General features: G+C 41.7%; 3 protein-coding genes across 4 annotated transcripts; all 3 read right to left on the bottom strand.

The window, feature by feature from the left end:
* Positions 1-17,143: 17,143 nt before the first annotated feature.
* LOC146964463 (potassium channel subfamily K member 17-like) lies at positions 17,144-20,256 on the bottom strand. The gene is made up of 5 exons (XM_085767840.1): positions 20,041-20,256; positions 19,208-19,322; positions 17,764-17,930; positions 17,492-17,660; positions 17,144-17,394 (listed from the first exon to the last, which is right to left on the bottom strand). Exons 1-5 carry the CDS (start codon positions 20,254-20,256, stop codon positions 17,144-17,146), a joined length of 918 nt encoding a protein of 305 aa, XP_085623966.1.
* Positions 20,257-22,390: 2,134 nt separating this feature from the next.
* On the bottom strand, positions 22,391-25,859 carry LOC146964462 (potassium channel, subfamily K, member 16-like). 2 transcript variants are annotated; one of them, XM_085767298.1, is made up of 6 exons: positions 25,767-25,859; positions 25,269-25,382; positions 24,914-25,028; positions 24,640-24,806; positions 23,269-23,437; positions 22,391-23,038 (listed from the first exon to the last, which is right to left on the bottom strand). In XM_085767298.1, exons 1-6 carry the CDS (start codon positions 25,785-25,787, stop codon positions 22,830-22,832), a joined length of 795 nt encoding a protein of 264 aa, XP_085623424.1. In that variant the 5' UTR covers positions 25,788-25,859; the 3' UTR covers positions 22,391-22,829. The 2 variants fall into 2 exon arrangements, with proteins under 2 accessions (XP_085623424.1, XP_085623423.1); XM_085767297.1 differs by lacking the exon at positions 25,767-25,859 and having other exon boundaries at positions 25,269-25,533.
* Positions 25,860-28,896: 3,037 nt separating this feature from the next.
* Positions 28,897-97,665, bottom strand: kif6 (kinesin family member 6). The gene is made up of 22 exons (XM_085767313.1): positions 97,486-97,665; positions 94,781-94,890; positions 93,293-93,367; positions 89,154-89,301; positions 88,885-88,994; positions 85,731-85,860; positions 82,397-82,603; positions 81,715-81,858; positions 81,512-81,598; positions 77,542-77,645; positions 75,917-76,022; positions 73,776-73,926; positions 65,793-65,975; positions 44,909-45,011; positions 44,280-44,335; positions 37,830-37,880; positions 37,062-37,149; positions 36,806-36,941; positions 34,729-34,820; positions 30,966-31,070; positions 30,322-30,437; positions 28,897-29,504 (listed from the first exon to the last, which is right to left on the bottom strand). Exons 1-22 carry the CDS (start codon positions 97,543-97,545, stop codon positions 29,488-29,490), a joined length of 2,379 nt encoding a protein of 792 aa, XP_085623439.1. The 5' UTR covers positions 97,546-97,665; the 3' UTR covers positions 28,897-29,487.
* Between the last annotated feature and the right edge of the window lie 28,878 nt (positions 97,666-126,543).

The following is a 126,543-nucleotide window of genomic DNA, read 5'->3' as shown; positions in this document are numbered from 1 at the left end:
GCAGCCCAGTGTTTTCACATTGTTATTCTGTTTCCATGAATCCAAAAAGACAGTTTTTTTTAAGATGCTGTCCCAGTGGTCCCTTGAGCAGCGACTATACTGTCTAAGGCCAAATAACAGCAACATGTTCAAATAGACTATACACACAGCCAGTGAAGGCCATCATGGTGGTCTGATGACAGGCCCTCAGGGATACAGAGGGACTTCCACAGTTTCAGACTGGCCAGATAAGACAACTGGAGTCACATCAGATAACACACTGTTCTCTATGGCGGCATTAACACATGTATCAATCGGTGACATGAAGTCTCAAATGGGGACAGAGGTTTTGTTTTTTTAGGAGATCTTGGAAAACCCAAAGTTTCTGTTGTTCTGACCTTACAATTGTTGCTTTTACTGTACACAACCTTTGTGGAGACCTCAAGTGGAGATTGTAACATCCCTCAGCTCTGCTTTTTCTTTTAAAGCTGTCAAATCTCCCAACCAATCTGAAACTTTGTACAGACTTGAATGTTTTTTCCTGCAGAACTCAGTCCTGTCAGCATTAATCTTAAACCTAAATTATTTTTAACTTTGTCAAAGTATGAAGTATTGTAATAACTCTATGTTCCTATTTCCTTCTGTTATGAAATATGTTTTGCACCTGAATGTTTGTGACGTGTGAGTGGGTGTAATTATGCACGTGTATGGATGTTTGTTTTGTTATGTAAGTTGACAGTTTTTTATCTTTTCATTGTTCTTACTCACCTGCCCAGAGACTACGGATGGAAAGTAGCTAGTAAGCTAAATCATTTTGAGACTAATGTTATTTTGTACATTGTCCCTGATACGGATAAACTTATTAAACTAAACTAATACTTCTGTCGACCATTACCCGTGGTTCACACAACCATGTTTTGAGGCAGTTTTGTAAATGTCATACATCTTCCCTTTTAGCAGGAAGTGTGACTCCTTCATTTTAATAGGTAGGTACTGTATCACTCAACAGTCATTAAGATAATAGCACTGATACACTATTGCTGTATAAATGTAGGCTGTAAAACCTGCTTTGGGTGGACAGTTAAAAGAAAGCATGTGTAAAGCCTTTATTAATGTGTGAATTGAGTATGTCTAAGGTAGAACATTCACATCGTAGGTTGGAAATAAGTATCCCACCCCTCGGCTGCTGACATCAACACTAGCTACACTAATTGGGGTCTGGAGCTACGGAACCTGATGTGTAGTTTATGACAAGATTGGGGTTGTGGTCTGGCACTACTTTGACTAATACAACTTAAACACTTCGAGTTTGCCGTTCACAAGAAACATCTGCTGTAGTGAAAGCTCAACAGCTGGGACTGTCCTCTGACCTTACCGTCGATAGCAGCACAGTTCTATAACCCCATCAGCAGTATGACTATAAATGATTAATGCTGTAGTAAACTGGAATAACAAGAAGCCTCTGATTTTAATGATAGTACACAGAGATTAAATAGGTGTTGATTTTCCTGCCAGTCACTGAGACGTCAGAGTGTTTATAAGCTGTAGTAATACACTGTAAGTCATACACTATCTCTTTGTAAAAGGTTATTTTTAGCACTTTTAAATTGTCCAGTGATTTGACCGTGTGGGACGACAGCAGAACTGCTTCCTAGTCCCATTGTTTTGTTTGCGCTGTTTTTCTCTGAGTCTCTCTGGGGGAAGGAAACCTGCACAATCAGCCAACTAACGTGCTTCTGGTCGGTGTGTGTTTCTTTGAATCTCTGTGTGTTCCCAAACACTCAAATGAGGAGAGACTCAGGTTGATAATGTGGCAAGTGCTTCAAGTGGTTTGTGTATTTGTTATATTAGCCTATTTATGTATTGTCAGCGAAACATTCTTCAAAAACGACTGTTGGAATAATTCTCAACACAGTTTTCAGCTTGTTTTATCTAGTTAACCAAGGATATTTGATTTTAAAGTCATGTACTCCTTTGTGCTCATTTATTCAGCTGCTTTAACAAGCCCACGTTGGAGACGTATCGAAGCCTTCAGGAGGTCAAAAGTACACAGCAGATGTCCTAAGGGGAAGGTGCTGCACTGATTCTGCTGTTGCTGTTGTGTTTTTCTTAGTTATTACTCTGTAGGGGATAAAACCACTGAACCTGTTAGGTCAACGTGCACATCCTGATTCCTGGAAGAGATCCCACACTTAATGAGGAGGCGTCTTTGTGCTGTGTAACAAATAAGCTCGAGACAGACCCTGATGTGTTGTTTTTTTAACACGACATTCTTCTGGCGTTTTCACAAACACACCAACGAGATCAAACTGGTCAAATGTGAGACAGTTTCTGTCTTTGTACAACTGGCACCATGACATTTGTAAGACAATGAGACCAATTCATTCTAAGTGAGGAATGCAGAAGTGCAGCTCATTTTATTTAAGATGAGGCAGTGCTTTATCTTTCATTAGACAATCAGCATCAAAGTACTGGGTGTTGCGACGGGAGCTCCAGGCCTATAGACATTTATGATCTCCCAGTCTCCGAAAGCAAATAGATGTTTAGGAGATCTTAAAGGAGCACTCCAGCAATTTTACACATGGAAATCCATTTAATTGTTAAAGGGGGGGCGGACTAATGAGCCCACTGAATAATGTCTTTTATGGTTCTGAGGGAGGTTCTGTCCTTATTGATGCTCTCACTTATCTCAGTTTTGGCTCATTGACTACAGTAAATCTTTCAGGGTGAGACTGCGTTACAAACTGAGAGAGTTTTACCAACAGTATGGTTTCATCATTCCATATTATTTTAATCTATCTCTTGCAAGTTCCCAAACTTTGTATAATTGAAGTTTTTAATCAACACAGACCCCTTGAAACAGAAGACATTAGTAGGTATTTGACTAACAAATGAAGAAATAAAGACAGTTTCATTTCACTTGTTTGAGACTGGTTTCCTGTTTGTCCCGTCTTATTGTGAAATTCCCTGTCTTGTCCTCCTCTGCTTTCCCTCCTGTGATTACCTCTTGTGTCTCACCTGTATTGATTACCCCCCTGTTTTGCTTCTCCCATTGCCCCTTGTTGCTTCGTCTGTGTTCATCCCTGAAGTTTGTGCTCAGTGTTTCTGAATTCCTTCTCAGTTATGCATGTTTTTTTTTCCCTGAGTCAAATCAATAGTTATTGTTTCACCATACTGGTTTCATTAGTTCAACCTGAATGAATTTTTGAGTGAACAGGAATTTTCCCCTCTGTGTAGCAATTAAGATCAGACACATTAAACATATTTGTGATTGTATTAATTAATCACATTTGAACAACAAATACAAACCTTTGAGCTCACGCAGTCTGAGTCTACCCCCCCCCCCCCCCTTTTTTTTGAGGGGAAAAGCTTTTCAGAACTGTGAATATGTTAAGTAGCCACACTCTCATGAAGAGGAGGAGAGAATTGTACAGAATCACCTACAGGTCCATGTGTCAATGTGTATACAAAGGCACAGACACAAGGTCTTCAACAGGGGGTCTGTGACTCCTACGGGGTCCGTGGAGGTACTGCAGTGGGGTTGTGAAATTTTTGGTTGATTAGACAATTTTAAATATTTTTATTTATTTGTTTATTTGAACGGGACAGTGCACATTAATGGACATGAGAACATGTAAATATGCCAGATTATAGCAGGATGCTAGTTTCCGTCCGTAGTCCCAATAACAAAAAAACGATACACATTACACATAATAAAAAAGTAAACAACACAAAAGGCAACAATAACAATGAAAAACAGTTGAGGGACACATTCATTTTTGTACTCTTCATATGAAGTTGTCCACGGGTAGGGGGACCAAAGAGTTTCGTTTTGGGAAGTTAAGTGTTAAGTACTTACTAAATTTACTAAGTATAAATGCTAGGTTAAAGTGACGAGTGCTAAAGTGCAGAAGTACTTAGGTGCCGAGTTGTACTGCACGATGCCTTAAATGAAAATGCATCTAAAGTGCCAGATAGTATTGCACAAGGCCCTAAAGTGCACATGATGTCCCAGAACGCCCAGTTGCACATGCAGAAGTGTGTAAATATTGCACAAGATGTCATACATAAATGTATACTACTGAAATCAAAATAGCATATACACGGAAATATTGTGTGCAATTAAATGAAAATAAAAACTCAGATGGTGCCCCAGTAGTTATATTGTATTACATGTTAGTACAGGTGGTCGCATGTCTGGTTTGCTTTCTGTTGATGTTTAAAATAAAAACGTCCATTTCGTATGCATGATTATAATACAGTTGACAGACATTGATGATATTGGCACTGGTATGAGTAGTGGGACGGCCCCTTACACCCTGTACCTGTACATGTTTAATATATGAACCTGTGAATTATTTGAATACCGGTAGCTTGGTATTGAATGCACAATAAAAAAGGTACATTTAGTCCCAGTTTAATATAAAACACAATTATAGTAGGGGGGTCCCTGCTCCTTCTCTCCAGGTGTCCTTAGCCTGAAAAACATTTAAGACCCCTGGTCTACGAGACCAGAATCTTGATAAAGTTGTCAATCAGCTAATAATGTGTTTCTGATGTTGGATACACATTGGCCTCAATAGCTTGGAGTTTGTTGCATGCTAGTTTGCCAACTGTAGCGATTATTTGTTGAAGAGTCCTACCACCCAAGTTGACTAGATTGGATAGTGATGTTATTCCCTTGTGCTCTGCAGTTCCAAGTTTATTTGTTTTTTATGAAATTAAAAGCACTATACAGACGTGACATTTCATTATTGGGGGCCTTTAACTTTATAACAGAGGCATGAGACTCCTGGGCATGGGACCACAAGAAACACACTGACATTAACAACCTCTGACAGCAACTAGTTTTCTATCAATTTGTGTTAATGGATTAAATACATAGTCATCAACTAAGCGCCCTGTCTCCTTTATAAATGTCAAGGAAGAGGTCCATCCAAGATTGTTGTGAATGTAGAAATGTGTCACTGAACGCTACTGTGGCCGTGGTCAGCTGAAGGACAAATGTTGTGATTATATAACAGAATACTAAAGGTCAGTGTACGAAAGCTTCAACAACACAGTAAGATGGAAAAATCCTGTCATTTTACAAAGTGCACTCTGTGGGAAAAACTGGGTGAAGATAAGGTGCTGCGCTTTCCACACATCTACTGTATATCGACACATTTCAGTTTCTGTAATTAGCACAAGTGACAAGTCTCATCAAGTTGGAAACAGTTTATAAACTGGGTTAATGTATTCAGTGCTTGGAGTTTTAAACATTCCTCCCCAAAGGGGCTGGCTGGGGAAGCTTGAACCAGGCAGGCAGAAGCTGCTGAGTAAACGCCACAGGTTGTTTATGTTACTGCTCTCCTCTCATGCAGGGGCTTGTCCGAGCCGCACAGACGGTATAAGCCGGAGAGGAAATGCTGTGGAATGAGCAAGGGCATGCCATTGGTCTGCTGGTACAGTCTCTGAGTTCATGGTATATCAGTGACTTTACCAGATCAAATGTTCCCGAAACAAAGATTAGTGTTTCCAGCGAGCGGGAGGCACCGAGGTCCCGCAACAAGCTGGTAGAATCAAAACACACTTTGTGTCATATCAGAGTTCAGAGTTTACCTCCATTATCTCAGAGCTTTATCACTGTGTTCCAACATGTGTATCATTTAATGACAAGATTATGTCACTAATTACTGTGAAATAAACATAATGTTGCCAACAAAACTTTTGTTAAATTTTAACTCAAATTGATCTTAATTGAAAGATTCAATACTCCTCTGTAGAGCCAGTGAAATGCTTGACCTCTGTGAAATGCTCATGAGCGCTCATTGTGTGATGTTAAAAATACATTTCCCATGCATTAACAACTGCTTTTCATAGGTCGGACACAAAGCTTTCATTCAACTGTGCACATCAACGTAAGTTATAAACACAAGCAGGCATTTTATTACAAACCCATCAAGAGTCACAAGTTTACAAGCCTGAGAACAGTGACTGTAATTCAGTATGGAGACGTCTTTTCAAATCTTTGCCCTTTACTCTCTAATAGGCATGTGAGTCCACAGCCTGAGGAACCTGGGTGATCTCATGGGCTGGAAATAGAAATGCCACTTTTCAGGAACTCTGTAGAACCGTTTGCTTCGCGTGGTCTGGTTCGGTTTAGGGTTCGATAGAGTTTGGTGACGCATGAAAAAGCCAAAATTTATCAGTGATAATATGCAAAATATGTTATGTCCTGCTAGGATGGCTGATACACACAAGGAAACATACGGTATTTTGTTGTTGCGTCACACAGGTCATCATGTTTTGATGGGCAGATTGGCCTCGATCAGCAATGTTGTTATGTGAGAACATCATAAAGGAAGCAAGTTTGGTTGGAGTGAGAGTGAACAATGGTCTGTAGTTTGAGTGTTTGCTAATGTTACAGTTATGATATTGTAACTGATCAGGGCACAGAAACACTGAGTCCTCTGTATACTATTAGCAGCGCTCTGGTTGACTCAGTTGCTTTAGCATTTACTAGCAGGCCCCATAAAACAGTTTGCAAGTGTTATAACAATAAAACCCTCACTAATAAAAAAGCTTTTACTCAATCATATGGCTTTTTGATTGTTTCTTGTAATCAGGGTGGGGATGGGAGCTGGGTTCTCTTTTTTCCGCTTACGAGTCTGTTTGACACTTACGCAAAGATTTGTCAGCCCATGTGAAGTGACTTTATGGTGCAGGAGCCTGCGACATGTGTTCTGCAGTCACTGCAGTTTTAGCTTTGTCTCCGTTGCACGTAGACTTAATGAGCAAAAGATTAACATCTTTACAGAAGATTGCTCTCTTAAGATTTTAATACTTGTAGCTTCTGAGGATTTTTTCAGAATAATAAACTACGGAGTCTCTCAGTAAAAACTATAGCTAACAAAAGATAACGTTGTTGCATTTAGCTTTAAAGGAGACATATTCTGCCACTTTTCCACAAATTAAAATAGTTCCCAGGTGTCTTAAAGACATGTCTGTGACATGCTTTGGTCAAAATACCCCAAAGATCAAACATCACAGTTCTTTTCATCCTCTTTAAACAGCCCTGTTCAGAACAGCTGGTTTCAGTGTCTGTCCCTTTAAATGCAAATGAACCACTGCTTGCCCCACCCATTCTACTGGTACCAGGTAGGGGTGGGGTTATGCAAATTCAAAAGCAAGTACATCACTGGAGGACAATTAAGGGAACAGCTCATAAAACCACATTGATTTCAACCTAGAGAGCCTGAAAATTACAGATTTTTTTGTAAATTCTCACATTTTGGGGGCCGTAAAGCAAGACAAACACCCAAATATATGTTAAAAAGCCTTCAAAAAGTAGGCCAGTAAAAGTATTTCCATAATATGCCCCCTTTAATTGATTTGGATTCCTTCAGCGTGAGTCATTCAGGAGTTTTCCACTGGCTGCTAAAGGTGTCATCCTCTCCTAATCAAATGGGCCAGGACATTGAAAATAAATTGCTTCTATTGTTTCTTTGAGACCATACAAACATGGGAGAGGTTTTTACATTTTTGGCAGCGTCATCCCCTTATCCTTAACCCTGCATTCTTCTCTGATTTAGATCTAGACTAAAATCCTTCCACTGATAAAACCATAACACAGACTTGTGCATAATGGGATATAATGTTTGTGGCAAGTTAATGCAACGACATACTATATATGGTTACCATATTACATGATTAGAATCACACATTTGTCTTAGCATGAGAACTGCTGGAAACACTGGATAATGTATTCAGCTGGAGAAAATCTATAGCCCAGGTCTGGTGGTTTGTAATGTGGAAAAGTTTCATATTATATAGGAAACAGAGTCTGAGGTCAATGAAAAATATGTCAGAATACCTCAACTGAGAAGAATACACCCACGTATGTGCAGTCAGGATTTGTGATTCCTTACATAGTACATTTAACATAGGGCCTAGGCGGCACGGTGGTGCAGTGGTTAGGACCATCGCCTCACAGGAAGAGGGTTCTGGGTTTGAACCCATCGGCCGGCTGGAGCCCTTCTGTGTGGAGTTTGCATGTTGTCCCCGTGCATGTGTGGGTTCTCTCCTCCAACAGACCAAAGACATGCAGGTTAGGTAATGATTGTCTGTCTGTATTGTTAGCCCTCTGTTAGCCCCGTGATTGACTGGTGACCCGTCTCTCAGTCAGCTGAGATAGGCTCCCGCTCCCTGTGACCCGAGTGAAGATAAGTGCTACAGAAGATGAATGAATGAATGAAAATTAGAACTTGTCCACCCAGAGTTACTCACTACAACAGAAAACTGGCATTAACTCTTTGAATCTGTGCATTTGTGAGACAGTTAAAAACAAATGCTGCAGAAACCTTGTGTACCTTATGTCTAATTGCGGTCATACCACAGATTGCTCTTGACACTATCACTTTGCCGTAATCTATTGTGCACTCTACGGTGAGTCAAACACAGACATGCAAACATTCTCATAGGTTCACATGGAGAAAAACAAACTCAGATAGACGCACTGAGCACACAGAGGCAGACAAAAGTCATTGTGGCGTGTCCACACTGCAAGGCCCCCCGCCCGCAAGTGACATTGAAACTTTGTAGCTGTCTGTGTTATCAGGGAGTGTGTAAACAAACCACTGTTTCAGCTCAATTAACCCAGAAAAATGCTCAAACGTATTGTTGTTGCATAACAGGTCAGGTCAAGGTCAACTTTTATGTTCTGTAATCTTCAAATGATGGTCTCCAGTACAAGATCAAAGCATGTCACTGTCAAATGTTAAAGAGCATGGATGGCTACATAATGCTGATGAGTAACAACTGATTAGAGTGACGATCTTCTCTGGAGATGCAAATGTTGTGAAAAGTAAATATTGCCTGTCATTCCTGTCAATTCATTGACAAATACTGACAAGAAATTCTGTTTCTGACGTCTCTAGTCCTCAGGAGAATGTGTTAATGATCCCTTGCTCTTCATAGCACCACAATCAGGTAAAAAAAAAATCAATTTGCAGAGTAAACAGCAACAATTGAAGGTTATTTTCATTGGAGATTAATCTGCATGAACATTTTCTGAATGGGCTTTTTGGAGGGCAGAACGGTGGTGCAGTGGTGAGTGCTATCACCTCACAGCGAGAGGGTTCAGTGTGGGTTCTCCCCAGGTGCTGCAGGTTCTTCCCACAGTCCAGACATGTGCACATTAGGTGTAAGCTTGTGCCTCCCAGTATGTGATAGTGAACTGTTCACTATGTGACTGTATTTTGGTCCTATACAGTGGCATGCAGAAGTTTGGGCACCCCTAGCTGCTCCCAGTGGCTCTGTTCATGTTTCTGTGCATGCGCGAGATTTGCTGCAAGATGTTTGTTCGTCGTTGTAAACCATTGGATGTATGCAGAGCATGGATGTATTACGATCATGGCTCTATTATAATACATCCATGATTATGATGCAGAGCCGGATGTATGATGTAAACACGGAAGATCTTACAGCAAGTCTCTCAACATCAACAGAGCCACTGGGAGCTATTACTACAACAAGGATAAAAACATAGATCACATTCATTTTTTCTGAACAACTTTTTCATGTTGGCGCTTCAGGACACTTGGGTCAGTACAGACGAGCAGTATGGAGGTATCTGGATGTTTCATAGTGTGTGTTTTAGACGATTCAAAAATGAGCTCTATCCGCCGCCATTATATGAAAACCCGTTGCCAGCCGGACCCCCACTGGAACCCCTAAAGCGTTTTGATGACTCTGAAAGTTCTCCAAACCCTCCATTGGCATGATGGTGAGTAGAAAATTGGTGAAATATCAAATTTGGTAGTTATCCCTTTAAGTATCCCTTTAATGTGAACAGTTCAGCAAGTGGGAGATGAAATGATCTTCAAGAGGCGTAAATTTACAGATGACACATTCCCTTTACATTTTAAACAATATAATTTTTATTTTCATCTTTTACATTTTCAAACTGACAGAAAAGAAAAAGTGCCTCAGCAAAGGTCTGGGCCCCCTGCATAGTTAGTAGCTTTGTAAGTACCTTTAGTACCTTTGTAAACTATCACAGGTGTAAATAGTAAAGTTATCTGAGAGCTCAAGTCTCCTGGGTTTCTCATTCTTTTGCAGGCCGCTGCTTTGTTTCCCTTTTTCACTCTGAAACTGTAGAAAGAAAAACAAAAAAAACACTAATATTGCTTAAAATACTGCAGAAGAGTGTTTCATGTCAACTTTATGCCTTTTGGAGATCATTTCATCCTCCACTGCCTCAACTGTTCACATTAACAGCAATCTTGACCAAACTTTTGCATGCCACTGTATTTACATTCTCATTACAGGTATGATACAGACTTTCTGCTGGGAGGAGCCAGGTACACACACTGCATGGCTGGCTCTGACCTCACCATGTGTACATATACACATGTTTTGGCACGAGTGGGACGTTAATGAGTACTTAGGGGGTTTGAACTGTTGCAGTGTTTTGGGCTGGTCACCAAGGCCTGGGATCATGGTCTGTCTGCTCTGCTGTTATTAGTCAGTCAGTCAGTCGGAGTGCGGCCTTGCCACTCGCTCCTCTGTGTTTGTTCGCTGGGTGATTGGCCTCTTCGTTTCTGGCAAACATCCTGTTCTTGTGTTGATGGCACATTTTGCATAAATCCCTGTGTAGGATTAGTGACGTCAGGTTGAAGACAAAAACACATATGAGCGGAGGGGTGGTGATGCTCACATGTCAGCGACCCCCGCCCCCCCTCTGGACAAACACGTGCAGGTAAGACACACATCCAGCTTTTCAGTGACTCAGCACGCAGCCCCATATGTTTGTCCAGTGTTTAGTCTGCTGTCTTAACACTCATTTAAAGGGATAGTTCACCCAAAATTCAAATTTCACTCATTATCTACTCACCCTCATGTCAACTAAGAGCTGTGAGTCCTCCGTGCCTTCTCTGAGTTACGGAGTTATTGTTCGAAAAATATTAAATAAGTCTATATTTTAAGCTTGTTTGTAATGGAAGCTCCCAGTGTCTCAGTGCACTGCTCTTCCTGTATCAGTGCAAATCACGCACCGGCGAAACAATTTCTCATGTCGGGGCTTCAATACAAGAGGGACATTACAGACGAGCAGTATGGAGGTATTTGGATGTTTTTTGGTGTGTCTTTTTGGATGAAGAAAGTTGGTATCCATTGACAACCATTGTATGGACAAATACTGCTGCACGGACCCCCCCCCCCCCGTAACTCAGAGAAGCGACGGAGGACTCTGAAAATTCTCACAGCTCTTAGTCGACATGAGGGTGAGTAGATATTGAGTGAAATTTGAATTTTAGGTGAACTATCCCTTTAAGTGTGGAGTTGTTTCACAGCAGCATGAGAGCTGAGGTGAAAACTGTGTGAAGGAAATATCAGATTTCTGAGTAAATGTCCTGCTCGTCTGTTTTGCCCTCAGCTCACCTGCCCCCATCTGCCTGTATCTTTGTGTTCCATTTTGTGCTCACTGTTATCAACTCAACACACACCCATCAGTCTATACTGTAATTGCTGCGACGGTGGGAAGAGCAGCTGATGCATCGCAAGGAAAAGGTAAACAAGGCGATCGGTCAATCGCTGAGTTTGAGGACGGCACACAAACACAGAGGTTAAGTTGTGGTGTTGTTGTGTCACAGATGGGACGCTGGGGAGGGTTAACTCCCAGCGTTGCCTGTATCCCAGACAGGCAGAGTGGGTGAGGAGGAGACAGTAATGCACACAGGACTTGAGAGGCAGGATGTGCATGTTGTCCTCCCATTGGCTCAGAATGGGGAGTTCAGGTCCAATGAGTGGGATGGAATGGGACACGCATAAGGCAAACATATCAGTTGACTAATACTAGAGCCAAATGTGAAAGACAAGAAAGGATGGAAAGAGAGCAAATATAAGCAGAGTGAAGGACATCATCTCATTTATTGCATATATTATATTATATAATATGTATATTTTTTTATAGTTGTTAATGTGATTATTGATTATTATAATTGTTTTGTCCTTGGACATCACTTTAATAACTACCTCAGTAACATTCCTGTGAGCTGGCGGCAGCTGTGGCTGGAGGTATTATAACTTCAGGTTGCCCATCCAATCCTTCCTTCCTTCTGTCTTTCCGTTTCATACTCATGAAAATTATATCTCAACAACAGGAGTAGAAATTCCTTCAGCTCTGCTCAGACTTCCACTTGGACCCGAGGGTGGATGGATTAGAAGTCACCGTGACACATTTTTGGCCATAATTCAAGGCAGACAACATCATAATTCTAAATATGACACGCAACTTTAGACTTATATCACCGACGTATCAGTCCTCTACAGCAGCAATAAATGAAATTGCAGTCTCAGTTTATCTTTATCTTCCAGTTATCGCAATCCAGTATTTTCTCTTTTACCAGAATGATCAGGTGTTCTGCTGGTCAATGATTGATGACCACAGAAATGAAACTGTTGTGATGAAACTGACCGCAAGTAACCACGGCGCTATGAGAATTGTGTCACTCCTATCTCTGCTGCTCCCTCTTGACCTCTGAGACAGCAGGTCAGATACCAATGAAATTCAAATATGACCTTATTTAGGTTTTATTGATTGACTCTGGATGTGCACTGATTCCTTAAAGGAGCCATCAGCTAACATTAGCATAAGCAGCCGTTTACGCACAAATCTAGAAGAAACATGTTCAACAATATTCAATGTCCTGCTTCATTGTTTTACACACAACATAAGTGTTGTTAGCATGCTAACCAGCTAGCCGTGGCCTGTTTCAGCCCGTCTTTCCTCTTCCTCACTCATGGCCTCCACCTGTCCTGAACCCCTGGCAATGATCACCACAACTATACCCTCTTTTATAATCAGTGATGGGAATAACTGCCTTCCAAGTAATTTGACATAGTTGAGCTTTTTTTTTTTTTTTTAAAGTAACGCAATAGTTACTTTTCCTGTTAATTAGTTACTTAAATAATGTAGTAATTCAGTAACTAACTCTGTTACTTTTTGGGGAAAGTAACTAGTAAGTAAATACTATAATGAATTACTAAAGTAATGTGCCCAACACTGTTTATAATACAGACAAAGATGGCTGAAGCTGTTACAAGTGACAATCACCAGCACCCGAAGACTCAAACCCCCCATTAACCCCTGGTGAAGCACCAGAGCAACTGTACAGTAGGTTTCAGTTTAAAATCTACATCTGTTGCACAAAGAATGAATATCTAAACAGCAGAGCAGTTTCAGCCTAGACAATTTCGGAACATTTGCTGCAAACAGATGTTTTAGTATCAGGAAGCATACAGATTTAATGTTAATCCATTGTGGTTTTAGTGTCTAACAACATGGGGCCTTCATGTCACCACTGGGGATTATGAGCCCTCATTTGCATGGAAGGCAACTGAGGTGATGTATGAGGAGTGAAGAGACAGGCTTAAATCACTAACACTGAAGCATACAGTATAATATTTACCTACCATTAAACTCTCAATCTTATGCGATTTATGTACAAAGCTTTAAACGTCGCACATGTTTGCTGTTCAAACAAAGAAGTTGTGTTGAATGTCTGACTGCAGAAAGTGTGTTCTCCTGTCTCTTTTCTGTCCTGTGGCCTGTGTTGTTTGAAAACACCACATAAGGCCAGACAGAACAGTAAATGGGACGCATAATGAAAACTAATGCACTTCATGTGACCTGACTGCTGCTCCTGTGTGCGCAGATGAAACAGAGATGGATCTTTGTGTATGTGTGGTATAGAGACTGGTGTTGTTTCATGTGCCTGTTGAACACATGTTTGTCATGTAAGCAATTAGACATTTGGCTGAGGCTCAGTCTCTAAAACCTGACCATGAGTTTTGTGCAGGCTTTGGTGACTGTGTACGTGTGTGTGTGCGTGCGCGTGTGTGTGTATTAGCACAATTAGCACATGAAAGACGTGATTACCGAATTATATGTCAGATAGAGACACACCTACATAGTTGACATAGATTTTACAGACTGTGTAACCTGTGGTTTGTTATGCAAGCTGCACAGACACCATATACTGGAAACTGATATTTTGCAATTGTTCAGCATTTTAGCACTTACTCATATTGGGGTTGAATATTTTTATGTGCACTTTCATTGCTTCTGTTCTCATAAATTTAGAGAGGAAGCCTAAGCAACTAAGACCGAGGCCAGAGGGTGTAGCATTGACCCTTTGTACCATGACAGAAAAACAGTTTTTCAATCCAAAACTAATTGATCAGATTAATCAATAAAAAGGACAGACACATACTCCATTTATTAGATATATGGCACATAATGGTGAACCAAACGGATGGTATTTGAAAGGTGCTCCGTCTGTGTGCTGATTAATGTGTGAGCAAATATTAGCAACCATTAATCAAACCAGGAGGAAATGAAGCTGAAGCTGAAGGACTGACTCAAAATAAATACAGTACCCAGAAAATAACAGAGTGGCTCATTGATGTGCTTTAAGAATCAGTAGAATTCATTCACTGTTAGTTGTGAACCGTTCATGTTTTTGACCATAATAAGGAAATGGCGGTCCGTGTGGTGAGCAGCAGGAAGACGCTGTGATGGTGATGAGGTTATGAAAGTGTCAGGGTTTCTACTGAGTGGAACTGAATCTAAACCTGGGTGGCTGCTTTTCCACTCATGAGCTGCTAACTATTTCACTGTTACTCATCCTTACACTGCACACCAAGAGTGTTGCACTATTGCATCATCCCAACTGAGCCTATCAGTGAGGGAGGGTGAACATGTTACAGAAGATCTGGCTCTTGTTTTCCTGTGGCAGCGTGTTTATCTAACATGTCTAAAAGTTTGATTTGAGCTATGTCTGTGCTGGAGCTTTGAAATAATGTTCCATGTGGAAATCAAATATTGATAGGTCATGATGAGAGACACGTAATCGGCAGTGGTAGGTTTCAGTTTGGGGGTCTCCTCCTGTTGTGGATGGATGGTGTGCAGGCTGCAGACAGGATCCAGTGAGGCTCTACACCTCTCACACATACTGAGTCCTCATTGAACCGTGGCCAAACAGGCATGTGGCATTTTGTTGTACAACGGTCACACTCCTGTCACTCTCACTCCATTTCCCCTTCGTTCTTCCTCATTATCTATTAAGAAAAAAAAATACTGCATTGCTTCGCTGTCTGGAATTTTGCACTTCCCCTCAGATATCCCTCTAATTCTTTTCACTGGCTTCATCTCTCTCGTCTTGCTATCCATCCCTCCAGCACTTTCTCATTTTCCACTCTTTTTTCCCGCTGCCTGCCGTCTGTCTTTATCATTCACTCCTCCTCAGCGTTGCCTGACTTCCTCTGTGATTTATGATCCTCCATAGATGTTTGTACCTTCGACTGCCCCTCCACCATGTGTCGTGCTACTCTAGTGTGAGCCTCAGTCAAAAGAAGCAGACAGTTGAAACAAACACATAAGAAATGATCGCTGTGCACATATATAATAATGTTATAAAGATATCAAAGTGACATTCCTTTATTGCAGAAGGTTTTGTAGACTCTTAAGTCGTCAGTGAGGATGTGATCAACATTAGTTTCTGTGATTTCAACAAGGTACTGTTTACAGTGTGGTTGCTGCTCAGCCTTTGGTTCATTCTCTCCAGTGAAGGTATAAAAGCTCCACCTAGTGGCTGTAAGACTAACAGCAGCACAGATATGCAACACTTATATTAAAATCTCATAAGTAGGTATAGGCCATCAAGTAATAAAATAAAAACAAGACAAATTAACAACATTTATACAGTAGGTGTTGTAACTATTTAACATTTGTTATATAAAATTAAAGCAAACAGGTAAACATTACATAGGTAATTTAATGATATGAATCCTTCTGGTTCTCTGCAGTGAAATGTTTCCAAATTCATTTGGATATTATTTGTAGCTTATTAATATTGTGTTATTATTAATAATATTCATTATGTTATGTTATTGTTAAGTAAACCCACATTACAGTCACTATCACATCAATTACCTTACAAAGATGTTAAAAAGTTTCTGAATGCAAACGCAAAACAAGTCATAGAATTTCAAAACATTTATATCTTCCTACTAGAATGTGTTATTGATATTATGCAAGAACAAATTACATAATCTACACGTATATTTAATTGACATTTCATTTAATTTCAACCTAAGTTGCTAAATGAGTTGGTTTCTGGTCAGCGGGGGGACTGACCACTGATCCACAGACAGATCTGATGGGGGCAAAGCAGGTGACCCCTGTGTGTCCTTCCTCAGATTCATCACAAACAGGTGCTTTAAACCAGATACATCAACATTTTGGCAAAGTCACCTATTGCCATAATCCCTATAGTTTTAGCATTAGGTTCATTACCTTTAATTGTCGGTGCTGTTTTTAGATCGGTGGTGGAAAGACGCAAGGCGCACGGTATTTCCACGTTTCCCTCATTGAACTAAATACACAATCCAACAACTCCAAAACACTCTGGTGGACAAGTTGTGACCTGCACATTCACCACGCTATGAGATAATAAAACGTTACCAGACAGAGTTGTTTTCGAGGCAAATGACTGACCGAAACTACATTCCAGACACGGCTGCTGGGCGGAGTGATTTCAAGAGCAAGTAGCTCTGAGTATTTGCTTCATGTGTCGTAATGTTACATAATTATTTCATAGTGTGGTGAATGTGCAGGTCACAACTTGTCCACCAGAGTGAGTTGGAGTTGTTGAATTGTGTATTTCTTGAGTTTGATGAGGGAAAACGTGGAAATACCGCGCAACTCACATCTCTGCCCCACTGATCAAAAAAAAGCTTGCACCGACGATTAAAGGTAATTAACCTATTGCTAAGACTATAGGGATTATGGCAATAGGCCAATTTGCCCAAATGTTGAAATATCCATTTAACAAGAGACAAAAAGTGCTGACAGACTATATAGTGATTGGATGTTGTGAGCTGTACGTGACTGACTCAACAAAAATGAGTCAATATTTTAGCTGCACTTAAGGAGAGCGGGATCAAAACTGACCAACCATAGCAGATACATATTCAATCATCACATACACTACTGTCTTATACACATCAATAGACACACACACACCCTGCTATGGCTTAGCATATTCTATGTTGTGACAGTTTCCCAGGTCCCAGTGCACAGACAGCTCAACTCACTGAGATCTTCATCTTATCTTTCTGATTACTGACTGATGGGAGGGTTCTTCGTCTCATCCACCTCCTCCATCTGTGTGTCAGGGTTATCGGCCTTGTCGTTAGCAGGCTGCTCTTCTGGCTTTTGTCCACTCCACCACGCTTTGAAGTAGCCGTTGAGGCGCTCCAGGATGTCGATGCAGTGGTTTACCAGCAGGGCCAGCCAAGCCAGGCCGAAGAAGATCCACGAGGCCATGAGGACGCTGTACCAGTCCGGGTAATTTTTTTCTGGATTACTGTCTGTAAAAGAAAGAATCATTCAATGCAATGCAGTGCAGTCAAAATGCAGAGAAGGAGGTGCATGCAACAAAAAGCCGTTCCTTCTGCTGTGCTGTACCTGCCACAAAATCTCCAAAGCCAATGGTGCTTAGGGTGATGAAACAGTAGTAGATGGCCTGGGAGTAGGTCCAGCCCTCATGCTGTTGGAACACCACCATAGGCACAACGAAGAAGAGAACTGCTCCAGACAGGTAGGACACCAGGTGGACAAAAAAGCGGGTACACTTCTTGAGCAGATGCAGAAGAGAGCAGATGACTGAAGGTTAGTCAAAGCTGCAGTGATGCTGAACGCGTTTCGACATTAGACCAGATGATGCAACACCTCCTCACCCTTCGGCCAGTCTTCCCCTCCAGGAAGTCAGAAATGTTCCTCTCTATGACCAGCATGTACTTGCCCACCCTGTTGAGCACCACCATGTTGAGCGGGATCCCAAACATGGCGAAGAACACGCAGAAGATCTGTCCAGCTGTGGTGCTGGGACTGATGTTCCCATAACCTGCAAAACTGTAAGCTGTTAGTGTCTCCAAAACACATCTAATGAGTTCATATTATTCTAAGAAGATACAAAACATACTAGATTAAATTTTTTGTTTGTTTGTTTTTATTTTATTTTATGCCTTTCTTCGATGAGTGGAGAGATGTAAGGACACAAACTCTGTTGCTGCTGTTGTTCATTACGAATACAAATACGAATACGAAAACTTAATTATCCACAGAGTGGAAATTCCTCTTCATTGTCGGCATCTTAAACCCTGAGCCAGAGGGAGACTGCTTAAAATTGGACCACACCAGACTTTGCTCTCTGTCAATTGGACCATCTTGTGACTTTGTGACTTTTGTGACATGCCTGGCAATAAGAAGAGACTGTTGTTCGCTCATGACGGAAAAAAAAAAATTTTGGACACATGTGCAGACACACACGTAATCCTTATGCTCTATCTAGAGCTGGACTTCAATTTCTTCAACTCTACATACTGCCTAACGCTGCAACACATTATGTCAAAATGTCAAATGTTGAAAAAAGAAAAAAGTGAGAAATGTCATGTTAAAAAAACAAAAAAAAAAAAACAAAACAAAAATGTTATGTCAAATTGTTAAATTTTGAAAATACTGGAAGAATGTTATGTCAAAAATGTAACATGCAGAAAAAATGAATATGTGAGTATTGGGGGCGGGACTAGATAAGCTTTTGCTTCTCCCGCTTTCCCTTTCGGTCATGTGTATTGTATTAATTGGATTGAGATGATGTGTGATGATGATGACTAATTGACATGCCCGAAATGAACCAAATAAATAAATAAATAAATAAATAAATAAAATCATCGAACTGATCTATTTCCCTGGACATTGATTAATCTCTTTGGATGATACCAGCTGTTATTGAGGGAAACTGGCCTAGATTCAGTTCTTTCAAGGCAAAATTAAACATATTTTGTTTCCCATATTAAAGCTGCTTAGGTCAAAGTGTTTTAATGCTGTTGGCTCACACATGGTTAAAGTGTTCCAAAGTGTGTAAAGGTTGATTTCCATAAGGTTATGAAATATAAAGCAGCTCTAGGTTCTATATTAATACTGTTAAAATATCAAAGCCTCAGTCCACAGAGAAATGCACACAGCCTGTATTCAGAAACTGAGCCTTAAAACCAGCCGTCAGGACTTCCTGTCACTTTGTGATGTCACAAAGCAATCACCACGCTAAGCCACACCCTCAAGGAAATATAAGGTATGTAAAATGTAAGCTATGGACCTTTGAAATATCTGTTTATGTCTAACCTATAGTTGTCACCACTGTAGCAGCAAACACAGCGGAGCTGGTGAATTTCCAGAAGCCGTCTGTGGTGTAGTTTCCTTTCAAACTGAGGCCGGCCTTTGATGCTCCGTTAATGACCTGAAAAACAAATGATGAATTAAAAACAGGGCAAGACTAGTGCTCAAACTAGAAGAACCCCATAACATAATCTGCCACAGACCTGGGTCAGACTTACAGTTATGTAACTTCTGTAAATACCGATCCTCAAGAGAGCTGGAGACCTTCAGGTCAATACATAACAGTTGTCAGCATGACATACAGTAGAGAAACAGCTTCTCAGCTCTGTGTCAGGCAGTCACATCGCCAGTGTGGGAAATTCCACCTTAGATACGTAACAACCTGAAATCTAAAGCCTCGGTTTCTGTGTCTTAATTTATCAGTTAGGATGTAACACCTTCAAATCCAACACAGGTGTATTCAGTGTTGTCCTATATGAACTGAATTTAGATTTCAGACTACAAAGAAAAAAGAAGACTACACAACTCTGAAGTCAGGGAAGTACACAGGCAAAGTAGAGGATTCATGCTTGAGGCAGGTGAAGCTGGAATTTGCATAGAGGAATAAGATGTCCCTCTGCCACACTGACACCAGCCAAGATTTCAAGTGACCACATTGAATCTGAACACACTCTACACCTCCACAGTGTCAACGCTGGGTAATAGGGTAATAATAATGGGTAATAGTGGCTTTTAGCAACTGTCACTGTGAAGGCTCCTCCGGTATTTGCATGTAAAAACCACAAAATAAGGATGACATAACTCTACAGTATCAGTGGATGTGTTTTGCTGTGCCTCACCTCAGCCACTGCCTCCAGCCCCTCTTGGTTCAGACAGGTGTATTTCATGAACAGCTTTTTTTTATTATCCAGTAAAAGCCCGATGTCCTTTGTTCCAAGGCCTCCTTCCAGCTTCCAGAAGACAACCCCACCGATCATCACGTAGGTCAGGTAGACCGCCCCCAGCATGAGGATGGAGGGCACCCGGGCCAAGTTCAGCACTTCCTTTATCCCCATCCTTGGCTCCGATGTAGAATGTTGAATCCCAGACAAGCTCAGAGTCTCAATGTCTGCAGCCGACACCAGCGAGGAGTGAGCGTCTTTCCTTGCTCTGCAGGCAAATGAAACTCCACCTGTGCTACTGTTTGAATCACTCCTGTGGCCTTTCATGCAAATCTGGTGGAAGAAAATCAGAAGGAGAGCCACCAGCTAAAGTTGGGCTCTAGGTGAACACTGTGGGAAAACACAGCCTCTCTGCTCCACTCCGCAAAACAAAGAGCTTTGACTTTACAGAGAAGGTGTACATTTTTGTCCATATTTTAGGGAACATATTAGAAGAGGCAGAGAGGCAGAGGGCAGCCTCCTGAACTCCAGCTGCTTGCCTGGGATCAGTCCTGTGAGCTCTCAGCTCACCTCACACCATCATCTTGATTAATGAGTTTGTTTAAGTGTTCCATTCACTGAAGTCTGCCACGATTACACACACACACACACACACACACACACACACACACACACACACACACACACACACACACACACACACACACACACACACACACACACACACACAGAGATGTGGATTCACATTAACACACATGCAATACATAAACTTATGTGCGCATACATGTCATGTGTGAACCCTCTACAAATGCAATTGGATAATATTGAATCTAAACATACAGAAAAGAGGATACAAATCACCAGAGCATAGATCAGCAGTTATTCACAACCTGAGGATGGAAAAACATGACAGGATCTCAGATCACATGTTTTCATATCATTTCATCTCATCATTTATCCTGAGTTTGTGGAACTCTTTCAGCACTGTGCAAGAGTTCCCCTCAGAGTCTCAACATTATGGAGTCAGTCTGGGAAAGTGTGGTCACACCAAATGATGAGTTGATTTAGGTCTCACTCATAGACTGTAAAAAGAATGGACGTAGCGTCCGTGACGTCACCCATTGGTTTTGGGGAGTCGTTTTTGTGACTCAAATATGGCGGCCTGAACAGCGCCATGTTGGATTGGCCGGCCGAGAACCCGCCCACTGGCCTCGAAGCAGCCTGTCTCCGGAGCTGCTCGGACCTGTCACTCAACGTTTCCGCGCCCTAATTGGTCAGAGTTTTAACCTTATAACAGTAAAACGGTAGAGTTAAAAAAAAATTCACCCCCCTCAGAGTGTGTGCGGGGGTAGAAACTATCGATTGAGACGAAAAAACGTTCTGACACCAGGCTTTTAACATGTTTACTGAGGATGTAAAGTCGGCGATTTTAACATGGGGCTCTATGGGGAATGCTCCCTTCTGACACCAGCCCCCAGAGGAATTCGAGGGGATTGCAGTTTTTTGAACGCGGAAGTGAGCTTCACTTCTCAGACCGACAACTGCCCCCCTGGTCTCACTTCACTTTACTAATAGCGCCTAAAACTTTTGCACAGTACTGTGTATTACATTTCCAGAAAGATAAAAGTAAGCAGATTTAAGAAAAAAAAACAAACACTTTTGTTTCTTAGATGTAAGAGCAGATAAAAAATATCAATGGAGCTGGGGAAAGAGTTTTTGTCAGGGTTGGAAACAGGAGGAAATGTTACTGCACTAAGCTGTCATTAATGTTTTTCCTCTGTTCTGTCCAACGGCAGCAGTTTGAATCCTGCTCCAGTTTAGAATTCTCACGTATGAAAAAGGAATTATTTTGTCGTTGTTCATGCTTGAGAAAACTCAGGTATCCTTGTCTCTGACTACATCTTCCCATCACATGATTAGTCACACAATCATTTGTGAGTTACTCTGGTAACACTTTATAATAAGTACACACTATTAGTTAAGCATTAATAAATACTGAATTCTTCATTTATAACGCATGAATACTCATTAGCGTGTAGTTTATAAATACAGTTAGTGCTTATTAATGATGGGTAGAACATTTTTAACTGTTTATAAACTACATACTAATGAGTATTCATGTGTTCAGTATTTAATTCCTAACTAATGCTTAGTAGTGTGACTCTGACTTTTTCATTTACTGTTAGTAAAAGTAATTCAGCTGATTAGTGCATTTCACTGTGTCACCCTCTCTCTTGGGAGCAGCGGCCCCACTTAGAAACGCTGGTGGCTCAGACGGGACAAGAAAAAAAAACATCTTACAGGAGGTTTTTATATTTTCAGTATTTATAATTACATTTGTAAATGATTTGTTGACCCACTTGTCACACTTTCATGGCCCATGCCTACATGTTGGGAACCACAGCTTTAGCGATTTTTTTAGGAGCTCAGTCAATCCAGGTCCTGACACCCTGGACTGACCCTTCAGTTTACAGAGGTAGAGCTGTCAAACATCAACCTGTAACGTTTTTCTAACTTTATGTAAAAATGACAGCAGTTATTGACAGGTGAAACTTAGATGTAAACTAAAGCATTTAAAGACAGAATAAATCTGCAGGGGGATATACTTTTTTGCGAATATATAAAATGATGCTACAACTATTTCCTTATAGTAGTTCTGTGAATCATAATATCAATTCAAAACAATGGTACAAAAGAGCTTCCACCAAGTTTATATTACATGAAGATTGTCCACTTCCAGTCCACTGTCAGACCTTTGATGTATCCTCTAGTTTACTGGCAGACACCTCCTCTTCCTCTTTCCGTTTCTTAAAGCCTGGATGAGTCATTACAACCACAGTCTCCATCATTCTGGCTCCCATGTTGAGGATGAGAGCAAGCCAGGCCAGGGCGAAGATGATCCATATGCCTGCCAGGCTTCTGTACAGAGAGATGTACTGCTTGTCTGGGTCGGTCCCTACAAGGATGACATTACCTTGTTAGAACATGTGAAGTTCATCCCAGCACTGAAAGCAACAAGTGAGAAAATGCTGCCTGTCTGACATAGTACATCTGATTTGTAAAATTTTGTTTGAAAGCTAAAAAAGTTTTAAAAAAGTAAAAAAAAAAAAAAATCTGTTTAATTTGATGGAAGTGGCTGCTGGGATTCTTCCATCACATTAGTGCTTGTTTGCTCTTCCTACTCACCCACAACATAATCTCCAAAACCAATGGTGCTGAGGGTAATGAAGGTGAAATAGAAGCCCTCGCCAAACGTCCAGCCTTCCACATAACTGAACAGCAGAGGGGGGATGACCAGAAACAGCAGGCTGCCGCTGACGAAGAATAAACTCACAGCCAGAGCCTCAACGGTTTGCTGGGAAACAAACACAGGGTCGACTACATTTAGGATACACTCATAGGCATTACTTCTTTTTATTGTGTATTTAAAACAAATTTAAGCAAAAAATAAACTTCTTCCTCAAGATATCCAGAATCTGTTTAAAATGAAGGATTCCAGTTATAACCTGAGAAGACCACTATTATTTGAGAAACCAAAGACTCGAACTACTGTAAAAATTCACTGAGGGGTTAACATCTGGAATAATTGTCCTGAAAATATTAAATTATGCTGTACTCTAGTCAGCTTTAAAAAACTTTATAAGAACAACATAATTTCTCGTTACAGTATGGAAAATTAAGTTCAATGATTTTGTACTATTTTGGGTTATGCGCTGTGTACAATTCTTTATTTTGTTGTGATCAGAAATTTAAGTGTACTGATTAATTTCAAATGTCTGTGATCTGATCCTATTGTATTAATGCGTATATATATATATTATTTTAATTTTTTAAGGTAAAAGGGGTAGGGGTATATAAGCTTTGGCTTCAACCTACACCCTTTCGGTTATATAAGCTTGATATACCGAAATAAATAAATAAATAAATAAATAAATTCATTCATTCAAAACACAGAACACAGCTCCTTATGTGTGACACAAAAGAAAATATTAAATCACAGAGCACTGTATCAACTTAGATCAGGTATGGGCAAACAAGACCTGTTGGGCTTTTTAATCTGGCTCATCAAATACTGGTACAAAGTTGTCCAAATGACCACAAACTTTGATGCACTGGCAAAAAATAGTGACCAACAACACTGCTCCACTGAAAATGAATGTTATATGAATGTAAGTTGTCTTTTACTCTTATGTAATGGCTTTTTGTCATTTATATTAATTCACAAAAAAAAGAACACTCTCCATCCATCTGAAACTGACCCTGGACTGTTGTCAAATTTTAAAACTCATTGTGGCCTTTGAGTCAAAAGGTTTGCCCACCCCTGATTTAGACTGTACTAGAGGAAAAAAAACTCATACATATAATACATACATATATGATTAAACATATAATTGAACAAATATTTTAAATATAAAGAGATAAAGAAGGGTGAATATAATATCCCAGTTCCTGGTGATTCATTAGAAGTTAAGCATTTATGATTTACCCTCTATCTATTAAGTCATTCTGGGGTGAATTCTATTTGGCCAATGCTCTCATGCGATTGTCTTGCAGTACCTTGTGAGGAACGACTGAGACCATCCCCCTCTTGAGTTGACCCAGGTGGATGATGAGCCACTTCCCCAGCTGTTTGAGGAAGGCTAGGTTGAGTGGGATCCCACAGAGTGCATAAAAGACACAAAACACCTGACCGGACACAGTGCTGGGGGACAGGTTGCCATAGCCTGTGAAGCAGATAGTCAGACAGTCCTCAGCACTGATTGCTAACTTGAAAATTTAAATGTATAAACATGATATCCATAAATAAGTATGAATATAAAAGCATGCTCACCTATGGTTGTGACTACGGTGCCTGCAAAGAAGAAGGAGCTACTGAAATCCCAGTTACTGGGGTTGGTTGAGTTTCCTGAGGGATTGACTCCCTTTTCCCAGGCATCCAAAATCACCTGCACACATATACAGTAAATCATAATCCTAAAATTGATCTCTCAGTTTCATTTGATTTTTCTCCTCGTCACTGGCCTGACTGACCATGCATTTCAGCATATTTCTTCTATAGGTATATAAAAAGAAGCCAATATGTTGTCATATGTAGACATGTATATTCTGCTGTAACTCAAAGCTTTCTTCATTTCAATTAACAAACATTAGGAGCTTGAAGAACAGTGAAGAAGTTGAAGAACAACCTGAACAAACTTCTCCAGGGCTGGTCCATCCAGGCAGGTGTAATTAGCCAGGAAATTCAGTTTCTCCAGTTGGAAGTGGTTGCGGTTGTTGCTCTCAGCCTCTCGCTCCAGTCTCTGGAAAATGATGGCCCCAACCAGCAGGTATGTGAAGTGGGCCACAGTCAAAATTGCTGTCCAGCTCACTTTGACCCGGTCCAGCTGGAACCTCGCCATCAACCTCCCCCAGCACCAGAAAAAGGCAAAAATGCTGCTGTTCAGACTCAGGACAGAGATGGATCACCTCAGAAAGGACTGGGAGTCAAATAGAAAAATCTCATCTTCATCCCTGTAAAAAAAATAACACCTATCACTGAATCTATCAGTCTGTGGCATTCTGTTCCATTGAAAATGGAGGCAGCTTTACATCACAGCAACATGGAGAATGGCTGATGTTTGGTAAAGCTGTATGTTGGGGTGACACTAACAGGGTAGGTAAACATCTCCCCTCAATGCTCTTACTCTGATTGGACAGATTGCCATGGATGTTGGGCACCGATTTATGGGTTGCTTGGGTAACGATCAAACTCCTCTACGCCATTAGTGTGACATCTGGACACACACACACACACACACACACACACACACACACACACACACACACACACATGGATACAGGCAAACACATGTTCAACTGTTTACACGAATGAGGAAGTGGTGGCAGCATCTTGTCAGCAGAACAAAAGTTAATATTTTACCTGACAGCTGTTGGTTTTCTGAACTCCCTCAGTTATGGAGCGCTGATACTGAATCCTTCAGGAGAATTCTTTATTCTCTGAGTGGGAAACCTGAGGGAAATGTAGTCCAGCCACAAATGGTCAGACTCCTGACGTCCTCGCATACTTTGCAGTAATTGCCATTAAAATAATAAAGATTGGTGCCACGATTTGAGACATGTCAGTGGAGATAAATTTAATTTAATTAAGTATGGACACTTTAAAATCTCATCAGTTTAAAAGCGCAATTTGTCTAACCAAAGGAAATCTGCTAGAACAATCATCAGAGGTTTTCCAGCACATTCAGGGGCCAGACAAGTTTATGGTCAGATGGAGAGGAAAGAGATGACATTTTGGAGAGGTGTGGAGAGCACTGCTCGATTGAGGGCCATAAACCAAAGAAGCCTCAAGACAGCACCTAATGGAGCTCTATGGTTTTGGTGTTTTTAAAGCAAGCAGGTCTGAAATAATATAAGAGAAGATGCCAAAAACTACAGCTATAATCATCGTCCTTGTCATTGTCTAAATGGTCAGACCAGTGCCACAAATTCACTGCTCTGTCTGAAAATAACCCTCCAAACTCTTCTGGAGTGGAGTCACAAGAACATAGCAAACAGTGGGGCTATAAGTATTATACACTGCCCATCTAAAAAAAACCTCTAATAGCTAAGCTAATAGATAAGAGCCTTCCATTGGATAATAACTGCATGGGTGATTATGTTTCAGCTGGAAACAACTTATCTAACCCTAACTGATTCAGTCTCATTTCTTCAACAACCATGTCAGAAGACACATCCTGTGGTCGTGGAGAAGATGTTAATCTGTTTCAGAAGGGTCAAATTATTGGCATCAAGCAAATAAAACATCCAATGAGATTGCTGAGACTTCTAAAATTGGGTTAAGAACTGCATCATTACAAACTGGAAGGACAGTGGGGAAACATCTTCTTCAAGGAAGAAATGTGGTCCAATTCAACTCTGGATGGAAATAAATGTTATGACATTGCAGGGGCTTATCGAAATGACGCCACAGCAAACGTGTTCCGTAATCAAAGCTACATGCAGTCCAACAAAATATTAGAGTGACTTTTTTTTGGATGGGCAGTGTATATACAGCGGGGAAAATAAGGACCGAAGGCGTCAACATTGTTTTAGTGAATACATTTCTAATGGGGCTGTTGACATTGGATTTTCATGAGATGTCTGTAACAACTCAAGTAATCCACACACACATACAAAGAAATTAAATATATCTAATTAAGTTTTGTGTAAATTACACAGGGAATAAGTATTGATTACATGAAGAAAAGGAATGAAAGAAAAGAAAGCAGTGGAAAGCCCTCCTGTCTCCTATCAGTGCTCATTAACATCAGCTGCTTTAGTCCTGATTGATGCCTATAAAAAGGTTTGTCATCACCAAGGTGTCACACAAGAAGCATCTGATGATGGGTCAAAGCCAAGAGCTCTGTCAACACCTTCACAACCTTATGTTGAAAAAAAACCCCCAGGTGTTTCTAAACCCCTGAATGCACCGTTGGGAAAGCTGGAATCAGAAGGTAAAGTTGTTAAAAAAAAAGAGTAATGCACCATGGCCTCCATGCCTGCTCACCACATAAGACTGTTAATGAGTTCAGTGCTGATTTTCCCCACTGTAAATGGAATTCAAATGTAAACTGAACTCACAATATAGGCTACTCATAGTTTAATAGAGGGGGGTGAATGCTGGCGGCCATGATGAGTATTCAGTGATGCCTTCTGGTCTGATTAAAGTCATTATACAGTATCTTCTGCCTGTGTTAAGGTTCAGGTTCCTTTTTTTTAATACCTGTGGATAAACTGTTTATGCACTTGAATTGTTCATCACTACTATTTAGGGTGACGAAGGAAGCTGGTCATGTGACAGAGCGATAACAGATATCGAAAGACGTCAGACGTCTAAAGAAGGATCTTTCTCCAAGGCAACTTTGCCATGATGCAAATTGTGCAGCTGCTTGTCATCTGTCAAACAAATCAACGCAAAGCCATGCAAACAGGTTGTTGCCATGTTCGCAGGTCATCTCTCTTTGGGTTGTGATGGTTCCAAGGTGATGGATGGGTAGACTTTGATTTCCAGCTGATATTAACAGACAGACTGTCACACAGGAGCAGAGGAGGAGAGACTTACAGAATGAGTGTTTGTGTGAGTGATTGTTCATGTTGTGAAATGGTACAAACTGTGTGTGTCCATAACTGTCAGTCTCCCAGCAGGGTTAGGGTTAACACCAGAGATGTGCATAGTCATGAGATGATATAAAAAGCTCAGATGAGAGTAAACTAATTTATTTCAGTAGTCAATAATCAATGCTACATGCAAAGAAATGTTCGTAACCTAATTTGAATTTCAAATATTGTATCTTGAGAAATCCCACGTACGCACACTCCTCAAGCATGTTTCCACCTGCCTGGTGCATGCTGGGATAAGCTCCACCTTCTGTACCTGAATACTAATCTCCATGAGTGGACATTTCTACAAAGCTGATGATCAATTAGTGAAACTGGTGGATTGATTTTATTTCTATAATCTCATATACAGTACCTGCAAAATTTCAGAGAGTGATAATTCATCACATCCTTCAGAATGCAGCTGATAGGAGGACTTGTAGTACATGGTTACTGGTGTGTGGATGTGTGGATTCATCTGAATGCTGATAGTCAGTATCAGGTATTGTATCTAATGATACAACCAAGACTCTAAGTCACACTCAGAGCCTCCATGGTGCACACATCAGCATAGAGGGTGGAGTTAGTCTGAGCCTATTGCACTGGTCAAGTCCTTCACAAAAAATAATGACAAACACATGAAGCACTGCACATGTTATGAAATCTCAGAATTCCATTGATTCTTCACATTTTGTCACAGTGCAGCTTTATTTTTGATTCAACGTTTTGTGCAAAAAGGGAGCAATACATCTTAACAGAAAATGAGAAATAATAATAGCTGTAAATCAAACACATCTATTTATACTGTACAAAAATGTGTTTTGCTCAGGAATAAACTGGCCGAGAGAGAAGAATGAAATGTATTTGCCATTGTGAATGTTAAAACGTCATGTGAGCATTTGAAAAGCCATGATTCATTACACCCTTAAACACATACTGGAGCCAACTGGTTTCCTATTGTCTGCTCCTTCCTCTCATATCTTGAGACAACATTTGTTCAGATCAAATGGCCGGCACAGGCTGTGATTTATAATGCTGCCCATTGTATCAATGGAATCATCTTCCAGATGTGTAGCGTGTGCATGTGAGAATGGGGCCGGATGTGTGGTGTGTGTTTGGCAGATGAGTTTTTTTTTTATGAGCAATTTGATGTTTTGGACCCATTTGAGATCATATTTTCTCATCTTCAGATAAACACAGATTTCCAGTGTCATTTTATCACCTGACAGATGAGGTGTTCACACAGGCAGTCAGAGGATCAACTTCATATCACTGCTGAGGAGCGCCTGAAACAAATACAAGACAGATTGAGTGACTAGTGTTCAGCTTTAAACAAAATGGCAAATGGATGTATTCTTTTTATTTTCTTTTTTATCTCAAATACTAGTAACATACCCTGAAACTGAACTGTGGTGCAATGCTTGATAAACTATGACTTTAACTGCAATAACAGCCTCCACAAGCTATTTTCATAGGAGGAGTAGCACTGTTACCAAACAGCCAAGCAAAGGGGCTTTCCTGTCAGAACACAGTCAATATCCAAAAGTAAGTGTCAAAAGGTAACAAGGCATGAAATGACTCTTCCATGCTTAGAGGAGAGGGTAAAAGCAGAGAGATGAAGAGAGAAGTTTCCTTCAGCTCAACTATGTTTCAGTCTGGTGTCTCTGCTCAGTTAGCCATTGTTCTCTCTGTTCCTCAAACCTCAGTCATTCTGGGTCTTGTGGTAAACCACAGGACAGCGAAGTCCACTCTACTGGTTCCCCACATTAAGCAGCAGCAGCTACGCAAGGGGGAAACGAGAGGGAGGGCAGGAGACGGAACCATTTAAAACTCCTGCTAATGAAAGATGTGATGAATGCAGATGTTTATAACTGCTGCTTTATCAGATGTTATTATTATTATTTCTAATAAAGAATATATGGAACGCCATTTAAATGCAGCAGAAGTTTGAAGCAAAACATCTGTGCTCTTACCATGTTAAAACCATTGTGAGCTGGTGTGTTGTGCTGCATTACATCACCAGAGGGCAGTGTTGATTGCAGAATGCACAGTGAGGGAGCAGTTTGCTCATGTGTTCTTTCTGCCTTGGTGTGTGTATGTTACCTGTTGTGTTCAGGAGGTTTTGTCTGGCTCTGACAAAGGCCAGGATGTCAGCGTCAGTCTGCTGGTCTCCAGTCAGAGGAATGGAGGATGATGACAGCTTGCTGGTAGAAAGGGCCCTGAAATGTAATGATTTTTCATGTAAGGTAATATCAGCAGTAACGCTTCATTTTCTCTGTAATATAAGGACTTTACGTTTCTCTGACTTACAATAAATAATATGCTGTGTGAATAAGTTGTATGTACAGTATTTACCTGTGTATATCTGCTCTACTGTGTTGTTCCAAGAGATTAAAGGTAATAAGTTAACAACCTTAACAGGTGACGGTTCCCTTTATATCATAGAGCTTCTGTAGAAAACAATAGCATCACTCTCCTACACATGGTTGGTGAAGACAAAGAAAAGCAGCTCCTGTTTTACTGAGCCTGTAACAAGGGGGTTCCAGCAGCAGCGTCTGATCTTTGAGTTATTAACAGAGTTTGGAGACATGACTTCACAAACAAATACAAACGTCTGGCAGTAGGGTTTAGCTCAGTAAGAATTATACAGTACTGAAAGTAGGATGGCGAAAGAAATGGTATGAATTTAGTTATGGCATCAAATACTTCTTCAAAGCCATTACTGAACCAGTGTGCTGCTCACGTACCTCCACTCAGATGAGGGCGTGTGCTCTGTCCCTCTGTCACCTGGAGATGTGTCATGCCACACTGAGACAGGTGTTGAGGGAGGTTTGCTTGTGGAGTTGAGGCTTCTGAAATCATAGAAGTTGTAAAATGACAATGTTACAGTGATAAGGACAAAGTGTGATCTTCAGTATAACCCAGTAGAACTCACAAAGAGGACTGAGTGAACAGAAGAGGCAGGACAGTCTGGGTTTGGCTCTTGGGCTCCTGGACAGTTTCTCACAGTCCAGCTCAGACCAGGTGCACTACATGAGTAAAGAAGGTACTTCTGACTGTTACCATGATTTGTAGGTGCAACACAGGATAATGTGCATGTGGATCTCATACATGCTGTGATGTACAGAGCTATGACAGAATGGAACTCCTAGCCCAGTTACATCAAAAACATGAACTCGAAACACACTTTCAAGTCAAAGTCAAAGTCAGCTTTATTGTAAATTCCACAATATGTACGGGACATAAAGAGAATCGAAATTGTGTTTCTCTCAGACCCTTGGTGCAGACAGTAAATAAACAAAAGGTTTCAAAAAGGTAGGAAGACAACATCTAAATATACTATATATACTATATAGCACCTGTAGCCTACTCACTGTCATTCTTTTGCATACAGTACATGTTCTTGAGAGAGCAACAATGCAAAGTATTTGACACAAAATAAAATTTTAGACTTTTTAAAGCCAAACAGAACATACTTAAATACTTCAGTAAAAAGAGCAAAAGCTTTGCCTGAAGAAAGGTTTTTTGGCTTTTGCTCTTTTTACTGTGGACTTTTCAACTTCATGAGCACCTGAACAAACTGTCTGGAGTCTACCCCTCACCTGTGAGCACTCGGTAACTTTTTTCATTGTTTGTCGATACTTAAATACTTGTTCATGATGGACTAGAACTATTTATTGGTACATATAGCTACACTGGACAGTTATGTTCAGTTCCAATGTTCATTTCTCTACCATAAGCCATCTCCAAAGGCGTTTCAGAGAATTTGGCAGTATCCAACCAGCCTCACAACCACAGACCACGTGTAACTGCACCAGCCCAGGACCTCCACATCCAGCATGTACACCTCCGTCCTCATCGGGGTGTGTTCTGGGCAGAGGCAGACAGTGTGTATGGCATCGTGGGGATGAACGGTTAGGTGATGGTGGCGGTGGAGTTATGGTCTGGGCAGGAGTATGTTATGGACAACGAACACAGGTACATTTTATTGATGGCATTTTGAACGAGACACCGTAACGAGATCCTGAGGCCCATTGTTGAGCCATTCACCCACGACCATCACCTCATGCTGCAGCATGATAATGCACGGCCCCATGTTGCAAGGATCTGTACACAATTCCTGAAAGCTGAAAACATCCCAGTTTTGCATGGCCAGAATACTCACCAGACCTGTCACCCATTGGCCATTGAACATGTTTGGGATGCTCTGGATCGGCCAGCAACTTTGCACAGCCATTGAAGAGGAGTGAACCAACACTCCACAGGCCACAACCAACAACCTGATCAACTCTATAGGAGATGTGTTGAGCTGCGTGAGACAAATGGTGGTCACACCAGATACTGACTGGTTTTCTGACCCCCTGGACCCCCCAATACAGTAAAACTGCATATTGTAGACTGGCCAGCCTAATGCACACTTGTGGAATAATAATGCTGTCTAATCAGCATCTTGATATGCCACACCTGTGAGGTGGATGGATTATCTCAGCAAAGGAGAAGTGCTCAATAACAGATTTAGACAGATTTGTGAACAATATTTGAGAGAAATAGACCTTTTGTGTGCATAGAAAAAGTTTTAGATCTTTGAGTTCAGCTTATAAAAAAATGGGAGCAAAAACAAAAGTGCTGCGTTTATATTTTTGTTCAGTGCATATCAATGATAGTGTAGCTGTGGAAAATGACACCCAGCAGTGTAATGAATGTCTACAGCATGACACAGCGCAGTCTGGGTTTTAAAGATGTTCACACGCAGCCTCATGTCACAGTGATTGTCTTTGAACGTGACACAATATCTGGGTCATCAAAGCCTTTATCACGGCAGACGTGACAGATATGAGATGATGAAAACACACAGTGACAAATTACACTGTAAACTAAAAAAAGCTGATGATATTATCCTTTAACATTTGCTCCATGGAAACAAGCAATGAAAAACTGCAGATTGTTAGCCAGTCAAACACAGATGATGATGAGAGGGTAAAAATAACATTAACGAATTAAGCAGAAATGAGTCACTGTCGGGAAGGCTTTGCTGCTTTTAACTAGATGGTTCCCGAATGTAATCAGTTGGCTCAGCTCAGCAAACACTAACTAAGTGTTTTTAGACATGACATGATCATCTGACCTTGATAACCATCCATACTTTAAAGGGGAATTGCTGTTTTTTACAATTGGGACCTTATTTCTAGGATAAAATACGATGAACTTTGGTGTCATTACAAGTCGTTCCAACAAAATTAGATCCAGCCGAGAGCCGCGCATATCCATAAAGTGTGAGTCTACAGGGCAGCGGAATGCAGCCTCTAAATAACACATTATCTGTCTCCACTGCAGGAACCTCCCCCACAGGGCCGTTTACAGGAACCTCTACGGGGCTGAACGGAGTCCCTGCCTGGGGTACTCAGATCGGCCCTGAAAAAATTCCAGTGGGGCTTGAGATTTACTCTGTGCTGATTGGTCAGACTCAAAGCAGGATGTGACACTAAGAGAAAGCCCCAAAATAAGCAGCATTTTTAAAACCCAACGTTAGTAAAAAGGGAAAAACGGCCGGAAAAAAGAGAGAATAACTCAGTAAAAGACAAGAGTAGCAGTAGGCCTGGTAAAAAAAAGAGTGATAAATATGCAATCGCAAGATTACGTGACGATCGAGACGGCAATTAATTTTTTTTTTTTTTTAGAAAGCGTCTATACTGCCAGAAAAAAACAATTGCTCAGAACAAGAGCAGTAGACAAAAAAAAAACGCTGCACAACAACCTCGTGATGATTGAAACTGTCACACATCGCCATAAGAGTGGGTCCTGTCTGCAGTGGAGACACGGCCACTGAGAGGGCCGAGTGAGAGGACGGTTCCTGTAGAAGTTCCTATCTCCTTTTACCAGGAACTCCTGCAGTGGAAACGCGGCTAATGATTCCACTTCGGCATTCGGGTCCATTTTTAGCACAACTAGCCAGAGCTTTAGTGAGTCCAGGTTGCAGAGAGGAAGCCTGTGGAAGCTGAACTTCATCTAGCTGCTCATTTTGTTCTGACAAGTTGGAAACATGCAGAAACGAACCGTAGCATTAGCGGTGGCAACAAGCCCCGCCGCACCGCGGTCGGAGATGACATCATCCAGGTCAGAGGTTAGTAGGTCAACCTACAGACCATGGATGTTGATAACAGCTAACTCCGGACTCAGAGGGGAATAGCACTAGCGTATCATAACAAAATATTGGTGAAATGAACGAGTTTCGCGGCAGATAATGTGTTATTTAGAGGCTGCATTCTGCTGACTCCCATTATATGGATATATGCGGCTCTCGGCTGGAGCTAATTTCGTTTGAACGACTTGTAATGACACCAAAGTTATTTGAGTGAGTAAATGATCGTATTTTATGCTAGAAATAAGGTCCAGATTGTAAAAAGTGGCATTTTCCCTTTAAATACTGTAGGTCTGCATTAACAGCTGTTGCAGGGATGTGAAGGTGGGAGAGCCAAACACATGAATGCATCAATCACAAAGACGTCTCACCTGAATCCTGGAGTGCTGGATGAAGAAGATGGCAGCAAGTTTCCAACTGGTGACCCTGTGTGACATCTGGCTGTGGCCTCTGGGTCTGGTTCCTTAGAACAGTCAGAGGAAAAATAAATGACATTTTTCTGGAGAATTTCTGAGCAAAAACAAAATCCCATGCTGATGACAGACAGATGACAAACACACAGCCAGAGGGAGGAAGAGGAACTCAGGTATTTTGTGTCCTCTTGCTCCATCATATCCCTAACTCAAAGTTTAATCCATTACATGTGTGCTGTTTGTCAGAAGCAACAGTAAATGCTTGAGCCTGTTATATATGTACTGGCGAGGAAAGCAGACTTCATCCTGCAGGAAATATCAACTGCACATGTAGAGTCTGTCTGTCAGACTTCCTCTTTGTCATTCAGTTATAAATTCCCAAACATGGCTCAGATGTGAGTGAGATATTGTTCTTCATTCATAAGAACCAACCCCAAGAGGAGACGTCAGCGGTGTCTGCTGGTCAGATGTTGCTGTTTAACAACTTCTTTGTGGTCGCATTCTCAAATGTGCACAACAGCCATCAAAGCAGAGCGTGAGTGTGGAGATCTACTTCTCTGTATGTCAGTGTTATTCATAATTTGCAATTTTCTGCTATTCCGAGCTTTTGTAAACACTGTCTGTCACCGTGCTGCACAAGTCTCACTAGTATTTAAGCGTAAACACAGCGCTATCATTTCAGACTGAAATAACCACTGACTCACTTCTTATCCCCCACTGTGTTGCTGTGAAACCTCATGACCATGTTGTCCTTGTTAAGAGTTGAACTGCTGGGACTGTGTACTGATGCTATTGCTGTCGTGCCTCTGAGCTCCAGACCCTTCAATGGGTCACATGGAGCTCTGTAAAAACTTCTCTCTGTGTGTTTGCCTCCCACACATCTCCTCACCACGGCCCAATTAGCATGATGCTGAACAGAGTTTGGAAGAGTCACAGTGGTGCCATAAACTTCTGTTAAGACAGAGACACATGTTCATCACCTGACACTAGGGATGACGATTCATCTTATGTTCTTCATCACTGAGACATGAACATAAACACATTGCAAAAGGTTGCCTGAAATGTGACGAGTTTTATTTATATTCACTTCAACCTGTAACCTGAGCCACGCAGCTGGAAAAAGATGGTTTTGGGAAAGTTCTGTTTCCGTGTGGACAAGGCCTCAGCCAATCAGATGACCCCTAGCTCCCCTCACCTTCTGCAGGTTAACCGGTGTTCATTTAGTAGCAAGAAGAGGATGGCGGAAACAGGAGAGGCTTAAAGGGATAGTTCAATGTTTTGGCAAATTGGCCCATTGCCATAATCCCTATAGTCATAGCAGTAGGTTCGTTACCTTTATTTGTCGGTGCAAGCTATTTTTAGAACGGCGAAGCAGAGCCGTGAGCTGCTCATAGCTATGCTACAGAGGCTCATGGGATTTCTTGCTTTCCCTCATCAAACTCATCAAATACACAATCCAACAACTCCAAAACGCTCTGGTGGACAAGTTGTGACCTGCACATTCACCACGCTATGAGATAATAACAGAACGTTACGAGACAGAGTTGTTGTCGAGGTAAATACAGAGACTGCTTGCTGAAAAACTGTCCCTGAAGGCAACGCGCATCAGCAGTTTTGCATGAATTTACCTCGAAAGTCGGCAGCGTGCACGAGCTGTGATTGGCTGCTACTGCTATTGGAACGTTGCATTTCTGCAAATGTGATTCCAGGCTGTAGGTGGAGCCAGAGGAGTTGGATTTTTCCCTAAATGACCCATTTCATGTCCCAACATCAGAAAATAGTGACAGCTCCAGCAAATATGACTGAATAACTGTTGCCGACTCTAGCTTTAATCTGCACACTTATTACTGCTGTTTGCTTCTTTATCGCCAGTCATATGGTCATCATTCACACATGGCACATTTTGCTCATATCATGACAAGCCTCTGTCTACTATCAGAGACATCTTGGACGTCTGCTTGGCAGTACTGTGGTGTTACAGAAGCTTCCTGCGGTGAGGTGACACAGACAGACAGAGGGAGGGGGGGTCAGTCACCTGCAGCCTGGAGGTCTCCTGGCTCCACCACTTGTGGAAATCCTTCTGGAGTTTGACCTTGGCCCTCTCCAGCAGCAGCTGCAGGTGTTCGATCTCTGTCCTCAGCGCTTTCAGATGGTCAATGATGCTCTTGTAACTGACAGGAGACATTTGCGAGCAGTAAATCAATCCTTTGCCCATGTGACCCGGCATGTGGTGTCTCATTAGGGGAGAGACCACAGAAATATGGAATGGTGATACTTTAAAATGCACTCACGCCTTCTTTTCTTGATCAATGAGTTTGCACAGATTTTCTTCCACACAGTCCTCCTCCTCCTCAGCCGCTGGGTGATCCCCCATCACACCTACAGTAGAGAGATGGCAGGAGTTTTTAAGACAGATACAAATGTGGACCTACTGTAGGTATCTTTGGAGTCCAGAAGCTAGTATGTGTGTGTTGTGAACATGTGAGAGAATTTCCTTCAAAGACAATGTTTTAAATGTTGGTCTTGAATAATGGGAGCCAGGCTGCTGTGAGCGGCTTCTCTGACGCAGGACTGATAATCACAAGAAGTGGAAGGATATGTTTGTAAGCTTTACATCACATTTCCCCATCAAAGCGTTCATGTGACTGATCAAAACAGACAGAGAAGAGTAAATGAAGGAGTCTGTGCCGCCCAGCCTATGGTCACCGTGCTTTTAGTCACTGAGCTCGGCTACAAAGGCTTTGAAGTGGCCACCGCTTCATATAGAGGGAGCCCACAATGTGTTCACAATGTTAACCACAGCGTTCTGAAAGGAGATGATAAAAGAGTTCCCAATAGTGACAGCTTTGTTCATCTTTTGAGTTGAAAGGCTATGGAGCCAGCCGTCAGAGTGCAGATGTGGATTCTCAGTTACCGTCAGCTCTACGACGAGGCGACAGGCCAACATGTGGAGATGTGTGCTTATTGTTCAGCTGTAGCTGTGGGTAGGTGGGCTTAAAGAGTCTCCTCTATAGACATAAGCTGTGTTGTTAGAACATCCACTGTCAGCTTGAGCTTACCCAGCGCTGCCCTCTGCCTCCTCCGCAGCTCTAACTGCTTCTTCAACTCATCTGAAAAAGACAGATTTAGATTTTTTTTTTTAAAACATTGCAATTTTTTTTGGAAAAAAAAAAGCAGAAAACAAACAATCTGGGTGAATCACTTAGATTTGTTTTTGCAAAACTGTGACAGCTACACATGGATATTCACAGGCTATTTTAGTGTAAAAAAAATGACCTGTTACTGCTCCCTGGTGGACAAACTATGTGTTTCTAAATGAGTTCAGTTTCTTGTTATATACACTGGTGTACACATATTTGTCACCACTTCTTTTATTCAGCCTTTCATTCAGATATTTTTGAAATGAAAAAGAACTACTGTACAAACAACTCTAATCATCCTTGTCATATTCTGAGTGAACTGTTTTTCAGATGCCACATCTTTCAGTGTTGTTCATCTATTGCCTCTGACTGTCTTGGCATAAACACATCCTTGTGTCTTTTTGGTTGAAATAATAACACTTTGTGATGTTTTTTCACAGACATACTGCTGGGTACTGGTGGGTTGAGTGTTCACAGGGCTCAACCTGAACTCTTGTTACAGTGACACTGTAGTGAGTCAGGAGGCCACCTACCTACTAGAGGCCTTTTGGGTCACTGCCTCTCTTGTGGCAGTAACACTGAGGTGGCATACTGTGCTGTGTATGGATAAGTCATTTGGGCCTATTATTCTGTTTTATCTTTCTCTCTCTCTAGGACATAATGAAGACATGCAATGCTTCAGTGGCAATGGATAACTAAAACACATTGTATTAGGCATATCTGATTTCTATCTGCACCAGATGATCAAACTAATATGAGCCTTCAGGTTACCTTCACTACAAATAATAAGAATTTCACATTGAGATCAAAGAAAATGGCTCGGATGTCAGATAATGAGATAGTTGAACGACCAGGATGATTAGGAGGCATACTGAATAATAAAAGGAACATTGAATGGCAGCATTCTCTGTAATGAGTTCCAATTACAGTCCCTCAGGACTTGTTCACATGTAGACGGTGCCGGCCTGTATCTCTTTCTGAAATATGATCCTGTCGCCAATCTAAAAGCTGAGATTCAAAAACGAGAAAACCAGATGAGGTATCAATTTGTGAAAAATGCCGTGCGGAGACACCTTTTCATGCAACACCTCTCACGGTGCCATGAAACAGAGGGATAAGTGCTCTTGTTACGTCAGAGAGAGGTTGAAGACACAGAGCACTTAGTCCAAACATCCGTTCTGCTGAAATGACCTGGAGTAAATCTGAGTCTGTCCTATCAGAGGACTATTTTTACAGATTCCAGGTCGATTTCGACATCCACCATCAGCGTGTCACTCCTGAGTGCTTTAACACTGTTTTGCGCTTTGCCCACACAACACACAGGCCAGCTAATCTTTTTATAGTCTTTGAGAGAGTAGGCTACTATTTGACATTTCAGTGGGCAGTGGAGACATGAATGGATGAGCTGAAATGTGATAAACGACACACACGGGGATGCATGGTGGTGCCCGTGGTGGAAGTGTTTTTCCACTTAGGCTATTATGATGTACGAACCCTGGTTAGAAGCCCCTCATAAAACCATGTGTTTTCATACAAAGTCAGTAGCTGGGAATGTAAAAGAAGTAAGATGCCCTGTGGCTTTACATTGTGGTAAGATAGGAAGCCCAAATCTGCTCAACAGACACAACTCCCACACATGAGCCACCGCTCACTGATTTATAGTCTCCTCTTCTCATAAGAGCATAAGGGATAAATAAATATTTATACCATGAGTATTCAGTGATGCAGGCAGCACTGGCAGCAACACGTGGGGTCAACACTACTCAAGGCAGTTCCACTGCTTTCAGCGTCATAATACAATATATTAGCTCTAAATTTCCCTGAGAGCTCAATTTAACTGTGGACATGCAAATAGACCAAGCACAGACAGCAAATCAGCCAGTTTGGTTGTGTTGTTTATAGCACATGTGGTGTTAAAGTCATGAAGACGCTGCTTGTGTTCTCTCTCTGCATGTGTTTTACTAAGCTGCAGTAAATCTGTTGTGCTCTCGCAGCCACAATAATCCATGATGTTTGTGTTTACACTTAGTGAAGTAATCTTAAATGGGTGAGTGAGCATTAAAGGTATAGTTTTACATTTTAGCAAATTTGCCTATTGCAATAATCCCCATAGTCATAGGAGTAGGTTCATTACCTTTATTTGTCGGTGCAAGCTGTTTTTAGATCGGTGGGGTGGAGACGTGAGCTCTGCACGGTGCGCAGTATTTCCGCCTTTCCCTCATCAAACTCATCAAATACACAATCCAAAAACTCCAACACACTCTCATGGACAAGTTGTGACCTGCACATTCACCACACTATGAAATAATGGAGCGAAGCCTGCGAGCTTGTTCAGGCAGCCAACTCGAGATGCGCTGCATCACTCTCATGACATTATAGGTACTTTATTTGTCACATATACAGCTAGTACAGTGAAATTCTTTCTCTGCATTTAACCCATCCCTGAGGAGCTGTGGGCAGCCACGGTGCAGCGCCCGGGGACCAACTCCAGATTATGAGCCAGTGCCTTTGGTCAGTGGCTCTGACTGGAGGATTAACCTAGCCGACATGTTTTTAGTATAGTTATACAAACACCTTCTCAAATTGGTGGTCTATTTAAGATGGGCGTTTTACCCATCGTTCTCTTTGCTCGTCTATGACACAGCAGCATCTCTCAGCGGTACCCTATTTTCTGCCCCACCACCACCCCAGCATCCACCTGTAGGCTCAGGGTTAAGATAGTCGCTCATCACTTCCTTATACTTTAATGAAATCCTATTCTCAGGGAGTGATGAAATCGGAGCCTTGACGCCAAACTCAAATGTATAATGAAGCTGCAATAAACATTTTTAATCGTGAGTTGTCTGACTGAAATAATGTAATGTTACAACAAGACCGAGTTGTTTTCAAGGCAAATGCGTAGCCAGAACTACATTCCAAACACGGCTGCTCAGCAGAGTGATTTCAAAAGCCCAAGTAGTTCTGAGTATTTGCTTCATGTGTCGCAATGTTACATAATTATTAGGGCTGGGACGATATGCTTTTCTCCCGATTCGATTCTTCTACGATTTTTTGGATGCCGATTCGATTTAAATTGCGATTCTACGATATTGCCGATTCTCTCGATTTTTAGTCGCATTTTTAACAGTTATCTGCACACAAACACTGTAGGAGCCTATAAATTAACATACTCCATTATAAAATGAACTTAAACCCTTTTCAAAGCCTGTACTCTCTGTATGTAAAAGAGGCTAACAAATACACATTGCACAATATTTAAAAAAATTCAAAAAAAAAATTTCAAAAATTCAAAAAAAATTTTTTTTTCAAAAAAAAAAAAAATCGATTTTTGAAAAAAAAAATCGATTTAAAAATCGTCAAAAAAGATATCGCGATATCTATGTGAATCGATTTTTTCTCCCACCCCTAATAATTATACGTTAATATTTCATAGCGTGGTGAATGTGCAGGTCACAACTTCTCCACCAGAGTGTTTTGGAGTTGTTGGAGTGTGTATTTAGTTTATGAGGGAAACGTGGAAATACCATGAGCCTCCGTTGCGTTAGCTGAGCAGCTCATGTTAAAGGTAATGAACCTACTGCTATGACTATGGGCATTATGGCAATAGTCGAATTTGCCAAAATGTTGAAATATCCTTTTAACACTGACTAAATGATGACTGCAGAGCTAAACAACACCGGTTCAGCCCGTTGACGGACCAAAACCTGATTGTCGATAAGCAGCATCTCTAAACCAACTCAGTGAAGAAAAGTTCCATTCCTGATACATTTGCATACGTGTCAAGTAAAAGCGGTGTGCAGTGTGCTTACTGCAATACCTCATTACACTTTGGTGCTCCTATATCCCTCCCAGGACAAGACTGTGAGCTCAACAGCACATCCTCTTCCAAACCATGCAGGGTTTCCCCCCACATCATCAGGAGACATGCTGTCGTCTTAAGGACTGGTTTCAAACTACAAGCCTCAATAAATATTTGGTAATTTTTGTGGCATGGAGGTTAAATGTGATACGCCGCACAAATACCACAGCGCGCTCAAGATCCAAGCATCATACGCACTCTCCAGCTTCTCAATAAGCGAGTGGGTAACGATTGAAGTGTACATGAAGAATGAGTGCATCGTTAAGTGTCAAAACTAATGTGAAAATCCTGGACAGAAATATCAACATCCACAAAAATCATTTGGCCAATAAACTGCATCTACAAGAGTTGCAGGGAAGGAAACATATAAAAGGCTCTTAATACTGAACTAAGAATTGGACTCAGTGTTGTGTGCTTTTATTGGACAGATGTGTTCAGTGTTGTCTGGGGCCATAACTTAAACCAAGGACATTAGATAAACTACTCTGTTGAGCAGCTGATAGCATGATGCAAGTAAATCATTGCAGCAGTCATGTTAAATCTGGTGGCTGTTGGTTGAAAGGACCACATCCAAAGCAGAAATCAACTTACATTCCTGCTATCTTCCTTCTCAAGAGCTTTGGAGCAATATTCTTGGCGACCACATACATTTTAGCATCCAGTATAGTTTCCTTGCAATGTGTCTCAAAATCATTGGGTCTTGGGGTCACTTCAGCAAAGGTGAGCAGATGAAAGTGGTCCCAAAGCAGATACCAGATGCTCCATGTAGGACGGTACCGCATAAATCCCTTCACATCTGGCAGAGGAATCAAGAGATGCTGCTGGTTTCCAGCTGCTGCCCTACACCTCTCATGCTCTAGTCTAGAAGATGTGCATCGCTGATCCCTCTGAATAAATATATATGCTTGCACTTTTTGGACCTAAGGGCTCAGAACATATGCTCCTCCAGTGGGATTGGATTCCAAAGCCATATGCTGTGGCCAAGAACAATTCTGTAAACCAGGGAAATGTTTATACACTGATGTCTCCACGGGCTACCGCCTCTCCCTGTCTCTCCTACTACTGACCCTCATGCTGGGTACATCCATCAGAAAAAGCAGAGCAACACGTTTGTCTATATTATGCTAACTGTTTCCATGTTCTGCATTTACCATGAGACAAAGGTAGTGTAAAATTTCCGAGCAGGGCGTCCAAGATGGCAAGGAAATATACTGAACTAAATATTATGGTTCTACTTTCCAGCCAGAGGAGGCAACCAGCTTCCACTAAAAACACTGTCTCTCATCTAGGAAGAATGCAGCTCCGTGCACCTAACAATGTAATAATATTTGACAGCATCAAGATTTCTTTTGGAAATCTTTCCAAATTTGCAAAGGCTGAGGAATTAGGTTAATAAATCTCATCAAAACCCATGTTAAATTAGTAAACATCTAGTTCTTTACACAGTGGTGATGTCTGCAAAACACATCTAAGAGTTCATATTGTCTGTGTTGTCATAAGTGAATTTTGTGTGATATATGACACGTCTGAGGACTAAGTCATGAAAAAATAAAATAAAATAAAGTCCCAGGGTGATAAATGTATGCTGGCATGTATGAGGGTGACAGGCAAGCGCTGCTAAACCACCAAGCGTGATCTGAGGCGGCTGTGATGCCAGGCGCTGGTGTGAGGTAAACCTATCCATTTCAGCGGCATGTGTAATGAGCCACAAACACACATCGTCCAGGGAAATTCATAAATGTAGCTTGCAACAATAAATGCAAACCAGATCAAACCCTAATAAAATATTTTTCACTTTGAGTTTGCTGGAAAATTCAACCAAAGTGCAGTGAACTCGTTTAAACTTACTGGTACTGGTGACATGGCCTGTGTTCTTCCATGGAAGACGCTCAATATGACACATTGTTGTAAAGCAGCTTCAAATTTAACTACTACGATGAGAAATTCTGGATTTTTTTTTATTTCTCAATAATAAACTAAGAAATAAAGATGCTGATGAACCAACCACTGTGTCACAGTGTTAATCTACTAGTGTATACATACAGTATATGCACAAACCACACCAGAGAATCTCCGGACCAAAGCCGTAAACTTGCCAGGCCTCATTTTGGCGTAGTAAGTCTACCTGTCAAGGACATTACCCAGAAGAACACAGGGGTGTGCTTAAAGAGTTGCCATAAAACAGCCTGAGACAGTCTAGTAAAAAGTACAGGTTGGAAGCCTAGGTGGGTGGAAATCACAACGCCTCTCACTCCTGGAAAAGTTCAGGAATGTGCTGAACGACATTTCTACGCTCCAGGGAGACGGAACTCCAACAGTGATCTGTTCATTAACGTTTTCCAGGCAGGTACTGTACGTAGGCTGGCGTCTTTAGGGACCCAGGGAATGTTAGCAGAAATTAGCAACGTTCAGCGAAGGGCTTATGCTGCAGGTAGTATTTGCCATTAGGATGATGATGATGATGATGATGACAGTGACATGTAGAGCTGAAAGTTTAAAAGACAACTTACTTATTCTGTTCTTTGATTCATTCTGCTGCTCCCAAAGTTGTTTGGCTTCACCTGACCTGTTCATAAGATTGAATATGGGGTGGGGGTGGGGGTAAATGAATAAAATAAAAATAAAAAACATACTGAATATTGGAAATGAACAATATCTCAGCTGGCATATTGCTTAAAATTTAAATCACTGTTAACAAGTTTCAGGCTGTCATGAGGTTATTTAAGGTTTTCCAATTCCAAACAAAATGAATACATTTAAAAATAGCGTAGCAGCCAAGAGACAGCTCAATGAAATATACTCAGAGAGTTAAAAAAAAATGCTCACAGAATGGGAGAGTGTTGCTTGAATTTTAATTTCTTGCCTCATTCAAGCTGAATGTGGCAAGAAATGACAGCACAATATTACCCAGGTAGTATTCATAGTGAAAGCCAAATTAGGAAGTTGTTCTGCTGGGTGTAAAGTATATATGTGTATGTCTTTGTGTGATCTATACAGGTTCTTCAAAACACAGCAATGTCCCTTTGTGAAATAGAAGGTAAGCATTGACAAATACAACATTGTGCAAAAAATGCTTGTATCGTATTGTCATGAATTCTAGACAATATGAGGAAGTGAATTGATTCCAACTGTCACTGACCTCTCTTTAAGCAGGTTCTTGTTGTCTTCAATGTTCAGATAGTCCTCATGGTCCCTTATGAAGATCTCAAAGGCCTCCTGCTTTCCCATAGACAGCTGTGGGCCTAAGAGAAAAAAAAATCCAGTCATAAGGCACACGCTCTAATAGTTCCAATAATCACAAACTGGTATTAATATCACTAGGTCCATGCTGATGACATTTGTTAAAATCCATTCTACCATATAAAACTACAGTCATAACAAAACACTAAATAAATTCATTTAAACTATGGGAAAATGTATCAGATACAGGTTCCCACATCCACAGGTACTCAAGCCCAATCTGGCAGCCAGATGCCAGTCAGAGTCCCACTGATTCAGTTGACCTCCCACCTATAACTAATTACAACAGCCAACCACTATTAGCCTGCCATTCAAGGTTTAGAGACAAAATAAACACAAACATAAACAGCAGTTCTGAACAAGTCAGCATTGCATTGTGGAAGCCCCCTACCTGACTGCTGCAACCCGCCACATGTAAGGAAACAACATCATTTTGGATATAACTTCCTGCTGACTGTGGAATTCTGTTTTTATTAGCTGGTAATATAATTTAATGAGGATCTTTATAAAAGCACTTCACATCTGGTTCAAAGACATAAACCAAAAACACAAATGGTCTCATGATTTTGTTTCTTCACTGATTCAATCGAAAATGACAACATTAATCAATGACTGAATATTTACATGATGTAACGAGGGCACAGGAATTGGCGCACACACAGCGAATGAGTGGAATGTGGTTGTTATTAATGTTGCTGATTATCAACGATTAGTGGGATGGCTTTGCGAGCAATAACACTAAATATTCTTCTCAACTAGTAAAGTATGTCTGTTAATATAGTTTGGTGAGAAAAAACATAGATTTTGAATGGAAAACCTCAAACATACGAAAAGACAGGCACTTCAGAGACAACATAATCATACACAGGGTAGACAAAACAACATGGACATCTAAAGCAGCACTGTACAGTAGTTTAGCGCTTTCACTCATTCAGCTTTTCACTCCAATGGACAAAGGATGACAACAGCAGCAGAAACTCCACATTGTCATTCTTTAGGTTCCTTATCAAGTCAGTTCTGCGAAGGGCCATTCCAAATATTTCAATTTACATTTCTTGTGTGAATTCATGATGGATTTTTGAGATATGCTTTGGATTATTGTCTGACAGCAAACATCTCTAATGGTGATTTAAGCCAGTGTGCTCGGTTTGACCTTTGTTTGTCCACAGCAGTTGTTTCCAAAGGGATTTTCCCTGATCCCTTATCTTGCCCATAATGTGCAGGTCTCTCTGAAAGTTCTCTTAATCTTCCATTTGTCATAATCCCACAGGTCCCCTTCACTGTCATTTGCTAATGGAATGACTTAATTTCAATGTTCAGTGTCAAGCTGGAGATGATTTGATACCTTAGGCCCCACCAATATTCAATTCATTTTCAGGTCATTCATGTCAGTTGCTTGGAGGAGCCGTTTACATGTTATTGTAAGATTTGAAGAATTAGAAGATTCATCAAACTGTGGAATTGTCATCAGTGGACAGTTTCTAAAAAAGGTTATAAATCCCAAAGAGCCAAATCAAGCTGAAGCAGTTAATGAAGTTGTGAAGGTATTATAAACAAGCCCATTGCATATGTCAAGATTATAGATTAATTTCTTAGACTTTTTTTGAGACCATGACATAAAAGGTAAGTGCATTAACATTTAAGAAAGGCCTAATTTTAGGTTTTCTTGCAGGAAGGTGTTGTATCATTTTTAACAAAATGAATACGACATTGCATTCATACAAGTCTACAGTACAGACTGACCTAGAGGGAGAAGAGTTGAGGTCAAAATACTGGGAAATACAGTAAGACTGGAGTGCATGACATTAAAGAAGATGAACTGACATCAACACACATCTATCGATCAATCAGAGCTCTCTCTCAGCTTGACAGTGTCAGTTATAGATATGATAGTTGTGTATTCTCAACAAACATTATTCCGTATGAAGAATCCACAGGATTGCACATTAGCTTATTTTAGAATAGAACAAGTTTTCCTGTGCTATGGAAAACCCAAGAAATCACAAACATTTCCAATGAATTCCCCCCTTGTTAAAATGAGACATTAGTGACAAAGCTGTTCTAACCAAAGACATACACAACAAGACAGTAACTCATGTGAGATTAATTGTAGGACAGTTAGGAATTTTGTTTCTTTATTTTTGGAAAGTCCTGATTGAAACCAGCAGGCATCACACAGGCATGTTGCAAGAGCCAACCTCAACAAATCAGCTTGAGGGTTTCTCCATTTGACTCTTGTAAAGAGAAGCATTCCAGAAATATTTAAGAGTGATATGACATCATATTATGTTGTACTGAAATAATTTGTGGGATAGTGAGATCACATGGACCCTAGGCCAACTTTCCCAATTCTTCTTTTCCGTGCTGACAAACCGCAGAGGTTTTACAGGGGAGGTATGTGTTGTGAATATTGCTGCTGTTTCAACAAATTTTAGAAATGAAATACCAGGAAAGTGATGTATGACTGTCGGGCAACGGTGAGGCCAGCCTTAGAAACACAGATACACCACTGGTCAGGCACTCTAGTGCTGGATTTCACCATTGGCTCATACTCTTACAGAATTGATTGGCACCAAATGTTCCTGTTAGCTCATCACAGGGTGTTTACAGACAGTGCTGCTGGATTTACTGACATTGCTCCTCCTGAATCTGAGGTTCAACGATCGGTTGGAGCCTCGTCTGCAGCCAGGGTCCAAAACTAACACTCGCCACTCGCCAATTACGGGTAGATTTTGTCTCTGGCTGGTAAATTTTTAAGACCACTCGCCACTCTGGCGAGTTTTTTTTTACAGACGAAAATTTCATTTTTTTCAGACTGCAGCACCCCGGCATAACCTCTCCTGGGGAGGCTGAGCGGTGCGACCCCTCGATATTTGGAGCACACGCTCCGGCCCCTTGATATGAATCACCAACCCAGTTTGCCACCCCACAGGTTCTGTTCCTGACCTCCACATGACATCAAAGAGCCATCAGCTCTACAACATCCAGAGCCTACAGCATCTCAGGGCCTGATGCCTTGCCACCAAGGAGCTTATTCACCACCTCAGTGGCCTCTGCCAGGATTCTGGATGAAGCTCCCCCCTCCACAGATGACATCCTGCAAGTACTTCTCCCACTCCCCAATGAGGCCACCAGTCTGCTACCCCAACTAGAGCTGCAGCCTTCCTGCAGACCCTTGGTTCAACCAAACCTGAAACGCCTCCACCTTCAGCTTAACAGCTTTCATCACCACTGGTTTCCACCAGTGGGTTCTCTCCAATTTGCGCCAAATGCCACTTCTCGATGACGCTCTGCAGACTCAAACCCCTCCACCCTGGTAAGGGGGCAACTCTTGGAGGGGGTGTTCAAAAATGCAGAATTCAAATGAAGTCAGTCAAGGTCGGACATGTATGTTTATGAGGTTACTCCACTGTTGGTTGAGACAAAAACTGCCTCGTGACAAATTTAGCAACTCTCTTAAAGGGGAACTATGCAAGTCCACTCGCTTCTCCGCTGTTTGGTTACGCTCCTCTCGTCCATGTGCATTTGTTTACAACGAAGCCGGCGAAAAATCAATAAATGGAGCGGTGGATAACTCTACATAACATATACAATGTTACAGAGTGTGTGTTTGTGTAGTCTTAACCGTCACAAACAAAAGATTAGGCTACAGGTTACGGAGCGCGTTTGTGTTGCGGTGTGCAGAGACGAGAGCTGGGACACCGGGGCGGCAGCCAGGTACTACACTGATGTTGTAAGTGTGAGAGACCCATTGCTGTTAGAGGGGACTCCATGATTTTCTTTTAATTTTCTGTGAATGTATAGCCTATTATTTTTATAAACATGGTTAAACTGATGCTGAGTTAAGAGCAGTTGGGAAATAGAATGTTCACCAACAGGTAGAGCGTGTAATTGTCATGGTTATGAGTGTTCTTTTTGTGGTTGCTATGGTAGTTCCTGTCTGAGTGAAGAGCGGAAAAAGGGAAAGAAACATTGTAACGCCGTAGTTTGTGAGACGGAAGCATCAAGCATGTAAGCACCAAGCTTTGTCAGCTGAGCCGGGACGGACTTATGGAGGTCTGTAAATATCTCAAATGTTTTGAAACGGATGAAACAGCTGCTAACAAGAGCAGACTAAGACTAATTCTGACCGTGCAATCAGAGCTGGACAACATTGAAGACAACATGGACGTTGACGACGCGGTGAACACCGTAAAATTACTGTTAACGTTCATGGAGAGCGGAAGCGGCGACGTGGCGAAGCGGCAGTCTGACCGGGCGGCAGAGAGGGGAGAGAAGTGTGTGGAGCTGCAGCAGGCCCGCACCGCTGTTGATGAAGACATCAGAGGCGTCGGTGAACAGTTAATGAGTTCCGACGTGAGTCACGTGACCACCGTCAACACCGTCCAACCACAGTCTCCTGCGAAGGTGCCAGAGGTGACCATCCGGAGGGAGTTCCGTATCTGTGGCCAGATCGGCGAGGGAGGACAGCGGGAGAAGCTGTCTTTCATCAACCTCATGCACCAGATGGAGAGCGGGCTTCGCAAGGGTCACAGTGAGTCAGACGTCATCGAGGCTGTGATTAGAGCCATCAGTCCAGGCTTGAAGCTCCGTGACATGCTGGAAATTAAGATTGATCTGACCCTGCCTCAGCTTAAAATTATATTAAAGGGGCATTACAAAGAAGATGACACATCAGATCTATACCAAAAGCTGGTCAATATCTCCCAGGGGCCAAGAGAGTCAGCACAAGACTTTTTGTTCAGTGCCATTGAACTTAAAGACAGACTCCTATATGCAGCCAAGGGAGGAGAGACTGAGGAACACTACAACGCAACCCTGGTCAAAAAGAAGTTCCTGAGGTCAGTGGAGACTGGACTGCTGAATGACAATATAAAGTTTCAGATCAAGCCACTTCTGGATAATCTGAATGTGACTGATGAGACCTTAATTGAAAAAGTGACTGAGGCAGCAAACCTTGAATCTGAGAGACTCAACAAGTTGTCGAGAGCTGGTACCAAGCCACCAAGAGTGAATGAGCTGCAGACCACCGGTGATGCTGTTAACAGTTCACGGAGCTCCTTCACCTGCCCTAAACCACCCGAGAGGAGCACAAAAGGCCCTTCCAAGAAGAAGTTAAAACCAGTCCAGCTCCCACCTCAGCCTGAGATGCATAAGCTGGTAAACGAGCTTAAAACAGAAGTAGCGGAGATGAAATGGATGATGCTCGCTTCTATGGGCACTGGGAGACCACCGCCCTCAAAGCAGACAGCAGAGGACATCCGAGGAAGAGGTTGCAGAGCCTGCCAGGACAACGGCGAGGGAGCCAGCTGCTGCCATTGCTTCAAGTGTGGTCAGCCAGGCCACACCTCCAGGGGATGCAGAGCTCCGCAGGTGCAGGGAAACTTCGGAGGGTTACTGCCAAGGGACCAGCAGTGACCCAGCATCAACCATCAGAGTCCCGCCGCTGCCACCACTGCCTTCAGGAAGAGGATGCCGAAAGAATGTTCCAGTCCTGCACAGGTGAAGAGTCTGATGATGATTTTCCAGCAGTGACATTCACTTGGCATGCGGTTGAACCCCAGAGTTCACCTGCACTCAACCCCACTGCTGCAGAGTTTCACCCAGAAGCTGGAAAGGCTGATGCAGAACGGGGTGAGGTGTTTCCAGGTGTTGGGAAGGGACATGAGCACAGAGCACACACAACTGAGGCTGAGAACATTGCAGAGGATGTGGTTGTTGCAGACGCAGTGGCCTCAGAAGATGAAACCCCGGAGGTCCAGCATAGGGAGCCTTATCCAAGAAGACAGCGGAGGCAGCCTCAGACTTTGACTTATGAGAGACTTGGTCAGCCAAGTTCTAGATCAGTCTCTACAAGAGAAATATCTGTTGGAGGTTACTAGCGGCCGTAGATCAGTAAAGAGAAACAGATATAGTTAAGAGACCAGATGTGGAAAAAAAAAGAAAATGTATTCATTGTGTTTGTTTTGTATTTGGAGAATGGCTAAATGCTTTAAAATGTTAAAGGTCCAGTAAGAGAGTTATAGCCTACCTAAGAGCTTTCTGTGAATGTGATGTTAGAGAACACAGATACTGTTGGCCAAGTTTGTGTTCATTGTGTCTTGAGTTTTAGGACTGCTAAAAGACTAAGAGATCCATTCAAAGCTGTGCTAGGAATTCATGGCATTGTAATGTACATTAAAAATGTAAGTGTTTGGGTAGTAAGACTGATAACATTAGGAGCAGACATGACTGCAGTGCACGGTAGTCTGAGTGTCTCATGAACCAATGGTTATAGCCTAAATGTTAAACTGTTAACATGCCCATTCCATTTCATTACTTTCCATGTATTCATGTGTTGGTGAAAAGGTGTAACAAAATGTCGGGACGCCATCTTTTTAAAGTGGGGGTGAGGGTGAGAGACCCATTGCTGCTAGAGGGGACTCCATGATTTTCTTTTAATTTTCTGTGAATGTATAGCCTATTATTTTTATAAACATGGTTAAACTGATGCTGAGTTAAGAGCAGTTGGGAAATAGAATGTTCACCAACAGGTAGCGCGTGTAATTGTCATGGTTACGAGTGTTCTTTTTGTGGTTGCTATGGTAGTTCCTGTCTGAGTGAAGAGCGGAAAAAGGGAAAGAAACATTGTAACGCCGTAGTTTGTGAGACGGAAACGAAAAAGAAACATTATAGCGCAGCAGTTGTAAGAAGAGAATAAAAGGACCAGACGTGAGACCGAATCCGTGAGTCTGCCTGTTTGTGACTGCTGCAACATAAGGTTGGTTTTCAGCCATGAGAAGCCAGGTGAAGGCAGAGAGCCTCCGTTCTCACTCCTAACAAGTCACAAGTCATGTAGTTAACTATCACAATTACTCCAGAGCTTTTTAATTAAGGTAAAAATGTAGCATAGCCACGGGAACTAAGCAGGATTTCTCCCTGCTTAGTTCCTCTTTAAGAAGAAAGATGTGAATCAAAGTAAAGGGACGAAACCATCTGGCACTAGGCAGAGTGCAAGTGTAAGAATGAACAGAACACGCCAAGTAGTACATTACATCACCTGGCATTAGTTTGTGACTTTTTGAGCAGGTTTCAGCTAGCTTCATTAAAAGTAGCTGTTTACAGGTTCTCCAACAGTTCTTCACTACATCCTTCACTACAATTTTGCAAGTGGCATACACAGTCCCTAGTTTGACCCAAATGGTAACTGTTTGCAGAGGAAGCTATAAATAATTTGCTTCATAGAAAAATAATCTTATTTCTGGGTACATTGCATTCCCATGGTGGCATCCTGCAGAGGACAGTAGTATTCAACTTACTGGATCCCTGTTGTCAGGCCTCTGGTAAGTTAATAGAAATGTGTGGAGGGCCTGGTAGAATCATCAGCGTCTCATTACATGCTAGCAGGATTTACATTAAGATCCAACTCCCTGTAAGTCTCAAGTCTCCTTTCAGGATGCAGCCACCAGCCTGAATTACAACAGGAACACTCTGTCCATTCACCAGCCACCCTTTTTACACTATATCATAAACTTACTGTAGGGAGCACAGAGAGAAGACACGGGACATCTGTACTAGTACACAAACAAGACATTCTGCAGTACAAGGAATTGAAAATCATGTACTGTGTGCAGACTGCTTAAACAAGACAGCAGCCTCACTCAAAAAAATAAAAATAAAAATCTGATGCCGATGTTTTATTTGGTGTCCGCTGAACTAAAAGCCTGGTATCGAAGGATGTGCTATGGAAAGAGCAGTCGATTATATGCCATTCAGTGAGCATGAATGGTTTCCATGGAAAGGTCATCATCATTACGTTTACAGTTAATCTTCAGGGAGAGCAATTACCCTCCTGTAACCATAGAGGCTGTTGGCTGCAGCGGCAGAGCCCTCAGCTGAAACCTGAATTAAAACATACATAAACATTCAGTGACCCACTGAGCATGAGGAAAAGATAAGTGTAGTGCATTTGTCTTGAATTAGCAACAATGATCTAATGCACATATAGCTATTTGGAGAGTCAGCACTCCAGATGTGAAACATATGACACATTATTCAGTCGTGTGTAGAAACTGTGTCACTTTTGCGTCCCTAATAATTTTCACGTTTGGTGTATCTAAGAGGAATTCAGTAAGTAAGATTGGGCCTCATTCACGAACCGTTCTTAAGAACAAATTTGTTCTTAAGTCCTACTTACGAAGTTTTTACGAAGATTGTGGCATTCATGAATGTTTTCTTATCCAGAATTTGTTCTTAACTAAGAACAAAATCTACGAACAGTCAGGAGTATACTTACGCACTTTTAGGTGCTGAGACTTCTGCAAAAATAACCGATTAAAGCATTTTCTTTTGTTCTGTAGTTGTATGATATTATATGATTTGAATAAGAATTATTTTCTTATCTTGTATGTTGTTTTTAATAATCATATATATTATTAATAATAATTGACAAATCATTGCAGTCTCTTAAAAAACATTATAGACACTAAATTCATGTCAGTTGTTTTTTTTCTCTTTTTTTTTTTTGGGGGGGGTACAGCTGTTTTTTTTCATATGTGATAATATGATGATATTTATGATGGCACACGTGAGAGTGTGGTCTCTCTGATAACAACCGAAGAGCTGCATCCACTGCTGACGCTACTAAATATAAATATAAAAATATAAACTAAATATAAGCCTTTCTTTTGTTTCTTTGTTTCATTCCTGCCGCAGTAGCGCCACTTCACTACTTAAGTTCTTTTTACGTTTGGAGTCTGGTGCTCCCTCCCAGATTTTCATTTGAGCATTTCAACTTTCTTTCTCACTTCACCTTCTCTGCTCAGTGCCTGTGGGTGCTGTGTGCACACGGCCCTGCAGTCTCATGCCCTTTTACGGGCATTGATGGGGCGGTTACCTATGCTAATCCTATGTTAATTAGACTCACCTGGCACACGCCCTCAACTTACAAGGAGATGGCATTCATCAAGTAGGAACACAGCTGCGAACAATTCTGAGGCTTACGAACGCGTTGATGAATCTGACGTAGGGTTTTCTTAAGGAACTTCTTAAGAACAACTTAAGAAAGAATCTAAGAAGGTTCTTAAGAAGATATTGGTGAATGAGGCCCATTGTTACGGCCTCTTCTAAAACATTTGATGGTGCAGAATGATCTGACTTACTTGAACCTTTTAACTTTTTGAACCTTTTAACTTTACTACTCATTGTTTCACACTGTGAAAGTGAGAGACACTACAGTAAAGTGTGAGAAGTGTCCTTTCTGATTTTCTCTAAACTGGAACTGCTGCAGTGCAGAGCTTCTCTAGACACCACGCAGCCTTCCCTTCTTGTTAACAGCTGATAGAGTTGGAAGTGTGTGAATGTTCTCACAATGCTGGTTGCAAACAGAGCAGAACGAGACTAAGATTTATCCTCAAGTATAGAGAAGAGTGGATGGACATTCCAGAGTGGACATGTAACTGCTAGCCAGGGACTGCCGAATCTGGGAACCTTTCTGAAGGAGTAGAAAGTTTTCCACAACAAATTGGACAATAATACACAGCATTACCATTGTTGGCAAAAGTACTAATTGTAGTTATTGTATAGTCTGGGTTGAGCCTGATGTCATCTGTTAACACCATCTCTGTTCATGACTCGGAGCAATGTTGAAACTAGCAAAGCTGATTATCTTGCATTTTTCTCAGGAACTTACAGCATGACCCAGGAACAAAATCCCATCCAGGAACAATTACCAAGTGTTTGTCACTGTCATATTTGGGGAATGTTGTGCAGCGCCCTCATCTTTAAACTTGGTCCCAACACAAACAACTTCACTACAATGCTGCAGTGTTTGCCTTACACTTTTCTGTATGTGGGAAAAGAAGAGACAAAGCTGAGCAACTGAAACAGCCACAGAAAAGTGAGCACTCAAGTGATGCACTTACTTTATGGGTCAGTGAGTCACACTGGGTTAAATACTGTAGTGTGTACTGACACCCTGTCAAGCATGACACTGAAGAGGGGTGCATTTACTTCTGACCATTAGCTACTGGAAAACAAACAAAGAGTACAAGTCTGTTTCCCCACTAAAGACTTAAACAGAATCAGAATGTAACTTCTACATTGCATTTGCTTTGATTACAACACACAAAAAAATAATAGTTATATACTGTAGGTTATAATTAGTAGTTTATAATATTGGTCTGAGGTTACTTCCTGTCGTTTCCCTCCAGTTTTTCCCAAACACCTGTAGTGATTAGTCTTGTCCCATCTCTTCCCTGTGTGATCTCCAGCCTTTATTTCCTAGTGTTTGCTCGCCTGGATTTTGCTTGTATTCTTGAACTTTGGTTTTCTCCCTGATTGGATTTGGTTGCCTTCTGTGCCTGCCTACCTGTTTATGACTTTGGACTGGACAACTAAAGGCTTTATCTTCACTCATTTTTTTAGTTTCTACTGGGTCTTTTTTCCTGAGTGTAAGCTTTGTGCAAGAACATTACAGCTTGATACATTTTTGATATTAATTCCAAAAATCGATTACTGATCAGTTTACTCCTATCTAACCAAATAAATTGTGAATAATATGGAGGTGTGAAAAATATTTTAGAAGTTTTAATATTTGACCCCATTTTGACAACATCCATCCATCATCACCACTTATCTGTACAGGGCCGTTGGGGTGGGGTGGGGGTGGGGTGGGGGGGGGGCTGGAGCCATGTTAATGACATTTCAATGTTGCTGATATCAGGACAGTTTCTTCTAAGGTTTTGAGGGCAGAGGTGGCTGAATGTGGACTGGATCCTGCAGTGATACTGTACTTATGCACTGTTTACATTTCCCCTTTAATGCAGATTCTCATTAACACTAAAACTAATGGCCAAGTGACCATTCTTGAAACTTGCTGGGAAGCCTGAGATGAAAAGATGAAATCTACTTGAATCAAATTCTGTAGTTCTTCACTGTTACTGTTTATACTGTTAAAGTGTGATAATGAATGCTGCCAAAAAGTGAGGATGAGCATTGTAGACTTGTAGATGATCCTGATCTTGACATATGGATGATAACGGCTAATGGGCCTCTTTCCTGTACTTTTTAAACAATAATAACCTGCCACTCAATATGGGAGGGAACAGCATGGAAAATGTCAGGATCACTGACTCGTTGGGTGTTTCTGCCAAAAGAAACTTTGTGCATCTGTGCATTTATTCAGAGACACAAGTATTCTGGTCAGAACCAGGAAGATTCTCCACAGACTGGTGTTTGTGTGTCTGGTGACCTCTCATTTGATTATGGAACAGCTGGATTATTTACATGTAATACTTCAATGTTTGTGCTTGGTATGCTTCTTAATCCGTGTGACGTGCGTTCAAGGAAAGTGGACCAACTCAAACACTGTCGGTCTCGCAGCCCTTTTCCACAAAGTAAACTCTCTTTTAAGATCATACATTATACTATAGTGTTGATGTAATATCCAGTGAATAATTATCTGTATGAAAACACACTGAGGCAGCCTTATCAGATGTTTATCACCACTGTCTGAGCTTCTGGTGCTCATGGTTGTAAAGCAGCAGACGCCTCACTGCAACAAGCCAACCATGTGCAAGTGGAATCCAGGGAGGGCATTACATCCCATGACAACAGACAAAAAACTGTAATAAAAAAGATAAATTGTGGAGCCAGGTAAAAGTACAAGTGGGATAAAGTGGATGACTCTTCATCTGGGTCATCATATTAGATCACATACCAGTCTGATAGACTAATACATGTGGTGCATCATTTATCAGTGATTCTATAAACCACAGCTTTATAGCCATCCATCACAGTGAAACTCATTGTCCCCTGGATGAATGACTGATTCTCTTACTAATTCTGACTGGACCAGGTTCAAACATGTGTTTGTTTTTGAAGAGACGCTTCTCTATGAGACCCTGTTTGCAATTACCCCTTCTCTGGCCTTATTACCACACCGGGCACCATTACACAAAAATGTCAAAGAGGATGAGGGATCTGTGGTTAGCACAGACAGGGGCAGAGCGCAGCCTTAGTTTGATGAGTTGCTGGCTCATCTAGCTCTGCCTGATGGCTATGACCAGGCTCGTTATAAAGGCTCAGGTTTATCATCACACTTAAGGCTCCACTTAACCAAAATTAAACAGGAAAAGCCAAATAAATGCTGCCACTGGCTAAGGAGCATATCTCAACGCTTGATTGGCTTGACTTTCACCAACCACCACATTCCTGTGACATTTAAACCAAAGTTCACTTCTCCAGCAGTTACAAGCAGAATGACCATCCGGGACAAGTTTGAGTCTCAAGTCTCTGCTATTGTGTCTCCTATCTCTGGCTCTTGGTTAACCTACAAGGCTATGACCTAACCATATGCAATGACACTCAGTTCAAGACCACATGTAACACTGATCTGCCTGAAACGATGAAAAACAGACATCTGTTTAATTCAATTACGTTCGCAATTTTCATCTTTCCATGTGTATATAAGACACATAAATATATCCTCCAGCATGTTTACCTATATGAGATATACATTTTCATATTAGAGTAAAAGAATCCAAACAAATGAGGTATTTAACATTTTAGTTTGACATGGAGATGCTACTTCTACATGGAACTCACATCTCTAATGTAGTGATTCCACATTTGTTATTCTCGTCACGTCTGACCAGTGTCTTTTGTGTTTACATTGCAACATTCTTGGCCTCCACTCCCTGATTCATGTTCCAGAGAGTATTATAGGTTTAAAACTCATCAGCAACAAATTACAGGTTTAATATACTGCACTGTCTAATGTTGCTGAGCTCACTTGTTTGAGTGACCTCCAAAGGAAACTCCTGAATACATGCAATCTCACTGATGACATTGTTTAGAAATAAGCCAGTCTGGGGGCTCTGGGATGTCGGACTGTCACGCAGGAAAATCCAGAAATAAAGGATTTGTCATACCCGACAGGCAGCCTCAACAGGCATGCTGAAAATCAGCAGCTCTGGCCACAATGAGCTGCCCACATTCCAATCAGGAGAGATCACTCACTGTACTCTTAGCACCTCATCTATCACAAATTCATTGCTTCTTCCAGCACAGACTGACTGACTGTCACAGTTAATAGAGTCAACATCTGTGAAATTTTTATTGTATTTATACAGGACTGTTTAAGTCCCCATGCAATGTGTCTGACCAATTCTCCCTCTTTAGTAGCAATGTACACACTTACTGCTCTGGTGGGGTTCACACCTGGAACCCTTAACCACTTTGCTGCTTGGTATAGTGTAGTCACAAAAAAGTTTGTTCACCCAAATTGCAGCAACAATGGACAAAAGATTAAATCAAACACAGTATGTGACAATTCAGATTGTTGGCAATAGTTTTGAGATATTTGTATCAAAGAATTCTGACAGTATCCCAGGAGGGAAAGGGTGGATACAATGTCTGGTACATCATAGTGGCAGGAACCCATCTTGTGTTGCTTGGGATTTTTTTTTTTTTTGAACTTTATTTTTATTAAAGAGAAACACAAACATTCCTTGACAACATCACAAATTATGTATGACAGTGCTAAAGACAAGAAAAAAAAACAAAACAAAAAAAACCTTTTGGGCCCAGAGAGCTTAATAATACACATGAATGAAAAATAATAAATACATACGGTACATAAATAAATAAATAAGTGGACAGTTAAGACATTCCAGCATACTGTGGGGTTCCCCTCAGTTAGAGAGGTATCTTGCTATAGGTAGCCACCTCCTCACAAAAACATCAGACCTTAATTGTAATTTAGCAGTTAAAGCCTCCATTCCATACACCTCCCTCAGCTTCTGTTTCCACTGTGCCACTGTAGGTGGCTGTGGATTCATCCATTTTATTGTCACCATTTTCCTAGCAGTCATCAAGAGTATATGTAACAAGTGCTTTTGGTCTCTAGTGTACATGCCTTCAGGAGTTAGATCGAAAAGAAACTGACTTGGGATAAATGGTATATTAATTCCCATAACTTTATCTATCTCGTTCTTTACCCCCTTCCAAAAAGGAAGCATCACTGGGCAATCCCAAAATATGTGTGAGTGGTCGCCAACCACTCCACATCCTCTCCAACAGTATATTGCAGCTGGGTTATCTACAAATTTAGAAACCACGGAAGGCACCTTAAAGAACCTTGTCTTCGTCTTCCAATCAAACTCCTTCCACATGTTACTATTGATACCTTTATGACATCCAATGCACATTGTTTCCCACTCCCCATCCTCAATTATAATATTTAACTCCAGCTCCCATTTGTTTTTAATATAAAAAGTATTGTCTGGTATATCTAGTAACAAATTTCTGTATATATGGGAAACATGTTTTTTATTGGGTAGTTGATGTTTAATTATATTAATAAAGTAAGTTTCTATATTCGTTGGAGCATTTTTAATTATATTCCAGTCTGTATGGTTTGTGATGTAATTCCTTATCTGAAAATACCGGAACATATCACTTTGGGGTAGAAGGAATTTGTCTTGGAGATATGAGAATGGCTGTACACCAGTGTCACATAACAACTGGTCAATAACCCTCAGATTTCTACCTGCCCACCTCTTAAAAGTGATATCTGTTGTTGAGGGGGGGAAATCCGGATTTCCAGTAATCTGCATAGCCCTTGAGAGGGCAACTGTTCCTCTAATTGTCTTTTGGACTGTCGACCATACTTTTAAGGTGTGTTTCACCCATACATTTTTAATTTTTAATTTCTTCTGGGACTGCTTGTTTAGAAACACTAAAGTAGATAAAGGTATTGCTGGTAACGAATTCTGCTCTATGTTCACCCATCCCGATTCTATGTCATTGTTAATCCAAGCTACCACTGCTGTCAGTTGTGCTGCCCAAAAATAATATTTTAAATTGGGGAGGCTGAGTCCACCCTTATCCTTCCCAAGAGTGAGCGTTTTAAGTCTCACTCTTGGTCTCTTATTTTGCCATATAAATTTACTTATAAGCTTGTCCAGCATATTGAAGGCTGATGTTGGGATCCCGACTGGGAGAGACTGAAACAAAAACAAAATTCTAGGAAGTAGATTCATCTTAACAGCCTCTACTCTACCCAAAAGGGATAATGGTAGCACATCCCATCTTGCCAATTCATTTTTAAATATCCCAAATATTTTTTTATAGTTCGCCTGGTATAGTTGTGTTACCTGGGGAGTGAGTGTGATCCCTAAATATCTGAAACCCTGTTTAGATCTGCGAAAGGACACTATATCATCAAGTTGGCTAGGCCATGTCCCAGACACCATCATCGCTTCTGATTTACTAGGATTAACTTTATAACCGGATACTAGACCATATTCATTAAGACTTTGTAGAAGAACAGGAACTGAGTGGACAGGATTTTCAATAAATAATAATATGTCGTCCGCGTATAAAGATATTTTATGTTGATTTCCACTCTCATCCCTTATTCCTTGTATAAGCGGGTTACTTCTAATCAATTCTGCGAGCGGCTCAATGCTAAGAGCGAACAGGGCTGGCGAGAGCGCATCCCCCTGCCTTGTCCCCCGTCCCAGATCAAAGAAATCGGAACATTGGCCATTAACTCTGACTCTTGACTGCGGATTCATATAAAACACTCTAATCCAACTCAAAAAGGTTTCGTTAAAGCCCATATGAGCCATTGTTTGCTCCAAAAATGTCCAGTCCAGTCTATCAAATGCTTTCTCAGCATCTAAGCTGAGAAGCATTGATGGAGTCTTTCTACCAGAAGCAATAGATTGTAGATTTAAAGCTCGTCTGACATTATTAGTGCCCTGCCGTCCGGTTATGAACCCTGTTTGATCAGAGTTTACTAATTTACGGATGTGTTTTTGTATTCTATTTGCCAAGATAGAAGTCAGGATTTTTAAATCCTGGCAAAGCAGACTTATCGGCCGATAGCCTGTACATTGAGTGGGGTCCTTTCCATCTTTGTGTATAACTGTGATAATTGCCTCTGACCAGGTTTTTGGGGGGTCCCTTTCATTCAGTGCATAATTATATACTCGACATAAAATTGGGGCTAGTTCGTTAACAAAAACTTTATAATATTCCCCAGAGTATCCATCGACACCCGGGGATTTACTGTTCTTTAATTTAATAATACTATCTATTATTTCCTGTACTGTTATGGGAGAAGATAGCGTCTCAGCTTCATCCTGTGACAATCTATTCAACTGGATCGAGTCCAGGAGTTTTGTTATTTTCTCCCCCTTCCCTATTAATTCTTGACCTTCATATAATTTTTTATAGTATGCAGCAAACGCCTCTGCTACTTCTTTCGGTTGGGAGGTAATTCTGTTTGTGTCGGGGTGTTTAATTTTAGGTACCACACGGTTCGATTGAGCTTTCCGTAACTGAAAAGCCAATAATCTACTTGCTTTATTCCCCATTTCATAATATTTTCTTTTCACAAATCTGAGCATTCCCTCTGCTTTATATGTGAGTAAATCATCTAATTTTTGTCTCTCTTGTTTTAGTGATTCTAATGTATTCCTTTTTCTCGATATTTTGTGTTCTTTTTCTAACCTAATAATTTCAGTCTCCAGTTCAAGTCTCCTGGCTTCTCTTTGTTTTTTTATTCTTGATGTAATTTGAATGATATGTCCCCTCACAACAGCTTTGGCACCATCCCATAAAATAGATGGAGTAACATCTCCGCTATCATTTATATCAATATATTCTTTTATCTTGTCACGTAATTCCTGTTGGATTAGGGGGTCATTTAATATTGAGACATTAAGTCTCCAGTATCTGAATTGTTTTTCTTGACCTAAATTAATTTTCATCTTAATGGGACCATGATCTGACAAAGTTATGGGTTCTATCTTGCACTCTGTCACTCTATGCACATCAGCCTTTGAAACAAGAAACATGTCTAATCTGGAGTAACTTCCATGAACTTGGGACCTATATGTATAGTCTCTGTCTCTGGGATGATGATATCGCCAAACATCAATCAGGCCCAATCCCTCCATCATTCCCAGAACAGTAGCTGCTTTTCTAGTTCGAGGTCCCTTCTCAGCAGGTAGTCGGTCCATACTTAAATTTAGTACACAATTATAATCCCCCCCAACCACTATGATTCCCTCCCCTTCATCTGCCAGTTTGGAGGCTATTTTCTTAAAAAAAAAAGGACAATCCTCATTTGGTGCATACAGATTCAAAAATGTAAATCTATTTTCCCCAATCGTACCTATCACCATAATATATCTGCCTTCCTTGTCTTTCAATACTTTTTCGCAGTTAAAAAAAACATTCCTTCTAAATAGGATAGCAACCCCCCTTCTCCTCCCTCCCCCGTAAGATGCACTGTATATTTGTTCCACCCAGTCCCTCTTTAATTTCAGGTGTTCTGCCTCAGAGAGATGTGTCTCTTGTAACATTGCGGCTGAACATTGTAAAGCTTTGAGTTGGTTAAGTATTTTCTTTCTTTTAATTGGATTTCCCAGACCCTTTATGTTGTAGCTAACTACAGTCAAACCATCCATATTACACTTCTTTTACTCATTACTGTCATGATGCTTTGTAGTCAACTTATAAATGTCAAGTGCACCATCACCTGTTATAAAAGTCCTATCAGTTGTCAAGGAAGAAACACAAAAAAGAACAGAAACTATGTACAATTTCCAATAAGGAACATCAGAAATCGAACACAACAACCTGGCTTCCAAGTCCTCAACTGGCCTGTCTCCAGTAGTGGCCAGTCCCCGTGTAGAACTGGGCAGAGGGTGGCGGGAACCCTCCGGGATAATGTCACATTGTGCGGCAGTCCCACTCCGTTGGGTTAGCTGCTGCGGCCCTACAGTGGCTGAGTGTAAATCACTCATAATGAGTCAATTGCAGCTGATGCCACAAACCAAAACGACCAGATAATATACTGTTGTTACATTCTGGACTCAGCAAAGTGTAAATAAATATTAATAAGAGAAATATAAATATAAACTTGAAACAGGGTTTCAAAGAAAAAAAAAAAAGATGTATATAAAATATATAGCCCAACAACACCACTGTAATTGGAGGGTAATAAGACTATTTAACTTTAGCCCATCTAAAAGTGAATTATTCACAGCTGCTCATAGCTGTCTAAATAAAATGGAAAAACCTTACTTTTTGCACAATATTCCCAGTCACTTCAAGGGAAGAAAAACCTGCATTCTTCTTCTGTAAGCATGTTGACATTCCGCCCTCCTCGGTTGGCGGCCCGTGTCTCCCACCTGTGTCTGGCCAGCTCTCGCTCTACTTTATCCCGCTCGTCAACTCGGACCTGGATGTTGAAATCCTTAAGCACCGGCGCTGCGTCCATTACCGTCTGGAAAGTTTTCTCCTCCGATCCCACCATCATCCTCAGTCGGGCTGGGTACATGCACTTCGCTTTAACGTTTTTCTCCTTCAGCTGTTTCACAACGTATCTGACCTGAGCGCGTTTCCTCTGCAGCTCCGGCGAGTAGTCATTATCAAAGTAGATCTGCTTCTCACCCATCTTCACTGTGCGCTGTCTCCAGGCTTGCTGCAGGATCTGTTCCTTCACTGTGTAGTCCGCGAATTTAATCACGATGGAGCGAGGCGGGTCATTTTCTTTTGGTTTTGGCATAAGTGCTCTATGCAGAGCCGGTTCAGACCTCCATGGGGCCCTGGGCAAAATTCTGCTAAGGGGCCCTCCTAACTGAACCCCAAAAATTTTCAACAGTCGCACCTGACACCCAGTGTTTCCACGCATCCCCCCTTTAAACATATTGCAGTGTTGGTCTAACTAAGAATAAATTCAGAACAAATCAAATCAAACTAAATGTAACAATGCATGTAAACATGTTAATGTTTGAAAAAACTCACCATTAAAGCAGAAGTAAGCGATATATTTGTGTTAATATAAGTCTTAAATAGTTGTATCTTCCGACAGCAATCACTTCTATAGAGTGTTTGGTCTGAAACACGGGTCTGTCAGTCACTCTGCTCTGCTCTGAGCCCAGGAGAAAACATTTATCGTATCCTACAGTTTTTATCCAATGAGGAGAGAGAACGGCATGCAGGGCTGTGTGTGCAGCCAAGGAACGCTGTGAATGTGGCGACGTAGCGACGAGGACTGTTATGGTGCGTTCAAGGCAACTCGTAACTCGTGTTTTTCCGACCTGTGAAGTGGTACCAGTTTGATCTGGTACGAGTTCACGGGTCAGAAGTTACGAGTGGCCGTTATAGTGACTTTCACAGGTAAAACAGGTCGGAGAAACACGAGTGGGTTGCCTGGAACGCTACAAAGTCGTAAGTTGTGACTTGAAGCTGTAATTTACGATTTCAAAAGCCTGCCTGGAACGCAGCATTAGCCAAAACGACCGGACCACTTACTTCTGCTTTAAATAAATCTCTAGATAAAGCTACTATTAATTCAGCTCCATCAAATTGGCTGCACTTGTTTTACTTTCACTTCAAATGTAGGTAATTGTGTAATTATTATTTATTATATAGAATTATTATTATTTTTAGCACCATTGTCATAATATTTCACAAGTTTTGTTTGATTCTGCATCTATATTTGCATGTAGGCTATCCAAGCAAACAAAATTCAATCTTAGTCAATATTTATTCATTGCTTTCCATTTTGTATAAGTGTAGACGTAACTACACTACAACTAAAATTATAGAAGCCAGCAAGACGCACACAGAGACCGGGGTTCACCCAGGGCCCACTGCCCTGTTGATGCAGGTCAAACACGGACTAGTCCCTCCCTCCCTCCCTCCCTCCCACCCGGAGAGCAGAGTTACCTGACTGCTGTTCCTGCAGGTCATTGTCAGCTGTTTCTTCCCCCTAATTCCCCGAGGGATAACTCCGCTTCATCGTGGCGTGCCAAGCGCTGTCTTGCTAGGCTGTACTGGGAATCCGGTAGGCTACACGTCACGTCGTCAGTTTTTTTTTTTTTTTTTTAACGGGGCCTCTGCTATTTTGCGGGGCCCTACGCAACGTGCGTAGTGTGCGTATTGGGTGAACCGGTACTGGCTCTATGCGCCCGGTCAATCCTGATGTCGGCTTCGGTTAGTGGCAGATTAGTCAGCACCGTCGGCAGTAGTTTTTTAATGAAGGAGACCATGTCTCTCCTCTCGCTTCCTTCGGGAACCTGATACAGCCTTAGGTTTTGCCGTCTGTGTCTGTTCTGAAGATCCTCACACCGTTCAAATAATTCCGCCTCACGCTGCAGTAGGAAGGCGATGGCTTTTCCGTGGGTTGCGTTGGTCTCCTCCGTCGTTAATATACGCTCCTCTGCGTCAACGACCCTCTTTTCCAAGTTTGTTAGTTGTGCACTCAAACCTCCAACTGATGTTTCAAGCCTTGTGAATGATTCCTTGGTTTGGCCTTTAAATTCCTTTACGTCCATACTCATCTGCATAATGTCCCCTCGTATTTCTCGGTTTGACTGGGCGATAGCTTGAAGCATCTCCTCCAAGCTATTCACGGCAGTATCATTGCTAGCGCTAGCTTCGTCGGGATTAGCAGGCTTGTTAGCATCAGTCGGTTCCGACGATTTTTCATCTCCTTCTTTGTTTCTAAAGTGATATCTGGCGAGTCTGTCACTAGCGCTCGTCTTTGTGGTGTCGTTAGGCATGTTTTTGCTGAGTTTTGTTCATATATCGATTTGGTAAGTTGGTTAATCAGCAGAGCTCAAACTTTTGCGTCCTACATGAACATGGCGCCGCCGGAAGTCTCCGTGTTGCTTGGGATTTTAAAATGTCTTTACATGTAAATCTTTAAAAGTATAAATATCTGTACAATATTTTATTTTTTTAAGACGAGCACAAAAAAAAAAGAATAAAACCTCTACCTCTTTTCATGTACTGGATAGCTCTTCCCCCAGGATTGGCTGAGATGGCATCTGTGTTACCTTCCCTTAGCAGCGGCATTGATGGCAGCTTCGATGCATTCTGGGAGACGGGGATATTAGCCAGCTGAGCAGCAGCATCCTGGGCCCTTCTCTTCTCCTTCTTTAGCATCTTAACTAGGATACCTGTACACACTGAGTTAAGGACTCTACTTGTTTTCTTTGGCAAGAGTTCAGTAAACGGTCTCTCTCACTTAATGACATCAGGATATGAAAGCTTTGATGTCATAATCTGATGTTAAAATGAATAAGCATTAATGTAACCAATATATTTTTCATGATACAGTACATGGATTAGCTAATCCAAGCAATCAAAGCATCTGACAGGATCAACACTGTTTTGAGTCAGTGTGCAGCACAAAGTAGCAGTAAGTCTCATTGTGGGCTTTTAATAATGGCAGATTTCTGACATGTGCTCAGCGTCTGACCTTACAGGCTGAGGGAAATGTCATGGTCTGGGTTGAATCAGTGGAGGTGGGAGGAGCCAGAGAGGCTGTAAAGATGAGGCCAAAATTCCACAATGTGTCTTCTCCCAGTGTGGTGGTGGTGTGTGTACTAGAGTCTGAATGTAGATGTGTGTGTACTGTATGTCACTGCGTTTCCATCAGCTGTTTAGATGCGCATCGAGATGTATCGCATTGGAAAATGATGATGGAAACGCCGTGATTCGCATTAAAATCCTCTGATTCGCACAAAATGAAATACGCTCGCTATGGCCGGGTTTTGGTTGATTCGAATGGGATGGAAACAGCTGTATGCGAATCAAGTGTGACGTAGCGCACTTTCACCCCGTCTACTCCCGTGTTTGCAGTTCACTCACAAGACAACATCAGGGTTTCCGCTGTCACACAACAATTAATTAATTGTGGCGCATCGCCACGGCAAAATAAAAGCCCCCACACACCTTCATATGTGATGACTGCACAGTTCTTCATAGTTCCTCCTCAGTAAAAACCAAACTTATCAACCAGCGAATCCAGCGTTTATCATTAATAAAGTCTGGGGCGGCGCAACTCTCTCTCTCTCTCTCTCTCTCTCTCTCTCTCCCACACACACACACACACACACGGGTCACGTTATTACGGTAATAAACCTATGCGCTAAATCGCACTAATGTGTTCAAATCAGACCGTCCGTCCGTCCGGCCGGGAGGGGGGGGGATGCAAAGTCCGTAGATGGAAACACACATGATTCGAATTTCTTTTAATGCGCATTTCCCAGTAATTCGAATCACTTTGGATGGAAACATGGCTACTGGTAACTGAGTGGTTACACGAGAAGAGGCCAATACTGCTGCCTAGCTCCTGTTGGTTCTTTTATTGCCATGACACGTTTCACTTCTCTGTGCATCGGGACAATTTACTATAATGGTCTCCTCTGCTGTACATACTGTACTGTACTTGGCTCTTCTGTGTTTGATCAAACTGCGAACAGCTGGCACTCTTTCGTTCAGCGCTTTCAGATTTGATTATCAAATTGACACCTGGTTGCTATACTTTGGCAAACCACTTGTAGATTTGTGGAGTGACTTTCACTGTCGAGGGACCACACTGCTGTTTCCACCAGTAGTGAGAGAGACGAGGACAGTGCTCACAGAGGGGAAATTGTAATGGTATGAGCTAGAATTGCACGGAAAAATTGTATAAAGAAAAACACGACCAACACATTTTACAAAAAGCTGCCAAGACTGCTTTTAAGATGTCAACAAAAGTAAGAAATCAAAGCTTGCCTAGCTAGCTAAACGTATTCCTATAATAAGTACACTTGTGGGGGAAAAAAAAGAAGTCTAACCATCACTTTTGATCCTCATGTACGTTACCTACATGAATAAAAGATCACAGTCTCATACAATATTCATTAATCTCCTGCCTCCTGTTTTTCCACTATAAACTCAAGTGTGTTTGATGGCCTAATCACAACCCATAATTTACAGTCAACACATTAGTCTGCTCTTCAAGCACGAGTCTATCATGAGATTTGCAGACATGTAGTTGTGGCCAAAGTGAAACTGTGGTGGTCAGCAAATAATTTGGGATGCTCAACGAAAGAAATTCGGAATGTCATTATTTTGGATGATGAATGGACATACTGCAGTTTTGAAGGAGCTGGAGAAGTTAATTTATATTCCTGTAAGCCAGTACAAAGGGGATGTCAGTGGGAATAATAGCACAAAGGAACCAGGTCTCCAATTCAAATTTCCAAGGAAACCGACCATGCACCCTTCATAACACTGCCAAAATATAAACCCAACACATTTCTAAATGACATTCAGTGGCCAGGTTTTACAGAAAAATATGACTGTCTCTGTGGGTTCTATGTCATTGTTTCATACAAACCCTGACCTCAGACTGATGTTCACCAGGTTTTTCCATTATGGGGATCTCTTGTCCTATATGAAAAGCGATTTCTCTAAGGGGTTACATGTTAGCTCTATGGGCGGCTTCACATGCCATGCACTCAAAATGTTGTCAAACTCAGCTCATGATGTCCATTCAATATGTCCTACTGATCCTCTCTTGTCACTCTCTGTTACACGGTTCAATGAAACAGATATATGTTGACTTGTCTGTTGCTCCGGCACATTCTGATGTGTTGGAACAGTTTGAACCAGTCTTTATTTCAACCCTGACCAAAGTGGTGCAACATATGAATCCCACAAACTGCCCCTTAGACATTATCCCTGCTAAACTGTTGGTAGAGGTGTTAAATATTGTTGGTCCCTCTCTATTGATTTTTATCAACTCTTGCCTAAGACCACAGTTCTGGATCAGTTCCGGCTGTCTTAAAACATGCTGTGGTTTGGTCTCTCCTTAAAAAACCTCAGCTCCATCCCTCAATTTCATCAAATTTTTAGTCTCCCATTTGCCCTTTCTGTCCAAAGTCTTAGAAAAAGTTACTTTAATACAACTACAATCATTCTCAGAGAACAATGATACTTTCAACAAATTCCAATCTGGGTTCAGATCCCATCATAGCACTGCTTGTTGAAGGTACACAATGATGTTGCTCTGTCTGTTAATGCCAAATGCCATTTGATCATTGTACTGCTAGACCTAACAGTGGCCTCTGATACTGTGGATCATGTAATTCTGCTATCTTGCATGAATGAATATGTAGGCACCAGTGGCACTGTACTTAAAGGGATAGTTCAGCTTTTTTTGAAGTGGGGTTGTATGAGCTACAAATGCCCATTAAGTACACTAGATGCAGCAGAAATGTCTCTGCATCTATTTTGTTACACGAAGTTGGGGGATCAGAGTTGAACATGTCAGCTGTCATTTTGCTATTTTTGGTTTGTAACCACTTTGGAACACAGGAACAAATAACATTGTCCTGCTGATAACAGACAGGATTAGACAGATTGGAAAATTACACATGTTGGTTTTGGAGGACAGTTTAAAATATTATAAATGATTATTCATAGTTATAAAAACATCTGCCAAAAGAGCCGTTAAAGGTGTTCCATTCAATCAACACTCATTTGCAAGAAATGTTTGTAAGTCCTCCTTGTTGTTCATCATCATCATGTTAATGGTGGATCCCAGTAAAGCTTAGTTAACGAGAGTAGTGTTGCATGGTAATTTAGATGGATAGATCTTGAAATGGTCTGAATCTAGATGGTTAGTGTTACATGTTACAGACAGACCACCCTCACTGGGGGACTGACAGTTAAGGCTACTGCAGCCTTACACAAAAGCTTCACAGTGAATGAACATACAAGTAATGTGATCTCTAGAGTGTAACTTGCTGAAAAATGTACGTTTAAACAGACTATAGCAATTTTGGCAATTACATTTGCATCATGTGAAAACCGGGGTACAATATTTTGAGAGGGAAAATCTACAAAGAGGGGAGGATTTCACATTACACATATGTGATCCAAGAAATACTACAGTGAAATATCTGCATGATAATAGTCTATTTATTTTTGCAGACTTGAGGTTTTCGTGGTGAAATAATCAAAGAAACGTCTCAATTTTCCAACTAATGTTCTATGATCTAATGACAAGTCACAGCAAGAAGGCATGAGGGAGGAATAATCCCATAAAGCCATTAGAAATATAATATTCAAATGCAAAGAATTATGATTAATAGTAATTACGATTAACTGAAGTCTATAGAAGAAGATCTATCTGAGTGCGCACTGTAAAACAACATTTCATGCTGGGTTTGATTGCAGGATTACTTACATTCTCTAATATATGTTTGGAAAGCACTGTGATTTAGTCATGCAATACCACAGGCAGATACACTTTGGGATAAAAAGTGTGATTAACTTGTGAGCCTGTATGCTGACATAAATTTGAATGTAAGCTGAAACCTAGGTTTTCCACAAATTTTCTCCAGTTGTGAATGCCAGTTCCATATGCACTGAACTCCTCAGCTCTGCTGAACTCCACTGTTCACCTAATGATGATGGACACATGAGGAACAACGTCTTCATGGTGTTGTCAGCTGCTTCTTTTACCTTACATATTTATGCATCATCATCATACACATACAGGCCGACAATCCTGAGTCACTGACTCTGTGGATTGTGAAGTGGAATTGAATGTAGCCAATAAAGAAGCGAGCTGACTGAAGAACACGGAAGCATAACAAACCAGTATGGCTACCATCTCCATGGCTACCATCAACAAAGCGAAACTCAAAGTACATCAGATCACGTTTGATCACGTGAGATTTCTGGCTTGGGGGATGAGACTCTAGTGTGTCATCAGACAAATCTTTATGTGTGTGGTGTGCTGTATTGGGAATATCGGAGCACACCACACACAATACGATCAAAACTGCTCAATCAATGATTTTTTATCTTCATGTGTGGGGTCTCTCACAGATAAAAAAAAATCTGTTGAGATAAATCTTTATGTGTGTACCAGGCTTAAAGCAGAAGTAAGTGGTCCGGTCGTTTTCGCTAATGCTGCGTTCCAGGCAGGCTTTTGAAATCGTAAATTACAGCTTCAAGTCACAACTTACGACTTTGTAGCGTTCCAGGCAACCCACTCGTGTTTTTCCGACCTGTTTTACCGGTGAAAGTCACTATAACGGCCACTCGTAACTTCCGACCGGTGAAGTCGTACCAGATCGAACTGGTACGACTTCACGGTCGGAAAAATACGAGTTTCCTTGAACGCACCATAACAGTCCTCGTCCCTACGTCGCCACATTCACGGCGTCCCTTGGCTGCACACACAGCCCTGCATGCCGTTCTCTCTCCTCATTGGATAAAAACTGTAGGATACGATAAATATTTTCTCTTCGGCTCAGAGCAGAGCAGAGTGACTGACAGACCCGTGTTTCAGACCAAACACTCTATGTAAGTGATTGCTGTCGGAAGATATAACTATTTAAGACTTATATTAACACAAATATATCACTTACTTCTGCTTTAAGAGACCATTTAAAGGCTCAGGAAACCTTTGCAGGTGTTTGGAGTTAATCAGCTGATTAGAGTGTGACACCATTAAGTTACAATAGTAAACTTTTTCTAATGAACTGATTTTGGGGTTTTCATTAAATGTAAGCCATAATCATTACAATTAAAATAAATAAAGACATAAAATATGTCAGTCTGTGTGTAATAAATCCATATACAAGTTTCACTAAAGAACTACTGAAATAAATGAACTTTTTCATGATTTTCTCATTTATTGAAATGTACCTGTATAGTCAGTTCCATCCTGCACCATTACAGGTTGTTGGTGTGTTGACACTGACAGTCAATTATTAAATTGACAAAACAAGCCTGAGGTTCTGCTACAGGGGACTGATGCCTTGTCCACACGAGCCCGGGTATTTTTGAAACCGTGAACAAATGTTCCCGGTTGTATGTTCTGTCCACACGCAACTGTGCTTTTGGAACCCTGAAACCGTGGTTTTTTGAAACCGGAGTCCAGGGTGGGGTTTTCGGCCGGGGTTGGTTTCACCGGGTGCGTGTGGACACTGCAACCGTGATTGTTTTTCTCGTTTACGTCATAGCTGCACACGTGCTGATGTAAACACTGCCAGCTGCAGAGGTTGTTTGCAGCGGCAGGAGTTGACGTGAGCTCGCAAAAATGGAGGTGACAAAGTGGATTTTTATCACTTTTTAAAAAAAATTTTTTTTACATCATCTAAATGCTATTTGTATAGTTTTTCGATGAGAAAAATATAACGAAACGGTCATCAGGGCGATCCTCTTGTCAGTCAGCTCCAAACTCACCCTCAATCACAGACCACAGCTGGTTTTCCACACAGCATCATTTACAGTAACAAGTGACGCTACAGATCAGCTGGGCCGCTGCCGGTGTGTTTTTAAAATTACAGAACTACTACAGTAGCGCCGCAGTTTCTTATTCCCCACATTGTTTGATTGAGAGTTTTTCGGGATGATTTTCATGAATGAACAGGCAACAGCCTATGTCACTGTCAGACCGGGTACGACGGGGGGGGGGGGGTCGCATCATGCAGTGATAAAAAGAGCATATGCGGAGATGAGGAACGAGCCAAAAGCCGAAAATGTATTTGTGACGTCCGCGGTCGATATAAAGTGGATATGTTTCATTCATCCATGTTTTGACAGACAACACAACAGCCAGTGATAATGAGTTGTGCCGCACCGACAGCTCAGCCAGCCAGGTGATGCACACAGCACAACAACACAGCGCAGCAACATGTGCAGGCTGCTGCAGCAGTGCACGTCAAAGGGACACCGCCGAAAATAAAATAAATAGGCCTACACGTCGTTTTGAAATTGTTTTTGCGCATGTTTTCATCCATAAAATGACCAAAAATGAACACTATAAGCGGATTTCTTGATAACGAATTATTTAAACAGCATTTGTATAGAAATGATTCCGTCCCAAGCCTTTTGATCCATAAGCGGTTTCCACTGTATTTTGATTGGTTAAAACAGCCTTCCACACGTGCATTGCGTCACTTGGTAGCGGATTTCACGGTTGCGTGTGTACGGAGTGATTTTATTACACCACTCGTGTGGACGCGGAGCAAAACTCCGGTTTCAAAAATACCCGGGCTCGTGTGGACTAGGCCTGAACCAAAGGTCTCTGCAGTGGAGGACAGGAACTCGTCTAATCCACAAAGCTTAAGCAAACTTTAAACTGTACTGTTTGCTTTACACTAGACAATAGTGGTAATTTGACAAACCTAAAACTAATATAACAAATCGTGTCTCAAATGAAGGTAGAATGTGTTGTCACACTGCAGCCTCTGTTTTAGGAAGAATCGGAAGGTGAAAATTTGAAAGTATTAATCTGTATCAGTGTTTGATCAATCACGTTACCAAAAATAACTTAATAGTATCGGCCCTATAACTGTGTTTGCAATAAGAAGATATGTACTGTAAGGCTAATATTTGAGTATCTAGCATTACAGCTGGGGACTGTAGTATTTTCTTAAACGTGCATATTAAGATGAGAATTTATAACTAATGATATTGTAAGAGGAGATTCACTGTATTCTTGTAAAGATTTATTTTGTAGATGTGTTTCAGGAATGCTGAGAGAACTGAAAATGTAACCATAGTCCAGGGACTATACAAATATATTGTATTCTGTTTCTTAATCCTGTCTCGCAAAATTGTTTAAAAGAGTCAGACATTTCTCTCGTCCAACTACACAAATGAAAGGAAGGAAATTTAGCCGACCTGATCATCAAAAACAGACTAATTCTATTAGCTACAATATCTGGAAGAAAAACGCATTCGATTTGGAAAAATGTTGAAATAAATTGTAAAATGTTATTTAAATTACCTAGAAGTATACAGTATAATCTAATATGTCACGATCCTGAAGCATGTAGACAGATAACGGCATACAAATTATGTCATCACAAATTGTCTAATTTGAACACCAGACTAAATATCCCAAAACTCAATGTAATCATGTGGTGCGTCACCAAACTTGGCTGCACCATGTCAAAGGATACTGATTTCATTATCACGCTGAGTCAGTATCTCCTTTAATTTGGTGACTTCTGCTGTGGTGTGGTGGCTGTCCTCAGGGACCTCTCTTGGTGTTTGAGCTGGGGACTCCTCACTGGGCTTGTTTCCACCACCATGTCTGTCCAGAATCATCATCTGTACAAAAAAAACATGAAACAAAACCATTAAATGTTGTAAAATCGTAGTTGAACAAAAAACCAACCTGCTCTCTACTACAAGGAGAATTTGCTGGAACAACATCAACAGGATAAACCACCATCTATTGTCATGAACATAAAGAAGCTGGAAGATAAATTGTTATACCATCGTGAAAAGTAATGCTCTTCTAAATTTTGCTATATTCCCTTAACATTAATTAAATTCCACTCTTTTCCCTATCTGCAATATAAATCCAAAATTTCCAGCTTAAAAGACAGGTGGAAAACATGTTAGAGCACCGCAGCTTTTCCACATGGAGTAGGTAGAGCAGAGGGAAATGTACAGAGGGGAGGCCAGGCTGCATGGTCCCAAACCTTTTGGGGGCATACAGGGAAGCACACTGATGGAGACACTGGGTTTGGGGGGAAAACTGTAAAGATTGTCATCACACAAAATAACATCATCACTTCAGTGTGACTACAAACTATATACAGAACTAAATCACTGACATCTCAGATCATGACGTTGAAAAGTTAAAACTGCAGACATGCTCTCTGGTATTTGAACATCACTGTGGATAAGCAGAAGGCTGAGCATGGAAGAATTAGGCTGCGCAGGGAACAAAGAAGAAGGAAATCAAATTTAAACCAGATCCAAATTCCTACAGAATCACCAGAGTGTGACTGGGGTGATCGTCCGAGGAATGTAAACTTAAAAGGAGATAGAATTTGCCGATCATAACAAACTGAAGTAGAGATAAACAGATATTCAAATGGGATCTGGAACCACTTCTGGTGGCTGCTTCGACTCCAACCAAAGCAGAGCCCAGGAACAGTGTGAGCGCTGCTGTGTTTTCCCTGTGCTCATTTAGCAGTGGTGGGCCACAAGCTGCTGTTTGACAACTTTCTCCAAAAACAAAAGCAACATGCAATAGAATCCATGTCTCAAGGTAGTGTCCAGGACACATGATCAGTGGATTATACAGCCAAAACAACATGCTCAGATACTGCCTTTAAGGGAATACAAAGGAGACACAAATATGTCCAATAGTTGATTGACCAAGATTCCAATAGTGACCTCTATGTAATGAAACATATGCAGTTTTTACTATCTAAAGATGGGTTACCTCCTAACTGATCCACAATTGATTCACACATTACCTTCAGCCTTTTATTTATGTTGGGCTGCATTTAACTATTTTTCATTGTTTTGATTAATACGACATAAAAGGAATTGTATTAATTAATCAACAAAATGTCCGAAAAAAACTGTGAAAAATGCTAATCACCTTCAGGGAGCACTGAGGGAACATCTTCACATGGTATGTTTACTCTGGCCAAGGCAGAGGATTACCTTTCAAGCTGTTGTGCAAAAATCTTCAGAGGATTTTGTTTAAATTCACAAATTAACAGCTACATGCCAACATCACACCTTGCAGCTAATTAGATGGCAAATAACTTCTAGACTGAAGTCAGGTCATGGGAACACAACAGCATTGGATGAAACAGGATCTTCAATTAGTGCCACTTTCTAGCCAGACTCTGTTTCCAGTGATTGCAAATCAATAGTGGCTAAACTCATATGATCCATCAGCCTTTTCTGTTCATTTGATTTACAATCGGACAAGACGGTATTAAATGAAGCAAACTGCAGTTAAATCAAAGTAAAGCATAGGAATGGACAGTAGGGGGAGCTCTTTAGGAAAACAAGTGGTCATCTGGTCACAGCTGGACTGATGGATGAAGTGGACTGTGAGGGACAGATCAGGTCTGACATTCTCCTAACTAACTAGCTAATGGAAATTAATCTTTTTATTTGGCTATAACATGGTAATCTGACCTGAAAAGCTATGTTTCTATCACAAAAGCATAGAGAATCTTATTAAAGGATCAGGAAAGAGGAACAAATACTTGCCTGCTAAAAGAGATTATAGAGAGTTATAGAGTGAGACAAGTATTACACATGGAGAGACCCAAGTGAATCTTACCTTCAGCAGGGAGAAACAGTACTGGATTTTTCTCATATCTGGTCCGAGAGACAGTGTCACACTTGGATCAGGGTCATCCAGAAAAGCCTTGAGTAGCATTTCCAACCTAAACACACAGACATAGAGACAAACACACACACGCAGACTACGTGATAACCAACCAAAGCTTAAAGCAGTCTCACATTCCAGGTTACAGCCTTTCTCCATCACACTCAGCTCGTGCTCAACAGGCACTCAAACAGTTAAGATCTATACATGAGGAGTGCTTCTAATGTTTAAAATGTGGGTCTGGTCAAAGACAACTATTTACTTTAATGCATGTTCCAGCTCCGCTGGGCCAGCCTGTTGATAAACTACTACTAGATGATAGTCCAAACATTGGTTCTTCTCGCTCTGGAACCAGCCACTGGAAAAGACCAGAAGGCAACTGTCCAGACGGATCCAATGTAGGCACAACAATGTGCGGTTTTCATTTTCTGCTGTAACATGTAGAAAGACCCCAGGTTTACATGACAAAGGACTTAAAACAAACGTAGCGGTCTTGTTTCAGACTTCTGAAAGAAGTTGGATCCTTGAGAATGCCCTTCACTGCCATGTACAATATTTTATTAGCAAAAAAATCCTCTGTCAAATGGCAGAATTTGATAGTTTCCAAAAAGTTTTTTCCAAAATGTGAAGCAACATGTTATGTAGCTAAATCTGGCAAACGTATGCATACGTGCATTTGGAAATGCAGCAACAAATAACCCAGGATATGTGCAATCATTCAGTAATGGGGATGAGTCAATGCATAAACTAGAGAGAAAACAGTAACAAAAAAGTCAGCATGTCCAGTGAATGTGGTCACAACAGACATCATTAAAGGTTCCATCTGTGAGTTTGACCACAAACAGGGGAAATGGAGGATAATCACCCGGGTAGAGAGGAAATAATAAAAAGGCGGACTGAGGGGGCCAAGGCGTGGTAAATACATCAGCACGATGTGCCAAGTCCTCAGGGGAACCCCTGGGCTGAACTCTGGCCCTGCTTGACTGGGTCCCTCTGCCATTTAAGCATAGGAGAGGAAATAAAACAGCCCTGGCTGAAGCAGAGATCTGGTTAATCAAACTCCAACTCAGGATCAATGCATGGCCAACGTCATAAGTTATGTAGGCACTTCAGGCAAAATCCAAATACTTATAAATCATGAAATATATTTGCTCAGGAATCTTTGAGTCCAAAAAAAGATTGTCTGCTCTCTTCCTGGGTCTGTGGCATGCTTTAAACATCCCAGACGCCTGACAGGGCCAACGCAGCACTACGCACATCTGCACTGTCCTGAGATGACTGGCTCACTGAGGTCACATCGTTCCACACAAATAGTCACACATACACATGTTCTATATATCCATGACCCTGTGGCAAAAGTCCAGCTGTAGGTTCTGATTTAATTCAGCTCTTTGAACAAATGTATTGTCACCTCTTATTTGCATTACTGTGTGTAAATGTGGAGATAACAGATTTTACACTGATTCCTACTGCACTGATGGTGCTCACTTGTAAGTCAGTTTGGATAAAAGCACAAAATGAAACATTCAAATTGCAGTGTCCAGGTTATGTGTACAGGCTGAGGAATGATGTACTACCTCTCGGCCTCCTCCACAGATAGTTGGTCATCTCTCTGCTCTCCTGTCACCATGGCCAGCTCTTCCTTCAGAGACCCAATCTCCCTTTTCAGACGTGCTATTAGCTGAAATACACACACACAAAACATTGCACATGCATTAATATTAATATAAAAATGCACGTCTGAACACACAGGACAGAGCAATGACACACACACACATGCACTCACAGACAAATACCATATTGCATCTGCCAACTGATGAGACAATCTCTCTGAAAATTGTCTTGCGGTTTATGTTGCTGATGTATTTTGAGGACAAACTTAAGTGATTCCAGACAACTGGACACTCCGGAGAGAAAGTGCAGGAAGCAAACTTTAAAATAGTATTTAGCAGCTACAGTGGCTAAAAGGAACACACACACCCCTTTGCTGCTGTCTCTTCACGTGTTTGGTCAAGGCCTTGCACACTGAGCCACTGCACAAGTTGCCATTAGTAACCACTGACAGAGGTTTTGATTGGGACAGGAATTCAAGATTAGCTTTCCAGTACTAGGTTTTGATGGGACATAGTAAAAGTGGTGTCAGCTTTGCTGTGTGCTTTAAAGGTCCAGTGTGTAATAATTGTCAAGGTTTATTGGCAAAATCTGAATATACTACCCATGAATATATTTGTATAAATGTATAATCACTATAAAATAAAATTTGTTTGGTTTCCGTAGCCTTATAATTCTTCTTTTATATATATATATACATACAGCAACGGTCTTGCTTTAGAGAGTGTTGCTGTCTTGTACCGCCATGGTCTTGGTCAAAAACAAAACAAGTAGTTAATGAAAAGAAGCCAGACCAGCTGTAATAAAAAACCAGCACAAATCACACCACAGAATGACACACAAAAACCACCCAAAAAACAAGTGGCAATTGTTCTTTTTCTCACATTACCCACTTCTTTCTCCAGTATAAATCCCACTTAACTATCTCCACTGAATCTGACCACTCTGCAAAACAGCACAGCAGACTGAGAGACTACAACTGTCCCAGAGGGAAAAAACAAATACAACAGAGGGGCATAGAGACACAGTCAGACACAATGTTTCAGGGAGTCAAAGGTCAGTGAAAACTCCAAGTCAAAGGTCAGATGAGAAAAGCACTGTGACTTGTAGCAGACAAATACAAAGACAAAACCATTCTGGCAGTCAGACTCTTTCAAGTCAGGATACTCTTGAGAAAACACAGACCTGCAGTGTGGCTTTGGGTTGGTGCCACTTAACTAAAATTTCACCCCTAATCCCAGCCCATATCATATTTTCTAACACTGAGAATCCGATCTGACCATCCCTCACCAGGGCCACTCCCTGTATCTCCTTTTTGGAAAGCCGTGGTCTGATGTAATTCTCCCAGCTGCATCCTCAGACGCTGACCACCAGTTGTTGGTCAGCAGAATGGTGCAATCTATTTCAGCGCACCGAGCCCAGACTGGTACCACAGCACCACAACAGACTTCCACACATTCTGAAGAAAAACTGAGTCAGGACATGTGACTGATGATGTCAGCAAATCGCAAGGAAACCCATGTCAGTGCGACATACAGATTGCTATAGTGATGGAAAAGCAATATTGTGCGTATGTCTGCTTGGCTTTAATTGTAAGATAAGATGATTAGGTAATTAATTCTAAAGAATTAAAACTAACTTGCACAGCCCTATATGAGTTATCCTTCTTATTGTTGAAAGCTTGTGCTGAAAACCATCCACAGTATCCACTAGTATAAGATCCACAGGATGACCACAGATTATACCTCAAAAGCATATGTACAGTATTCTGACAAACAGGCTGTGATTATGGGATCTCTTTTTTATGAAGGAAGACGAGACGTACTGGCCGGCATCTACACTGTCACACATGGGCTGTGTTCCAAGCATGGCTCTATTTAGGCACGTAAAATAAAGCAGAGAATAGTGACCCACACTGTACGCCACCACTAACACTTACAACTCCTCTCTCTTCACTAACCTCAGCCACTTAGAGGTGTTTTTTTTAAGTGAGGGCAGGGTCCAGGTTCAGAAGGTTCACTCAGCATCCTATAAGTCTCTGCTTAACTGTATAACAACACCTTGAGATCACCTCATTTGGCCCCTCAATAATTACAGAGCTCAACTCAAGGTTAGGTGGAGGGAGTATCTTGAAAGATACAGTGACAGTTGACAATCTGGTCTGGTCTGAAGTGAGGGTTAAGATTGATTTCAGTGTTCTTGAAGGGGCTAAGACAGTGAACCTTACTGGATGTGGTGTGGCCACTGCAACTGACTTCATTTTGCTCACAGGTCATTTTCAGCACCCCATTCTTCCCTTGTCCACGAGAGCCTTGTTAAATGTTGTGTCTGGTCTGGCTGGTTTCCTGCTGTTCAGGCTTTGAAGAATTGCATTTTGTAGCCTGTAGGCTACAGTAAAGGACCATTACGGCAGTGTGTGGTCTGAATGCTGTCGCACACATTGACTGGAAGACTGAAAAGCAAACTCCAGGTTTCAAATCAATTACCACAGCCAGCATGCCCAAAAGGCTGTGTGACTTTATATGGGGGGAAGGCCAGAGAAGTCTAAGTGTCACCCCAAACCACAAAAAAATGACATCATACTAATGTGCCAACTGCACTGCTGGCTTAGCTTTTTTTTCCCAACAAACCAAGCAGAGATATAGGGGGACAGACAGAGAGACGGGAGCAACGAACAAAATGAGAAACACACTAAAAAGCCATAAACAGAGACAAGAAGTTTGCCCAAAGAGTTTGGGTTTTCCTGGAGCTGCAACTGTGCCGGACCCAATTGGGAGCCGCCAGACACTGTCACAATTACTGGGCCGGCCGCAGACTCTCTTAAAAATACCTCTGTAGGGTTTGCAAGTGGCCAGCCAAGTCTCAGTAGCAGTAATACAGTAGCAGTTGATCCAGATGCAGATCTCAGTGGGAGGGGAGGAAGCAGATATAACTGTGATGACTTACTACAGTGTATCCCCCAAAGGGTCTTTACTACAACTACCTGGAGAGGGAAAACGTGAAGGGAGAAAGACAAATTTACAGGTTAAACTTGTTAAACTGCTCAGATAGTGATTTCCTATTACTCATTATGTATAACAACGTTTTAAAAAAAGGCAGATATGGAGGCATGTGTAATGTCTACTGTATCAGTGGCAGTAACTACTTAAGTAAGTACTTAAATAAAAATGTATAGTGTATCAAAACTATATAAAATGGGCTTTATGCACAGCTCCACTACTTCCTGAAATAAGACAGCTCGTTTATTTCCTGTCTTACATTATTGGACCAATTGATTAATCCAGGTGTGTCTGACCTCACAACAATGGTCAGGCAAACCTGGATTAATCAGTTGGTTCAATAATGTAAGACAGGAAATAAATGAGCTTGCTTATTTCAGGAAGTAGTGGAGCTGTGCATAAAGCCCATTGTGGGATGCATACAGTTTGTGCCTCCTTGCATGGATGTGTGAATAGAAATACTATATGGCTAAACCCTGACCTTGAAAAACTGGTTTTGTTTGGGAAACCTAGGACACTTAAAGGGATATTTGAACATTTTGGCAAATTCGCCTATTGCCATAATTCCTACAGTCTTAGCAGTAGGTTCATTACCTTTAATTGTCGGTGCAAGCTGTTTTTAGATCAGCGGGGCAGAGACGTGAGCTCTTCATGGCACGCGGTATTTCCAGGTTGCCCTGGAAAGCCTCCCATTGCGTTAGCTGAGCAGCTCACACCTCTGCCCCGCCGATCTAAAAACAGCTTGCACCGACAATTAAAGGTACTGAACCTACTGCTAAGACTATAGGGATTATGGCAATAGGCGAATAACTGTATCCAAAATGTTGAAATATCCCTTTAAGTACTTGATGGGTTACACTTTGTCACATTTAGAGACTGGATGTGGAGGGATTGTATGGCCAAGTCACTGCTCATGTGCCATGTCTGACCGTCTTACCAGAGCAGGGTCCAGTTCTTCATTCAGTATTGCCTCGTTCTTAATGAGAGACACACGCTGAGCAAAGCGGCATGTAGAGATGGACTCCTGAGGAAGAGAAAAGTGAAATATGATCAATTAGATAAATCAGACAGACAGACAGACAGACAGACAGACAGACAGACAGACAGACAGACAGATTTGGGTGCTGTTGCAATCCTTACATCCAGGTTCCTCCTGTCAACAGCCATTGTGGCTATCATGGTGGTCATGCAGTTACCCCCAAGGCTGTCCCTTAGCACAGAGGTTAACATGGAGTTCCTGTAGGGAATGTGAGAACGGTTCTTCTCTGACAAAGCAATGATCACCTGAGGAAGAGAACAATTGAAAGCATGTAAACAAAGACATAACATAACAACTCAAACATCTAATATGAAATGAATTACACCTTCCTGTTGAGTGTTGATCCATAAAAAATACATACTGTATTTGTGGTTTTAAGAACTAAAAACATCTCAGTTTAGTTTTATTTCTCCTCTCTCTCCTTTCTCCTCATCGCAATAGTTCAGAGAGCCAATCAGGAGAGAGAGGCTCTGAGCCTATTTTCTGGGCGCTCAGCACTTTCATAAATTCACAGTATCAATGTATTGATTGTAGTATTGATGTGGACCTTTACACAATATGGGACCTTTAACATAAGGCAGGTTGAATTTACACCAGTCAGCCAAAACATGAGTTTACTGTTGTGACCTTAAACCACAACTGAAATTCCAAATTAAGTATCAAACCAAATTACTTTAAATGTAATGATAGAACACATATATCAAATACAGTATATTGACCCTGAAAAAATTCTACATACAATATTATTTAAAATAAAGGAAAGGAAATAATATGAGTGGTTACCTGCTCCAAGTAGTGGAGGGACAGGTTGATGTACTTGGCCTCAGTCAGCAGCTGACCATTCAGGCCAGTCTTGCTAACTCTATCTGACCCAGCCAGGTCCACCAGGTGGAGTTTGGAGCGCCGCACAGTGGCTGAGCCAGGCTCACGTCTGCACAAGTGTACAGTGAAAACACAGTGTGACCGTGTGGATGCCTGGTTCATGGGAGTCTGAAGATGAAATAAAGACAGACAGTAGTGAGAAAAAACAACAACAACTTTAAGTACAGTAATATTGTAAGGATGCAGTTAGGTTTGTGTGAGAGTACTCTGAATCCTCTAAAATTAGTCTACGTGGTGAACACAAAAAAGAAAGGAGAGATTTTACTCTCCATCTGTGGTAGTCTTACATGCAAACAACAAAAAAAAAACATGTTTCCTTTGATTCTTTTTCTTTTCTCATGTTGGTTTGAAGATCAAAGTCACACAATGTGTAACTGATGAGCAGTAAACACATGGTGGTGCTTTACAAAAGCTGAGTTTGATTTTCAGATGGTCACTAGACCAGCAGTCAGGTTGAGACCAGAAAGAGACAGAATTAGACTATGAGTCACTCTGCTTGAACAAGTTTTATTAACTAGAGAGCGGATGGGTTACTCACTGGGACCTCGCTCAAAGAATAAACAGAGGAAATGGACATTCTGTGACAAAGAGCTGATAATAGACTTCATGATCAGCTCTCTCCATGATGGTGGTTGTAAATAACATTTACAAACAACAACACATTTCATTTTGATGGCATATAAATGATTGTAATGCAAGCACTAGACTGGACATTCAGACATAGATGACCATCATAAGTTTTTTTTTATTTTTTTATAGAGAATCCAAACAAACATTTAATGAAGAACAGCAAAGTGTGTCAACAGTGGTAATGAGCGAACAGTAAAGTTTACTGTCACTGCTTAACATGAAACTTTGCTGGTAGGAAACACTGGGTTGCATTTGATGTAACTTAACGTTGTGCGTTTCATGAGGCTAACGTCAATAAAACCAAGTTATAACCAGTTACATGATTAGATGATGAGCTGCTGATCACTTCCTGTTGAGTCCATGTTTGCACACAGGCTGGTTTAGGAATGGTGAACGGTGACCAGGCAACAATTACAGTACAGGTTGTAAATACAGTCCGCTGAATGGTTCTTGCTGAAAATCTTAAGGATTACAATATTTTTGAAGAAACAACCACTTCTGGTGCCTCTGATACAGACCTGATGGAAAGATTCATTTAGACTGCCTATGAACTATGTAGAGCTTTTTATTCCAGTCACGAATTAACAACTGTGACCTAAATAGATGCAATTTTAATTCCCATTATGTAATGTCCATGTTACCTAAATAGTGCTAAGCAGTGCACATAGTTGCAAAATAATTTCCAAGAACTTAAGGTTCAGTTCTCTAAGGTCACTGTTTTTTGTGAAGTGTTCAGTACGTTCAAGCGTTCAGTACGTTCAAGAGTTTATTCCTTTATTGTATCAACGAAAAGGGCTTCAGATGTACATGTGTAAAGTTGTGTGTGCATTATGTACAAAGAGACGTAAATAAAATGTAGAAGTTTTTTTTTTTTTTTTTTACAAAGCTGAGTATGAACAGACTTTACAATGAAATGCTCTTCGGTAAAACCATCGGTATGACCATCATAAGTTCTCAAATACACTGGCTTTTTTTTTTTCTGTGGGACTGCAAATTCCCAAAGATAATGAGAGACTAATTGGATGTGTTCTTATCCTGTTGGATAGTTTTTACCACATCATTTTTCTCCTCTGAGGATTAAATGTGGGTCATATAAGATAATTCTGATTTAACCAGATGTGATGTAAAGACTTCTCAAGTCATAGAATAACAGTCAACATAAAAGTAGAGTATGTATGTTCAAATAAGCAGGTGCATGTCCTCAGAGGAAATGTGACACACAAAGAGGGATTAAATGTGTATACTGTGTAGAAAACAAAGCAGGCCACAGCAGCTTCAGTATAATCACTTTCTTTACTCCTCTGTGTTAAACTGACCACAGGCTAAGGTGGGGCAGCAAAAAGAGGCAATGCAGTGTTACAGAACCTCAAAACACTGGGATGTACTGTAGATGGAGGGGCAGAGGTTCAGTCTATGCATCCCCACATGTGTTGAGAGGAAACAAGGATGCAGAGGACAAGAGAGGATGAGAGGAAAACTTTCCCAATGAGGCTGAAGGAAGGGTGAGGAGTTGAGAATGTGTATTTTTATTTCCTGTCCAATAAAAGTGTAGGGGGGATTGCCGGGTCTCAAAGTGAGTGAGCTCATGGTCTACTGAGTGTTCAATAAATGGATGTGTCATCTTTGATCCACATGGCTGCGAGCAAGAGAAGAAAGAGAGCATTACTGTTAACTTTAATGGAGGTCTACAAGGAACAAGGACTTCTGAGGTGATTCTGGCAGTGTTAAACTGACCACGATGGTTCTTTGTTTGCTTCAGGCTCAAGAGAAATATTCTTCTGAAAAAGTCCCAAAGAGGACGAGTTCACAAAAGTCTGTGTGTGGGTGGACTATGCTGGGAGCACTGCTGGGCTGTGCAACGCCTTCACTGCTTGATAGGATGAATGTAACATCCAGGAATGTGCTTCCACTGACATATTCCCACAGATTTCATAGCAGAGGATATTGGCATTGTGTCCTCGAGTTAAAACAAAACATGCAATATTGCATAGGTAATAGGCCATGCTATGGGGAACATGTGTATTACTTGGCAGATGTATTTTCTCACACTACAAAAATTAAGGAGGAGAGAGCACTAGGTAAAAAACCAAAATCCCATAACAATTTCTTTTGGATTAACCCTAACCCTTTCATGGAAGAATCCCAGCCACATCAAAAACTCACTTTGAAATACTCAGAAACAAAAAACAAATCTCCCGATTACCCCGTTCACTTTCACTGTCTATAATTTGCTTACAAACTAGCAACAAGAGTAAACAAGGTGAGATCAGTGAGGTCCAAATCTCAGGTTGCAAAGCAAACGCTGACTCAACATGTCTCATCAGTGTAGAGTTTGTGTCCAAGTGTAGAACAAAAGCACCGCAGGATAAACAGAAATTTTGGTTTTACAAGGAAAACCATGGTAAAAGGGACCAAAATAATATTTTAGACAGGCCTTTAGGTAGCTTTAATACCCTACAACATAGCATAGTTTTGATGTATTTTTGTAGACAACAGTCCTCCTGACTAAGAAGATTGCATTGATGAAGTGTGACCTCAAGAGGGGAAGTCATACTAGACATTTCTGCAGTATAAAGTAGAATCACTCTGTTCCCCTTTCTGTTACCTCTGCAATCATACGATTGGTGTCACCTAGGAAAAGTAGATTTAGTGCCTCTTCCTCGTTTGCTGACTGCTGCAGTGACAGATTCTTGAGATGGATATTCTGGTCTGGATCCTCCATGATTGCAACTCGTCTGGAAAGAAAAAAAAAACTTGTTGAGAGGAAATTTCAGCATAATGATTGAACTTGAAATAAATTTAAGATTATTAATTTAAAAAAAAAAGATAAAGCAGGGCAAATTCAGTCAAAACCCAAGTAATTCAACACTGAAGCAATTATGAAAACTAATTATGTCAGCTATGTCATCTATTTTCTTCCCACTGCCTTGGCCTAGCTCAGCTCTAAATCCAAACAAACCACATCTGCGAGTCAGTGTGGGCTGCGACCCAGTTTGACATATGTGCTTTATCTGTCCGGGGGTTCACAACTTGATAACAGACGGGACCTGCTTTTAAAAACAAACAGGTAACCAGTCTTAACTCACATCAGGCTCTGAAATAGTGTGAGCACATGTGTTGGAAATGTCTCCAATGATCTTCTTACCACATCATTTCCATCACACCACCATGGCTGTGACAGTAAGGCTACTGGGCTAAGATGTCAAATCAGAGACAGAGCAATGACTGGAGAACATATGTAGATAATTGTGTGAACATGTGTAGGTAATTGAGGTAGTGTGACAAAGCAGTATTAATCTCAATGTGATTAAAGGCTCTGCCCTGGCAGAGTTATTTTCCTAAACAGTCCCATCAGCCCTAAATAGGTTTTAATTATTGTATTTTTACACAAATGTAAAAAATTATCAAGAGCTTAAATTAATTTACAAGATAATTTGGAGGGTGGAATGCTGAAAGTGTGAGGGGAATAAGGCACGGTGGAGTCGGAGAAAAAAAATGAGAAGAGAATGTCAGAAAGAATAGAAAGTAAAGTGTACTGTAGAGAGAGAGAGCCCAACAGTCAAAGAGAGAAATCTGTCAGTGCCACAGCTTGTCCTTGAATCAGCAAGTGTAGCCACAGCATGGTTAACGACGGGCACTGTCTATTTACAGAAGACTGTGATTTGTGGCTATCTAAACCTTGAGCTGGATGCTCTGCAAAAAGAGAGAGAGAGAGAGAAAAAAAACTTCACCAGATCTGGTAAGAAAATACAGCACAAACACCAAAATGATGTACTGGCTCTGACAAAAACTGGAGGAAAATAAATAATTACATAAACAAAGATGGATGGAGTTCAGATCCACAGTGAAAAATGGACATAAAAGTAAAAAAAATCATCAAAAACTAAAAGAGGAGGAAACGGCGAGACAACCACAAAGACAATGGAAGACAAAGAGGGAAGCAACAAACAACATGAAATGAGTCAAAAAAGGAGAGATAAAAATGAATTTCCTCCAGACCAGTTACAGCAGCAAACAGCTATGAAAAACTATTTTTCCACATGACCCTTTAGCTCTCCACTCCAGTGGCAGAGTCTGCCACTGGAGTGGAGAGCTAAAGACCACATCCATTGCTGTCCCACAGTCTCATTATGTCAGTTGGCAGGTCGTAGTGGGGTGGTAAATACTAGAGTCTCCACATTTCACCACAGTGACTCCAGGCCAGGTTGACAAATGGCTGTAAGGGAATAAGGCTCAGCTAAACCCGCAAGTGTTTAGGAGAATAATGGATCCAGTGGTAATTGGTCTATCCAACTTTAAAATTAGACATGAGCGCAGTTACTGTATGAAAAGTGAAATATACAGTAACAGTACATCACACTGTATGTTGTGGCACAGGTTCCTGGTTCAACTCCCAGGCCGGGGACCTTTTTCAGGTTGTATGTTCTCCCTGTGCCTGTGTGCTTTCGCTCCAGGCTCTCTGGCTTCCACCCACAGTCCAAAGACAACACATGCTTAGTAGGTTCATCAGCAAATCTAAATTGTGTGAATGCGAGTGTGTATGTTGTTTGTCTCTATATGTTGGTCCTGTGATAGACTGGCAACCTGTCCTGGGTGTACCTGGCCCTCGCCCTGTGTCAGCTGGGATTGGTTCTAGACCCCAAGAGGTATTTAGAAATACTTTATTTAATCCCTGAGGGGAAATTTAAAAATGTCACAGAGCAGCAGCAAGACAATACAGACAACAACACAGATCACAACACACTGAGTAAAAATACATGTAAGACATACAAACACATAGTGTATTAAAACACAGAATAAAAAGAAATAAATATATGAATAAGAGATGCGTGTAGAAGGTTAAAAGTTAAGAAGTTAAAAGAAGAAAAAGTGCTGGGTCCAGGATGCTTGTGATGACTGCATTAATTAATCAGATTGAGGAGTTGTACAGCTGTATTGCAGTGGGTATGAATGAATGTTTATATCGCTCTCTTGAGCAGCGGGGGAGTCTGTATCTGTGACTGAAAGTACTTCTCAGACTGTCCAGTGTTTTATGGAGGGGATGGGTGGTGTTGTCAGTAATCCTGAGGAATTTTGTTCGGACTCTGTTTTCAGTGATTTCCTCCAGGGTACTCAGCTTCACCCCTACAACAGACTGGGCCTTCTTGATCAGCTTGTTAAGCTTGTTTGCGTCCTTTTTCTTTATGCCCACACCCCAGCACACCACAGCAAAAAAGAGGGAACTGGCTACAACAGTCTGATAAAACATATTAAGCATCCTGTTGCACACATTAAAAGACTTAAGCCTCCTCAAAAAATACAAGCGGCTCAGGCCCTTCTTGTAAACAGCCTCAGTGTTACCTGCCCACTCCAGCTTGCTGTCCAGTAGGACACCAAGGTACTTATATTGCCCCACAATCTCCACATCACTCCCACTGATACAAACAGGAGAAGGTGGGGACTTCTTCCTCCTGAAGTCCACCACCATTTCTTTGGTTTTTGCTACATTAAGCAGCAAACCGTTCTCCTTACTCCAGTGCACAAACTTTTTAATCACACCCCTGTACTCCTCCTCTTGACCTCCCACCGTGCACCCAACAATAGCTGTGTCATCTGAAAATTTTTGAACATGACATGACTCTGTGTTGTACTGAAAGTCAGATATAGATATAGGTATAGACAATGGATGGATGGATTGATCCCACTGTATGGTTCAGATTTTCAAGATTTTACAAAGTTATTTTCTATCCTATAGCAAAAGGAAAGAAAATGATACTAACGGTAGGTCTTCGAGTCGGGAGGCTTCATGTCGGGAATCCAGAAGGTCATATCCCATCTCGTTGTAGATTTCCAGGTAGGAGATGTGTGTTGTATAAAGCATGCTGCTGTCCTGAGGAGGAAAATGCATCATGTTGAACTGATCTGGAGCAGTAGAGTGATCCAGTAGGATATGGGTATGAGTGTGCATCAGTATTTACCAATTAAACTAAAATCTTAATTCAACTGAAAAAGAAAGACAACACAACAGAGCAAATCATGCCGTACTGACCTGGCTGAAGCATTCATACAGGTAGGACAGGGTGCGGGGAATAATGCCTCGATCACTGTAACGCTCTGCCCCGCCTGTGATGGTAAAGGTTTTTCCACTTCCTGTCTGTCCATAGGCAAATATGGTGCCATTGTAGCCACCCAATACACTGCCGTCACACACAGACACAGGAGAGATACTATGAAATCCCTTTACACTTCATGATATAAGCTATAATAACCTCATAGTTAAAATTCACATCTATTGCACATAATTTCAAACATACTCAACAACCAGAAAGCTCCACATTTAGCACCTGCGTTCAGAGTTTTGGGTCCCTGAGTGTAGTGTAAAGTAAAGTTGTGTTCTTGGGTTTAGTACTTCCTTCCACAAGCCCCTTTTATGGACATATACAAATACATTTTTCTTTATTGAAATTACTAATCTTCCTCCACCTCCATGTTGTTGTCAAAGGCCAGTTGATCATTGGTGAAAACAAGCAGATTAAAAGAAAATTAAAGGGATAGTTCACCCAAAATTGAAATTTCACTCATTAGCTGTGTCTCAATTCAGGGGCTGCAGCCTTCGGGGGACCAAGCCTACGCAGTCTCCGGAGGCAACAGCTTCGGAGGCTCCTCCATCGGCCACATCAACCATCGGTAAATGGGAACTGGGAAGAGGACAGACCCTGGTTCGTCCAAATTTGACGAACCGGGAAGAGGAGCTTTGAGAAGCTTCCGCTACAAAACAAGCTTGAAAAATAGACTTATTTAAATTTTTTCGGGACAATTTTGCATTTTGGGGCTTCAATACAAGATGGACATTACATACGAGCAGCATGGAGGTATTTGGATGTTTTTTGGTGTGTCTTTTTGTTACGAAGACAGTTGGTATCCATTTGCAACCGTTATATGGACATGCACTGCTATGCCGAGACCCCCTGTAACTCAGAGAAGCCACGGATAACTCTGAAACTTCTCCCAGCCCTTAGTCGACATGAGGGTGAGTAGATAATGAGTGAAATTTCAATTTTGGGTGAACTATCCCTTTAAGTACCACAGATGTCCTTGGAATAGAACTTTGGTTATGAAAGATTACAATCCTTTTGAGTCAACAACAATGCCCCACAGATAATAATAATAATAATAATAATAATAATAATAATAATAATAATAATAAAAAACTTTATTTATAGAGCACTTTTCATACATAAAAAATGTAGCAACACTGTAAAGCTAAAGGTAAGATACAGTCTCACAGTAAAATCTCATCTCATCATTTGCAAAAGCCAGAATGCTATAAATCTGTAAATATAATCATATAGTTGCTGATTTCTTAGTAGCTCCTATGACATCACCATTTTAATTTGCAACTATCAAGTGCATCCCTACAGGCAGGCACCAAAAGTCTGAATGAATTGAATCTGACTCTTTAAAGCCACAGGAAAAGGTGGCAGTGAGTGGAGAGCTCCAATGGCGACAGACATCTGCTGGTGAAGGAGAAATGTCTCAGAGAATAAGTGAAGGAAAGGGCCCAAACCCACTCAACTAGGCAGGGCCCGGTAAATTTTGGTTTGGCACTGAGCTGCTTCTCTGCACATGCACATGGCAGTGGAAACCAACGGTATCTGTGAGGTAGAGATGTGTGTGACATTAAAAACCCCTTCTGTCCTGTAGTGGTGGAAATAAACCAGAGAGGAACAGTGAAGCGACAGAGGGGCCTCTGACACACGAGCTCTGATAAAAGATGAAGATGAACTCCCTGACGTGCTAACTGCAAGGAAACGATAGCAGCATGTTATATTTTTTTAGATGAATTATAAACGAAAGTCAAGCCTCTTGCTTATTCTAATGCAATTGCCGACCTAGTATTTGAGCAGTGTGTGGGTTTCCCTTCCTGTGTGCTGTACAATTCCACACCCTGCATGAGAAGAGCAAGAGGAAAAAACTGCATGTCAGTTTATATAAAACACTACGTCCACTCATGAGGATGGTGGTTGGTTACTCAGCCATTGGGTGTCCATTTAATCTCGCATGAGTCACAGTAATGATTGGCAGTGGGGGAGAAAGACACAAGCTCAGTGTTTAGTTTAATGTCAGTGCTAATGATGCGGGCTGGGCCCTGCTACTGAGGCTTGGGCGGACCCCAATGCTTGTTGCTGTTTACACCTCAGCTTCCCTGGAGACTGGCAACTCATGGTACAGAGGATCCTCGCTCTTCCTGCTCTTTTCATGAGCGGCGGTATGTCCAACATGTTTGAGGTAACACAGCTCTTGAACAGACCCCATTCTCCTTTGATCTCAGGCTGCAGGTTTCACAGCTTTGTAAAATGGGATTACAATGCAGATAGAGGGTTTGCCTTGCCAACCCAGCAATATTACATTGGCTCTTCCTCTCCTGCAGCTATTAATGCTGGTTTGTTTTTAAACTACTGTGTTGGGGTTGAAATGACTGGTTTTGGTTACACCACAGCAGAGACAGAGACTAGTGTGTAAGTAAACGAGTTAGAGCTTTTGGCTAAACTTGAAATGTCCCAAGTATGACAGAGCACCAACCCAAACAACAACCTGACAGTTATTGCTAGTTGAGAGGATAGGCGCCTGTGTGTATGAAACTGGGTTTTTGTGTGGTGACAGCAAAAACTGCTGTGATTCAAAGTGAATCTTGCTTAAACCTGAATAAATATTTCCCAACACCAGGAGTTTTAGGAGAAACATTCTGTCAGTCCAAATTTGCATTGATTTAATTAGCAAATTCTGTAACAAGACAGAAGATTTAAAATGTTATGTCTAACAGGCATCCTGCTGAGGAGACAAGAGACTGACAGCTGAGCCTGAAACATGTGACAGGAAGGACAGACTGATGATGAAGAGTGTCCATAGTCATATCACAGACTAAAAGACATCAAGTCATGGCCTGGTTGTGACTGAAACATTTGAACCTGATGTTTACCATCTGCCAAACAAAGGGGGGGTCTGTTCAAAACCTGGCCGGGGAGGGCAACTCAATACCTAAGTCAGTGAACCCGGGTGAGTCAGGTCAAATATATTCAAGTCCTTAGTCAGCCGATCCAGACGTCTCACCATGTTATTTATATGTCTCCTAACGGCAGAGATAATACAAAACACTTGTGGGATTCCACAAATAGCCCCTATTGTGAGTAAGAAGACTGAAGTGCTGGGGAGATGGTTGGGCCAGATTGAGCCAGGAGGACTGTGATTGGCAAGGAGAACCAGAGGAAGAGCCTTGTGCACACATCTACACGACACGACCAACTTTTAATCACAGGAAATTCCAGCTAAATTCTCTTGTTCGTTGTTTTTCTGTTTGAATCTATCTGGATTTTATCTAAGTCTAGTCAGTAAGTAACAATCTGTCAGACAGATGGGTTATGTGAACATGCTGTAAACACTGATGAATATAACAAACTAGCATACAACTGCATTTCATTGCTTTTCAAGGCACCATTCTGCAAATTGTGTGATGAATGAAAAGTAGGTGATTGTAGGGATGGATGACATCACAATTCTGCTGGTGCCAATAATAAAGCCTCAGTTACAATATCACTGAGGAAATCTGTTTCATTGAATCATCAGTCATCAAATACAAAATGTAAATTTAAAAGTGACTATATTGCCTAAAATGACAATAGTCTAATTTATCAATAGAATCTTGGCCATCTCAACATTTCAAACACAAGTCATATTTTAACTTTAAAAGAAGCCGTGGCGTACCACATATTTTCATTAAACTGACGGATGTTTACTAATTACTTGCACTGTTGAGGGCCAGATATTGGATCAGAACGTGGTTCTTGTGCATGACAAATTAAACAGCTCGAAACGAGCGAGCAGCTACAATATCTGGTGTAGCTCTGTGTTGTGGCTTGAAAACGTTCTCACACTCATGGTGGCACAGTGTGCCATCTCGCCTGCCAGCTCAGTCCACTTAGCGGTTTAAGAATGTAAAGCATGCCAACAATCACAGACACCCTCCATTTCCATGTTAAAGAAAGCTGAGCTTTACTGACTTCCTGTCAACAAGGCCGGCTAAAGCCTGTGTGGCCCCACCATAACACCGAGAGATGAGCACTGCTGGGTACAGGTGTCGCTGACAACTCATTAATAAATTTGAAAAGTACAGTGTCACAAAGATTTTACCTGTCTGCAACTGGCTTGGCAATGTTTTCAAATATCTCTTCTTGTTTCGCTGCTTGATCAAACACTTTTTGGAACCTGGACAAAAAACAAAAAAAGAGCATCACCACCAGGACACATTTAGAAGAACAAAACTGATCAGATCATAGTTATTACTTAATTTACTACCATGAAATCTGTGCTCATCCACAAAGATCCACGGCTACAATCAGCCGTACTGAATAAGCACAAAAAGCAGTCTATTTAATTTCCCAAGTGGATGCGGAGGAGTTAAGTAATTCTGTTTTCTAAAGCAGTCTCTCAACCCATCATGTTTTATCCCACAGAAAGATGAGAGAGATTTGAGAGGAATCCGCCCAGGAAGATTGTTAAATGTGGAAATTTTATTTCTATAAGGGCACAAGGGAACCTCCACATGCTATTATAAGACTGTGGTTTTCAGAGGCTCTCAGTGTCCACTGCTGTCTGACTCCGTAACTGTGAATTTGGGCTTGGAAGCGTGGCATGGGCCCTGCCCAGAGGGTATATAAGGCTGCAGCCCTCACCACCAGTGTTAAACAGATGTTCTGGCTCCGACTGACAGAACTGGTGGATGAATTATTCATGGGAATATTTCTTATGCAACTTTGACAGCTTGAATCATGTTGGGAAACACACCTTCTTTGTATGTTGTCTTCATTTATTGTTAGGATTTTTTCTCAAGTTACATCACTTGTTTTTAAGAGGATATTTCAACATTTTGGCAAATTCACCCATTGTCATAATCCCTCTAGTCTTAGCAGTAGGTTCATTACCTTTAATTGTCAGTGCAAGCTGTTTTTAGAACGGCGGGGCAGAGCTGCGAGCTGCTCAGCTAACGCTACAGAGGCATATGGTATTTCCACGTTTCCCCCATCAAACTCATCAAATACACAATCCAACAACTCCAACTCACTCTGGTGGACAAGTTGTGACCTGCACACTTGTTACGCTATGAAATAATAACGTATAATAAATAACATTACGACACACAAATCAAATACTCAGAACTTTGCTTTTCCCACATACACTAAAATGACATCAGTGGTCATTGTTTTGATGTCTGTGGCTAATCATTAAAAAACACTACACATATGTACCGGTATTCAAATTCAAAAAAACGTTATTAATCCCACAAGGGGCAATTCATTTTGAGCAGCAGGTTGCCGTGGTAGCCTACATGGCCCACAATGTAGTTGTCTAGTCTAATTAATTTAATTTTGATATATTGTAAAGTGATGGTTCTTTTATTCAACAAAATAGACCTGAAGACCCATTTTAGGGGGGTTCTTTGGAAGAGCCGATAGAACAGCCTTCACTTCCAGCATTACTCTACAGTGCCATGACAGTGAAGTATACTGTAGCCATTTTGTAGATATAAAAAAGCACATCAATTATTATCGTGCACTTCAAAGATAGCAACAGTTAAATTTATTTTAAATGAAGCAAATGGAAGGTGCTGTCATACACTACCTGAACTTGTAGCACTCCCTCTTGTTGTTAACAAAGCCATCAGCCAGGTCTCGGGGCACCACAAACTCTATAGAAGCACCTGTCTCCTGCTCCGTGTCCACAGAATACACCTGAGGGAGCCAGAGACAACAGTAGAGTCAGCCCACAGTGGAACAAGGCCCGCAGCTCAGTCTGTACTGAAGCAGGACAAGGCAGAGGGCTAATTTTCTACAAGAGAATATTTGGAAAATATGTACCTTGACTACAATTTCTGTGATTTGTATGTTGTTATGGTATGCGATACCACAGATGCAGTGCAATTTAAACACAAGAAAATTCATTTTAGGTCTAAAATATGACTTTGGCCACTTGTGGTTTGGGTATTGCAAGCCCCAAAATGAAAAAAAAAGACTTTATGAAGCATATATTCTGTGGAAAGCAACAGAAGAGAAAACCCAATAATGATCGGCATACAGTGTAGACAAGCTCTGCAAATTCACCTCGGCTTGCCAAAGCCAGAGCCATGCCTCAGGGGAGACAAGAAAAACTGTGGAACATTGAACCAATATAGATTGTGCTGTAGCAGAGAAGGACATTTAAATTGAGGTTGGGTGGGTCAATCTAAACATCCTCCTCCTCTAGGCTTTCACATATGTTCTATCATGTTTTCAATGGACACGTGCAATCACAAGTTCCATAGTTTTAGAAATAAGGGATACAGTAAGGCCGAAATTATTGGATTGTTTTTCATTGTCACTCCACCTGCAATATTTCATCCACTAGCCTACTGTTCTGTTGTCCACACGAACATGAGCAGAACCTCAAAAGGCCCTGAGGATGTATCTGTGCTCATTTTTTACTGCTGGATATTGTCAGTTAAAGCTACAGTGCAATAGAAACTGTAAAAGCAATTTGATTATTGCTGCTGTTTTCAGAGAATGAACTAGGCTTTAGGGGAAGAAAGCACTTTGCCAGGAGTGTGTCTAATTAAAACTGACAGTATGTGTGCCCAATGAAGACACAACGAAACCCTTACCTGATGGCAGGAGAGCATGTCCAGACATGTGTCCTTTATTAGAAAATAACCACTAGTAAGCTGGTTGATAACCGTTTCATTAGCTTGCCACCGTTTGACAGTCCCACCCCAGAATCTCAAGTCTGGCACAGTATGTTCACCTTTATGACTGTGACAGAGGCTACAGAATGAACACATCACCAGAACAGATGGTACTGTAGGCTACCAGTTGTGACAAACTGTTCATCCGACTTATTCAAATACATCAGCTTTTCAGATATAAAGGGGTCAGTGACGTGATTTAACCTATTGTCAATTGGTGCAACCAGTATTTTTTCATAAAAACCTGACTATGTCCAGGAAAATAAATCTGGACTTAATGTGGACTAAATATAATTCACTTTTGCAATGCGTCATAATTTCATCCCACATTATTTAGAAAAAAACTGTGTTTTTACTGCAAAAAAATCTACTTCAATTTAATGTTTTCAGAAGAAAGTACCATACAGTATACTCTTTACAAGTACAGTACACCATTTGACATTTTCAGGGCATTCAGTCTTGTATTTGTTAAAATGCCTCAAATGTAATTTCAAATGACATAAAACCAACATAAATACAAAATGTACATTTTAACAAATACGATGCATAGTTGCAAGCTGATACAGTGGCTTTTTACACAAACTATTTTGCCCATAAATTCAGTCAGGTGAAGTTGAAACACGACTCCGGGAGCCTGATGTCAGGTGCGTTTCCATCAGCTGTTTAGATGCGCATCGAGATGTATCGCATCAGAAAATGATGATGGAAACGCCGTGATTCGCATTAAAATCCCCTGATTCGCACAAAATGAAATACGCTCGCTATGGCCGGGTTTTGGTTGATTCGAATGGGATGGAAACAGCTGTATGCGAATCAAGTGTGACGTAGCGCACTGTCACCCCGTCTGCTCCCATGTTTGCAGTTCACTCACAAGACAACATCAGGGTTTCCGCTGTCACACAACAATTAATTAATTGTGGCGCATCGCCACGGCAAAATAAAAGCCCCCACACACCTTCATATGTGATTACTGCACAGTTCTTCATAGTTCCTCCTCAGTAAAAACCAAACTTATCAACCAGCTCGTCCAGCGTTCATTAATAAAGTCCGCCGCGACTCTCTCTCTCTCTCTCTCTCTCTCTCCCACACACACACACACGGGTCGCGTTATGACGGTTCAAATCCGTCCGTCCGTCCGTCCGTCCGGGGGGGGGGGGGGGGTGCAAAGTCCGTAGATGGAAACACACATGATTCGAATTTCTTTTAATGCGCATTTCCCAGTAATTCGAATCACTTTGGATGGAAACATGGCTACTGTAACGTCTCGTTTACCTGAGCTGCCTGCCATCATTAATGACAGATTAGTTGCACCTGTGGTGTTCCAAGCCTGAATATCGCTGTTACAAACTATGCTCAGAAAATATATTCAAAACTTTAGCAGGTGGGGGGTTTAAACGTGTGATGTGATAATAAACATTCCACTGTTGACTGGAATCATTAACGTAACAAGCATGTTTCCTATCCGTATGTGGCCTAATAACTTCAACGCTGATATTTGGTTGCATAAGTTAGTTAAATAACCTAACGTTACAGTAAGTTACCTAACGTTAGCATTTACCTTAATTTTATCTGAGTTGTGTCTAATGTTAAGTTTTACTTTCCCACTCACCGCTGTAGTTTTCTTGGTGGGTTTAACGCGACCAAATATCTCTATCGTCTGTTTCACCATTGTCCTCTAAAAGAAGTACAATTAGTTTGTTTTGTTACTGAAACACATAGCCTAGTAGCTTGGTAGCTCGCAGGCTAACGTTAGCATTTGGACAAGTGAAATGCTCCTTGTGGTTTGTTGTAGCAGGTTGCTAGGTGACCGAGGTCCCCCTTCAAAGATCGTCTATAGTAGAGATGATCCCTCAGTGTGAACAACCTCTCCCCCTCTTCTTGGCCAAAATGCCTGATGGTGTGAGCCACAGCCAGGTGGGAGAGTGTGACTAAAGACACTGTCAGAAAAAGTAAAACAGGGAATCAGAGCTGTTCCATTTTCTATTCATGTTTATTTGTTCCACTAAGCAGGTGTTTTATATTTAAGAGAAGAGTTCACAGAGGGTTCAGTGACTCATTAAATTGACAGAGGCCTAGTAACTGTAGTCACTCCCCACACATCAGGCAGTTACTCATAATGTAAAAAGGTGCACCACATGACAGGTTTGGCAGCCAGTATTTGAAAAATATCGGATATTGGATGCAGTAATCCCATAGCTGATTTGTTGTTGTCAATATATATACGTATATACTTAAAGAGGATCCACTAAAGAGGATTAAAATTTACTTTAATTATATGCACCGTATATATGTATGTATATATATATATATAAAAAATGATATATATATATATATATATATATATATATATATATATACATTTACGGTGCATATAATTAAAGTAAATTTTAATCCTCTTTAGTGGATCCGTACGGAAGCTTATTGCATTCATTCAATAAAAAAAAATACAGATCCTGTTTTTCTGAGTAATTTTTTCTGTTTTTCTGAGTAATTTTTTTAAAAATCAGGCTTCATGAACCGCGGCGGCGGCGGCGGCGGCCAAGCACCGGCTTCCGTAGTTATCGCGAGATTTCGAAGTAGAGAAAAAATTACTCAAAAAAACAGGGAAAAAAATTACTCAGAAAAACAAGGGGAAAAAATTACTCAGAAAAACAAGGGGAAAAAATTACTCAGAAAAACAGGGGGAAAAAAATTACTCAGAAAAACAGGAAAAAAAATTACTCAGAAAAACAGAAATAATTACTCAGAAAAACTGATCCAAAAAAAATTACTCAGAAAAACAGGAAAAAAATTACTCAGAAAAACTGATCCAAAAAAAATACTCAGAAAAACAGGAAAAAAATTACTCAGAAAAACTGATCCAAAAAAAATTACTCAGAAAAACAGGAAAAAAATTACTCAGAAAAACTGATCCAAAAAAATTACTCAGAAAAACAGAAAAAAATACTCAGAAAAACTGATTTAAAAAAAAATTACTCAGAAAAACAGGAAAAAAATTACTCAGAAAAACTGATCCAAAAAAAATTACTCAGAAAAACAGAAAAAATTACTCAGAAAAACAGGATCTGTATTTTTTTTTATTGAATGAATGCAATAAGCTTCCGTAGATCCGAAAAGACTTTAAAGCACATGCTAGTTTCCATTCAGGCACAAACACACAAGCAAGTAAACACATCATACTGTAGCCTACTAGTTGATCTGTAGCTTATAGCTACACTGGTAGCCTATTGTTGTGATTTAGCCTAAGTCTATATCACTACATTACCAGCTGCACCATTTGTGACATACAAAGAACAGTTGAAGAGAAGGTTGTATGAAAGTACATTGGCTTATACAAGGAATCAACAACATGCTCATCTTAACATCTAGTAGTTAAGTAGGCCTGATGATGAGCTGATTTACACAGAACCATATGTCTTGTGTTTGGAAGGGTGGGATGAAGTGGGGGTGGTTGGTGACTTTGACCCTGTGTCCAATTTCAGTGTATGTGTGTCACGCTGTTTCTGGTATTTCACCTGAACCCTGGATGTCCCCCAAATATAGCCTGCAGGAGGCCTGCTGCCCCCACGCAGCACCGGCAGCGCAGCAGGGAGGCTCCTTGGTTTCATGGTGGCTTTGGAGAATGTATCATGTTTATTCCAGCGCATTCCTTGGTGCCACAGAAAATGCTTCTTGTGTGGTTCACTGTTTAGAGTTGTAAGTGTGCGTGTGTGTTGTGCATGATTATACATGCTCCCTTAAAAAGGCAGTTTGGTTTAAATGTGTAGATAATAATACATCATGTTTAGGCTACTGTTAAAATTGAATAGGATCATACAGGAGCTGTGGGTGTGTCGGCAGTACAAATCTGGGACTGCTCTGTATTATGGATTTTAACTTGAAAAATAAAAAGCATGTGTGGGCCAACATTAAAATTAGCCAAGCAAAACATTCAGTTGAGTCACGATAAAGTAGGCCTACCTATCTCAATTTGAAAAAAATCATCCAAACAGTCCCTGTTTGTGTCCTCTAAAGCCTCAAAGTCCATGTTTACACAGCAGATATTTCTCCTAACTTGAGACTTCAAATTGAGTAAAAATTCCAAGCATAACTTATTAGGACAACCTAAACAGTTGGTCCACTCACACAGACATGAGCCTTCATGAAAGGATCGTGTGAGGACAACCAATAAAGGATGTATTTCACATGGGGTCCAAGTGGTGTAAAATGGTGCATTCCATCAAGTTAGTCTGTGTTTGGAATATTTTGTGTTATGTAATGAGCAAAGCCTCTGTCAGGGGGAAAACAGCTTTCTTTCAGACCACTGTTGCTGACATGTTGGCGTTTGCATGAGACGCCGTGCACCAGTTGTTGGGTTTAAGCAGCTGTCAAGTAGGTGTACTCCCTTCCACACATGGCTGAACATAAGCTGTGTTAGTAGCACCCTGCAGCAGAGGTACAACTTCAAAGAGACAACATATTTTCAGTGCTTTTAGATGGTGTAACACACTTTCTGGCTGCCATATTGAAGGCCTGCAGCTTGTGGGCAGCTCAGTTTGACCTGACTTCATAAATTGTATGCATGTTAAGACAAATGTGTCGACGATCATTTTTGCCACATTAGCCCGGGGAGGAGAACTACAGTAGTAAGAGCTGTCCATTCACATTAGGAGCCGATTATTCAAGCTGCAACTGGCAACAGCATTTAAGAACAAAGAAGAAAACAATGTCCTCTTTGATGCATATTTCAAATCTGCTCAGTTTTGTTTAATACATTATTAAATGCATACATGGCCTCTTTCTGAGCGGCTCGTTGGATCTCCAAAACATTAAATAGAAAGTCCTTCAAAACTGAAAGTGCTGTAATTATACAATAGCTTGACAAGAGGATGCAGTTATGCAGTCAGGTTAGCTAAATCTTATCTGTATCTGTCTAACCAGCTCCACAGACACACATGCTGCAGTTTCAAATTAGGACACTGAAGCTAGCTGAGGGACGGACATCTGGAATATTGCACAGAAGTATTAGTAAGACATCCCATAGACTGACATTATCTGTTCTTCTCCCATAGCCCCTGAAATGATCTTATCGATGATCTTGTTCATATGAGGCTTTTTTCACGGTATATGACACACAAGTAAACATGTTTGCAGAAATCCTGTTTGCTGGCATGCAACATTTCCCACTGTCTATCTAAGAGCACAAATTTCCCATGAAGGCCAGAAATCATTCACAAATATGGAAATTATATCACATGATATCAAGTATGAGCGTTCACACACAAAATGCAGCCTTTTCAAAAAAAAAAAAAAAAAAAAGCATCCAGGAATGCCAAGAAAGAAGCAGCCACGTCCACTTTCTACAAAACAATTATACAGTGTAGTTAAATCTGTTTCCTTGACAGAGAAGTGCATGCAGTAAACACCAACCGAGGGCTGGACCGGGCTTGTTTGGGAGCTGTGAACTCTTTTTTTAATATCCTGTTTTGGTCCATGTGTTGTCTTTAGCTTTAACTGACATAACTGTGGTTTCACCCAAAAGGAGGCAACTGCATGACTGTACTGCTGAGTTCGACACATGGAAATGGAGTTTAGATCTGGATGCAAAACATTTTTACTCTCAGGCCATAAATGACAAACACTCTCTTTTTTGTCTTGAACAGTTCCAAGTTTTTGCATGCATGCAAACCACTGTGAATTCCTTCCTTTGTCAAAGTGAAACTATTAAAAATGACTCAGACTGGTGATTTCCCATCATTTTGACACTTTCTTTTCCTCTTTCACCTGTGTTGGATTCACAGGAGGATCAGGTGACAATCAAAAAATATGTACTTGTCACAATGGAACTGTCGCCGCGAATGATGACTACACCTTTTGACATGTGCATGCATGTGGGAAGGCACACACATAGTCATACGAATGCATGCTTCATCAACCCTGAAAAGAGTGAGGTACTACAGTAAAGACTGTTGTTTTGATACAGATAAAGGTTTAAACTGCACTTCAACCGAGCAAATTTCAGAACTCGAAGAGCCTTACAGGCAAAAAACAACTTGTGCCCTCGCAGCAGCGAAGTAAAAACCAGTTTTTTCAGTCATCTTAGCCTCCAACATCTTTGTCTCTAAGCACTGGCTTGGCAGTTAATCAAAAAGGTGTGCTCAGCGTCAGAGGCTTTCTGCCTAGCTGGGCCTGGGAGTGCATGCATACGCTCTCCTGACAGACTGTTTGGTTTAGTTAGTGGTTGTGATTTTTGTTTGGATGTTTGCAAGATGGCCTGGTAGTACCCACTTCAATGCACGTCTTATTACAGCAGGATCAGATGCAGTGCATTGTGCCAAAGTGTGTCGTGAGGACAGTCTAAAAGTGACGCAAACAAGAAAGCAGACAGAAGAAGGAGTTGTTCCTGCGGCTGTACAGATGATCTGGAAGTATATGTCATATAGGCCCATGCTGCATACACAGTTACAGTTACAGTCCTTTATTTACAAGATCCAGCCCAAATAGATAAACATGTGGAAGTGGATGATATGTCAATGCTAATTGCATTAGCATTAGCCCAACAGCAGCCTGACAACCAAGCACAAGATGTACGCAAACAGTCTGTGGGAGTAGTTTGCGTTTCTCTGCGTCTCTGTGTGCAGTCATTTGTATGTGTGTGTGTGGGTATCAACTGTAAATGTGAACATCAGTTGTAAGTGCGCACACCCCCGTTCCTCTGCGCTGTAAACACTGTACCCTCCACAGCTTCTGGCTAATCATTGCCTTATGAAGGCGTCCTGGCATTCCTTTCAAACGCAGCGGTTTAGATTTGGCCAGACCGTCATTACAGACTGGTGGAAGATGATGCTTCAGTTAAGTAGCTGCCTCTCAGTGGCTTAGTGGTTGAGGTTAGATAGATTCCATAGGATGATACTCTGCTCTGGGACTGCATGTGTTTGTGTTTGTGTGTGTGCTTGCTTGCTTGCGTGTGTGTGTGTATTGTCTCGGTTCTGTCTGAGGGTGGCCACAGAGGCTTTGTGGTAAAATGCCAAGATGCTCCTTTAACCAAAGAGACAATTAGAGAGGAGCTTCTGCTGCTTTTCTACCTTGCTTATACTATAACCAACTGTGTCATCACACATGAGACATACAGTAATGAATGGAAAACCATGTTGTTGGGTTTTTTTTTGGGGGGGGGGGTGGACACTGAGAACATGTGAACCATGTTTTTTGTGAGGAACAATCTGATGTCATGTGTACATCAGAAAATACATTATTTTTACTGGATCTATTTAGAGTTGAATTCATTCATAGTTGACAGAATAAAAGAAGTTATTCTTGAAGATATTCTTCAGAGGTTCGGTCCCACTTTTACACTCCCTACATTATTATTACATTCACCAAGTGGTTGCTGATTTTGTAAGGGTAAGGTTTAAAGAGACACAGAAGAGTTTGCTTTTGGTTATAAAAGAGTCTCATATTAATGTGGATGAATCTACATTACCCACACTTGTTAATGGGTCCATTTTCGATAAATATACGGTTTTGTCTTTATAGTTATTTTATTATTATTTAGTGGTCGACTTGCCCAGCATTTCCTAGTTTTGGTTTCCCAGACGCTGCCACTAGTTGGCATCGTTTATGGTCGGAACTACGACGGTATCTGATCGTCTTCAAACCTCCGACTTTCATTCTTGATCAATGAAAACTTTCTTGGCAGATTCCATTTCGTCCGTCTTGCGCTGGTCTAAAAAATTCACCGTGCCCATGGAGGCTCATGGGAAATGTAGTGTGAAAACACTTCGCTTTCCAAAACTACTCGTAGTCCCTTTAAGGTTGGGGTCTTGATGTTGAAGGGCAGACAGCGTAGCCTACTGTGGGTATTCAAGCAATGAGTTGAAAGATGCTAAAAGTATTCTCACAGCTTTAATGGCAGATTATGAATCACAAATCTCACATGTTTTTGATATCTGGCATCCTTCAGACTGACTGTGTGCATATGTAAATCTGCTAGTGCTGGGGCGGTGCGTGGCGCAGTGGTTGGAGCGGCCGCCCCATGTGGAGGCTGCAGTCCTCAGTGCAGGCATCCCCGGTTCGAGTCCCGCGTCGGACCTTTCCTGCGTGTCGTTCCCCCTCTCTCTGCCTCCCCCTTTCCTGTCTATCTCACTGTGCTATCGAATAAAGCCAAAAAAGCCACAAAAAAAAAATCTGCTAGTGCTAAAATATAATAGTATACAGTGCAGTTTCTGTCCAGAAGTAGCACAAACTAAAGCGCTGAGTGTCTATGTCAGGCAGTCACCAGCAGTGGAGCCCATGCTATTTAAGTCTGGGGTTTCAGCAGCTCCTCTGTCTTCCCCTCCACTGCACAGTTTTCTGGTTTGTAGCTGTGTCCAAGTGAATTCTTTAGGGCTTTGGTTATGTGTTATTCTCTGAGGCTTCTGCCCTCTGTTATGCTAGCTAGGCCCAGGCATATCAGACTTCAGTCTGCATTCCTGAAATACTGTATATGAATCTCCAAGACTCAAGACCGGCAATATTGTGGGATGCATTCGGGGATGAGCAAGAAGTCATGGATGTGGTGACATTTCACATTTAAATATCTGTCAGCATGTTTGTTTCTCTGTTGGCATGAAGAACAGTTGAGGAAACAGAGGACTAGATGTTTTTGAAAGACCTGAGACACTTTTTATGAATAAGTTTGCTTTCTCTGCAGACAGAATACTTTGAGCTTATTTATATGAAATTCACTGACTGGAAATTTTAACACCAAGTTCCCTCCATTATGTCTGCATTGTGAGAATTATCTTGAGTTATATTTCCCCTGTCTGTAAAATATTATGTTATCACATAACTGTTTTTGATGGCCTGCTGATAACAACTTGATAAATACTCATCAAAGTAGTTCATAAACTATTTCTGGCATGAACAACAGTTCTGTTTGCCTGGAAAATCTGATACATACCTTCTCCTTTTATGGCAATTCCTGTGATTGGCACTTTCTGTCTTTTTTCTTTTTTTTTACCATGAGGAATTTTTTAGGTCATCTTTGCAAAATGGACATTATGTCAAGAGTTTTGATCAACTGCAGCACAAAGAATCTCTCTTGTCTCTTACTTTAGACTCTTGGAATTCATCTTGAGGAATCCGCTCTGTGTAAAAACACTTTTCATTAGTGGATATTTACACGTTTCTCCACTTACACTCATGAAAAGGACTGTAATTCACTTACAAGTATGGATACGAACGGAATGACCACACACCGGGTTTTGCTGTTTGTCCTATAGCTTTTTCATACACTTCAAACAGTGCATGCTTGTCTAGTGACTCCCTCCCCTCCTGCCCATTCATTCCACCCACTCCATCACTCCAGCCCAGCTGCATGTGGTCGGGAGCTTGGACAGTGGGCAGGAGCGGCGCTGGGCGGTCCTGCTGGCCTGGTGGCACTTGGCGAAGGGGAAAGAAGTTGGATTAGGCCCTCCCTCCGAGGCCTGGAGCTCTGAGTGCAGAGCTAACCGCTGTAACTGCACAGTATAAATAGAAGAATCCTGGGTTTGACAGAGCCCACATCTTCACTTCTCAACTGTCAAGCAGATAGGAGAGGCAAGAACATGGAGGGAGGGAAACAGAGGGAGAACGCGTGTGTAACGAAAACAAAAGTAACATGAACTTTTGTTCCTGTGGAGTAGCAGGGGAAGAAAGATAGGCAGAAAAATTAAACGAGAGACAGAGTTGAAAGAGTAACAGAGGAATATTTGTAGCTGGAATGACAAACGTATTTGCTAAAAGAACTGTAAGGCTTTGGAAACACTGGCACAATTTCTACAGTAAATCCATTTTCTTCACCTTTTTCCGAGCCATGACCAAACAACCAGAGCCAGCAACTTTCTGTCCAATTTCACTTCCCAACACAAGCCAAAGCCCAGGTGATGGTTCAGCAGTCAGCACACACACGGGCCGGCATTATGTAAGAATTGCGGGAACGCTTTCAGGCTGACTGAAATGGTCTGAGTGGGAATTTGACATGAGAGTCCCGGTAGGTCCACTGGATTCCTGCTGCCATGGAGGATTCTAGCATCCAAATTCCTCTCCTCCGCAGCGTGGTAGAATTACAATGGAATACCTCACAGTGCTGAACTCAACTGCCTTTGAAGTCCTATTCAGGGCTGTGCACCAGGCTACTGTTGTTACATGCCATTCCTCTCACTATAAGCAGTGTTATGTCACCGTTGCCCACGGCCAACCCCATGACGTGTGGCACCAGACAAGGCCAACCCATGCTCACATCACGAAAGATTTCTGATGTCGAAAAATGGAAAGTCAGATTGGCTGCGTAAAACTGTTATTGCTGCCCAGTGATGATCACTTGGTTACACAATGCTGTAAATCCCAACTGTTATTCCAGCAGACATCACATCTCACTGTATCATTTCGTATCTGTGGCACGAATAGAAACAGGGATAGTTCGTTAAGGATATTTCCATAGCAACAATGGGTTTGTGTATTGATTACCAGGAAATTGTCACTATCAAGTAGGCCACACTGAAGAGAGCTCAGAGAGCGCATGTGTGTGAGGAGGTTGCTTTGTTTTGTTTTAGTTTGTTAGTTGCCCAGAGGGTAAAGCAAATTCCATTTCTTCTCTAGCTGTTGTTGGGAATCAATACGTCTGCCAACATCAGTATCACTGTAATGGCTTTGCTCTCACACACAATCTGTCTGAGCATAAACAGAGGACATATTAACCTCACTGCTGTGCATCAGAGAATGAATTAAAGACAAATGTAAGGAGACATTAATGGCAGTCAGGAAATGAAAGTGAGCTGCTAAGTTTTAACTTGCTGACCCAGATGTAGAACTCATTTTTATAGTAAGATTCACTTATTCAGTTGATCCGAGATACTGGGGAAGGGCAGGTGGTGGCGGTGGGGGCTGTAGAGCCAGGACAGGTGAAGAGTGGCGTGGAAACGATCTGTGTCTGGTCCAAGAGAAGAAAAAGGGTGAGCATGGCAGACAGACCAGGAAGTGCAGAGATGGCACAACCTGAAGCACAGGTAGGCACAGGGTTAACCAGGAAAGAAACATGGGTTAGTAGAGAGAATGATTGTTTTTCCTGGTCATTTGCATCATACATTTTTGAACTGAATTCAGTTTTACCAGTCCAGTGTCGACTGCCCAAAAAAGTTACAAAAAACAAAAGGAACAAACCATTTACACTCACAAGGCATATCCACATAACAATAATTTTGTGTGGAATATTTTTAGGAGATTTCTGTCCATCTAGGCATAACAAGCACTTTCTTCTTTCCACTATAAATGTGACTGCAACCTGAACATCAATGCAAAACAGTATCATCAGCAAGTATATTTGATTTGACCATACACAATGTACATTTTGTTTTTTACATGACCTTTTTCATCAGTGCAAAACATTATCATGTATTGTAAGAGTATTTTTTTTCAAGATTGCACTTGCATGTATAGGCTACCTGAATAAAACCACAGCCACCTAAGCGCTAGGAAATTTATAGTATGTACTTTGCAACCAACAGTATAACTATAATGTGCATGCCTTTGCGTGATGGTATATGTATTTGTAATCAACATTAACACGCCTTCCAATTTGATACAAATTTTGAATACACAGTGACCAAATCTCTGTCATGTTCGTGTTCCAAGGATGAGGCCGTGTTGATAGCAAGTAACTTAGTTTAATGTCTCACGTTCTCAACAACATACATGTGGCTCCATGCAGTCTTGCTCTACTGTGCTATATGGTACGGTAAGCTGACTACTAACCCGTACTGCCGCCTAGCGGTCAAACATGTAACATCTAATCATAACATCCCCCCTTTTCTAAGGCAAAATGCATTAACATGAATTATCACATTAGCTGTGTCAGTTATTTCAACCATTTCTCATTCAGCATAACTCTGCAACACCTAAGCAGTATAAACAGTTTACATTAGATTGCATAACTCATATCTAAGCCAACACTAGACCATTTAGAACACATTCACAACATCAATCAATATACATTTTGTTCAACATTTAACATGTATATTGAATTGTCTTTGTTCATAAGTTCAGTCTATCAGGCTTTCTGATTTCTCTTGTGGACCTTCTTAACTCAGGTTCACTTGGAGTAGGTGTGTGAGAGTCAGTGTTACAGTCCATAGCAGGTGTGGGAGTTACCTGAGATTCACCACAGGTTACACTGAGCTCACCAACAGTCCCTTGAGGAGCCTTTAATAGACTGCGACGATTGCGTCTGAGGATTTGTCCATCATCAGTTTTCACCGTGTACGATCGTGGAGCAACTTCTTGCAGGACAGTTGCTTTTGCACTCCATCCATCAGCATCCTCAATCCTGACTGCGTCGTTGGTAGTCAGTGGAGGGAGATGCTTGGTTGTTCTGTCATAGAATGACTTTTGCATCATTTTCTGTTGTCGTAGCTTATGTTCAATCTTTGAGTGATTCTTTTGCTTTAATTTGTCATTTTGATGACTCGGCAATGTTGTTCGTAGCTTCCTCTTCATCAGCAGTTCAGCTGGTGATAGGCCGCACTGAAGAGGTGATGCTCTGTAGCTCAATAAAGCCAGATACGGATCCGAGTCACTGTCAGCTGCTTTCTTTAGGAGTTGCTTGAGAATGTGAACTCCTTTTTCAGCTTGCCCGTTTGACTGTGCATAGTGTGGGCTTGACGTCACATGCTTGAAATCATATTGCACTGCAAACTTCTGCCATTCTTTGCTGCTGAAGCAGGGGCCATTGTCGCTCACCACGGTGTGTGGGATGCCATGCCTGGCGAAGATAGATTTAGCATGTGTTATGACACAAGTTGACGTTGAGCTTGTTAGTAGCGTCATCTCAGGGAAGTTTGAGTAGTAATCCATTACCACTAAATAGTCTTTACCTCTGAGATGAAACAAGTCCATTCCTACTTTGTGCCATGGTGCTGTTGGCACCTCAGCTACCACCATAGGCTCTTTGCTCTGCTTGTTCCTGTGTTTCTGGCATGTTTCACATTTACTTATAAGTGTTTCAATGTCTTTGTTCAGTCCGGGCCAGAAAACCGTGTCTCTCGCCCTCCTTTTGCACTTTTCGATGCCGAGATGGCCTTCATGTATCCTGTGCAACATGTCCATTCTCAAAGCCCGTGGAATAACAATCCTGCCCTTTTTCAACAGCAGACCATCCACAGTACTAAGCTCACCTCTGACATGGTAAAATTGTGGACACGAACCAGCTGGCCATCCCTCATCCATGTTCTTCATGACATGCTGTAGCTCAGCATCCGTTGCTGTAGCCTCCGCTATTTGTCTTGACTTTGTGTCCGACACAGGCAGTGTAGCCGACACCATGTTCACATGACACTGTATGTCCTCGTCTGTTGCACTCACACTGTCGCCTGTAGTTGCTCTGGATAGGGCATCAGCAAGGACTAGGTGTTTACCTGGAGTATATATCAGTTGATACACTCTTTCCACAAGCCCCAGTTCTTCACAGGCTCTGTCACCAAGAAGTGATTCCCGTCCCTCATTCACAACAAAGAAGGATAGGTGGTGCACTTTTCCTTTAGCTGTGACATTCAACCTGCATGTGCCCAAACATTTGATTGGCCGCCCATTGTAGTCTTTCAGTCCAGATTCTTTTCTTTTTATTTGTGGCTTATTCTTCATTGCCTTCACATCACACATGCTTATGAGATTTGCTTTAGCACCAGTGTCCAATCTCATGGTGACTACAGTCCCATTTATCATTAGAGGAGCTATCCACTTATCTTCTGTAGTGACATCATTTACATTGTCTGGTTTATTTATTTGTTCACTTTCACAATTCACCATTCCAACAAAGAACGTGTCACTTAGATCAGGCTCGTCTATTAAGTTTACAGTTTTTTCTTTTTTTCCCTCTTTCCGTTTGGAGAAGCATTGTTTAGCAAAATGATTCTTGCCTTTGCAAGTGGAGCATTGCTTACCAAACGCTGGACACTGTCTAGGCTTGTGCTGTGAGCCGCAGCGCTTGCAGTTTATCATCCCGTCCTCCTGCTGTGCAGGCCGGGTCTGTGTGCGCCGTCTCCGCTGATACGACACCGCTCCAACCGCTGCCGCGCTGTCGCTCTGCGCCGAGGCGACTGCGGACATCTCGCTGAACATCCTCACGTGCCTTTGGGACAGCTCACTGGCCTGGCAGATCTTAATGGCTCCTGCCAGCGTCAGCTCCATCTCCCGTAGTAGCCTCTCTCTGACCTTTTTATCCTCTACGCCGAAAACGATCTGGTCCCGGACCATGGAGTCCGTCAGCATTCCGAAGTTGCAGGACTGCGCCTTTAGCCGCAAGTCCGTCAGGAAGCTATCGAAGGGCTCATGCTGCAGCTGTGTACGAGACCGAAACACGTACCTCTCGTACGTCTCGTTCTTCTTCGGAGAACAGTGAGCATCAAACTTGCTAAGCACTACATCCAACTTTTCATTATCTTCAGGACTGTCAAACACGAACGTGTTAAATACTTCTATGGCCTGTGGCCCTGCTATTGTTAGCAGCAGCGCTACCTTTCTTGCCTCTGGCTTTGTCTCGAGTCCCGTAGCAGCAACATAAAGGTGAAACCGCTGTTTGAAGGTGCGCCAGTTCTCGTCGACATTCCCCGTCAGTTTCAAACTTTCCGGTGGTTTTAAATCCATGTCGTCCATTCGAGTTTACTCCTGGTACCATGTCATGTTCGTGTTCCAAGGATGAGGCCGTGTTGATAGCAAGTAACTTAGTTTAATGTCTCACGTTCTCAACAACATACATGTGGCTCCATGCAGTCTTGCTCTACTGTGCTATATGGTACGGTAAGCTGACTACTAACCCGTACTGCCGCCTAGCGGTCAAACATGTAATAACATCTAATCATAACAATCTCAACCTTTTTTTACCCCCAATCTGGCAACATATCCTGACACTACAAACATTGTTAGAATATTTTTTCTTTATCTGTATGTTAAGACAGTAGTCCTTATACATTTTATGAGTTAATATTGATGCTTTATTGAAAATAGATATTATTATATTGTCCTGTACGTTTGGTGGCCAAACAATGACACATAGCCTGAACCAGATGATGTGATCTATATGCTAATTCCAGAGACTATAGATCGTGGGGGAAAACCTTCCAGTATGTCGTATGTACGGATGTTAAAGAGTGGGTATCTCCTGGTGCACAGTGGCTATTAATCTGATGGTGTTGATGAGCTGATGATGTAGGCTACACTGGTGAGTTGGTGGGAGAAGTGACCACATGGACACACACACATACGTAACCATGACAGTAGGAACACATGGCAGAAATAGAGCAGAGTAGTATTTTATTGATTCTTAGATTTGTTTCCTAGGACAGAAATAGCAGAGGACAATGAGAGACGAGGGACCAGAGCAGGGGGACAGACACACATGACTTTGTCTTCTTTGGGCTTGATGGATGAGGAAATAGATATGAGCATGTACCGTATGTGTCAGTGGAGTCAACAAAAAGCAGCACAGCATGCAATTTAGAGGACAATGGAGCACCCCTGTGTTGTGTTAGACACCACAGTTAGGTCAACTATTCAGAACATGCCAGGTGAGGACCAACAGGAAGCTTTCAGTGGCTTTATGCCATGCAATGTTTAACATTGTTTCCTTCTGTGCTCTCTGTTTAGAATAACATTAAATCACCAGTACTGCTTGTTTACAGATGTATTTAACTCTTTATATGTATGTGAGCCAGCAGCCTACATATCCCTCTACCCAGCAATGCTTCTCAGCTCCTCCTGGAGGATACCAAGGCATTCCCACACCAAATGGGATATGTTATCCCTCCAGTGATTTGGGTTGAGTCTGTGTTGGAGTCTCCTCCCAGTTGGACCCATGAAACCCTCCAAAGCAGAGTGACCAACAGGCATTCTAATCAGGTGCCCAAACAACCACAGCTGACTCCTGTCAGTGTAAAGGAGCTCCGTCCAGATGTCTGAACTCCTCACCCTATTTTCAAGACCAAGTCCAGTGACCTCCAGAGAGGTGACTTTCCACATCCCCGTCCCTACAGGTGGTGGACACAGGGTAGCAGCTCCATCTTACTGTTTCAGACTGAACATGAACACCTGGTCATCAGACACTTGCTTCACTCCTATGTCTGTCCTCAGCAGGAAGCCACACGTTCTCTTTTCAGAAGAAGGTCCCGCAGCTCCATCACTGGTGTTCAGTGCGTATGTACCTCTCCTGTGACCAAAACCTGCTGCTACTACTACTGTGCTACCAGCACAGAAACTCTACAGGAAACATGAAGGAAACATAGCACGTATTGCGAATTTATAGGGATATTTCAACATTTTGGCAATTTCTCCTATTGTCACAATCCCTATAGTCTTAGCAGTAGGTTCAGTACAAGCTGTTGATCGGCGGGGCAGAGATGTGAGCTGTTCAGCTAACGCAACAGAGGCTAATGGTATTTCTATGTTTCCCTCATCAAACTAAATACACAATCAACAACTTATGACACATAGCAAATACTCTGCCAAGCAGCCATGTTGGGAATGTAGTTTCAGTTACGTATTTACCTCAAAAACAACTCTGTCTGGTAACATTCTGTTATTATCTCATACTGTTGCATGGTGAATGTGCAGGTCACAACTTGTCTACCAGAGTGTTTTGGAGTTGTTGGATTGTGTATTTGATGAGTTTGATGGGGGAAAGCCCGGACATACTGCGTGCCGTGCAGAGCTCACGTCTCCACTCCGCCGATCTAAAAACGGTTTACACCGACAATTTATAGGGAATATGGCAACAGGCATATTTGCCAAAATGTTGAAATATTCCTTTAAGCATTATGCAGACTGATTGATAGATTGATTGATTTTGTTTGGCAATCTGTTATAAAACATGATAAATCTCTGCACCATACAGTAGTTAAGCCGGGATAACACAATTAAGCCACAAGGCTTATTTCCATTGTGGTCCCTAATTCAAATATGCTGCCACAGTACATGTGTACTGTATTCATACAAGAATGTTTCTCTGCAACAAGCTTTGGAACACCTCGCTCAAACTCAAACAGCATCCATGCATTCGCTTCTTCAAGCTGCCTGTTGTGGGGGAGGAGCAGGTGCTTTCACTTTCCTTCTGGCTCAGCTTTTCTACCAACTGTGTGCCTATAAAGGCTATCAATAAGCTTTTAACCTATGATTATACTTGGCTGCGGCTAAGCCACACTGAAGCTGTTGTGCACCTTCACCTCAAAAATAATAACATAGGTGAAAGTGGAATCCTTAATAAAGTAGTGGATGTTTTCAGGGACCTTTGGCCTCAGTATATCTTGATTACGGCCCTGACTGAAACATATTGATGTTTTTACTAGATTAAAATACCAGTAGATAAAAGCTTGTGAAAGCTCAGGGGTGACTTAGATTGATTTGGACTTTGGTATAGTGTTGTGATAAACAGCATTGTGACACAGCTGAAAGCAGGTGACTCACACCTGAAGACTTATTTAAAGCAGATATCAGTGGAATGTTTTTGTTAATATAAGTCCTAAATAGTCCTATTTTCCGTCAGCAATCACTTACATGAAGTATTTCAGCCTAAACACGAGTCTCTCCGTCACTCTGCTCTGCTGTAACCCGAGGAGAAAATTTTCCTTGTGGGATACAAGTGTTATCCAATGAGGGGAGAGAACGGCATGAAGGGCTGTGTGTGCAGCCAAGGGATGCGCGTGAATGTGGTGACGTAGCACGAGGACCAATTGATGCCTGACAAGGGCGGGGGCTGCTAACTCATGGTGCGTTCAAGGAAACTCGTACTTTGTGTTTTTCCTTCCTGTGAAGTCATACCAGTTCGATCTGGTACGAGTTCACGGGTCGGAAGTTACGAGTGGCCGTTATAGGGAACTTTCACAGACAACAGGACGGTAAAAACACGAGCTACGGGTTACCTGGAACGCTACCAAGTCATAGTTGTGACTTGAAGCTGTAACTTACGGTTTCAAAAGCCTGCCTTGAACGCAGCATTAGCCAAAACGGCCGTGCCGATGATATCTGCTTTAACAAAGGAGCTTTTATGATGCATCTTAACACATTTCATCCTTCTTTGTGAGCTGCTGCAGATATATACTGTATATCCCAAAGCTTTTACTCCTGTAATTACATCCTGAGCAGCAAACTGACAACTGTGAATAAAGATGCACAGGAATATTCTGCTTCAGACACAAATTTGTCATTTAGATTGCATGAAGTCATTCCCCCGAGAGCAGCTCTCTCTCTCTCTCTCTCTCCTATTTTCCATTATCACTCAGATGGCTGAACGGACACACTTAGCCAGAGCAATTTTCCCCATTTGCATTGAACGTTTTAGTCATTTATTCAGCTGGCTTGTTACTCAGGCAATTGGAGGTAAATGCCCTGGGTCAAGGGCACCAAGGCATTTCATCACAGGATGCAGACGTGACAAGTGAACCTGCATCTGGAGAGCCACCATGTCATGCAACTCTAACAGTTGTGTCAATAGAAATGCTCTTTATTTTGTACTGGATACATGTTACAAGATACTGTACAGTTCCATTCAGAGCTTTGTGAGGATCAGTCAGAGTTTGAGCTGAATATTTAAAATGCTTACATTATTTTGTGATTTAGTCTTTAAAGGTATGTTCCACCTATAAAACACTAACTTTCAGTCAGGGTGAGGGAGAAAACGGGACCCAAATGTAATGGGTGCTAAAAAGTTACCAAAGTATCAAAGAAAAGGTTGACAGGCCTAAGTCCCAGACTAACTCAAAGAGGAACACAAAGTTAAACAGAAAACAAGAATGTTCAAAGGAAATCCAAGCAACACATAAGACAGGGAAACCAAGGACTCACTAGGAACAAGATCACAACAAATCAGAGACAAACTGGCAACAGGAGGGTAGAACAGGGGAGTATAAATACTTTTATAGTATAAAAACACTTTCTCTAACTCAGGAATCATGAGTTATAGGTTTAAGAAAAGAATGGAAAAAAATAAAAGCAGCAGAGGCTGAGATACACAGACAGCTGTGTCCCAACTCTGTGGCCTCATCCCATGAAGGCGTGTTCCTTCAAGGCCATCGAGGGCCAAACTGAAATGAGACAGAGGATTTCCGTGTTACATCACCGGCTATTCCCGATATTGTGTGGCACTGCCCCTGTCGCCCCACAGCCTTGATAACATGGAACTTTTATTTAAGAATTTAAGTGTAATCCTGAGGCTCCGTGCTTGGGGACAGCTGCTCGCTCTGCAGGGACACACTCATTGGACAGTTTCAGTTTTTACATTTCTTATAACACAGCTCACTGACACTCCCACTGGGGAGCACTGCTTTTCTATCAAGTCCCTACGACACCTTAAACTGATATTGTGCGGAATTGCATCAAGTTTCACATCAGACAGAAGCATGTGTGCATCTGTGTGCATGTGTATACTAAATGGACATGTGCGAAATCATTTAGCACCATTTCTCTTCTCCCAGACGCCCCTGAGATCCTGAGGTGTTGACTGGACATTTTCACATCTGCAGTCTTGTCAGCTGCCTACAAACAATCTGGCTGCTGTCTGATAGACACCGAGTCCTCCTGTAACCAAATCTGTTAGTGTTGGCTGTCAGACCTGAGCAGAGATATAAAGGCCATATTGTTATTTAAATGGTTGGAGCTCCAGCAGCCTCAGAGGTGAACCTCTCTCTAACAAGATATTGAAATCCAGCATTCCTCATGCCTTAGAAATTTTTAAAAAATAATAATAATAATTTTAAAAATGTACTTGAGCAGCAATTTTTTCTGTGTCTGTTCCCCACTATTTTTTTCTGAGGTCAGTATAAAACCTGGACAGATATCTCTACTCACTGGAAAAGTACTTATTTGTGGTTGCATCCCAAAAGACACTGCTCACTGTGGGTTAATTATATAATGTTATATTTCATACAATTTGTCCGTGGATATTTGTCCTTCCAAACAATAGAATGGACAAGTCTGGACTGACTCCTGGCACCGTGTAATGTGTGAACGTGTGTCAACCTTTTACCAACTCTAATTCACTGGCTGAGTTTCGGAGGTCAGGCTAAAACAGTCAGGTTGAAGTTACTGACTGAGTATCATTATCTGACAAAAGCCTAACTCCCCTATGATATACTATCTGCTCTGGATTATAGATTTGACCTCCCCCCGGTTTCGCCAAATTGAAGAGATTAATCGAGGCCTCCTTCTTGGTTTTCTCCCAGGGGCTGAATCACTGGCTTCCTCTGGATAATGTCATCCTGGCTTTGACAGGCCAAGCTGCCATACTACTGAACAGCTTCACTCTGCCTGTCTACACATGACACACACACACACACACACATACATGCATACACACCATCTGAAAACTTTGACACTTAGTAGCTGACATATATCAGATGGTGAACGCTGAAACCAGTTGTTTATTTATTTAAATTCAACTTAAAGATTCTTAACTCTTAAACAGATACCAGGATTAAAGGGATAGTTCAACATTTTGGCAAATTGGTCCATTGCCATAATCCCTTCACCACGCTATGAGATAATAACATTCTGTTATTATCTCATGATAAATGTGCAGGTCACAACTTGTCCACCAGAGCGTTTTGGAGTTGCTGGATTGTGTATTTGATGAGTTTGATGAGGGAAACCAAGAAATCCCATCAGCCTCTGTAGCGTAGCTCTGAGCAGCTCGCAGCTCTGCTCCGCCGTTCTAAAAATAGCTTGCACCGACAATTAAAGGCAATGAACCTACTGCTATGACTATAGGGATTATGGCAATGGACCAATTTGCCAAAATGTTGAACTATCCCTTTATTCTGTTCAAAAGGAAAGTTTCAAATCAGCGACCTTAATCGCTCACTGCATTGCACTGTTCTGTTGCACTGTCTGGGAACTGTTTGGTCTATTAGCATGGAGGTATCTAAGGAATGCCAAACAGTGCATGCAGGTAGAAGTGACTGTTTGTTCACCATATAAACAGAGTTGTTGTCCACAACACCTTGAATTACTGTAACATCTAGAATTGGTTTCCAGGAACACTTCACTTTCCTCAGCTGTAATGGAATGTTACTCATGGGTGCTAATACACGCTCTGTTTCACTGAGACAAAATGATAAAAATAAGCGTTAGTCAAATAAAACTGCATTTTTTTTATCATTTACCTGTGAAAACTGATGACTCTTACATAAAGGTGAATCATTTAGTCTAATCTTTTATCTCAGCACTTCTACATAAACATGCTTTCTCAGCAAGTCCTCCAACCTTGTCCCTGTGCCACAGGTACAATCCATCAGACTTCACCACTATACAAAACTACTTGGTTGGGTTTAGGAAAACATTGTAGTTTGGGTTAAAATAAAAATTCATATGTCGCCAGTAAAATGCATGTGGTTAAGGTTTTGGAGTGGTTATGGATTAAAGAAACTGTGTTGACTGTCAGTTCCATGGGAAACAAAAAGTTCCCTGCATAGAAGTTGTGTGTTCTGTCATCTCATCCACCCACCCAGCCTCCCTCCTTCCTCCTCTATTCCTGCCATAATTAGGACTAGAGGTTACCTCACAACAAACATAACTATGGGTCTTAATTACCAACAATCACAACTGACCTATCGGCTAATCTTTTACTGGAAAGTCTCTGACATTAGTTCCATCCTACATTTCCCACAATGCAACAAAAGTTTCCTCAAAAGTCACAGAGGACGGTCTATGCAGAGGACACTGTGTTGGGTGACTGTGGCTCAGGAGGGAGTACAGATTGTTCTCTGCATGTTGAAATGTCCTCTGGCAAGATACGCTTCCATCGAGTGTGATGCAGAAATCACTTTTCTAAGACGGTCAGAATGCCATATAACTGCAGTCTAGTCCATTTACAACTAGTTCTCACGACATTACATGGCGTGAAGGAAACTCCACGTGTGTTAAAGTGTCGAATGACCTTTTGACCTACTCTGTCAAAACATTTTCTGTTGCCAGCTGAAATTGTTGTGGCTTGTTGTTAAAGCAAATTATGTAGTCGTCTTAATCTGTCGCTCCGGTTGTGCCTTGATGACCCGCCAGGCTCTGAACAAAATGCTCTCATGTGGCGTGCAGACATGTTTTTCTGACAGATGTCAGTCAGAGTTACAGTGAGCCACCGTCCCTATACAGTGTGAACAACTAACCACGTCACGCGTAGACAAACCTGGAGTTCAGCCCGGGCCACAGGATACACTTCAGCAACACTCTGCCCTGTTTACTGACTTGCAGCCATGAGGAATTATCTCACACACGCTCATGCCTACGACATCACAGCAGGGTTTGATTCATTCTCACAAACACGTGGAATTAGTATTGATGTCCATGTTTGAGCCCAGGTCAAAGTAGATGCCCAGAATTTGCAATTAATGAAGGATTACAGGCTGCAAAGGAGATCAGAACAGAGGCAGCCATACTGTTTCTTCATATTTCAGAGGATTAAATGCTTAGCAGCTGAAGGCAGTGGGACCTTCGCTTCATGTTTGGAAAAACTTTATTGGACCTTATTTCAGACACAAACAGGAAATCTGTTGTGCGTTTCGGTTTGAAGACACACTAATGCCTGTATAGCTGTGGTAGGACTGGCTGTGGCCTAATCACTTGATAAACAGGTTATGATATTACTTTTCAGAAATGTATTGCACAACCCCAGCTGCTCTCAGGGGAGGAGCACCTGCACCCAGCAACATGTTATTGGGCCTGTTTGATTATTTATTGGTAGCGATGAAAACGTGAGCGAGGTCATTTCTTATTGATGGTGTGAAATGGGGCTTATGTGATTCTGATTTTGTGTGTGTGTGTTCCAGACACATGCCATGCACGCGCACACACACACCACGGAGAAGGAGGCAGAGCGCGGTAGCTTTAAGAGGGGAGGCGTGGTGCTGCTGTTTTGACCGACATGTCAGTTCCTTCACTCCCCCACTATCACTCAGCTGAATGAACGGGCTCGTACAGTGGACGCGGCGCGGCGGCTCCTCGCTCACACACACGCATACACACACACGCACTGATTTCTGATCGTACTCTCCTGCTGACAACGGACAAGGGATTATTATTATTATTCTAAACTGACGCGCACTGACTGATTCTCCGCAGCGCCGCTGAAGGTAAGCTGACAGTGATCGGTGTGGAGGTGATGGTGCTCAGCAGCAGCAGCAGCAGCAGTGGATGCAGAGGGAGCCGTCTGCTGCTCGTTATCAGATCGAGGGGTAGATAGATAGAGGGGAGTGGGGCATGATGGGAGGACCGGTGCTGTCAGATGCCTGGCTTTATTTCCCATCTCAGAATAAGATCGGAGCAGCTCTTCTGTGGATGAGGAAAATGGGTGAAGGTGTCTGTTGCTGCTGCTGCTGTGCGTGTATGTGTGTTTGTGTGTGTGTTTTTTCTCTCTCGACATGCCAGTTGAGCTCCAGCACCTGATCTGCAGCCTGACAGTCCACTCATTGCGTTTGTATTAAAGGGGAAGTGATTAATGGTTTAATAAGCTCTGAAATATAACACGTTATTGACGCCATTAGACGCGTATTTGTCCATTTCTGTGCAGTTTGCGCATGTCAGCGTGCGTCCTCCTGCATGTCAGGCCGGAGGGCAGCGGTAGAAGGCTGGCGGTGATCGCTCGGTATAGCCCCAGTGTGTTTTCTAATGATGGACTGCGGTCACATGGTGCGCGATGTATTTGACCTCGGCATTGGGTGGCTGCGCTTTGACTGGACTGAAGGGAGAGGGGTGTGTTCCTGGGGCCGTCCATAGAGGGCGCTGCTTCCCCTCCACTGCTGTCTCACTCCAAGAAGGAAAGGAAAAACAAGACAAGATGTGCTGCTTAACCAGTTACACTTTACACTTTAATGCAGATCAAATTAAGGATTTTATATATACAAGTTAGAGTCTCCTGATTTCTTTTCCAGAAGGAAATGAAGTGCAAATAGTCTAAATTTAGACTGGGTTTAATTCAATAATGAAAGATTGAATAAATCAACATGACTGTGCAGTATCAGAATGACTATAATGTTTTACATGCACACATCAGCCTGTCTGTGTGTAACAGAAAACACACGTCTGTCTAAATATGAGAGGAGAATCTGCTCAGTTACTCAGAGTTTCACGCCGGTTTCTAAATTGTTTGGTTCCAAATAAAAAACACAATGCACTGCTATTTTTTTTCTAATCGGTAGAATTAAGATAAATACTTGCCCTCTTGAGGGCATCCATACCTCTTAAAACCCAGGCTGCCGCTCAGTTTATGGGATGGGAAGGCATCAAGAGCTATTTAATCTAACTGAACATCTGGCAGTGATGCAGCGCTGGGTCCTCTTGGCCAGTTGTTGAGGCTTTACACAGCACCATGCTAAGCACAAAATCATCCCCTCCTCCTCACCCACACACACAGCTTTGCTTAAGGAGTACTTAGCATCTGCTACATTCCTCCTACTGGATCACGACTGCCCTGCTCGGGAGCTGCAAGTAAAGCCACGGTGATTCTTAACAGTTTGGCCACAGTTCACAGGAATAAGAAAAAAAGAGGGAAAAAAATAAATAAAACAGATGATTATGGGTGAAAGGATTGGGCTGGATTATGCCATTGAAATGACATTTTAATCATGCTAACCCATTGGGAGTAAGTGGTTTGCAGGATTTGTCCATGTAAGGCTGCTGGAGGAATTTTTAACAATGTGTAATGCACATACTTTACATGCATCAATAGGCTACCCACTGGGGCCCAGACTTGTGTTAATGGATGTCAGCGATGGATGGATTTATTGAAAAGCCCTGCACTATAGCCGGCTGTATATCTCTAAGCAGAGCTCGAAGTCAACTGAGCTTTTAATACGCTTTAAGCTTTTTCACAGACTCGGGCTCCAAGCATGTAAAATCATAAATATAAAACAGGGATATTTGTCTGTTTACTCTCAAGTCTGACCAGAGCAGCTGTTCCAGCAATTTGGCCGGAGTATTTTTAGGTCCACTGTTTTGATTACAGTGCATAATCCAGCTACCTGTATGTTTTCAGAGGGGAGTGAGGGAAGAAAAATAGGTTTGATATCCAAGAGTAACAAGGCCACTGGGCTGAGGTGCTCTGCTTCTGGCTGCGTCCCTGCTGACTGAGCGGAAGGTACAGGACCTTTGCTTGTGTTGCCTGTGTGTGTGTGTGTGTGTGTGTGTGTGGGCGGAAGGATGACTGGAAGCCCTGCTCAGCTCAGGGTGGCCGTGGTGGCTTGTGTGTGTGTTTCCAGGTATCGGAGTGGCCACACGTGGTCTGGTGTGTATGTGTGTATGTACCCGGCTCTAACCCTTCTCCGTTAACAGTGGGGACAGACAGGACCATTGTTCCCGGCCACTCACTGAGGTGGAGGTTTACTCACGTCCACCAAGCCCAGATATTTTGATTGGCAATCGCTCGTGCCTGCTGGGGCCGTAAGGTGAGAGTCTGGTGTGGTGGGCAGGATAAGGCAGGAGCTGAGGCTGGAGGCATGAGCCTGAGTCACCTTTTATTTAGACTTGCACTAAATGCATATCAACAATGCAAAGTAAGTGGCTCAAATGTGACTTTAAAGGGGACATATTATGGAAATATCACTTTTTGATGGCTCTTTAACATATCCGGCCCCCAAAATGTGAGAATTGACAAAAAACATCTGTAATATGCAGGCTCCCTAGGTTGAAATCCATTTGGTTTTATGAGTTGCTCCTTCTGTTGTCTAGCAATGATGTAACTAGTTTTGAAATTTGCATAATCCCACCCCTACCTGGTACCAGTAGAAGGGGCGGGGTAAGAAGTGACCGATTTGCATTTAAAGGGACAGACACTGAAAGCAGCCGTTCTGAACAGGGCTGTTTAGAGAGGATGAAAAGAGCTGTGATGTTTGATCCTTGGGGGATTTTGACCAAAGCATGTCACAGACATGTCTTTAAGACACCTGGGAACTATTTTAGTTTGTGGCAAAGGGGCAGAATATGTCTCCTTTAATATACAATAGATACTGATCATCACATTTCAATTAATAACAATCCAGGTCATTGGCTTTGTCCCAGGCTCGCCTAATAAAACTTGCTTAGTCGTCATCTCTTCACTCATCACTAACACACTGAGTGGCCACTGCACATGCATGTTCCCTCCCAGCAGCAGCAGCAGCAGCAGCAGCCCACTCCCCTCTTTGTGCGGTGCAGCGTGCTGGCTTACTGTATCTGCACAGGGCTCCTGGCGCAGAGTGAAGGCTTCTGGGAGTAATTAGCTGAGAGTGTTTAATCCTATACCAGACTCAGGTTCGCCTCAGACCTCAGTCACAAGTGGTCATCCCACCTCTCGCAGTTTTGTTTATGAGTACATGTAAAAAAAAAAAGCAAAGAGGGAAACTGGTTTGGTTTACAGATTTGTTTTTGCAGTGGGAGGCAGTCGTATTTTTCCGCCATTAATTACACTTGCATGGCGTGCGGGTGCAGCGCCAAATCTCTGAAAAGAAGGATGCTTCTGAAAATGGGCCTCATGTAATGTAACATGAATCGTACATTTACGTCTAGCCGTCAGATCTACAGTGAGGCGCAACATACATGTTCACAGAAGCACCCTGACAACCAGAATAGTCTCAGACACACCCAGTGCTCAGGAGCTATGAAAATCATGAAGCTTTTTTTATGTTTGACTTTTTGTGTTGCTCTTTGGTATTATTTCAAAAACCTCACCTTCTTTCTCCCTTGTCTGTAAGATTCCTAGACAGTAAGTATTCGGAGGAATGCTAGATTAAATAGCAGAGGGCAATATTTTATTAAAATCTCTTAAAACTTTTTTGTGTTTGCCCAAAAAATAAAACATATAGACAAAGTCTCCAGCTTTTCTTTTACTTGCAGTGATAGCTTGAGGTCAGCTTTTGTAAAAAAAAAAAAAAAAAAGAAAAAAGAAAAAAGGAAAAAAAAAAGCCCCGGCCACAAGGGATCAGTGTGCATGGCTTGCAGCAGGCTCTGGTCTGCTCCTCTGCTGTGAGGAACATGAGTTGGAATGGAAGCGCAGCGTAGCAGGAATGCCCCTGTGAGCTACAAATCAGCTGCATCAGATCAGCATGGGCTTCATCCAGCTGTGACGCACTGTTTGATATGATCCTGATGAACATGTGCTGACACCTCAGCTCAGTAATCTGAAGATCTGTGAGATTTACTACCACTTTCTGTTCCTCACACGGCTCTCACATCTCGGGGCCGGACGTGGACTGAGATGAAGACGTTGGCGGGGCAACAGCGGCTTCTGTGCTCCATGTGTGGGTCTGCACAGGATGTGTTCAGACACAGCGCTGAGTTGTAGGTCAACTGTGATTTGGAAGCACTGTAACACACAGAAAGGCACGGAACATAAATTAGCCACCGGATGTGATTACAGGTGTACGGTGTGGGTCAAATGTGAGTGGTTTTGTCATCCTGGATCCATTGAATAGAAGCGTCAGTCACACAGGTGAACCTCTATCTGTGTCCACACACTATTGCGTGTGTGATCATGCTGCAGCTATGAATGTATTGGCCCTGATTGACCTGTAAAACCAACATCAGCAGGTCATGTGTCATACCTCTTCCTAAAAGGAGGAAACTTCCTTTTCCAATGGGATCTATGAAACAAAACAGGACACTTTGCATTCTTCCAGCCACCCCTCCTTTTTCCTCCTCCTCCTCAATATGTCCCCACGGTCTAATTTCCTGTCAGCCGCGCCACACTCAACCAGATTTAAAAAAAAAAAAAAAAAAGTATTATGCAATAAGGTGGTTAATTAAAATCAAATAAACCTCAGATACCTTTATTATAGAATAGTCACCTCAAGTCCTGCACAGTGTACTGTAATATTGTTAGCTGGGGTTTTGCACACTCATGCCATTGTAGTGTTGTTGGAAACAGTAGCCTGGCGCCTTGACTACCTGATTAGTGTTTCCATCACTGGTATAAATTAAGGGGCAATTTCAGACTGTGTGTTAGCCTGCATTGTTATGGGGGGAGCAGTGTGGCCACAGCAAAGGTGGGAAGTGTGCATTATAGCTGCTGGAATGGCTTTCCCATCAAAACACACAGAGCTGATACTCACATTAGATTACCTCTTTAATGTGCCCCCCCCCCCATTACTGGGAATGATTTAGCATTTGGGGGTAATGGAGGTTGAAAGCATCCTAATACATCTTCACTTCCTGATAGCTCACCATCCTCACCCCCAGCCAGCCCCCTCCCCCTTCCCCTCCCTGCTAGTTCTCAATCTTAGCCCCTTTTACCCCCCCCCCCCCCTTCCCAGACATCTAACTCAATGCAATGGTTGTTTCGGTCCCCCTGTCTCCATGTAGTCACACGCAATTAGCTCCGTCAAAATAGGCTGCAGGACGGAGAGGGGTTGAGACTCGGGCAACCAAAACCCCTCACTCTCAGAACTCGGGACCTGCGCTCATTCTACCTCACTGAGCACAAAGCAGCTCTTTCAATTGGGATCTGGAGCACATATGGAATCGTTTATCAAATCTCCAGTGCGCCAGTCCCCTGTATTCTCCCGGCTGTGTGTTTCCCCCCTCACCTCCGCATCTCACATTCACTTTGCCTCTGATTTGATGTTGAAAAGTTGAACCTGGAGATGTTCCTCCGCTGGTGCCTGCTCACTATAAATGCACCTTGAGGTCTTCTCGTTTAAGTACCCTTAAATCTCTGAGATCTTCTGGTTGGACCTAATTGTTTATGGACATCATGGACTCATCTTTGTCAGTAGATCGCTTAATGAGATGCCTGTCCTCACACAGCAGTTTCTTTAACTTCTGTCCCCTGTATTCAAATTGCATGTCCTTGCTGCTACTGGATGCTTAAATTTCCCTTGGGATCAATAAAGTATCTCTAAGTCTAAATTCATTCAGTGATATCCCCATCATAGGACACTTAGTGTTGAATGCAGTTGCTGCTTTGTGGAACAGTGTCAGTTGAGGTCAGGTGACCTTAATTCAAGGACTGAATTTACTAGTGTATGCTTGCCTTTCTGTGAATGAATTGGTGTACACACAAATTACAGGAATGCTATTTTAACAGTAACTTAATGCCAGTGTGACATCATCTCCAAAGATTGGCCTCCAAACTGCACAGCTGGGTGTAGATAACGCAGCAGCTTGGATGTTTATTTTTTTCCCCTTCTGCATTCCAGCTTCTTATTTATAATGGCTATGATATCCAGCTCCGGGGGTTACTTCTATAAAAGGAAGTTTGAAGACTTTTGCCGACCCACTCCAAAAGGAGGCTCGCATGCCACATTTTCTCAAGATGTAACCTTTAGATTTTCAGTAGAGGGACATCAATCACATGGCGAAAGAGTGCGCAAGTTTGGCTTGGGTCAAAGTCAATGGGACACATGATTGAACACTTGACTACAGAATCCAAGCATCCATCAGCTGCTTGGTTATTTTTCAGTATCAGCCAGGTGTATCCTTAAAGGTTTGAGCGTCCAAGTACTGGATTTGTTTCTTCTTCTCTCTAAACAGTCACAACTGAAGGACTGGAATTGTGAAAAGAAGCTGATTTGTTGAGAATAGACTCCACACACAGTCGTCTGTGGTCAAAGCTGACCTTTGACCCGTGACCTTTATCAACTGCCTGACTGGCCCTTTAGGAAATGGATTTTGTTTGCAAAGAGCTAGTCATTGTGTGCTTTAGATTTAATTATCTTGACATGTTGGGCTGGGTGGTTAATGGCAGACAATATCTAAGTCAACATTCATGTGGCTTTGTTTTGACAAAGTTCACCCAGTTCCTCCTTGAGAATTTCCTTTGCCTGTGGACTGAGTAGAATTGGTCCCCATTGCCATACTCATGACAAATTGCTTGGCCTGGATAGTCAGCCCTTGAGTTTTTATCTTGCATTGTTGGTTTCCCAGGATCAGATCCTCCATAAATTAGCCTAAACTCCTCAACACTAACAATCCAGATGTCCTCAGTGGTCTGACACCCTGTTTAATTGACAGATGGTATTTGTGGTGGTGGATTCTGCTGAAAACAGATTACCTTAATGAGGTCATTTACCAATGAACTGTGTGGCTCTGGCCAAATGATGTGGTGGAGGCAGAGCAGCCTTCTGGCTTTCTGAGATGTGCTCAAGGTTACCTACAGGTTAAACATGCTCGGGCCACTTCACAGGGCAGTATCTGTCCACGGAGTGCCGCGTCTTCATGGTATAGCCTGTATTTCTTTGAGCTGTGTTATTGTAACTATCAACTCTTGGTCCTCCTCTCTATCTCTCCCTCCCTCCCTCCCTCCCTCCCTCCCTCTTGGTGGACAGGGGTCTTTTCACTGCCCTGTGCAGCTCTGTTTGTGTGTTTGATTGTGGGAAAATTTCTCAACTGTCCGTGAGAGTCCTCCGCTCTCTGGACTGGCTTTTCCCTTGGGGTCCTGCAGGCTCAGAGAGGCTGAGCCCCACCACTGCTCTGGGGCCCCCTCTTCTCCCAGCAACCCCTAGTGGTTGCACAATTCATCTGCCTCTACCCTCCGGTCCCGGACGACTTGTCTCTGTCAGCTGATTGTAAAAGAAGGCCCCTTCCTTATATTTAGACACAACAGCACAGTTGATCCAGGTTTTCCTTCCACACTTCTCCCTCACTTCAGACTGGGGACTGAGAGGGAGACATGGATCTAGATGTGACACAGTCTTTTGAGAATGAGCCACACTGTGGTGAGTTGACT

The sequence above is a fragment of the Trachurus japonicus genome, chromosome 22 (genome assembly GCF_045865225.1).
Source record: "Trachurus japonicus isolate A0001 chromosome 22, Traja_1.0".
NCBI lineage: Eukaryota > Metazoa > Chordata > Actinopteri > Carangiformes > Carangidae > Trachurus > Trachurus japonicus.
Note: the sequence above shows the minus strand (reverse complement) of the source record. Positions and strands in the feature narration are given on the sequence as shown.

What these genes read in the sequence shown, in the direction of transcription:
- LOC146964463 (XM_085767840.1), bottom strand. Translation starts at nt 20,256, where the DNA reads ATGGGGATAAAGGAAGTGCTGAACTTGGCCCGGGTGCCCTCCATCCTC. An exon ending in AGGGGAAGACTGGCCGAAGG is followed by an intron (nt 17,661 to 17,763) that starts GTGAGGAGGTGT and finishes CATCTGCTCAAG; the next exon opens with AAGTGTACCCGCTTTTTTGT. An exon ending in CTTTGGAGATTTTGTGGCAG is followed by an intron (nt 17,395 to 17,491) that starts GTACAGCACAGC and finishes TTTCTTTTACAG; the next exon opens with ACAGTAATCCAGAAAAAAAT.
- LOC146964462 (XM_085767297.1), bottom strand. Translation starts at nt 25,481, where the DNA reads ATGGCGAGGTTCCAGCTGGACCGGGTCAAAGTGAGCTGGACAGCAATT. An exon ending in CACCGTAGTCACAACCATAG is followed by an intron (nt 24,807 to 24,913) that starts GTGAGCATGCTT and finishes TCTGCTTCACAG; the next exon opens with GCTATGGCAACCTGTCCCCC. An exon ending in TTTTGGAGATTATGTTGTGG is followed by an intron (nt 23,039 to 23,268) that starts GTGAGTAGGAAG and finishes TCATCCTTGTAG; the next exon opens with GGACCGACCCAGACAAGCAG.
- kif6 (XM_085767313.1), bottom strand. Translation starts at nt 97,545, where the DNA reads ATGGTGAAACAGACGATAGAGATATTTGGTCGCGTTAAACCCACCAAG. An exon ending in CCCTCCACTACTTGGAGCAG is followed by an intron (nt 81,859 to 82,396) that starts GTAACCACTCAT and finishes TCTCTTCCTCAG; the next exon opens with GTGATCATTGCTTTGTCAGA. An exon ending in ACGCCCTCATCTGAGTGGAG is followed by an intron (nt 30,438 to 30,965) that starts GTACGTGAGCAG and finishes ATTACATTTCAG; the next exon opens with GGCCCTTTCTACCAGCAAGC.